This window comes from Myotis yumanensis, unplaced genomic scaffold (genome assembly GCF_028538775.1).
Source record: "Myotis yumanensis isolate MYYU_CA2020_CCGP unplaced genomic scaffold, mMyoYum1.0.hap1 SCAF_3, whole genome shotgun sequence".
NCBI lineage: Eukaryota > Metazoa > Chordata > Mammalia > Chiroptera > Vespertilionidae > Myotis > Myotis yumanensis.
Genome location: NW_027223754.1, coordinates 89,533,727 through 89,677,905, shown reverse-complemented (window position 1 = coordinate 89,677,905; position 144,179 = coordinate 89,533,727). Strand labels below are relative to the sequence as shown.

Here is a 144,179-nt window from a genome sequence, read left to right as displayed (position 1 = left end):
AGTTACCTACAAGGGAATACCCATACGACTGTCAGCTGATTTCTCAACAGAAACTTTGCAGGCCAGAAGGGAGTGGCAAGAAATATTCAAAGTGATGAATAGCAAGAACCTACAACCAAGATTACTTTACCCAGCAAAGCTATCATTCAGAAGTGAAGGTCAGATAAAGAGCTTCACAGATAAGGAAAAGCTAAAGGAGTTCATCACCACCAAACCAGTATTATATGAAATGCTGAAAGGTATCCTTTAAGAAGAGGAAGAAGAAGAAAAAGTGCTGGGGTCCAATCCCAGCGGGTCCAGGGGTCCCCAAAGGTGTGGACGGAGTCGGCGAAGAAGGAATGACACGAAGACAGCCTTCAGTTGATCAGCAGCCTAGTCAGGACCTATAGCCAGGATCTCCAGCCAAAGTTCTGGTCGGAGTTCTGGTTAGGAACTGATGAGGATCTGATGTTTATTGTCTTGTTACATCCGTATTTATACCAGCCGATTTTAATCCTGTCAATTTCTATTACAAAGGTTAGGGCGTTTCTTATCTCCATTCCAGGGAGTAAAGATTATGTAGCTTAACTACCCGCCTGGCACTTAATTAAGGGGTTGTATCCCCTCCCTAACCTCAGGGAAAGATCCCCACCTGGGGAAACAACCTTTCTCGGAGAGGTGACCTTGGTTAAAACACATGGTGCTAAAGGGAGCAAACATATTAAGAACAGTATGCTATATATGCCAGGTCCATTGAAACATATGCTGTGCAGATGTTTCTTTCCTGCAGCGACTGTGTCAAGCAGCAAGGATGGACCAGCTTCCGGCAAAAAAGGTAAAGATACAAATTATGAACAACAAATATGCATCTATCAACAAGTGAATCTAAGAATCAAGTGAATAAATAATCTGATGAACAGTATGAACTGGTGATTATAATAGAATCAGGGACATAGAAAGGGAATGGACTGACTATTCTTTGGGGGGAAAGGGGTGTGGGAGATGCGGGAAGAGACTGGACAAAAAGAGTGCACCTATGGATGAGGACAGTGGGGGGGGAGTGAGGGCGGAGGGTGGGGCTGGAACTGGGAGGAGGTGAGTTATGGGGGAAAAAAGAGGAACAAATGTAATAATCTGAATAAAGATTTAATTTAAAAAAAATGAACGAGTGAGACATGTGATGCTGGGCTGATGTTGTGGCGTTCACTGTGACGTTCGTTGCGCCAACTAGCGGTCGGGTATCTGAAGCTGGCTTGTAACCCGAATTTTAGCTCGCAACTCAAAGCAAAAAATCGGCCGAGAGACGGCTCGTATCTCGAAAAACTCGTTAGTCGGGACACTCGTAAGTCAAGGCCCCACTGTAGTAGGATGGTTAACATTCCAGCCCAGCTCTTCCCGTGAGTCCCAGGCGGCCTCTGCAGAGCCTGCGTTGCAGATCTCAAAGGAATCGCCATTCTCTGCGAGCGTGGGTGGAGAAGGCAGTCGGGACGCACTTTGCAGAGGGAAGCCAAGTCTTCCTCTGTGGAGCAGGAAGATGCACCCTGCGCCCCGCTCCGGAGTAAAGGGAGCCAGACCCAGAGTCCGGAGCAGCCGGCCTGCAGGGAGCCTGGGCCATCGGAAGGTTCAGGAAACCTGGGGGCTTCAGCGTTGGGCAGCTCAGATGCCTGCGGGGAATAGGCAGGGCTGACGACAGAGGGACATTTGCTCCTTCTGCACGTGCTGGGTTTGCTCCTCTGTTCCCTAAGGCAGGCCCTGCCCCTGGGAGTGGATTCCTGTCAAGCCAGAGGCCCCACAAAGCGTTGGAGGGAAATCCTTTCTTTTCTTCTTATCCACCACAGACCTGATCCCTGGGCCGCCACCTCACACCCAGAGGCCCAGGCAGCCTGCTGGCCCTGAGTCTCCTGGCTCTTCACAGGCTGCCTCCCAGTTAGGTCCTTTAACTCCCCTGCAGGGGCTTTGCCAGCCACTGAAGCAGCCTTTACCGCCCACCTCACACTGCTGCCCGCATGGCACTGTGGTTATCTCCCCACTGTGCCCGGGTGGCTGGAACCTCATGCAGGGCATGGTATCAAGTAGGTTCTCCGTGTTTGTATGAAGGGCTGGGAGGCGGGCTGATGGAGGAGGGAGGTCAATGGGTGGGGGGGGGGGGAGGGCTGGGGACGAGGACATTTGAAATATTTTCAACAATAAAAATAAATTAAAATAATAATAATAAATAAATAATAAAAAGGCCTTCAAAGACGCCTCTCTGCTGGCCCAGGTACAATTCCTGCCTCTCCACTAGAGATAATAACCAGGGTTGTTAAAGAAATCACATGGTCCAAGGTGCTCAGCAAATGTAAAGCCTTATAAAGGTCTCCTTCAGTTCCATTTGCTTCGTTCCATTTACTGTAAGTGCCCCTCCTTTTCCAAACCTTTTACTAGGAGAGAAGAGGCATGAGGTGGGAGAGGGCCTCACAGGGAATCACAAATGTGACGAGGGCCCTTGGAGACCCAGGAGAACCTTAGAGATCTGTTAGAATCAACTGAGCGGTTTATAGCCGCAGGCCCAGGCCTCGGGAGGTTCCGATTTAATTGACCTGGAAGGAGGGGAGACACCAGTAGGAAACAGCTCTCTAGGTGATTCTCACTTATACCCAAGGCTGAGGACCCTGATGGAACCCAGCCCAGGCTTACAGACGAGTAAGCAGCAACCAGGAGGATAGCGGTAGTAACTTTCCCTCGGGCACTGGGCACAGGGAGGGAGCCCAGCCACAGACCCCAGACAGGGTCTGTCCCACAACAGGACTGAGTCTGACAGAGGCAGTTTCTTGCCTTTACAGTGAGAGAGGGTCTTACAGGTAAGACTGCATCCACACCATACTCCATCGAAGGTGCAAGAATGGTTTGTGGACGCCACAAGCTGTGTGGCAGGAACTAGTGCAGCATCCAGATCTGGGCAGAGCACCTGGGATGGGGAAGGTGGACCGGCCTGGATGGAGCGCTTTTGTGAGCTCTGGGCCTGTTGCCCACATCCTTAGAGCCCCAGGTGTTGCAGCTGCAGCTATTTCCCTGCTTCCAGCGGGGCATCTAAGATTGGCGTCAGCCAGGGAAATGCTGTGAGCGTTCACACCGGGCAGAAGGTCAAAGCAGAAACCTGGACAGGTGATGGCTACAGGCCAGACAGACACTGGGATTAAGGAGAAACCCAGAGCTCTTGGCAAGGGGGGATTTAGTTTACATTTAAGAGGACACAGGAGGCTTGTTTTGTTCCAGATGGAATTCAGCTCAGGAATCTAGAAAGGGGTGCGAAAACCTTTGTGGGCAAGAAAGGGCCACATACTAAACCTGACAAACTCAGGGCAGACCTGCATGGCGGGCCTTACAAACCCAGAGACAGAAAGTAACCACACAGGATGGTCTGAAAACTTCCTAATGAAAAGCTAGTCATGGTGAGTAGTCATGACAATGGTCAATCTTTACCTTAACTGAGCTTGTCTTTTTGCATCTATGACATACCTTTGGAATGTCAGAGTAATCCTCTTTTTTCCAGACCCCCTCAGGGCACAATCTCCCACCAGAGCACTCATTGTTATCTTGTCCTCCCTCATACTCTATGTGCTGTAAATGTTAATTATCTTATGCCCGCCAATGTAAAAGAAGTATATGTCTCTTCATTTTACACTTTATCCATTCTCAGATTTCCCCTTTTCTTTTTCCCACCTCCCTAATCTATCACCAGTGGATTTCATGTAACCCCCTTTGATTCTGATGTATAAAATAAGCCGTAAAACTGCCTTTTTCCAAAGCATTTTCTCAATCTGTTGAGATTTTGCTTCCTGACAATTGTTGTTGGTTTGGCTCAAAGAAAACTCATAAAAATTTTCTATAGGTTTGACGTTTCTTACATGGACACCTTTGAAGCAAAGGCCATTGTCCTGTGTCATTGCAGCTCACGGCAGGGTTCTCAAAGACGCCCGCTAATCAGAGGCTCTGAGGTGTACAGGAAGAACAGGCCACTGCTATTTTTTGAAACACCTACTGAATACACATTGATAAATTCCAAAACAGATGAACAAATTGGTGCATTTTATGTTTACATTTAACAAACAAATGCTTTTAACACATATCAAGTGTGCAATGTAAGATCTTTGTAATGTTTACAAGATAATCATAGGAGAGGATATAAGTGTTAGGTTAGGTGGCTCAGGAGGCGGCGCAAGAAATAGAGAGTCCAGTGAATCAGAAAAGAAAGGAAAGGAAAAGGTTTATTTCTGCATCCCAGGGAGACCCACGTACCCCCAAGGACAGGGCACGTGGATTCACACCAACAGGGAGGGGGGCGCTTTTTTTATACTGCAGTTGGGTGAGGGGTGGGAACATGAGCTGAGGTATTCAGTTGAGGAAGTTTCAGCTGCAGGGGGTCATCCAGGTATTCAGGAAGGAGTCAGTATCTGTGTGGGGGTCCTTGTGGATTCAGGGAGAAGCCTGTATCTGTGTCTGGCATGCTGATCTGTTAGACATGCCAGGGGGAGTCCATTATCTCGCCACATGTCTGCATGTATCTGATCCTGGGCTCTCTCCGACCTAACAATAAGTGGAGAGGTCTGATCAAAGGCCACAAGTGTAAAGTGGTATAGTGAGCATCTTTCAAGTTTATAGGTGTAGCTCTATGACTGGGTGCCTTTGTCAGCTTGGGCTGTTGTAACAAAACAACATTGACTGGGTGGCTTAAACAACAGACATTTATTTGTTTTTTTTGTTTTTTTTTTTAATTTACACCAACTGCTCTTTATTATCGAGTTTCAAAACCTTTCACAAGACGATAAAAAAACAAGAAAAAGAAGAAAAAACCCAACAACGTGACCACCAGCGCAGATGTCATTCCCACTGTCTCGTCAGCTCCAAGCCCTGTGCGCAAAGTCCACTCCCATGCACCTAAGCGTGTTCTTATTTGTACAGAGGATAGAGAAATGCTCCAGGCAGATAGGAACTTTTCTGGCCTGAGCAATTAACATAGCCATAAACCAAGGACAGAGATATCTCTGTCCTGAGCAGCTGGGAGATCAAAGACAACTCTAACTAGCAAGATAAGGGGGAGAAGAGGAGGGGGGCACCACGTGGTCTTTGAGCTTTGAAACTAATTCTATGTAGCAGAATGATCAATGAGGAAAGCATGGGGTCCTAAATCAAGGAAGGGTCCAATTAGAAAGGGTCAGGCTCAGACAAAGAACTGCAGAGAGAGAGAGAGAGAGAGAGAGAGAGAGAGGCTTTTCCCATTTAGGGGCCTCTTCCCAGGGGGTCCCCTGTGGGGACACCCCTGCCCAGATAGAGTTTGTATATGCTTCCAATAAATTTATACATTTTTTAATTAAAGAAGCCTTTTCTTCACACGTTTATTCTTCAAACTTCATGAGGACAAGAACCCATGGCAAGAAAAGTCTGCACCCCCGAATCCCACGTTTCAGGAGGAGTAGGGGCAGCAAGGAACTGACATCCAGTTTTCCAAGGGCCAAGGCCACGTTGTCTCACTCAGCACTGTCCTTCCAGTACCAGCATATTGGGTGCTTGTTGCATGCATTCTGGGTGAACAAACTTCTGCATGAATGCATGCTCTGCACCCCTGGTTCACTTGTGGCCCCAGGGGTCGGGCTCACACTCCTCCTGGTGTCACTTCCCGCCCCAGGGCTGGTGAAGAGGTCCATCTCTGTCTCTGTGAGCCCTTTCCCAGTAGATGGTCCTCTTCCTCAGAGGGCACCAACTCTAGGATGCCGAAGCATCAGTTAGGGAGCCTGTCAGACCCCCGAGGCCGAGGCCTGGGCACCTGCTCTGCAGCAGGTGCTTCTTCTGCAGCAGCTGGCCTTTTGGAAGCAGTGTTTCACTGTTTCCCTTCCTTTGACAGCTCTTGTGAAGGGATCTGACCAACCCTTCACTCCCAGGACTAACTGACTCAGAATCTGATTATTTCTTGAGCCCACGGTTCTGGGTCCAGAAAGACAAAGATGTATCTGGAGGATGCATCCAGCTTGGGTTTTGGGTCCAAATTGACCTGGGTTCACCTTGCCTCTTATTTGGGAGTGGGTGGAGTTGAACTATGTGTCCCCATCAGTAGAATGAAAATAACACACTCTAGGGTGGCTGTGAGGATTCCACCAGCTAATAAGAGAAGCTCCAGAAGCCAGCAGATGCTAGGCTGGGGGAGCACCCTGCTGGCTGGGCTCAGCCAACCCCAGCCTGTGGGGGACTAAGGGCTGGTGAGGGGAAGGGGACGTTTGCTAGTGGGCATCTTCTGGAGTGCCTCCAAGGTGACCCTGGCAGGGGCTCCAGTAGCACAGGTCCTCTCTGTCCCTCCAGCTGGGAGAGGAGGTGGCTCCTACACAGTGCTAACCTCTGGTTCACCCTAGTCGTGTGCTGGCCTTCTGAACTCTCCCATTATCTGACAACCAATCCCCTGTATTAAAGTCCCTCTGTTTTAAACATAGAAGCAGTTCCTATGTTTTTGTCAGATTCTGGTGAACACAGAGAGGAAAAGGGCTACAGAATGAAAGGAGTGAGAGGAACTGACCCGGCTCGCTGCCGGGGAAGCCGTCCGCAGCCTCACAGGACCTCACCACAGAGCAGAGGAAGAGCTCTGGGAAGACCAACCTGGAGGTTTGCAAATGACACGGAGGTTAAGGCTGCTGAGGGGGGTCCGCTGGCTCCTGGCATCTGCTGAGTCATCTCCTAGCCTCTCTCCAGGCTCCATGAAAGCCATCAGGGGGCATTGGATTAACTTTGACCAGCGGAGGCAGGACCTGGGAGAAACTAGCAGCGCCTTCACTCGTCCTCCCTCGAGGACACAAAAGGACTGGCCCTGTGCTTTGCTGCGGAGCGGTGGCCGGCGCGGAACACTTCTCGGCCATCTGCTCCCCACCTGCCCTTGCTCCCTTCTCTTCCTTCGCTGTCTTTGCCTGCGGGGCCTGGACCGAGACGGAGGGTCCGGGGTTTCCTGCGTGAGCAACAGGGCCGAAGCCGGAAAAGCAGGTGGGGACCAAATCGGGGAGACTTCAAAATGGCTATTGTCCAGATTGAACGAGTCAATAAATTGCCTAGACCGATGCTGACACATGGTTAGAACTCTGTGGATTGTTATTCCTTCAAGATGCATATACAATTTCCCCGCAGCCCTTTCTGTTCCTCCCCCTACAAGTGTCTGAGGACTGCTTGTAACTTGACTGCTGCTGAATTCCTCATTTACCTCAAAAGTCGGATCTGGTCTTGGTCTTTGTCCATAAAAAAACAAAAACTAACAACAGACAAACAAAACATAGCAACTACCAACCCGGTGTCGGGCGGGAATCCCCCTGTGCGATCTCCTCTGGTCCTCCCTGGCTCTCTGTACCCGGAGGCCGCTGCCCGGGCCAGGACACTGAAGTCAGCACTGTCCCAAGTTTCTGCTTCGGACCATGTGAGGGCGCCCTTTCTGCACAGCACCTCCCTGTGCTTTGCTGGGAGCGGCCAGCGCGGAGCATTTCTGAGACATCTGCTTCCCACCTGCCCTCGCTCCCCTCTGCCTTCGCCATCATTATTTTATTTGCAAGTACATTATTGCTTGCAAGTAAAGCATCACAGAATCAATTTTACAAGTGGGTCAGAAGCTAATGCTTTTTAAATTAGTAGCTCAATTCAGGAATATCTTAACTTCAAGGAAGTAATTTGAATGTTCTCTCTTGCAGACATCTCTCATCACCAGATCATTAAAGTAGTTTGCCTGAATGCAATTACTCGATTTATTCATTTTATGTTATTATTAGCAGAAAAGATACTTTGTAAGCCAATTAAGTAGCAGTCAAGAAGATTAGAGGGAAATGTTTATTTGATTTAAGTGTTAAGACAAATGCATTTCATTGGCACTTCTCTCCATGTAAAGTACTAGTTATAAATAATTCCTTATTAAAATAAAAAATTATAACAAGAAGCACAATTTCTGGTATATGCCCGGTAGTGACCATACCTTTGCTGCAATTTCTAAGATGAGAATATACACTTATACCTCCAATCCATTCATACACATACTCATGCAGGCACACACATGAAATTTGGACACACTTACTAATCTAGACAGATTTCCTTTACCTCCCACCAATACTCACCTTCATTACAATGGCAAAGATTGTTCTTGTTTCCTAATCACGCTGACCAGAACAGGGGTGAGTGTGTGAACGTGCTGCTCTCTGGTGGAAATTATAAGATTTGCATGCTCAGCCAAATTCAAGAAATTGCAATCAACACCCGATGAGCTCAGTAAATATTAGCTAATCGTGTTGCGGTTGTATTTATTTAAAGACTGACAGAGGAAGAGAAAACTATGAAGGATGCAGAAAAGGAGCAGTCAGAGGGGGAAAATCCCAGAGAGATTGAGACAGTGATGGGCATAGAGTAGCCTCCAGTGAATATTTGTTGATTGATTAAAAAGGTAAGCCTGGGCTATAGATGATGTTGATTCATAGACAGGTGGAGGACTCAGTGCTGGCAACTGAGGTGAGCTCACTATTCTGCACCAACACTGAGAATCCTGCCGAATCTTGAAAACTTTCAATATTCACTCCCTGTAATTGCTTAATCCAGTCAGCACTGTTACACAGTCTGAGGTGTCTCTCCATCAATCGGAATTGGAATAGCCAACCATTTTCTTCTCAAAGGGAGTTAAAGGATTTAGAGATAAAATGTGCATTCTTGAACAGTGCAACCTATGTCACGGAACCTCGATTCAACCAGGCATCAATATTTGATGCACAGTAGCAATTTTACTCAGAATCCAAGAAGAGGGAAATAACATGCTTTGCTGGAAGGGGGCAAGCGGGGAGCTCAGGATGTAGTCAGAAGGTAATGTAATTATTGGTCAGATTGACACATTTGCCAATCTTCCTGCATACCTTTGAAGGTTTTACTGCCTCTCGCTACTCCTGTTCCTAATTTACTTGTCACAAACAAGAGGAGAGAGGCTGTCACTAAATGAGAGGTGAGGCAGGCTGCTAGTGGGTCCCCTTCAGAGTCTGGAACAGTTCTTCGGGCTGCCTTTACAGCTAAGACGTGAAGAGGAAAAGAACAGCAAATCTTACATAGGGGCTTTTCCTGCAGAATAAAAGTAACAGATTTCTTGGGAGTATAACCCCTCCCCCTCAATAAAAAATTCCATTTAACTCTTGGGAAAAATAAAGGAAGACACAGTATTTTTTTAATTAAATCTTTATTGTTCAGATTATTACATTAATTACTCTTTTTTCCCACCATAACTCCCCTCCATCCAGTTCCCACCCTACCCTCCGCCCTCACTCCCCACCCACTGTCCTCATCCATAGGTGCACGATTATTGTCTTATCTCTTCACTCACCCCCACACCCCTTCCTCCCCCCCCCCAAGAATAGTCAGTCCATTCCCTTTCTATGCCCCTGATTCTATTACAATCACCAGTTCATACTGTTCATCAGATTATTTATTCACTTGGTTTTTAGATTCACTTGTTGATAGATGTGTATTTGTTGTTCATAATTTGTATCTTTACCTTTTTCTTCTTCCTCCTCTTAAAGGATACCTCTCAGCATTTCATATAATACTGGTTTGGTGGTGATGAACTCCTTTAGCTTTTTCTTATCTGTGAAGCTCTTTATCTGGCCTTCACTTCTGAATGATAGCTTTGCTGGATAAAGTAGTCTTGGTTGTAGGTTCTTGGTATTCATCACTTTGAATATTTCTTGCCACTCCCTTCTGGCCTGCAAAGTTTCTGTTGAGAAATCAGCTGACAGTTGTATGGGTATTCCCTTGTAGGTAACTGATTTTCTTTCTCTTGCTGCTTTTAGGATTCTCTCTTTGTCTTTTGCTCTTGGCATTTTAATTATGATGTGTCTTGGTGTGGTCCTCTTTGGATTCCTTTTGTTTGGGATTCTCTGCGCTTCCTGGACTTTTAAGTCTATTTCTTTCACCAGGTGGGGGAAGTTTTCTGTCATTATTTCTTCAAATAGGTTTTCAATATCTTGCTCTCTCTCATCTTCTGGCACCCCTGTAATTCAGATGTTGGTACGCTTGAAGCTGTCCCAGAGGCTCCTTACACTATCTTCATATTTTTGGGTTCTTTTTTCATTTTGCTTTTCTGGTTGGGTGTTTTTTGCTTCCTCGCATTTCAAATCTTTGACTTGATTCTTGCGACCCTCTGGTCTGCTGTTGGGAGTCTGTGTAATATTCTTTATTTCAGTCAGTGTATGCTTAATTTCTAGTTGGTTCTTTATCGCAACATCGAGGGTCTCATTAGATTTCTTGAGGATCTCACTACATTTATCGGTGGTCTCACCAGTCTTTTCGAGGGCCTTATTAAATTTATCGGCGGCTTCTAGACAGTTCTTTAAAGACCTTAAAAGTGTGGTTTTGAACTCTATATCCAACAGTTTGCTTTCCTCCAATTCTGTCGTTTGTGTCCTGTTTCTTTGTCTCGGCATTTTTTATGCTTCGCTGTGTCGATAAAGTGCCTTTCTGTGCTAAGTGTCCCAATTACCTGAGGTAGACACTCTTGGTGCACCCCCTTGTGGGCTTTGTGCACAGTCTTGTTGTAGTTAAGCCTTGATTGTTGTAGTTATCACTGTGAGGAATTGACCTCCAGGCCAATTGGCTGTGAGAATCAGCTGTGTCTGCAGTGGGAGAACTTCTGTGCTGGAGACACCCCTCTGGGGCTAGACTTGCTTCGATGGGGCTTTGGTGCTCACTGAGTCTGCCCCCTTGAGTTTGTCTTTTATGGTTCCATGGAGCTGCAAACTGGATGGTCCCACTCTGACCTCTGGGCTTCCTGGCTCCTGGATCTCTAGGGAGGTTCTAATCTAGCCTTTGCCTGAGGCTATCCAGCAAAAGTCTCCCTGCAGGGTTTGGGCGGGGCGGGTCCCATGGGATCAACAGGGCAGGGTTAGCAATTATGGCTGCTCTCAGTTTTGCCCTCAGAGGCTCTGCTTCTCAGTGTCCCAGTAATCTCTGCGAGCCCCACGGAGAGAAAACTGCCCTAGGGTTCTGAGCAATGCCAGACAGTCCCGCTTCTCCCGTATGAGTCTGGGTCCCTAGAGACTCACCTGGAACTGGAGCTCAGAGCCTGAGACTCCCTCCCGATTGAAAACGACAACCGCGCCCTCAGCCTCCAGCCCGCTCAGCATGCACTCCGCACCTTAGTATTTCACTTCAGCACTGCGCCTCCTCTGAGTCTCGTATGGTTTCCTCTTTCCTCCTAGTTGTAGAACTTCCACTCAGCCAGCCTTCCTGTGGTTCTGGATGATGTCTGTTCCGTCTTTTAGTTGTATTTTTGAAGTGGTTGTTCGAGGCAGCAAACTCCGGTGTTTACCTATGCCGCCATCTTGGTTTCTCTCTCAGGAAGACACAGTATTAAAGCCACTCTGCATGTTATATTAATATCAGAATTAGTCCACACATGAGAAGAGCTGGGAGAGTGAAAGCATCTGGAAAGTTATGGAAACAGCTGGAAGGGCAGCTGCAAAACACCTAAGCAGATATTTTGCTCAAGTTTGGTAGGAAACTGCTACAGTTTTCAAGAATCGCTGGGAAATCTTCTACCCAATCCGGTGCTTGCCAAGAAGCCTGGAAACCAAATAAGCCTTGGTCTGGTTTGGCTCCAGTGATGTCCTGAGGGTAACTGCCTCTCCTCAATTCCACTCTGCAAAGCGCAGGCAAGTTCTTCTCATTGGAAAACTAAGCACAGACTGTGCAAGGAAGGGGATTCTGGGCAAGGAAGGTGCGTGAAGAAGTGGACAGTAGTTGGCAAAGCTGATCCCTGACAACACAACCTTAAAGCTCCTAAATTCTTTGATTTACTTCCTCATGATGTGAGACAAGTTGCCATTCATTCATTCATTCATTCAATACTAAGTACTTCCTACATGTCAGCCACTGGGTTAGGTGATGGAGGCAGATTTAACTGAGTAGTAGAACTAATTCCTGCCCCACATGAGCTTATGCTGCACCAAGACTGGCTGCATAAACCAACTATTAGAACACACAGAAGTTAGTAGGGATGTTCCTAAGTAGTCTAGGTCTCCTCCAGGTGTGTGCTGGGATTGTACTGCCCACCTGCTTGGGAGCTGGGAGAGGCTGTGTGAGTCACTTTGAAGTGTGAACAGAAGTGAGGTGTGCATTGTGCTGGGAAGGTTTGGGACAACCTTGCACCGTACTCTCTTCCCCCTGCCATGGGAAGCGTATTCGATGGAGCTTCTGTCAGCCCCAGTCCCTGAGCAGAGCCCCCAGCCAACTCGCAATGGATCTGCAGTGTGACGGCAAGTGAAATATATGTAACAAGCCAACAAGAGTTTGAGGTTATTTATTACCATCGCAAAAGTAGCCCATGCTGACTGAGATAAAACACACGAGAGCACGTAGTGGGCGGATTGCTAAGATAGGGAAGGATTGTGGGTCTGGTTTGTCTGATACTCCGAGTGATCATTCACCACATGTGGCTTTGATTGAGCGGATCTCTGCAGATCATCAGAGAGAACTGATCAATGAAGGAGATGCACAGTGAGCAAAACGGACCTCCGAGCAGGCCCCTCCTCCTGCCCAGGGCATTCAGCGGCACAGTGTCTCCTCAGGCTGGACTTCAGATGATGATGAGCTGACTGGTACAAGACTGCCGAGGAGCAAATGAGAAAGCATTCTTTAAAATTTGTTTTAAAAACGACAATCAGAAACAAGAGCAGAATTGAAACAAAGGGATCCACAAGGTCCCAAGGATATCTGTCCAATTTTAGGACTGGTAAGGAAGCAGGTAATTCTGGGGAGTGGATAAGCTCTAGCTTGGTGTATCCATGAAACCTATTTGCTGTGGGCATGAATTAATTAAAGGACAAAACTGAAGAACTGGTGTTTTATAACAAGATGATGACAGTTTAAAAAATGGTTTTAAATTTTTAAAAAAATATATTTTATTGATTTTTTACAGAGAGGAAGGGAGAGATATAGAGAGTTAGAAACATCGATGAGAGAGAAACATCGATCAGCTGCCTCCTGCACATCTCCTACTGGGGATGTGCCTGCAACCCAGGTACATGCCCTTGACCAGAATCGAACCCGGGACCTTTCAGTCCGCAGGCCGATGCTCTATCCACTGAGCCAAACCAGTTTTGGCAGAAAGAAGTGACATGATATACTCAATGTGATGAAAGGGAAAAGCTGACAACCTACATTCTCTACCCAGCAAGGTTAGTCAGAATTAAAGGAGATACTTTCAACAATAGAGGTAAATTAAAAAGAAATAAAGAAAATAACAAGCCAAACCATAAAATAAATAAATAAAATAAAGATGATAGCTTCCCAAACAGCAAAAGCTAAAGAAGTTCATCACCACTAAACCAGCATTAAAGGGAATTCTTTAAGTGGAAAAGAAAAAGCTAAAACTAGGAGTATGAAAATATATTAAAAAAATTTTTTCACTAGTAAAGGCAAACATAGAATGAATGTAGTAGACTAACTACTTATGATACAGAGAACAAACCAATAGTTGCCAGAGGGTTGAGTGGTGGGGATGTGGGCAAAACAGGTGAAAGAGATTAAGAGGTACAAACTTATAGTTATAATATAATTAAGTCATAGGGATGTAATGAACAGCATAGGGAATACAGTCAGTAACATGGCAATGACTTTGCACAGTGACAGATGGATACTAGATTTCTCATGATGATAACTTCATAAGGTATATAAATGTCAAATCACTATGTTGTATACCTGAAACTAATATACTATTGTATGTCCACTATACTTTAATTTAAAAGAGCTTTACATTCCAGAATGGAAAAAACAACAACACATAAGTGTTCATGGAAAGACTATCTTTTTTTTCGAGTCCTGATACAATGTTGCAGTATGTCATTATGAAAAAAATTCAAAATAAGATTGTTTTCCTAAATTTATCTCTCCAAGAATTATATAATTCACTCCTAATTATCTGTATTTCTTTTATATTTTGAAAAAAAATGAGACTTATTCTTATAGTGATTTATGACACTTGTTTTGGGGTAATGTACTCTATTTTGACATTACTCTTATTTGAATGTACTTAGAAAGATAAACTGATAGGGTACATAATATATCCCAAGGCAAATGCAAATAATTTGGAGATCATCCTTAAAAAGAAAACTCTATTCACTGGCTGCCCTCCAATGAGTCCTCACCACTCCCCCCTGCTGGCCACCAGAGCTCCTTAACAGGCTGCAGCCCCTTACACTGGTGCCTCCGTAAATCATGGCTCCTGGGACTCACACCCTTGTGACTTACTCAATAGAAAGCAGCAGACAAACATGGTGCTCGTTCCCAGCTTAAGCCTCAAGGTTTGGCAGTTTCCGCCTTTGCACAGTTGAAGCCCTGAGCAGCCATGTAAGAATTCTGGCTACCTGGCTGGAAGGACCATGGGGAGGGGGAGGTCCTGTTGCCCCAGCTCCCCAGCTGAGCCTAGCCCCAGCCTACTCACCAGTTGAATGCAGGCTCAGCAGTGCCACTTACATGCCCATCAAAAGCCCAGCTAAATTGTAGAATTGCGGGCAAATAGAACGACCGTTGTTTTAAGCCATTAAGTCTTGAGATGGTTTGAACATAGTAATTGATCGATGAAGCCCTAACTTTTCTTAGATCTTAAAGAGCTCCTATTTAAGGTTTCTAAGTGGAATTTCTTATAATTCCATTTGTCACACCATCTTCTGCTCTAAATTCTTAACCAGTCAGGGTTGTCATATGTAGTTGTATGGGTTGTGCACTGTACCAGGGCACCTGCCAAGGGAGCCAATGGGGACTGCTTACCTATCCTTCACTGAAAGGGCAGACTTTTTGTAAGTTACATGAATATGCTTTATTGGCTCCCTGAGCTCTGACAAAAAGTTCAGTTGAATCAAATCCAAGTTTGTTGACCTGGCCCCCAAGCCTCCTTTAACTAACTGCCTGATGCCATCTTCGTCTCCCTCCAACTTTGTCCAGCCCAATCTCTCATTATTCATCTCCAGTCTTCACCCAGAGGGGTTAACCTACCTCCACCCTCAGACGTGCCCACTTTGCCTTCCAATCAGCAGCAGCTCCCAAGCTGGGTTGTGCCTTCTAAGGGAGGATGCAAGTGCAGAACACCAAGCCTCTGTGTACTCAGGTGCCAGGACATTTTTAGCCTTGCAAACCTCAGAGGATTTTGTTTGCTCACAGGCACGTGGTGTGTGGGGGTGGGGGATGGGGTTCCAAGCCTGTTAAAGTGAGCAGGGGCAGCAAACCCATCCGTTAGTCCATTTTCAGTCTCCAAATGTGGAGGGCAAAGCCCAGGGGCCATGGGTTACTCTGCCCCAGGGAGGCTGTGCTTTGTTGGACCAGGGTCCAAAGGCACAGGACACTGTGTCTGAGACAGGGAAGCTGGTTTCCAGGGGAGATTCTTTTCCTCACAATTCATAGCACAACCATAGAGCAAAATGTTCCAATATGCTGTGCAAATGGACCAACACGACATGGGATACACATGGTTGAACGTTGTAATCTTACTCTTCATTAAATATTCAACACAGACGATTAGATCTCTTCCTTTTCTCAGCTTCCCTTCTTCCTCTGCATTCCCTCCTCCTTCAGGCCGCTTCTCCATCTTCATGCCAACTCATTGCTGTGTCCCTGCTGTCCTGTCAGGGACATAGCCAAGGGTTTCTAGACCTGGATGAGTGTGCATATTGTTGTCTTTGACTCGGGATTCTTTATGGGAAGTGAGGGTGCAGCCTGGTGGGACTGCCTGGAGAATCGTGTCCCCCTGCGCTTACCCCAGGGTATAGCACAGTAATAGTCAACATGCCACCGTGCGGGAGGGAAGTGACTACGTGCTCGCCTGACTTCCTGCAGGAAGGGGTTGGACTGCCTGGCCCTGTGCCCTCTCAGCAGCAGGGCCATTCAGGACAACCAGGATCTCAGGAAACCCGGCGTTATTAGGGCAGTGGGCTAATGGAGCAATTTCCAAGCTGGTCATTGTTAAGGGTGGCACATCCCTGCCTGTGATCTCTACAGATACTCAGGATGAGAGGCCTGGGTGCGAAACTTCTGACTGAGACAGGAACTAGACAACTATATGCAGGGAGCTATAAAATAGAAGTAGTAATATTCATTAGAAACCCACTGGCAATGCTACTGAGAAGGCTGTGTGGTCAAGTTCCTGGGTTTCTCAGGGAGAAATTCTGCCAGCACTTGTCCTTCTGGGTGCTTAGTTATTGTGCCCATGTGAAGCCAGAGAAATGGGCTGGATGGAGGCCCTCCAAGGAGACTAGTTTCTCACTCATCTGATCTAGAATTTAGGAAAGTCTCTTAACCTCTGCAGGCTCACCTCTTCATCTGTGAATTGAGGTTCAACAACCTTGGGTTTCTCTCCAAAGAAAGCCATAATGATTCAGTAAATTAATGCATGTGGGGATGCTTCATCAGCCCAAAGCACTCTGCAAATGTAAGGTGTAAATGCTTCCACATATCTGGGGTCATCTCAGCACTGTGTCTGGGAGAATGCCACCGACACAGTGCACTCAGTACAGATGTATTTATAATGTCCTCTTATAGCTATATTCTAAAAGGAAGGTTATTGTTCCAGAACAGGATATAAACATTTTTTAATTTATTTTTTTAATCACAGACCTCTTTGAATATCTAATAAAACCATGAATACTTCCTCTCTCTCTCTCTCTCTCTCTCTCCCTCTTAAAAAAAGAGCAAAACTGAACCATGCTAATACATACATCCAATAACATTTCACATACAATTTCTGGGGGCTCTCAGCCTCCGCTACATCCACCTCAGCTTAAGGTAATGCCTGCGAGAGACTTACAGGCTTCAGCTCTCTGAGCAAAGAAACAGACTGTGTAGGAAAATGAGTGCAACAATGATGCTTAGCATTTGCCTGAAAAGAATTCTAGAGGGAACGTCCTGGAGATTCTAATGTATTCAAATGATGCTCTTGAAAAAAATAATGTGTGTCTGATCATAACTAGTCTATTTAGCTCAAGCTGAAAAGAACAGGTCTGCCCTGAACATGTGCTACCCTCAGCTGACTGAGGCTTTTATGCAGAAAGTTGTGGTCCGGATACCTGAATCCTCCCACCTCCACAAAGGGCTGCTATCCAGTGACGGCTGAGAGATTTTGTTATGGCAGGTGAGGCGCCTGCAGGGCGCTCTGATGCGTGCTCAGGGCCCAGCTTATCGGAGATCTGCAAGCCAACTGCCAATGGCCCTGGCTGTGTGCGCCCTGGCCCAGCTCAGGGGACTGGATTTTACCTCAAGCCACACACTGCTTTTGGCTGAGTGGTGTCCTTGCAAAGTAGGATTTCGTTTTGGATACAGGAGTTCAGGACCAGGGCTAGCTCAGCCAAGGTGGGAACCTGCAAATTTATGCCAAGATCAAGTCAAATTGAGACCACATCTAGAAACGGAAAATGAAAAGGAAAGAAAATAGTTAAGCAGGAAAAGCAATGTCACGTGTTCCCCATCCACCTGGAGCCCTCGATGGAGAAGCACAGAGGGTATTTGCCCCAAATGGTGCTTAGAACCAGCCGGGCACTTGCTTCTAAGCTCGGAGGGCACTCATTACCTCCTCTCCTCGCAGCGGCTTAAGGCATCTTGGTTATTGGGTATAAACGCCCACTCCCATGAGAGAGCCCCTGGTTGCCCGCCTGACTGAGCCCGCACTCGCTCCTTGGCTTCCAGCGACCAGAGGCCTCCTGGAAGGCGAGGCCGGAGGCCTGCATGCTGGCTCGCCCACCCCCAGCGAGATCAAGTGGCGGCGCGGGCAGCTGGAAGGCGCCCACGGAGAGAAACCGAGCACCATGCTCAGAAAGCTGCACTCCGTCTTCAGCTCCAGGGCGCAAAGGAAGGCGGAGGTGGCCGAGAGTTCCTACTGCGAGGGAGGCCCCCCGGTGCGGCTGATCCGCAGCAGCTCCATGTACGTGGTTGGGGACCACGGGGAGAAATTCAGCGAGTCCTTGAAGAAATACAAAAGCACCAGCAGCATGGACACCAGCCTGTACTACCTGCAGCAGGAGGGCGACCGGGCGTGGATGTACTCTCGCACCCAGGACTGTCTGCAGTACCTGCAGGAGCTGCTGGCCCTGCGGAAGAAGTACCTGAGCAGCCTCAACGACCTGAAGCCCAAGCGCGCCCACGGCTGCTCCTCCACCTCGTCCAAATCCTCCAAGGGAGGAAAGAAGGCCCCCGGCCAGCCCCCCTCCAAAGAAATCAAGGTAAGTGCTGCTGAGAAGAGAGTGGTTGCAAGAGCCGCCGATGCAGTTTGGAAGCTGGCTCGTCCAGGCACAGCTTAGTTAACGCGCACATTCCGAGCGGCGGCTCAGTTGTCCTCAGAACTCTCCATGGCCACCTCCTGTCGGGGAGAACGGCTAGTCCCTGTTGATTTCCCACGCGGAGGCAAGGGGACGCGCAGCTCCCGGGGTGGATGAGATCATACTTGCATGGTGTTTGGGTGACAGCAAATCATTTCTCAACCAATGATTGCGGTTGTTGTTATTACTGCAATCACATCTGGGAGTCCCAGTGGAAAGTGAAATCGTATGAACAAGATGTTTCAAATCTCTAGCTGCTCAGCCCCGTACGAATCAAGTAACTGCAGGCGTTGCTCCCTCAGGACCCCGCACCCGGGCATTGTGGGACTCGGCACAGCCACAGAGAGCGGCCTTGCTGGGCATCGGAGGCTGCAGGCCACACAGACTGAGCAGGAACTCAGTGGAAGAAATAGCGTGCATTTATCTGGTCATTTTTACCCTTCCCAGCCTTTGGATGTAGTACCTTTCTTTGAGCATTTCAGTGTTACCGAAGACAAGGGGGTAGTGGCTCCTGAGTCTGACAGGAACCCCATTTCTGTATTTCCTAAAATTTTTGTCTAATGCTTGAGGTTTGAGGCTGTTTTGTTACATATTTCCATCAATCGTTTTCCTGCGGGTGGGGCTCTGGGGGTTCACAGCAGGCCTGTTTTTCCCACATCCTGGCTGGCTCCCAGCATGCCCTGCGGGCCACGCAAGCCCAGTATTGTTGAGTGACTGATTGGCCCACTATCAAATCTCCAGGCCTGGTCATTCAACTGGTTTTAACTGTCTGCACTTTATCCCAGGTGGGAGCAGTTTAAATAATCAATTTAACTCCCGGAGTATGGCATGTTGGGGCCCATACAAAGGTCCTACTCTTAGGTCCCGGGACTGAGCCTGTGCCAGCTAGCTGTAGGTTTGTGGGCCAGTCACCCGTTTTGGGGGCCACTTCTGATGACAGAGGGGGTTGCAGTGACTTCTGGACTCCCTTCCAGCTTGACTGTCCTGGGGTTCTAGGCTCTGGTTAGGGTCCCTCTGGGCACTATATTTCCTGCAGAATGGAGTCCTGTCTTTGTAGAATGGAGCTCCCTTCCTCCCTGCTCCCTTCCTGGTCCGGCTGTCTGAAGATGGAGAGAGGATTAGAGGCAGAACGAGCAGCTGTGGCCAAGCAGGAATGGCTGTGAGGAGGGTCACAGGCACAGTGCAGTGTACCATTTCCTCGGGAGCTGCCTCTTACCATGGTGTGACCAGGAAGAGTTTTAAAAAGACTTCGAAGTCAGTCAGAACAAGGCCTGAATTTTAACTCTGTATCTGCAAGTGAAAGCTGTGTGCCTTTGTCAAGTTGAGTTTTCGTCTCTGAGCTTCTATTTCGGGAGTGTGCGAATGGAAATAAGAGTCCACCTTGTGAAGAGGAAGCAAGATCCTGCCTGTGATAGGAACTGGCACATTCTAAGTAGTTCAGTGTTTACTGACCCTGGAATGTAAGGTGCAGCCTGCAGACAATGGCTCTCCTTCATCGCTCCTAAAGCAAGAGCTGTCCGCTGGCGTCCTGAGAAACATCGGGTGCAGGCTGCATCCTCAGAGGGCAGGCTAGCAAGGCGGCTTGTGCCTGCCTGGCTCTCTGCACAGCAGGGGCCGGGGCCCAGGAGAACGCCTTCCTTCTGGAATGTCATCACCTTTCTGCATTGGTAGGAAATGATGTTCAAGGTTTAGGGAAAACAGCATATTTTTTCTTGACCCTCGGTTATGTGCTGAATTGTGTCCCCAAAATCATGTTTCAATCCTAACACCTCAGAAGGTGATCTTTTTTGGGAAAAGCGTGATTACAGATGTAATTAGTTAAGGTGATTGCGAATTATTAGGGTGGGTCCCTAACCCAACATCACTGGTGTCCTTATAAGAAGGGAAAATTGGGACACATGCACGCAGGCAGGGAGAATGCTGTGTGAAGACTGTACTTACACTACCACACGCCAAGGGAATGCCAGAAGCTGGGAGAGGGGCCGGGGGCCTCCTTCCCCAGCACTTTCAAAGAGAGCACAGCCCTATTGACACCCTGGTCTCAGACTTCTGGCTTCCAGAACTGGGAGAGAATACATTTCTGTTGGTCTAAGCTGCCCAGTTTGTGGTACTCTGTAGTAGCAGCCCTAGAAAATAAATACACCCCTCTATAGCATCAGCCTTTTTTCTTCTCAAACATTAGTCTAAACCAGTGGTTCTCAACCTTGGCTGCACATTAGAATCACCTGGGAATCTTTTTAAAATCCTGTTCTGGGCCTCATCCTCTGGAAATTCTGTTTCTTTGTTATGGGATGGGGCCACAACATTAGTAACAAAGAAACAGAATTTCCGGAGGATGAGGCCCAGAAATCAGGATTTTAAAAAGATTCCCAGGTGATTCTAATGTGCAGCCAAGGTTGAGAACCACTGGTCTAAACACATCATTCTTTTAGCATTTATCATGTCCTACTGTGGTTGTTAGCTTGTGTATCTCCCTTGGTGAACTGCAGTCAGCTTGATGAAGCTAAAACAGTGTCTTTGTCATTTTCCTAACCCAGAGAGAGCATAGTGGTGAGGACTTATTGGTCAACTTATGGATGCTTTATAGACGAAAAGCCTGCTGTCTTTCATGCTGTAGATCATGGGTGAGCTGGCCTTCATGTAGGGAGTAAGCAGTGTTCCCTGTGGTTCTGGACACCATGGTGAGCCCTCCCTCCCTCCTTCTCTCTCCCTCCCTCCTCCCTCCCTCCCTCCCTCCATCCCTCCAAGTAAATACCAGCTACAGAACCTAAGTTTCCCTGTCTCTCTTCAGGGGAAAGATAATGGCTTTTAAATGGTTTTGTTTAAAACTCTCAGTAAGAAGTAAATTTTAGATGTTGACCCAGTTTACCCAAACACACAACCAAAACGAAGTTCTCTGTTTGGTACTTTGATAGTTTTCAAGTGTTCTGTACTGATTTTTAAATATTGGTCATGACACATTAAATTGATTTCACACGCCACTCCTGGGGCAAGACTCAGAGTTTCTCACAGTCCAGAGTGAGGTATCCCCATAGGTCCCACTGAAATGCTCACGCATAACTAAGGCATGATGCACTTGGGTGCCAAGGCGTCTGTTAGCCTCACTCTCAGGAAATGCGGAGAGCCTGGAAGGGCACCTACATGGGTGATGGAAGGAGGAAGTGAAGTGAGCCTGGGGTGGGGGTGGGAAGACCCCTGGGTTCCCATGACCATGACGGGTCCTGGCCAGACCCTGTGGCAATCTGCTCCTCCATCAGGATAAGAGGGAATTACAAAAATGAATAAGACACACTTTTTGCAACATTTTAATCAAACCAAACAAAAATTTCATATCTGAGGAGTTATGTGTCAGTGTTGGGCATGGGGTGCAATTTGGGACTCATTGTTTAAATGACCAAATGTTAGCATTTCCAACACAGAGCAAAATTCATGTGGAGGAAGGATGGCATATTTGAAATAGTCCTGGAACTTCTGAACCTATAGGGCAAGGCCACCGGACCCCCATGCCCTGGCCACCTGGGGGTATTTCTGCCATCGAGGAGGAATAGTGGGGTCTCCTTCATACCCACCTCCCCTGCTCCTGTGCTGAAACCCAGGCACAATTAGGGACAATCAGCAGTTATTCCTGACTTCTAATCATCCTCCAAACTCCGTGTGTTGAGTCCTAGCCCCACACTGCCGATGGAATAGCTGGGGCTCAGAGACATCAGGTGCTCTGTAAGGCTGTGACCTGATGAAGAGGGAGCCAGCCTCTATCGCCAGAACTCACACTCCTGTTCATGTATCCATGGCACCTTTCCATTGGAAAACATATGTGAGCTTGTGTAATATATCAGGTGCGGAAGCCTGCACCTCAGGGTGAGGTGAGGCTGCTTCATCCCACACAGCTGGGCCAGCAGAGTCCTCCCCCTGCACGGATTCCATGCTCTGGCGAAGCTCCCCCACCAGGCGGCATGGCCTGGGCGTCTTTGTGCGGGAGAGACCTGGACCAGAAGCACCACAGGCAGGCACGCTTTAGGCCCTCTCCTCTCCACAATCCATGAGTGAAAATCCCTCCCTCTTGACACCTTCTCTTCACATGGCCAACTCTGATTCCACTTTTACTCTTGATCTCCGTAGCACTGAAATACTGAATGTGTACTACCTCCTCTCGCACTAGGAAGAAAGCTGGGGGGACAGCGTGAGCACTGCTGCAGCAGGCACTTGGTAATGGGTCAGTATTGTGTCCTCAAATCATTTCAGCAGAAATACGTTCACACATCCCAATTCATTCTTCGAAGTATCTGAGGGAGCCACACACCAGCAGAATAAGGTAGCAACAGAAGCTGGAAAATCAGGAGAAAAAATCATCAACAGAAAATCAAAAGAATATGCAGATCGTGCAGCTAATTCAGCTGCTGTAGATGAGCTTTGGATTTAACGCTGCACTTTCTGGAAGCTACAATAAAAACAGAGCTGGACTTGTTTCAAAACTCTGACTATCTGAGAGGAAGAACCATACCCATTACTTAGGGAAAGTGAGATTTTCCCCAGATTTAAATTTCAAAATTCTCATATGAAACTTGATACAGGGAACCATGTGTGATGTGGCTGGTAATTCCCTCAATAATATTTTAGAAACAATTTTATCAATACATATATCACTAATTCATTCTTCATCCATCAACACATATTTATTGAGCATATACTATGTGTCAGGGACTATTCTAGATACTAGTGAGCAAGTCCAAGTCCCTGTCCTCAAGGGTGATCCCTCTTGGGGAGAGTGAGGCAATGCACCAGGGCACAGAGTTTCGGTGGCACTGTCTCGGGGCCCTGCTGGGACAACCAAGGGTGCGCATTGCACAGGTATCAGTGGGGCCCAGAGAGTGGTACATAGCTTCTGCTGGTGCCCTCTGGACCTAGCAGAGAATTCAGATGCCAGAGGCATGGATGGGCCACATATCCTTCCAAGATTTTGTCAAAATCCTCTGACTATGAAGCTTATCCTATGAAAGAAAAATGTCTGTAAAAATTAAAAAGTTGTCCTAGGGTGTTTCTTGCAATTTCCCCCTCCCCTCATCCCAGCATCTTGAAAAGACGCGACTGGGACCTGGCTGGCGTTGGCCTCTGCATGTTTCTCCCTCACCTCTGGTTCCCATGGTAATTTCTTCAAGATGCTGGGAGGGTCTGTGGGCTCCTCATGAGCATCACTTCTCTTAGCTAGGCTTTCTTTTCTTTTCTTTTAAAATAACAGCTTTAATTCACTTGCCATAAAACTTACCTGTTAAAGTGTATAATTAAGTGATTTTTAGTATATTTGGCATTGTGCAACATCACTACTATCTAATTCCAGAAATTTTCATCACCCATTTTAGTTTACTTTTTCTTGTTGTATGAAAATAAACATAATATAAAATTTACCACTTTAAACATAGCACTTCATGGTTTCTTAAATGAGTGCTTTTTAAAAAAATATATTTTATTAATTTTTTACAGAGAGGAAGGGAGAGAGAGAGAGCTAGAAACATCGATGAGAGAAACATCGATCAGCTGCCTCCTGCACACCTCCTACTGGTGATGTGCCCGCAACCAAGGTACATGCCCTTGACCGGAATCGAACCTGGGACCCTTCAGTCCGCAGGCTAATGCTCTATCCACTGAGCCAAACCGGTTATGGCTTAAATGACTGCTTTTTAGTGTCTCCAGATTATGGGCAATTAAGTTCATCACAGTTAATGAATTTTTAAGAAATTAAGTGATTTTCTTTAAATGATTTTATATAAATTTCTTTTAAATATAAATGTATACCTTTTCAGATTGTTAATTATCAGATAATAACCAAAATTCTTCATACTAGACTTCCTTGAACTTTTCCAAATTACCATTTATATAAACCCAGAATAATTCATCCAAAAGACTATTAAACCATCCTATCTAATAAAAGACAAATAGGGTAATTAACCGTACCTTCGATATGCTTCCCATTGGCTAATCAGGATGATATGCAAATTAATTGCCAACCAAGATGATGGTTAACCGCCAACAAAGATGGCGGCTAATTTGCATACTGCAGGCAGGGTGGGACAGTGTCATCCTGCCTGCCCCGCTGCCATCAGGGCCTGCTATCTGCGACCTGGGTGGCAGGCGGCCCGTATGGGACCCGACTCAGGGCTGGCGGGCGGGACCACAGCGATCCGCCACTGACCACGCCCACAAACGGCCCTCCCGCAGGGATCCCTGGCTGTCGGGTGCTAATGCACCAATCCGCCACCGACTGCGCCTACAAACGACCCTCCCGAGGGGATCCCAGGCTGGTAGGTGCTAATGCACCCATCTGCCAACACACACACCCGGGCCGCCTTTGCCCTGCACAAACTATGCAGCTGGGAGAGGGGAGTGGGGCCGCTGGGAGCAGGGTAGGAACTGCCCAGGGTTTGCGTCAGGCAGCCCAGAGTGGAATGCGAACTATTGTGACGGGTAGCTGCTTACTCATTCACTTACTTGCTCATTCATTCACTCATTCACTCACTCAGCAAACCCTCTCAGGTCCCTGGCACCAGGCCAGGTACTGAAGTTGAAGCCAGATAAGACAGAGCTATGTCCTCAAGATGTTAGTAATTCAGTATGCAGCCAGGAGAGGGGCACCAGGCTGTTGGGAGCAGGGCGGAAACTTTCCCGGGGTGGGCTTCAGGCAGTCGGGAGTGGGGCCGGAACTTCTGCCGTGTTGCCATGGCAACACGGCAGAAGTTCCCACCCCATAGCTGCTTGCTCATTCCTTACTCGCTCATTCATTCACTCATTCACTCACTCAGCAAACCCTCTCAGGTCCCTGGCACCAGGCCAGGCACTGAAGTTGAAGCCAGATAAGACAGAGCTATGTCCTCAAGATGTTAGTAATTCAGTAAGGCGAAGCAGGCACATGAACGAGGCAGTTGTATGCACAGACGCACTGTACTGGGTTCAGTGAGGGCTGTAACTAAGGCAGACTTTGTTCTCTTGATAAAATGGGGCCTTAGGAGCCAGGCCGCCCCAAGCCTGTAAGCCTGTGCCTAGGCCAGGAGTGGCCGGGGTCCCGGAACATGACAGAGGGTGCAGGTCGGGCTGAAGGGTCTGGCCCTACCCCTCACCTCACCCCTGAGTGCACAAATTTTTGTGCACCAGGCTACTAGTCCTATATAATAAAAGCCTAATATGTTAAGTGTCTGGTTGTCCAGTCGGCCATTCAACCAATCAAAGTGTAATATGCTAATGATATGCAAAGGCTGTTCAACCTCTCACTATGACATACACTGACCACCAGGGGGCAGACAGCTGACCAGTCAACTAGTCACTATGATGTGCACTGACCACCAGGGGACAGATGCTCTGACCGGTAGGTCAGCTTGCTGCTGGGATCCGGCTGATCAGGACTGAGCGAGACGGGCCAGACACACCCTGGAACCCTCCCACAGTCTCTCTCTGGCTGGCCAACCTCCCGCAACCCTCCCAGGCCCCAATCGTGCACCAGTGGGGTCCCTTGGCCTGGCCTGTACCCTCTCGCAATCCGGGCTGAGGGACCCCCCTCTCCCCGAGTGCATGAATTTCGTGCACTGGGCCTCTAGTAATTAATATATTTTTAGAATGTTATATAAATATATATTTTTAGAACTTTACATAATATATTGGTAATAAACTAGAAAATGAGTTCCTTAAGAGGTCATGGATGCTCTAAAAATAATTCATTTAGGAATTAGGAGAATCTATATATATAAAAACCTAAGCTACTGAACAACCGAATGACCGGTCGACTAGTTGCTATGATGTGCACTGACCAACAGGGGGCAGATGCTTAATGCAGGAGCTGCCCCCTGGTGGTCAGTGTTCTCTTACACTGACCGATGGGTGCTCAGCTGACTGATGGGTGCCAGATGCAGGGCTTACAGCTGGCTGCTGCAGCCCGGAGACTGCAGTGGAACGGCAGCAAGCCTATCGAATAGTGGTGGCAGGTACAGTGGGGCCAGGATGAGCAGGAGTGGCAGGCAGGAGTGGCAGGCAGCATTGGACTGCTGGTTTTGGCCTGATTCCTGAAGGCTATGCAGAGGGACCCTACTGGTGCACGAATCTGTGCACTGGGCCTCTAGTGTTTCTATAAAAGGTTTGACAATTATTAATTTTTTAAAGATATAAAATAGTCTTTTAAAGTAAAAGACTTAAAATTTATTTTTATACTAACCATTTAAATAATTTCAAAGTGTACACTTTAGTGGCATTAAGTACAAACACAATGTGGTGTAGCCCACCCCATTTCCAGAACTTTTCATCATCCCAAAGAGAAATTCCATATCCATTAAATAGTAACTCCCCACTTCCCCTGCCCCCATCCCTCTAATAGGTAAGCTCTAGTCTACGTTCTGTCTCTATGAATTTGCCGATTCTAGGAACCTCATATAAGTGGAGTCATACTGTGACTGGCTTTTTTCACCTAGAGCAATATTTTCAAGGTTCATCCATGTTGTAGCATGTGTCAGAACTTCCTTCCTCTGTATGACTGACCAGTTTGGGTATTGATGGGAGGTAAAGAGGACACATTCCAGATTGTGCTCTGACTGACCACTGCTCCCTCACGGAGGACAGCTCCTCCTATTTTAAGGCCAGGTGAACCGGTCACCAGCCAACATCCTCCCGCAAGAACTGGACCACATAAGAGAAGAGCCTCAGGGAGGCTGGCCACGGGGCCAGGGCTGGCCCAGGGAGGCAGTCCGGGGCTGGCTGTGGTGCCCCATGGAACGTTGCCCAGACGGTTTGGCCCGGACATTTTTCGAGGCCAGGTTACCAGTCTCCTGTGGATCATCTGGTTCTGAGCAGCTTGGATTCCTGATTTGTCTGCCGGGATGAACTAGCTGCAAAATGTATACCCCTCCTGCACCACCACCTCACCCGCCCCTCCCTCTGCTCCAACTAAAGAAATTCACCTGCTACATTTTAAAAGAACCAGTGGAATTCTGGAGCATATCTGCCAAAAGTGATTGCTTTTTATTTAAAGTAGTTTTATTCTGACAATAGTTAGCTTTCAGAATAAATTTTTTTATAGAAGCCACTCAATCTTGTTTCATGAAATAAGACCATGTCAACAGCAAATAGAAGATTCTTTCTCCTCCATGGCAGGAGAGTCTGAATTCAACCTAATTAGCCACATATAATTGCATGTGGGAAGGGAAGCAGGTTCTGGATCTGTTTTCATGGCTGAGAAATATTTTTCAGATCTGCTGGCGAGACTTTATGCAAACACAGTGATATTAAAATGCAGGCTTTCTGTGATCGTCAGTTACTGGGTGGGGTGGAGTCTCTACCCCGTGGCCTATGGTTTGCAGAGCTGAAAGGCAGTAAAAATCCAATATGAGCTGCAGAGAATATTTCATTATGCTTGGCAGAGCTTTGCACAAGATGACGGACAGTATAAGAATGATTGACAACAGAGCATATAATTCCTGTAGCCCCTCTCAGACCGCTAGGTGGGTGATTGTATTTTCTAATCTATCTTCCAGGCACCTGCTGGAAGCAATATTTCCTCCTCCCTTATTCCTCGCCATCACATTCTGGTCACCTGGCTGACTTCCTGTCTTTTTTAGGCAGCAGAAAAGCACTTCCCCAGGAAGTCATTTCTCATGTTCACACTCTAATTCAGTAGATTTCCCTCCTCCGTGTGTCTGAGCCCCATCTCAGCACTCAGCACCCAGCACTCAGTACTCAGCACACAGCACTGTAATGATCAGTTCATTTGCTATTTCTGCTACTGGTCATCAGTTCACTGTGTGAAGGCACCTTGTCTTATTTATCGTTTTATCTCCAACCTCTAGCAAGGCTCCGGGCACATAGTAGATGTTCAATAAACCAATAATCTGAGAAGCTCCAACTATAATTTAAAAAGGAAACTTACAAAGTTTGATGGAAGATCTGGAAAAATAATAGGTCTGTGGTTTCCAGTGAGTGGAAAATTATCTTTTATTTTTAATGGAGTAAAATACAGTTTGAGTATATTCATATGCGATTAGATCCTGATAATTAAAACATCCAGTCTGTAATGGATCAGAGTTCACCATTCAAAGGACACTTTTTTAGGTAAACATTTTTTTCTAATGATAAAGTTGCATTTCTTCATTATGTAAAATTTGTAAAGTACAGAAAAACATACAGAAGAAAATAGAAATAACTTAGAAACCTATCATTTTGAGATAATGACTATAAAATATATAGGTATATTTTATTTCAATCATTTATTTTCTGTACTTTTGCATATATGTGTATTAGGAGTGCCAGATAAAATAAAGGATGGCTATTTAAATTTGAATTTCAGATAAACAATAGATTTTTTTAGTATAATTATGTCCATTCAATATTTGGTGTGTATTTATACTAAAAAATTATTCATTGTTTATGTGAAATTGAAATTTAATTGCCATTCTATATTTTTATTTGCTAATTTTGGCCATCCTAATGTATATATATGTATAAATTGACTAAATTTGGTCCATACCATATACTTTTTATAATCCCTTTTCTTTTTTTATATAAAATAATATTTTATATTGTCAGTTCTTTCCCATCTCATTAACTGGTTTTTGAAAACTCAAGTTCTAATGGCACAAAATGTAACAATTTACAGTCTTTAAACAGTTGTTAAAAATTATAAGTACATACATCTTACTCTATGTCTATAAGGCATTTTTAGCAGTGATTACTGGAAGTGTGATTAATGGATAAGAATAAAAGGTCAATTATTTTTAAAGATTCTTCTTTATATTGCTTTCATAAACATTTTAAAATTTACACTTTCATCAACAGTGTGTTAGAAAGTCCTCTTTTTTAATTTAAAAAATTATATTTATTGGGGTGACATAAAATTATATAGGCTTCAAGTGTACAATTCTATGCTACATCATCTGTTTATTGCATTGTGTGCCCACCACCTGAAGTCACATTTTCCTCTGTCACCATATATTTGACCCCCTTTACACTTTTCAACCCCCTCCACCTCCCTCCCCTCTGGTAACCATCATACTATTGTCTGTGTCCGAGTTTGTGTTTATTTGTGTTGTTTCTTCATTAGTTGCTTTCAGTTTTACATTCCTCATGTGAGTGAAATTACATGGTTCTTGACTTTTTCCATTTGACTTATTTTGCTTAGCATGATATTCTCAAGATCCATCCATTTGTCACAAATGAGAAAGCCCTTCATATTGCTCTGTATCATCACCAAGTATTGTCATTAATCTTAAAAGTTTACTGATATAACTGCATTATTTTATGTGCTTTTCTTTGATTATTGCTTGAGCAAAGAATGACCCTTTTATTTTATTAAACCAATTTCTTATTAATGGATTTCCCATTTATGTCTTTGTAAATTTTCTTTTGGCTTTATTAAGGATTTATTATTTACTTATGTAAAATGTTTTTATACTAAGTCAGTGGTTCTCAACCTTCTGGCCCTTTAAATACAGTTCCTCATGTTGTGACCCAACCATAAAATTATTTTCGTTGCTACTTCATAACTGTAATGTTACTCCTGTTATGAATCGTAATGTAAATATCTGATATGCAGGATGGTCTTAGGCGACCCCTGTGAAAGGGTCGTTCGACCGCCAAAGGGGTCGTGACCCACAGGTTGAGAACCACTGTACTAAGTATATGAATACATTGTCTGCCATGTATGTTAAAAATACTCTAAGTCAGTGGTCCTCAACCTTGGCTGCACATTACAATCACCTGGGAATCTTTTTTAAATCCTGATTTCTGAGCCTCATCCTCCAGAAATTCTGTTTCTTTGTTACTGAGTTTGTAGCCTCACCCCATAACAAAGAAACAGAATTTCCGGAGGATGAGGCCCAGAAATCAGGATTTTAAAAAGATTCCCAGGTGATTCTAATGTGCAGCCAAGGTTGAGAACCACTGCTCTAAGTTATTATGTATCTTTTAATTTAATTTGACATTATCTGATGTACAAATACTACTGATATTTGTGTAGTCAAATTATCAATTTTTGTCTTTGATAGTTCTTCCATTACTCTTATTCTTAGAAAGTCCTTCTATGCCTCAAAGTCAATTGCATATTTGCCATTTTTCTCCATTTTTAATAGTCCCATGAAAATAAAACATCCCAATTCTTTTGTCTATCAGCAATTTATTTTGACATGTAGTGGGTAATGAGAATTCAAATTGAATTTTTCCCAAATAGCAAAATCTTCCAACACCACTTATTGACAAATCTATCCCTTCTCTTATTGGATTGTGGTGTTTCACTTATTGGATGTAAATATTTTATACTATGTTTCAAGGATGTTAATTTAATTCTATCAGTTTTGCTTCTAATGGTTTGATAAATGATAAAAAAAAATTCACTCAGTGTTTTGTTGAAGTGAAATGACCATTTAGATGGTATTTAAGAAGCGGAGTTACCAGGTACTAACAATAGCAAAATGACCTGAAGATTATAAAGCTGGGAGATAAAAGACGAAGCCTATCAGCCTGTGAGTTTAGAACCTCTAATACCAAAGACCGAAGGTGTGCAGCTATGCTTCCAAAATGTTGTAATGTTTTGTTATGACAGGTAATACCCAGGCTTAGTTATACTAGAGTTTGTGACAAACTTCTCCCTTCTTTTTAATCTTTTTGAGCTGATTTTTTCAGCTCCATTATCTGCTTCACTGATTTCCAACCCCCTCAGCTGTGGCCAGTCTACCATTTAGCTTATCTATTGAAACTTTGTATGTGGGTATAACTATGTGTGCATTTAAATTTCAGTGATGATATCTTTTCCCAAGTTATTTTTCATATCTACAATTCGTGTGTCAATAACTCACATTTTTTTCCACAAACTCCTATTCAACTATGGATACATATTTCCTTAGGTGTTCTAAATAAAAGGGATAAGGTAAATATCTATTTGTACTTGGCCTTGAAAATCTATCAGAAGGATGGTAAAGGCCATGTGAATGAATTAGTCAGAGCTTTCAAGGTTTGTCCTTAAAAGCTTATTTTAATGATATTAAATTGCTTGTTGATAAATTTAAGCTGTTTTGCCTTTAATTTCACCCAGCTGATCCAAGAGAAAATGATCTCTTCAATCCAGGCTATCTCAATTATATTGACATTCAGATTTCCAGGTATAATTAGTTCAAGAGAGTGTTATCAGTACTCCATAAAGATAAGGAGTACACGCACAGCCAGTTTGGTTCAGTTGGTTGGGCATGGTCCCATGCACCAAGAAGTTGCCAGTTTGATTCCTGTCAGGGCACATGCCCGGGTTGCAGGCTTGATCCCCAGCAGGAGCATGTGGGGGTAGGGGGGCAGCCCATCAATTATGTTTCTCTCTCATCGATGTTCCTATCTTTCTCTTCCTCTCCTTCTCTCTCTAAAAATCAATAAAAACATATTTTTAAAGAAATATAAGCAGTACAGAGTTCTCAAAATTTGCCAAGTTAAATCCAAAAATATACATTAACAACATGCAAACTGGTTGGAAAATGTAAACACTAGGTCATGGCATGTATACAACATACATTCTTTCACTCAACAAATACTTATTACTCCATACCAGCCCTCAACATAGGTGCTCGACATTCATAGATGAAAAGGTAATTCATCTGCCCTGACACGGCCCATAGTATAATCTGAAGCTGCCACTCAGCATCACTCTCGGAACCACACTGGTGTGTTGGGGTTCCTTGGGAGAGAAAGAGGTAGAAGTGTAACCAAGAATGTTGGGAGTATGTGTGTGGTACACCTTGTCTCATGCGTACAAGGGCTGGCAGTGAGCACTTATCAGCAGAGGATTTTCTGTGAGTGTTATTTGCCAAAGCTACCTCAAAGAAGAGGTTAATACCACTGGTCTTCTTGGGGCTACGAAGGTATCTGTTCACACGGAGCAGCACACGAGCATAGAGAAAAGGCGCCTGGGACTGTTTGCTGCAATGAGTAGGCTGGCCCTCTGAAAAGGTGAGGAAGGTTGCCAAGTAGGAGAGGTGAGGAGGCTAGGTGTTTAGTAGTGTTCCTCTTGGCTTTGGGTGGGTTTAGAACAGGGGTGAGCAAACTTTTTGACTCGAGGGCCACAATGGGTTCTTAAACTGGACCGGAGGGCCGGAACAAAAGCATGGATGGAGTGTTTGTGTGAACTAATATAAATTCAAAGTAAACATCATTACATAAAAGGGTACGGTCTTTTTTTTTTTTTTTTTTTTTTAGTTTTATTCATTTCGAACTGGCCGGATCTGGCCCGAGGGCCATAGTTTGCCCATGGCTGGTTTAGAATGTCCCCCTACCCTAACCTCTGAAAAAAATATTTTTGTTTACAACTGGAAGTTTATTTTGTAGAAACCAAATCTCTTGCAAACAAATACTGACAGGTCCCAGAAGAAACCAGATTGGAGAAGGCCAGGTACCCAGAGGTCAAGTGAAACCAGCAGGAGAGCAACTGATATGAAATACAAAAAAATATTACAAATTGCTCTGGGGGACTCAGAAGTTAAAGTGAGAAGTAAGTGGAGTTTGGTTTGGAAAAGTGCAAAGATTTCCATCTGGGCAAAGTAATCTGAGACTCAGGCCTAGAGTGAGGGGGTAGGACAGGGAGGCCTGGAAAATGATAACCCTAAGGCCACGAAGGTGAAATGTGAAAGGCAAACTGGAGTGGAGTCGGCAATGCAATACAGATGCTTTCAGAGCAAGTGCCTTCCCCGTGGGGCTGCTGTGGGGCTGATGAGGCAATATGAGCTCTGTGAAACCCGGGCCTCACCAGGGGCAACAGGCTGCAGGCTGCGTTACATGCAGGCTTTCCAAAGGAGTCTTTAAAACCTTCGGGCTAGAAAAAGTCAGGTTGGGAGGGAAGCAATACACTTTTACCTGGAGTTCTGAGTTCAGCAAGGGAGGACTATTTTGGATCTCACCCAGGGGTCTTGATCACTGACCTCCCATTTTATACCACAACCTCTTTGTTAAGTAGATTTTCCTGTCATATTAGCCTGAGCCCTGACTTGAGCCTCAGTTGATGCAGTCATTGTGCTAGTGGTATCTGTGAGTATTGACCAAGAGAATGTCCTTGTAGAGGTGAGAAAAGGCCATGGAAGCTATGGGAAGGCGGAAGAAGCTAGACTCAGCCATGGTCCCTCCCCCATCTTGGGTCCCTCCCCCATGCCTGGGTCACTCCACCATGCCCGGATCTCTGTTGAGTGGTGGTTCTTAACTGCTGTGCATTGGAATCACTTGATTATCTGCAGTGGTTCTCAACCTTCCTAGTGCCTCGACCCTTTAATACAGTTCCTCATGTTGTGGTGACCCCCAACCATAAAATTATTTTCATTGCTACTTCATAACTGTAATTTTTCTAGTTATGAATCGTAATGTAAATATCTGATATGCAGGATGTATTTTCAGGGGTCGCGACCCACAGGTTGAGAACCGCTGAAATTGGTCTGGGAAACGGCCAGGTATAACTATTCTTCAAGAGCGCCCAGGAGATCCTGATGTCTAGCTGGGATTGGGCTGGACTGTCATAGAGTCACCCCAACAGGGTTAAGAGGGAGGCATCCCTTCACTGCCTCCCAGGCCATGCGCTTAGACTTGGTCAAGGGCTGGTGCTTTCATTTACAGGGAAGGAAGGCGGGACTAAGTAAGGAAGGGAATCCATTGTTTATTCATTTACATTTATGTATACCCCTACCTCATTTCATGAAGGGTGTGGAGGGGTTGGAGGGAACTGCTTACACAGGTTTGTATGGGTCAGCCACAAATAATGTCACCAGAGTGTCCCAATGTCTCACTCTTCAGCCAGACCAGGACCCAAAAGCTCTTAATAGAAACAAATTTTATAATGCTAATGTACTGCCTGACTCAACAGAGACCCCTGAAGTGGAATCTAGATAATGGGACTCTTCATTGTTGTCTAAGGAGCTTGTCAGTGTCTCCAGGTGTGCCCAGGAAGGCACTCTCTACTAAGCATAGTAGAAGGGGCAAGGCATGGGAGAGAGACCTGAGTCTTAATCCTAAAGCTTGAAGTTTTGGAAACAACCAACATGTTTGAATATTTGGAATAACTAACAAGTGTGTAGCTGAAAGGGCCTTGTCCATCAGTGTTGATAGAGAGTTCAGTGGCTAAAGTGGTTTATTTTTTTAATTTGTGAGGATGTTCAGGAGATTCATAAGAGGCCACAATAAAGGGCTTTATGTTAAATTAACTAATGGTAGTGTGCTTGTGGTTTTCTAGGACTTCGATAGTTAAAACACCAAAGAGTCTCTTCTAAACCCTTCTAAGTGAAAGTAACTGCTTTGGGCTGCTCTTAGCTGATTGCCAAAGTCTACTTCCTGGAGGCGTTGAGGAATGAGCAGCTTACATCAATTGGAGGTTGACCCAGATGAAAAAGAATGTGATGCCCACATGCAAGCCTGAGACCCTTGTATTAAGCCAAACACTGATGGTAGTTGCTACTGGAGACTTTGAGATATCTTCTTCATGCAGAGATGGATTTTGAGATGCAAAAACCTATGCACCTGGCATTCCTCTTAAGTAATATTCATTCTTCCTTTGCAGCTCAGTCCAGATGTGTGGCTTTCTTCAATCTTTGTTTTTCTCTCTTCCACTTCACAAAAATAATCTCTGAAATGTTATGTGTGATGGTAGAATTAGGAAAGTGGTCGCCATGGAGAAGAAGCTGTCTCAGCCAAGTCTTTTTTTTTTTTTTTTTTTTTACATTCAGTATTATTTTTTATTAATTTCAGGTGTGCGGCATAGTGGTTAGATAATCATATACTTTACAAAGTGTTCCCTCTGATATTCTCAGTACCCACTTGACACCATACATACCTAATACAATATTATTGACTATGTTCTCTATGCTGTACTTTATTTTACATCCTTATGACTATTTTGTAACTGTCAATTTGTACTTAATCCCTTCACCTTTTTCACCCAGTCTGGTAATGATCAGTCTGGTTTTTTTGTATCTATGAGCCTGTTTCTGTTTTGTTTGCTCATTTATATTGTTCTTTAGATGCCACATATAAGTGAAATCATATGGTATTTGTCTTTCTCTGACTGACTTATTTCACTTAACATAATACTTTGTAGGTCCATCCATGCTGTTGCGAATTATGAAGTTTCATTCTTTTTATGGCTTAGTAATATTCCATTGTGTATATGTACCACCCCTTTTTAATTCACTTGCCTATTGATGGGCAGTTGGGTTATTTCCATATCTTGGTTATAATAAATAATGTTGTGATGAACCTAGGGGTGTACCTATTCTTTCAAATTAGTGATTTGGGTTTCTTCAGATATATATACACGGAAGTGGAATTGCTGGGTCATATCAGCCAGTTTTGGTAGTTGAATGGGAGTCAGCCAGATGAGACAACCAAGGCAGAGGGACCAGCAAGGAAAAACACACAGAGGATAAAAGAATATTGATTGCCTATATTGATGGGCCCTCCTGTCATTTGACTGCAGGGAGGATGCCTGGTGGCCTGGCCTGCTGTGTGCATAGAGACTTTCAAACAGTCCTTCATCAGTCCCACACCCCTCTCCTAGCCCTGTTGTATCTGGTGTTGTCAAGTCTGGAGCATTTTCAGTTCCCAAGGTTCAAAATGCCCCCTCCTCAGCCGCTTCCCCACCCAGGAAGCTCTGGAAGGCCAGGCCCTCTGCTCTATTACATCAATGACCCTCCTTCTACTGCTTGCCAACTGCCAGACGCTTTTGGAAATCTGTCTTTTGCTGATGGCCTCTCACTGTTCTCTTTGTCATTGGAGTTTCTACTTTCCCCCCTGCTTGCTTTCATTTTAGTGGGCTCTTTGAAGAGGGAAGGATGACTTCATTTGGATGGCTTTCCACTTTTAACAAAAATGATTTAGGTGTATATTGTGGTTCTTCAATATTTTCTGTTAAGAAAAAAAATTCTTGATTTAAAAATGTTTTCTAATAGTACAAAATACATATATTTCACCAAAATCTTGTACATACATTTCCCAACATGCTAGTCTGTAATTAAATCATATTTATTGTTAATACCATCCCACTTCCAAAATGCCCATATAAAACAAAAGAACTCTGCACCTATACACATGGTCAAAATAGCCCAGGTTAACACATATTGTCCCTTTTGAGTTCTCTATTTCCTAAATTCCTCAGGGAACTTTTCACTGGTTCATGGTTGATTCTTGTGTGGTCAGCTCCCTGTTGAAGTTTCTGTGGTGCTTGAACTTCCATGATGTCAGTCACTTGTGACCCTTGGTGGGCTGTTGTGATGATGAATAAGATCCTGGAGGAGAAGGAATCAGGACAGAGCCCAGAACCCAGTTAGGCACTCAGTATTCTTATTAACTATATATTTTATTTCTTACACTTTTCAAACTATGATACTAATTTCTCTTCAATTTATTCAATGAATTGGACCCAATTTTGTTCACTTTAATTCTATTTGGCATTGACAACTTTTAGGGATTAGTTCCAACATATCTTGTCCTCTCTTTCCTGCTGTGAGCATCTCATCGCCTACCTAACGAACTGTATCATTGCCTAACTGGGTGTTCATCAGCAAGGAAGGGCAAAGAAAAATTTAAGTGTTGCGTCTAATGGTTAATAACCATCTGGGACCAAGAGAGGCCATTCTTTCATCCTTCTTCTCTCCCTTTTTGAGGTAATTGGAAATCCATTGACCTATAGCAATGTAGGTGTGGAATATCTACCTTCCACAGAGTACTTATCCGAATTTCCCTTGTAAACCCTGCAGATTTATAACTTCACACAATTTAGTTTCGGCAATATTTAATTCTATTTGGCAGTTATGACTGACTGTGTGTGAGGGCGCTATGCTGTTGGCTCAAGCAACTCTCTCTCCGTCCCTTCACCTGCAGCAGAAAGCAACCCCCAAGAAATACTGGCAGTTCAGCGCGGATGTGGCAGAGGCCATCGCCTTCTTTGACTCCATCATCGCAGAGCTGGATACAGAGAAACGGCCACGGACTGCTGAGACAGACCCCCCAAATGAAGATGTGGACTTTGATGGTGAGTGCCATCCCTGGGGGCAGAAGGTGGGTGGGTTGTAGTCTCTGAAGAGGACTTATAAGATGGGCTATCAGGAATCCTACCTCCCCATGACAGGGAAACACATCCGCAAGCCAGAGCCTGGCCCTGAGCTTGTACTTCTCTTAGGGGTGCTTTGCTTTAGTTGTCCCTGCTGCCACTGCCTCAGCCTGCCCCTTTAACACCTGAGGCCATATTTGGGCAAAAACTCCTTTCCTGTGGTCCATTGCCACAGCTGAGACAGGGTGACACTTTTGTAAGAGCCCATGAGCTAAAGTAATAGAAAAATGGTTAAATGAAGGTGTTGGATGGGGAGTTGCTGTTAAATGGGTATAGAACAGTGGTTCTCAACCTTGGCTGCACATTAGAATCACCTGGGAATCTTTTTAAAATCCTGATTTTTGGGTCTCATCCTCTGGAAATTCTGTTTCTTTGTTACTAATGTTGTGGCCTCACCCTGTAACAAAAAAACAGAATTTCCGGAGGATGAGGCCCAGAAATCAGGATTTTAAAAAGATTCCCAGGTGATTCTAATGTGCAGCCAGGGTTGAGAACCACTGGTATAGAGTTTCAGTTTTGCAAGATAAAAAAATTCTGGAGATCGGTCACTTAACAATGCAACTATACTCAACACTACTAAACTGTACACTAAAACATGGTTAAAGTGGTAAATTTTACGTTATTTGTATTTTACTACAATTTTTTAAAAAAGAAAGAAAAGAGGGCAAACAAATTATATTTGAAAATTTAGCTTCTGACTCTCCCTTAGCTAGTGTGGCCATGGGGCAGCACCAGCTGTTAGATACAACTCTGACCCTTCACCCACTTTGTCATCCCTCTGCACCCCTCCCCCCAGCACTACCTCTGTGGCCCTCATGGGCCACCACACCACGAGGATGTGTAGGGCAAGAGAGGGCCAGGGAGCTTGTCCAGGCCTGGCATGGAGCGTGGAGAGGGAGCGAGGTGAGGACTGAGGGTGATACTTTTCTCCCTGTCTAGGTATGTCACGGCTCTCTGCTGGTGGAGAGCAAAGAATTCAACCATGTACATGAGTTAAGCCCACTTTTAAATTCCATTACTCCAGTTTTTTAATCTTTGACTTGCCTCCCATCAGGTAATTAATGATGGTTTTATTTATGTCTCACTGAGATATCAACTTTTGGCACTAATACTAAATTGTTCTTAATTATTTAATTATCAAAATATTATATTCTTGTTCTGGCCTTGATTGACCTTAATCTGTGAGGTTTCTGTTCTCACTGAGTTCTGTGGAATTTCCCAGGTTACTCCTGCTCTCCAAGCTCATTGTACCCTGCAGGGCAGCTGTCTGCCCTCCTCTCTCACAAGCCCCTTCAGTCCCTGACAAAGACCTGCCCACTCCCGGGGAGTCAAACCTAGGAATCCAGGACATTGGTGAGAGGACAACAAAACCCACTGAGGACAAGTGTCATCTTCATAGTTGTTTTGAAAATGGCTTTATGGTTTTTCTTTAATAATAATTGTAACATATTATAAATCAAATGAGTAAACAATACATCGAAGCATAAAGAAGAAAGTAAAGAATATGGTCTGTAATACTATTACCCAGAGATAGTAATCACTATTAACATTTTGGTGTATGTCTTTTCAAAAAGGTTTTAAACAAAAATACAAACTCACTTTATTTTTTCAAAACAAAAATAGGATCTCATCTGCTCTTTTCACCTAAGAATTTACAATACAACATTGGCATCTTTCCAAGTTAGTAAATATAGACCTATGTTCTTATTTTTACATATTTTTTAATTGATTTTAGAGAGAGGGAGAAGAAAGAAAGAGGGAGGGAGAGAGAGAGAAACATTGATGAGAAATTTCAAGCAGCTGCCTCCTGCACGCCCCATACTGGGGATTGAGCCTCCAACCCAGGCATGTGCCCTGTTTGGGAATCAAACCAGCGACCTCTTGGTTCAATCAACTGAGCCGCACCCGCCAGGGCTGTATGTTCTTCTTTTTAATTGACACACAATTTTCCATTGTATTCCTACACCATAATTGCAGAGTCAAATCAACCCCTTTGCTTGGTTCTCCAGTCCTTCCTAGGAATTCACTGCTGTGTATATGCATTTGTTTTAAGTTCTCAACCCTGTTCACGCTCTCTGTTGCCTCTGCTCCTCCCAATGGTGAGTCCTCCTTTCCAGGGACCCTGTTTCTCTCTTCCAGTGGCCACCAGCTCCCGGGAGCACAGCTTGCACTCCAACTGGATCCTGCGGGTGCCACGCCGGCACTCTGAGGACATGGCTGTACACACCATACACACGACAGACGGCCAGTTTCGAAAAAGCACGGAGCGTAGGACCATTGGCACTCAGAGGAGGCTTGAGAGGCACCCCATTTACTTGCCCAAGGCCGTGGAAGGGGCATTCAGCACCTTGAAATTTAAGCCCAAAGCCTGCAAAAAAGAGTAAGTGCTTGGGCCACAGAGTATAACCAAAATGTTTTCATGTCCTCCAGACTCCTGGGATTTTAAGCTGCCTTGAGCCCCCATCCTATATGCTAAAAATTATTCTTGTGTATTTTTTTTTGGATGGAAGTCTTAGTTTAAACATGTTTTCTATTATATACACTAGCCTGGTTCACTGTTGTCACCACTCCTAACTGTTGCTTCAGCTCTGGATCTGCCTCCCTTTCCTTCTGGCCTACTTAGTCCTCCTGCTCTGTGCCATCCTCTTTCCTTGTTTCCCCTAAAGGCCACAGACACACTGCACGCTGCACACTTTTAATGAGAGTTTGGGGTTGAAGAGTGCATAGCACCAAGCTGGAACCAACATCGAACCGATCAGATGCCCTGCCTTAGAGAGGCGTTGGCCGGGCTCACGGGGAGAACTGCTTGCTGGCTGGACCCCTCTTGTCAACATTTCTCAACCTCTCTCTCCCTACGTCCTTCTCTCCTGAGACTGGTGACCATCTCTAGCCCCAAATTCCTGCGACCTGCTCATTCAGAGCAGTAAGTGCTGTCTTGCTCTGGCCAACCCAGGCCACACTGGGGAACCCCACCTTGGGGTTCCATCTATACTCATCCACTCATTTCTCTTTGTTTTTACAAGAGCCACTCAACTCTGGTGGATTCAGGGGTGTTTCTAAATAGCATTTTCCTCCCATAATAATGAACCACGTACAGAATGTATTAAAACCGAGGCCCAGCCCTCATCACCCACCTTTCTCCTTCAAGCCCAGCTTGAGGTCCAGCTGAGGTCCATCCACAGTCCCCATAATAACACTGCTTTGTCCCCCACAAGGCCCAGCACTGGGGGAGTATCTAATGGCCTCCACTGGAGTGCTAAATCAGAGCATCCCTCCTCTGTGCAGCTGGCCAAGCCAAACGTAACCTCCCTGCTGCCTTCCTCCCTCCAGCCTGGGGAGCTCCAGACGGATCCTCTGCAACTTCTCCAGAGAAGACATGGAATGGGATGCGGAGCTCTTTGCGCTGGAGACGCTGGCATCTCCCGGGGAGGACTACTTCGAGACAGAAAACCCCAAAGGACAGTGGCTGCTTCGAGAGCGACTCTGGGAGCGGACAGTGCCCTGACTCCAGGCCCTTCAGCCTGGCTCAGGTTGGGTCCGTCTGCTTTCAGCACAGAATGGGGTGATTGGTAGAGTTAAAAATAGGAACTGTAACAAAGTCAAGCCCATGAGCTGGTGCCCAGTTAGTGCCAATTGTACCACAGCCTCCCAGAGGACTTGCTTTGCAGACTTTGGGAGCTGGTCTTTCCCTACACAGGCAGGTTAGCTGGTAGTGACAGCCTGGCTGGTCTTTAATAGCAGAAGGAATGGAAGGCCTTGAGTGGGAGTGTCCAGGTTCACTCCCTGGCTCCCCTGGCCTGTTCTAGCTTTCCATGCATCTGCCAAGTGGCTGTTAGTATCATGCTTTGTACAGGAAGTAATCTCACCCAGGGATTTCTGGGCCAATGTTTTCAAAGAGGAAGTTTCTCTACGAGGCTTAGAAACACTCTGGGAGTGCACTGAGGTTGCCTTTTTTGGTGCAGAACGCAGTTCAAGAAGCAGTTTCCTTCACTCCAACACTTTTCACAATATTCTGGAAATTTCTGCTAAATTAGGCTAAAGAGGAGTTCAGTGCCCTGGCAGTGGAATGAGAGAAAGAATGTGTTGGGCACTGTTTTGAGGCCATGCTATCTCCCCCAGACCCAAAACACAGCTCCACTTTTCCTAGGCAGTTGGCTGGGGAAGGGAAGGAGAGAGATGAAGTAGTGCTTTTTTTTCTAGATACCCATGCAACCAGGTTATGACAGGTTATGTCTCTCTCTTTCCCCAATTAAGAGGGCAATCAAATCATTCAGTTCTTTTGGACTAGAAAAGTTCTCTGTATTTCAGAAACTACCTGAATCAGAATTACAATTTAAATGTATTCTTTGCATTCCTCATGTACTTTTTGCATTTTTGCATATACTTATGCATGCCCAAGTTTGAGAACGGCTGATTTGGAGATAATACCGTACTTTGTCCATCCTCACTTTTTTTTTTTTACAGTTAAAAAAAATTTTATTGAATGTATTTGGTTAATAAAAATATAAGTTTCAGTATACAATTCTATAATACTTTATCTGTATATTGTATTGTGTGTTCACTACCCAAAGTCAAGTCTCCTTCCGTCACCATTTATTCCCCCTTTAAGCTCTTCTACCTCCCCACCTGCCCTTTCCCTCTGGTAATAACTATGCTGTTGTCTAGTTGCCATGACAACTCATTGCCTATGAGGTTTTGTTTTGTTTTTGCTTAATCCTTTCACCTTTTTCACCCTAACCCCTAAACCTCCTCCCTTCTAACAGCTGTCAGTCTGTTTTCTGTATATTTCTATTTTGTTTATTTTGTTCATTAGAGTCCACATATAAATGAAATCATATGGCTCTTGTCTTTCTCTGACTGGCTTATTTCACTTAGCATAATACTCTCCAGGTCCATCCACACTGTCCCAAACAGTCAGATTTCCTTATTTTTTATGGCTGAGTAGTATTCCATTGTGTAAATATACCACAGCTTTATTATCCACTCATCTACTGATGGGCACTTGGGTGGCTTCCAAATCTTGGCTATTGTAAATTATGCTGCAATGAACATAGGAGTGTATGTATTCTTTGGAATCAGTGCATTGAGTTTCTTTGGATATATTCCCAGAAGTGGAATTTGCTGGGCCATGAGGAGTTTCATTTTTAATTTTTTGAGAAAATTCCATGTTATTTTCCACAGTGGCTGCACAATCTGCATTCCCACCAACAGTGGATGAGGGTTCCCTTTTCTCCACATCATTGCCAACACTTGTTGTTTATTGATTTATTACTGAAGTTGTTCTGTGTGAGGTGATATCTAATTATGGTTTTAACTTGCATTTCTTTGATGATTAGTGACACTGAGTATCTTTTCATATGCCTATTGACCATCTGTATGTCCTCTTTGGGGAAGTGTCTATTTAGGTCCTCTGCCCACTTTTTAATTGCATTGTTTGCTTTTTTTGGTGTTGGGTTTTATAAATTCTTTATAAATTTTGTATATAACCTCTTATCAATGTATCATTGACAAATATGTTCTCCTATTCAATAGCTTGTCTTTTTAGTTTGTTGATGGTTTCTTTTGCTGTGCAAAACCTTTTTAGTTTGATATAGTTCCATTTATTTATTTTTTCATTGGTTTCCCTTGCTTGAGGAGACATTATCAGAAAAAAAATATTGCTGGGAGAAATGTCTGAGATTTTACTGCCTATGTTTTCTTCTAGAATTTTTATGGTTTTGAGTCATTTAAGTCCTTAATCCATTTGAGTTAATTCTATGTGTGGTGTAAGAAAGTGGTCCACTTTCATTTTTTTGCATGTATCTGCCCAATTTTCCCCAGCACCATTTATTGTATGCACTATCTTTACTCCATTGTATGTTCTTGTCTTCTTTGTCAAATATTAATTGACCATAAAAGCTTGGTTTTATTTCTCGATTCTCTATTCTGTTCCATTGATCTATGTGTCTGTTTTTATGTCAGTACTATGCTGTTTTGATTGCTATGGCCTTGTAGTATAATTTGATATCAGGTAGCATGATTCCTCCAACTTTACTATTCAGGGTCTTTTGTGGTTCCATTTAATTTTTGGAATATTTGTTCTAGTTCTGTGAAATGTGCCATTGGTATCTTGATAGGGATTGCATTGAGTCTATAGGTTGCTTTAGGTAGTATGGACATTTTAATAAAGTTAATTTTTCCTATCTATGAGCACAGCATATGCTCCCACTTATTTCTATCTTCTTCAATTTCCTTCTTCAGTGCCTTATAATTTTCCAAGTACGGGTCTTTTCCCTCCTTGGTTACATTTATTCAAAGGTATTTTTAATGTAATTGTAAATTTTTTAATGTAATTGTAAATCAATAAAATTTACATTTTATTGATTTTATGTCTTAGTTTATCTTTGAGACAGTTCATTATTGGTGTATAACAATGCAACTAATTTATGGATATTTATTTTGTATAATATATCCTGTAAAATACATTGTAAAATATCCTGCTACTTTACTGAATTCATTAATCTGTTCTAATAGTTTTTTTTGGTGGAATCTATAGGGTTCTCTATATGCAGTATCATGTTATCTGCAAATAATGACAGTTTTATTTCTTCCTCTCCAATTTGGATGCCTTTTATTTCTTCTTGTCTGATTTCTGTGGACAGGACTTCTAATACTATGTTGAATAAGACTGGTGAAAGCAGACATCCCTGTCTTGTTCCTAACCTTAAGTAAAATGCTTTTATTTTTTGCCCCTTGAATATGATGTTGGCTGTGGGTTTGTCAGATATGGCCTTTAGTATGTTGAGGTATGTTTCCTTTATTCCAACTTTGCTGAGAATTTTTATCATAAATGAGTACTGGATTTTAACAAATGCTTTTTTTGCATCTATTGATATGATCATGAGATTTTTTATCCTTCATTTTGTTTATGTGATATATCACATTTATTGATTTGCAGATATTATACCCACCTTGAATCTACAGAATAAAGCCCACTTGATCATGGTGTATGATATTTTAAATATATTGCTGGATCTGGCATGCTAATATTTTGTTGAGGATTTTAGCATCTATGTTCATCAGGCATATTGGCCTATAATTTTCCTTCTTTCTAGTGTCCTATCTGGTTTTGAAATGAGGATAATTCTGGCTTGGTACAATGAGCTTGGGAGTCTTCCCTCCTTTTGAATTTTTTTAAATAATTTGAGAAGAATAGGTGTTGGTTCTTCTTTGAATGTTTGGTATATTTACTTGTGAAGCCATCCAGCTCAAGACTTTTGTTTGTTGAGAATTTTTTTTATTACTGCTTTTTTAATACTGATTTCATTAGTTGTAATTGGTCTATTCAGATTCTTTGATTCTTCCTGATTCAATTTTGGAAGATTATCTGTTTCTAGGAATTTAACAATTTCATCAAGGTTGTCCAATTTGTTGGCATATAGTTGTTTGTAATATTTTCTTACAATCTCTTGTGTTTCTATGGGGTCAGTTGCTACCTCTCCTCTTTCATTTGTGATTTAATTTATTTGGGTCTTCTTTCTTTTTTTCTTGATGAGTTTTGTTAAAGGTTTGTTTGTCTTGTTTATCTTTTCAAAGAACCAGCTCTTGGTTTTATTGATCTTTTATATATATAAAAGATATATACATATATATATGTATCTATCTATCTATCTATCTATCTATATCTATATATATCTATATATATATATACACTTTTGAATCCATTTCATTTATTTCTGCTCTGATCTTTGTTTCCTCCTTCTACTCACTTTGAGCTTTGTTTGTTGTTATTTTTCTAGTTCCTTTATGTGTAAAGTTAGATTGTTTACTTGAGAATTTTCCTTGTTTCTTGAGGTAGGCCTGTAATGCTATGAACTTCCCTCTTAGGACTGCTTTCCTTGTGTCCCATTGATTTTGGATTGTTGTGTTCTCTTTTTGTTTGTTTTGAGGTATCTTTTGATTTCTTCCTTGATCTCATGGTTAACCCATTCATTGTTTAGCAACATGTTATTTAGTTTGCATGTCTTTATGTGTTTTTCTTTTTTTTTTTCTTGTGATTGGTTTTTTGATTTTATATCATTGAGGTCAGAGAAGATATGATTTCAATCTTCTTAAATTTACTGAGACTTGTTTTGTGTCCTAACATGAGCTCTATCCTAGAAAATGTTCCATGTGCACTTGAAAAGAATGTATATTCTGCTTCTTTGGGGGTAAAATGCTCTGAAGATATCATTTAATCTATCTGATCTAGTTTGTCATTTAAGACTGCTATTTTCTTATTGATTTTATGTCTGGAAGATCTATTCACTGATGACAGTGGTGTGTTAATATCCCCTACTATGATTGTATTACTGTTGCTCTCTCCCCTTATGTCCATTAAGATTTGCTTTATATATTCAGGTACTCCTATGTTGGGTGCATAATTGTTTACAAGGATTATATCCTCCTGTTGGATTTCTCATTTATCTTGTTGGATTTCTCATAATTTATCATTATGTAGTGTCCTTCTTTGTTCCTCTTTTGCCTTCTTCTTCTATTTCTTCTCCTCCTCCTCCTCCTCCTCCTTCTCCTTCTCCTTCTCCTTCTCCTTCTCCTTCTCCTTCTCCTTCTCCTTCTCCTTCTCCTTCTCCTTCTCCTTCTCCTTCTCCTTCTCCTTCTCCTTCTCCTTCGTCATCTTCTTCAAGAACACCCTTTAACATTTCTTATAATACTGATTTGGTTGTAACAAACTCCCTTATTTTTTCTGTCCTGGGAAACCCTTTACCTCTGTTTCAATTTTAAATGATAACCTTGCTGAGTAAAGTATTCTTGGTTTTAGGTCCTTGCTTTTCATCACTTTGAATATTTAATGCCAATCCCTTCTGGCCTGAAATATTTTTGTGAGAAACCAGTGACAATGTTATGGGAGCTCCCTTGTAGGTAACTAACTGTTTTTCTCTTGCTACTTTTAAGATTCTCTCTTTGTCTTTAACCTATGCCATTTTAATTATGATGTGTCTTGGTGTAGGACCCTTTGAGTTCATCTTTTTTGAGACTCTCTGTGCTTTCTTGACTTGTATTTTTGTTTGTTTGTTTTTTGTTTTCAACAGTTAGGGAAATTTTCTGTCATTTTTTCAAAGAGGTTTTCAATTTCTTGCTCTCTCTCTTCTCCTTCCAGCATCCCCATTATGTTAATGTTGTTACACTTGAATTTGTCCCAGAGGCTCCTTACATTATCCTCATTTTTTTCACTTTAAAAAAATTTTTTATTTTGCTGCTCCAACTGGGTGTTTTCTACTACCTTGACTTCCAAATTGCTGATTCGATCCTCTGCTTCATCCAATCTATTGTTTATTACTTCTAGTATATTCATTTCAGATATTGTACTCTTTATTTCTTACTGGTTCTTTTTCATGTTTTCTATATCCTTTTTTATGCTTGCTATCTCTGTTGAAGTTCTCACTATGTTTATTGAGCATCCTTATAACCATTTTTTTCAACTCTATATTTGGTAAATTGCTTGCCTTCATTTCATTTAGCTGAGGTGTTGTGTGTGTGTTTTTTTTTTTTTAAGATTTCTTCTGTTATTTTATTTGGGGCATGTTTCTTTGTCTCCCCATTTTGGCTGCCTCTTTGTGTTTGTTTGTATTAGCTATATCTGCTATGAGTTCAAGTCTTGGTAGGATGTCCTTAGCTAATAAGTGTCCTGTGGGACCCAATGTTGCAGTCTCCTTGATCACCTGATCTGGGTGTTCCAGGAATGTCCTTTGTGTGGGCTTTGTGGGCCCTCCTGTTGTAATTGAGTCTTGATTATTATTGGCCTGTTTATGTGTGGGATTGGCCCTCAGGCTGGCTGACTGTGAGAATTGACCCCGACCACAGTGTGTGAGCTGATGTGCAGATTCTGACCATACAAAGCAGAATTAGCCTCAGCAGGGTCTGGTGCCTGCTGAGGTCTGCCTTTGCATATGCTGCTTGTGAAGCTAATTGGATCCTGTTCTGATGTTGTCTGAAGCTGGCCACTGGGTGTGTTGGTTCTGGGACTTCTTGGGAGGGTCTCTAGTGCAGGCCAATGTTAGATGCTGCCTGTCACTGGCCCTGGGCAACCTGTTTGGAGCTACAAAGTGACCCACAGTTTGTGTCTACCTGTGATGGGTCTGTGTGTGCACAGGAAGGACCAAGCTGCACATTAAGGCCCCTTTTTACCAGCAGGTCAGCAAAAGTCCCAAGTCACCCTGAGATTCTTCTTTGACTACCTTTGCTTGTCCTTTGCCTGATAGGCTCAGTCACTGAAAGAGCCTCTAGTGGTACAGGGTAGGTTTTCAGTGAGTCTCCAGGTAGGAGGGAGTGGTGTTCACCAGACTGATACAGTTTCAAACTTGGTGCCAGTGCTGGATCTGAGGCTATTCTGCAAAATGTCCAGGTTATACCAAGTCTAGCTTCTACCCACTGGGTGTTCGAAGATCTTTGTGGTAGGACAGGGCCTCCAAGAGCTGTCAGCGTGAGGCTGGCAGATTTTCTCAGGCCTAAACAGACCAAGATTTTGTCATGTGTAGAGAGTGCTTGAGCATGCGACAGAAAAATGCCCCCGTCCTAGAGCCAAACAACTCAGTTTGTCCAAGATTCTTCCAAGACCCTGAGCTCAACAGGGAGGAATCACTGAGAGTCATGTGGGTGGGGCTAGTGGATCTCCTGTGAAGGGGAGGTTCCAGGTAGGTTCATGAGAAAGTGGAGGAAATGGCCCGTACGCCAAAGTGACCCAACTCAGTCACTGACACCCCCTTAGTCTGTCCAGACCTCTATAACCCAGCCTAGGCTACTGACTTCTCAGCAGGGCAACAGTGTGAAGCAACAGGGAATTCTGAGGGTTGGGCTATTGCATTCCCCCAGCTGATGCTGTAAGGAAGGGAGTACTCCACCCAAGAAAGATGGTGTCTGCAGTGCAGGAGAGTCACTCAGCACAAGGTTCTAGGAGGCTGTCCCTTCAGCTCTCTTCCCAGAGCCATACACCTCAGTCTCCCCTCACATGACTCCAGTCTGTTCTGCCATCCCTCTGCTGGAGCCCATGGTGAGTAGCTGCAAACCAGATTTTGTGCATTGGCCCATTAAGAGGGTACCTGTGTTTACGGTGGACTTCATCTCTTCCTGGCAGACAGAACCCCCACTGATTTTCACTACCAGATGTTATGTGGGCACCTCTTCCTAGCTCTGGTGCTCTGAGATGTTAAGACCCCACACTCTTCAGGGGGAACCTTGGCAGCTCAGATATCCCTCTGAATCTCAGCCATGCTTCCTACCAGTCTAGAGGTGGCTTCTTCTATAAATCCTTGGTTATAAGACTTCTATTCAGCTAGTCTTCAGTTGGTTATTAAGGTTGAATGTTCTATATTTTCATTGCAATTCCAGCCTGGTCTCTGGAGGAGGTGAGTGCTGCATCTACCTATTGTGATGCCATCCTGGATTTCTCTCACTAAAAAAAGTCCTGATATTTTCTTATTTTGAAAATTCACACAGAATTACTCAGCATTAAAAATAAGGAAACCTTACCTTTTGCGACAGCATGGATGGACCTGGAGAGTATTATGCTAAGTGAAATAAGCCAGTCAGAGAAAGATGAATATCATATGATTTCATTTATATGTGGAATCTAATGAACAAAATAAATAAACAAACAAAGTAGAAACAGACGCATAGATACAGAGGACAGACTGATAGCTGTCAGGGAGTGGGGAGTTGGGGGCCTAGTTGATGTAGGTGAAGGGATTAAGAAAAAAAACCTCGTAGACACAGACAATAGTATGGTGATTACTAGAGGGAAAGGGGAGTTGGGGGAGGTAGAAGGGTAATAGGGGAATAAATGGTGATAGAATGAGACTTGACTTTGGGTGGTGAGCACAATATACAAATGATGTGTTACAGAACTGTACACTCGAAACCCATGTAATTTTATTAACCAATGTAACCCCAATAAATTCAATTTTAAAAAGAAGTCAGTGGTAGGGGGTGCATGCCCATGAATGCAAGAGTGCTAGTTGGCATAAGAGAGAAAGATAGACTAGGAAAAACCAGTAATCCAAATTAAGCCAGGATGCTCTATACTAAGGTTACTCTGGGAATTAAATACAGCTTCCTTTCTGCCAGTCCCTTGTGATGATATTCTTTTTGTTCAGTGTTTTAAGAAAGAACCTTTCATTTATGTGAACCTGATTACCTGAATCTAAGTACTTGTAACTGCTGTAGGAAACAATCCTAATAATTATGCAGTTTTCTTAGAAATTTTAATCAACGCATTTGCAGAATGAAAATATACTGGAAATGTTTTAATACTTGTCTTTATTATTTTTTGAGTGCCAATGTCAATGTTTGGGACGTTTCTTTCATTTTGTTGCTTATACTAAACCCACTATAGCCAGAAGCTTAATTGCACAATAAATGTTTGGGAGATTGTTTTATAAACTACATTAATGCACACCAAGTTAACATCAGCATGTATCTTTCTTTCCCTGGAATGTGGCTTGTTTTGAAGCCCCACAAATGAAAGTTCACTGCTGAAGGTAAACTCAGAATGAATGTCTCTTTACTCTGCCGCTTATCAAACTACAGTTTATCATGGATGGGCCCTGACATTATGTGGTGAAGACACTACACACATTTTACTTTTACAGATAAGAAAGAAATAAACATGACAGAGGATGTTTGGAGTCTTGATATTTTTTAAAGCATTTATTGCTATGGGGCATGAAGCCATGTTTTTCTCTTTTCCTTCATATTTTGTATATTTTATCTTTAATGAGACTAACAGAGTGCCTGACAATTCCATGATTCAGAAACAGAAGGCTGGCTTGTCATTGGGATGATTTTAGGTCTTTGAAATTGGTAATAAACCCCAGGATCTGAGCTCTGCCTGGGGCATCATGAAATGGTGTCTGCTGGCGTTTTGAGACAAATGAGTGAATGAATGAAAACAAATTATTTGATTGATTTGTGTTGCCCTTTGAAATGACCAGTGATTTGATCAGCTGGTCCTTGGGGCACTATGTTAGTGGCTCTAGTTTTCCCAGGACTGACTCTGTTTGATATATGAAAATCTAGACAGAATATTCAAAAAGAAGATGTGAGTCCCTGGCATCTGGCTTGTTCTTTAGCCCTTGGTTTCTAGCTTCCACCACAAAATGTCGTCTCCTTCATGGAAAAAGATACATGAAGATCTCTAGTTTGAACCATAGATACTCAGGCCTTTACCTGGTTGCTAGGCATTTGAGAACATGGTGCCTTCTCTTAGACGCAAGATCCTAGATTGGTTCTAACAGGAGATGGCATTCCCTTCATCAATGGCTTTTACATGGTGGATTCATTTCCTTTTGCTGCTGTAACAAATTATCACAAATTTAGGGACTTAAAATAGCACAATCTTATTATTTTACAGTCCAGAGGTCAGAAGAACCAAAATCAGTCTCACTAGAATAAGTCAAGGTATGGGCAGAGCTGGCTTCTTCTGGGGGCTTTGAGAAGAGAATTCATTTTCTTGCCTTTTCCCGTTTTCTTTCTTTTCCCAGCTTCCAGAGGCTGCCTGCATTCCTTGGCTTGTGACTCCTTCCTTGCATCATCCCAACCTTCAGCTTCTGCTGTCACATCTTTAACTAGTCACTCTGATTTCCTGCCTCCCTCTGATAAGGACCTTTGTGATTACATCAGCCCCATCTAGATAATCCTTTATTTAATAAAATCTACAGCCGAAACCGGTTTGGCTCAGTGGATAGAGTGTCGGCCTGCGGACTGAAAGGTCCCAGGTCCAGGTTCGATTCCGGTCAAGGGCATGTACCTGGGTTTCGGGCACATCCCCAGTAGGAGATGTGCAGGAGACAGCTGGTAGATGTTTCTCTCTCATCGATGTTTCTAACTCTCTATCTCTCTCCCTTTCTCTCTGTAAAAAAATCAATAAAATATATTTTAAAAAAAAATAAAATCTACAAAGCCCTTTTTGCGATGTAAGGGGACATTCACAGATTCCGGGGACTAGAGTGTGGGCGTTTTCGATAGGCCATTATCCAGCCTACCACACATAGTACCACAAGGTGTTCTAGTCCTTCTTATCGACCCAGCCCAGCTGCTTTATAGGCCTGATTATAACAGCCCAATATCCCGACTTAGCTGTCATTTCAAAATTCCTCTGCTTCTAGCTGCTACCCTGTAATTTTATTAAAGTGAAATTCCATCTTGTCTGACAGGTTTCTATTTCAGAAAGACTTTTCAATTATGCAGAATTCCCAAGTGGAAAACATAGCCCTTCAACCCTGTAAGGACGAGGAATGGACAGCAGTTCCACATAAACATTGCGGCTTGTCCAGAGTGAAGTTTTTCTTCAGTCAAGCCATCAAGTTCTTATTAAGCAACTGCTATGTGCCAAGCAAATAGTAGTAGATACACCTTTTCCCTTTGGCAATTGGCAATCCCAAAGGGGCAAGATAGGACGAACATAAATAAGAGTGCTAAGCACCTCTGTTTACCCTCAAAAGGAGTTCTATGAAGGGAGAGAGCCCACTTACTTAGCTCGAGGTGTCAGGAAGAACTTCATGGCAGAGGTGGAGCCTTGAAAGATAGATTTAGACTTGAGCAGAGGATTGCTAAAGGCTGCTATTCCACGAGGGGATGCCATGCAAAAAGCAGTCATCAGGACAGTCACGGAAAGGGTTGTGCATAAGGCGATGCCCTTGACTGAAAGGCAGGGTTTTTATTGAGCAACCATGGAAAGCTAGACTGTATAGTTTGGAGGAAGTCAAAAGAAAAGAATAGAGTTGATCAGATGGGGATCAAGAATTAAGTGTTGCTGGTCTTGAACTAGAGAGATCAAACATAGGATGCCCAGGACCCCCAGTTCTTTATCAACACCCTGGGTCTTGGCAGAAAGTCTTTGATCTTTTATCTTTTTTTTTTTACCCTCACTTGTAGGATTTTTTTAAAAACTAATTTTACAGAGAGAGAAATATCGATCAATCTGTTGCCTCCCATATGTGCCCTGTCCAGGGATCAAACCCCAAACCTATATATGTGCCCTGACCAGGAATTGAACCAGCAACATTTTGGTGTATGGATGACACTCCAACCAACTGAGCCACCTGGCCAGGGCTTGGCAGCAATTCTTGAAAGGGGCAGAAGGTCTGTGGTGTGGTAAGGGAGAATTGGGGCAGATACACTTTGTAAATCAATTCATGTGGCCATTTTGGTTGACTTCACAGGCCACAGAGGATGCCAAAGCCCCCTGGACATTCTCTTTCTGGGACTGACCATGTTTGTTTATTCATTTATTTGTTGTTTGACCCAGAATGTTGAGCATGCACTATTACCCGTCCAAAGTTCATGTGCCTGATGCTTCAAAAGGCCAAAACTCAAAATCTCAGAGTTTAGAGTAAGGAAAGATTTATTCATTGAGCGGGCACCAGCTGAGAAGATGGGAGACCTAGTGGTTACTCAAATCCACCTTAAGTACAGAGTTCAGGCTTCTTTAATGTCAAGGGAAGGGGAAGTGGGAGGGGCCAGAGGTGATTGATGACCAAAGACATCTGGGCTGTCAGCAGGGGTCCAAGGAAGATTTTGGATGAGGTTTCTGCAAATCTCAGCTAAACAATCACTATTTTCTACATACTTCCTTATCTCCTCAGGAGTGGCACCTTCTAGTGAGGGGCTGTTTTTTTACAACTCAGGCCACAAACAGGATTCCTCTAATGATTAGCATGCCTGTATGTAAGACTACACAGAGCTATTAGACTGCAGGCCATGGGAACCAAGCAGGCTTGAACAAGATGCAGTCAGAGAGGCCGAGCGTTTCACGGTTACAGTGTTATGCCAGCCCGGTGTCTGGGATATAATACAAAGAGTTCTCACAGTGCTCTCAGTCTGGTGGAGAGAAAGACAATCAAAGATTATACCCCAACATGTGACTTTGAATTGTGGAGTGCTGTGAGGGAGGTCAGAGGTGTGACGGGGGACTTGTGCGAGGTGTTGAGGCTTGCCAAAAGTTAGATATGGAGATAATGGGGTTAGCCTAGGAATTAGTGACTGGAGGTGCCATTTATTAAGCTGAGTAAGAGAAGGCTGGGTAGCAGGGGTTTTTTTGTTGTTGCTGGTGGCGGGGGGGCGGGGGGGGGGGGTTGTGGGGCAGAGGGGATGGTGAGGGTAAAATCAAAAGTTCCATTTTGGATATATTAACTTAGAGCTTTCTGTGTAGACTTCCAAGTGGGAAATGAGACACCTGTATGTAGAGTTCAGATTGGGTCTAGAGCAGTGGTCGGCAAACCGTGGCTTGTGAGCCACATACAGCTCTTTGGCCCCTTGAGTATGGCTCTTCCACAAAATACCATGTGCGGGCGCGCACGTACAGTGTGAAGTTGACTTAAAACTTTAAGTAAAGTTTATTAAGTTAATTTTAGGAAACGTTGTGGAGTGAAAGAAGATATAGTATTGAGGACTGAGAAAGGTATGTTGAGATGGTTTGGACATATGGAGAGGATGAACGAAAGGAGATAGATGAAACAAGTATACAAGACAAGTGTGGATGGGAGAGTTGGAAGGGGTCGACCTCAGCGAACGTACCTCAATCAGATTGAGGACATTTTTAGCAAAGGCCAGCTTAGGAGTACCCTAATTAAGTTAATAACAATGTACCTACCTATATAGTTTAAGTTTAAAAAATTTGGCTCTCAAAAGAAATTTCAATTGTTGTACTGTTGATATTTGGCTCTGTTGACTAATGAGTTTGCCAACCACTGGTCTAGAGTATAAAACTGGGAGCTGCCAGTATGCAGACGGAATCTGAAGCCACAGGAGATGTGGTCACTAGGCACTGAGAGGAGACCAAGGAGGGCAGTGAGGTGGATGCAGCTGGAGTTCCCTGTCCGCAGAGGGTGGGAGCAGAAGGAGCACAGGTAGCGGAGGGGGTGTTCAGGGCCTGCAGGGCGTTCTTATCAAAGCTAGTTGAGAAAAGTGGTCTTGATTTTGATTAAAAATGGTGTTGTCTATGTCCAGAATGCCCACAGACCCTGTCCGAGAGACCCAGCTCCAGGTCTCTTTGGCTGCTTCTAAACCTCACCCTCCTCCCACCCCTCCGAAAGGCAGCTGAGTAATGGACCAGCCCCGCAGGGTGCCCGCTGACAGCTGCAGTGGCTTAGGCACCCCTTCCCCCAAGGGAACTCTGGCCTGTACCAGGTGTGGGCATGGTGGGGTGGGTTCAGGACCCTCTTGCCTCCTCAACAAATGAGCAAACAACTCAATCCCACTTAGCAGCCCTCTGTGGACCCAGGAGCCTGGGGTGCATAAGGGTGGGCAGTTGACTTAGGCTATCGATGCCTCCTGTTGCTCAGATAGGAAGTTGGGCATGATGGTGATAGTTCTTAGCCTGCAGTGTTGTACAGGCGAGGGTTAAGTGATTTATACCTGTTAAAGTGCCTGGTCCCATTGTGTTAGCTCTTGTCGTATGAAAGGATGGTGATTTGCCATCACTTAGAAGAATAAAAAATAGCTGTAAACGAGAAGTTCTAAAATGTTTTGGACACAACTGGAAAATATATTGCTTCCTGAAAAAACTGTTTGGAAGAAGTTAGCACTGAACCAGTGTAAGGTTAAGAACGGGCTCTGCCATCAGAGGTCTGGCTCAAATCTCAGCTTCTCCACCCCCGGCTGGATGGCCTTGGACATGATACTAAACCATTCTCAGCCTCAGTTTGCCAAATGTGAAATGGCACAGCACCAGTGTCGACTATACGGGGTTTTATGAACATCTGGTACGATAATGTGTGTACTCAGCACAGTGCCTGGCACATAGCAAGCGCACAGTAAATACTGCTATCAATATTAATATGGGCTCTGGGAAAGGATCAATATATAATTTATGATCTGTTTATTGCCACGTGACAATCCTTTATCGTCATGCCTCTTCTACATGGTCCCCAGGTCATGTGACTCATTTGCAGCTTTTCTGAAAATTAAATGGAAGTATAGTTAAGGATACATTTGAAGGTTGCTGAATTTGGTCTTCAATGGGCCCTAACGGCAGTGCACAGCCACTGTTTGAATCCTCATTTCTGTCTGTAACAGTGCAGAGGCAAATTTGTATTCACTTTGCAGTTCCTGGCCTGTGGCCCCACCCCTGCCGAAGATCACAGTCCCATTTTACACTGAGAAGAACTGCCAATCAGGGAAGATGAATGACTTTTCATGACTAATCCTGACCTTGGGTACCCATCCTAGAGCGAGGACTCAAACTTGCCTCCCGTGCTCTTAGCCTCATCCATCTGTGGGCTGGTCTCCCTCTGGTGGAAGGATTATCCTGTTGATATTTGGTCATTTGGACACACGGTGGCGCTTCATGCCTAGCTATTCCTCTGGTCTTTGCTATGTACCATTAAGGCTGTGAAATTCAAATGGAAAGGAAAGCGGCCTGCCCTTGCTTGGAATGGCACAGATGCCAATGCCAGGGAGCATGGGGCTCTTAGAATCGGTGGGGTGGAGGTGAGCTGGGAAAAGCCTCAACGCTTGCTGTTTCTTCAGTCCTAAGGGGAAGGCTCTGGTTTGAAATCATAGGACCCAAGTTTCACAGTAAGAGACCATTTTTCAGGGTTTCCCCCCAACATTGACCAACTTTGTATACAAAGTAAATGTCACCCACCAGCATGGCAGGTGACAGAAAGGTGGCCCACATGAGGTAGAGTTTGACTTCCCTGAAAAAGATTTTTCTGAGGATACCACCTGACTCCAAAGGAGGCCTCAGCTTCTTCAAGAAAAAAAAAAAGAGAGGGGTCATTACCCCCCATTTTCATTCTTTATTGGAGGCTGTTTAGGACATGGGCTTGAGTTTGAATACCAGCTCTGACACTAACTAGTTTTGGACCCTTAGGGAAGATTAACTTAACTTCTCTGACCTCAATGTTGTCATATTTAGAGAGGATTAATGATAATAGGACCTACGTATATGCTTGTGGTAAGGATGAGTTAATGTTGAGTTGAATCGAATGAAATTGCCAATGTTCAATGGTCTTTGACCTAGAATAGAGGCAGTTTCATGAGGTTCATCCTACAGTGCTTTCTTCCTGGCACATTGGAGAGGCTTGGTAGAAATGAGCTGTTATCACAGTGAGCATACAGCAAGCACTTCCTATGAACATTTAGAAAATAAACTGCCTTGTGTTCTGGAAAATCCCCCCTGAAGATTCTTACTGATAGGTGACTCTTGTTTCCATATGCTAAAGTTCCAAATAGGAACATGTGCCTGAAAGAAATCTGGCTCTATATCACAGCTCCACCCTTAGCCAAGTCATCCCCACACCAAGCCGTCCTTCAGTGAGACAGTAGTCTCTCCAAGGGGAAAAGCAAGGCCAGCCAGTGCCATCTGTGACGTGATGTTGAACTCACTTGCATCCCCTTTCCGTCTCCATCCAGGGCCTCCCATTGCTGTCTCACGCAGAACTCACCTTTCTGAGAACACTCTATGCCTTGGACTGACATTGAACTCTCTCTCTCTGTCTCTCTAATGCATGCACATTAGCGTTTCTCTTCTCTGTCTCAGGCCCTCTTAGCAAGCCAGGTGTATACTAGCTAATCTCATTAGCCAAAGGAATCGGTACTATTTTTATTTTGTTAGAAGTTTACAAAGCTGTAACCAAAATCAATACCATTTCAGACACCTGGCAGGCCCATGGGGGGGCGGGGGGGGGGGATATTTTTACCAGAAGGACTGCTGGGAGCCCAGCAGCTCAGCCACATCCCACCTTGAGGTCCCTCTGCTTTAGGCCCTGGTAGGAAGTCTGTGGCAGCTCCGAAGCCAGGAAGCCCGAGGTAGACTGGGAGCAACAAATGGTCTGTAGGAGTCCCACCAAGAGTAAGGCAGCTATAGTCAAAGGCAGGCAAAAATAAACAAAAATTATGTGGTGGTTAATTTTATCAGAGAACATTTTCTTCACAGATAGTATTTCCTTTCACTGTCCCTCTCACAACTTCCCTCAAACTGTAGAGATTTATCTAGCAACCTCCCTATAGTATCCCCCCTTCTCCCTTGTCATCTGCAAAGTGAAAGGCTTGTGTTTCTCACTGCACATCAGACCTAGATCACAGGAGATGAGAGGTATCTTTAGGATCTCATCAGGTATCATAGGCTAGGCATCAAATGAGGCTGTATGTTTATAGAGATGCATCTAATTTGGGGAATGAGGTTTGAATTCTGCACCAAACATGGGTTAAAAGTTAAGAAGCCAGACACAGATGAGAACAGACTGAATGATTCAATTTATGCGGAGCTCAAGAGCAAGCAAAACTAACTATAGAGATAGTAATGAGAACAGTGGTGGTTCGGGGGAGGGAGGAGTGGGGAGAAGTGGATTGACTGAGAAGGGGCACCAGGTGATGGACATGTTCTATGTCTTTATTAGCGTGTGAGTTACACAGGTGTGGACATTTGTCAAAGTGCATGGACAAATGCCCCTCAGAACAGCACTCCCAGCGTTAGGGAGGAAGGAAGGCCTACGAGTATGTCATGGGAGAGAGAAGAGACTAGAGGTTCCATACACTGCAAGTTACTCACTAGCTGTCTATGCAATTGACAAACATAAAACGTGTGCCAATTTTCCAGGCGGTTTTAAAATCCAGGGGCATTTTTCTTCATGCATGCACTGCCTATGTATTTTCAAATGTTTTCAGAGTATTTATAAAAAGTAGTCCTTTGGGGCAGTTGTAATTAGGAAAACTGGCAGCGAAAATTAGCACATACCCTAAAAGAGGGATAATTACTCCATTGCCATAGACAATGTTATTATCAAAAGGTATTCACCAAGGAATCCAATTGGTCCATACCAGCGCAGTCTTGTTGTTCTACAAAAGATCCCTCTGCCTTGTTACCCTGAGGATGAAGCTGCCACAGCCCAAAGTGATATGCCATATGGTACTGAACATCAGAATCAAAATGAGGTCCTGCTTTTTGTGTGAGATGCTGAAATTTATTAGAAAATCAGAAAGCCTAATTTCCACCAAGTTCCTGAGCCTTGCCATCTGCTGCATGAGAAAGAAAATGGAGATTTTTTTAAAAAACCATTTACTTATTGTGAAATGTGAGAGTGCTGATGGGTTTGCAAAAGCAGGGCTGGGGCTGAGTGGAGGGGGTCCATGAGAGCCAGAGCAAGCCCAGTTGGCAGGGAGAAAGAAGACTGTCAGCTGAATGGTGGCAAAGTGTTGGGAAGCATAATTATGGAAATCACCTATCCCAGAGCCTTTCTTCTCCTCCTGACCACATGTTCCTTCCTCATAGGAGCAGCACATAGGGAAGCCAGCTTTTGAGGATAAGCAAAGCCTCGATTTCAGAGAGGAAGACGGAGGCGGGGGGCGGGGGCGGTTTACCAGTCTCTCCAAGATATAGGTCTCTCGATGGAGGGGTGGTGCAGGTAATTTGGGAGGGAACAGAGAAGACAACCAAAAAAAGCTTAATAGATGGAGAGGCAAGGGGAGCTTTCTAAGGGGAGGTGCAGAAAGAGGTGGAGGCAAGAGTGGAGAGGGATCCCAGTGGGGCCGGGGCGCAGTGCTGGAGTATCTATTGGGAAGGGAGAAGTCTTTCAGCAAATTGTGTGGAATTTTACTGTATGTGCTGAGTGTTGCAGATCTAAAGATCAAGATGCTTTGGACTTTAAGGAGGGCATTCATTTCAGGGGGCTGCCCCAGTCTATGGCATTATTGGGCTCATGAGATGCTGCCTTGACCATGAGTCACTTTCATAGGTCTTGTCCCTAAAGGGTTCACCTAACCCTTGATTTTATTGTATTTATTAATTTTTATTCTTGTTTTTACACTAAAGCTGGCATGTCTATTGGAATTGCTGTAGGCAATATTTGTTGGACCCGGTAGTGGCTGGGTTTCTCGCTTCTGATCGCACTGCTCAGAGTATAGACCTCTTTAGAATAGCTACCGGAGCCTGAAATGGAGCTGGGATGGGGAGGAAGGTGAGGTTTTAAGGCACCAGGGAATTTCACACTATAGAGTCAAGTTCTGGTCAAGGCAGGTCATTCTTGGATCATAGCCAAGGAAGTTCAATTAAAGAACTAAAAAGACCTCTTAATAGGCAATGTCATGTAAAAGGCAATCTTCTAGCAGGACCCCAGAGGCATCCTCAAAGACAAGTTCAGGGCTCAAGGGGTGCTCTGGGCCAAGTGCCTCACTGGCCACCTGGAGCACAGCTGATACCCTCAGCCTTTGTATTCCCCCATGCTCATCTTGGTGCCATTACACAGGTAGAGGACCCGCAGTGAAATGTCAAATGAAAGGATAAATGACTTTCAAAAGCCTGCCAGGTTTCAGGAATCCTGGCCTCCACTTCAGCCAACCTAGGAAAGAATGCCTTGTGGAAAGTCAGACGCCAGCCTCACTGAGGCGGACTCGGTGGGAGAGGGAGCCAAGAGTTCCTGAATTTGCAGCAAGATTCAGAGGGAAGTGACAATAAGCCCCAGGGTCCAGCATGATCGGACATGCTTGTTTTCTAAGCCTTTTCCCACAGGAGGGCAGCAAACTGCAGAGGGCTGCTTCCCCGGTGCCCTGCAGGCCAGGGGCTCCACGCTGGCAGAATGGTGCTTGTTGTGTTGGCACCTCAGGGTTTCGGACGGAACTGCTCCCCGGGTTTAGCATTAATGATGTGCACCGCTGGGGAGCCTGATGGCAGGTCCCACACACGCACCCACGGGACAGCCTTACTTTTTGTTCCCTCTGCGGTGAAGGGACCAACAGCTAGCTCCTTGCCTGGAGGCCAGCGATAAGCTGCTGATTTCCCTGTGGACACCCGGACCTCTACAAGACGGGCTTCCGGAGATGCTGGGGATTTGCCTGAACAACGGGACTGACAGGACGTTCTGGGGCCCGGCGCGCCTCCAGGATTGCCTGGGCCTGAAGACAGCTGCTGCGGCAACATGGTAAGCAGTCCTCAGCACCCCCTGTCCTGAGTTCCTCTCAGCCTGTGTCTGTTGAGCCTCCATTGCTCAAAATGCATACGGTCTAAAAATAGTTGTCATTTTTTGAGCATTTTCTATGTAACAAGTGCCTCATGCCTATTATCTCATTGAATCCTTACTACAACCATGTGAGGAAGGGACTATTCCCATCCCCATCTTCCAGATGAAACAGCTGAAGATAAATGAGATTTGGTGAAGGGCCAGGGTCAAACAGCTGGTGAGACGTGGGATCGGCAATCAACCTGTGTAGTCTGACTCCAGACCATATGCCATAACCACAGCAACAATCCTTCCCAAGAATAAGCACTATTATTTTCAGTTTAGCTCATGACTCTACTGGGTTCAGAGAGGTTAAGTAATTTACCCAAAGCCACGCAGCTATAAGGCACAAGACAGAAACCCATCTTGCTCCAGAGCCCAAGCTATGCCATCTAAGTCACACCTCATTCTAGACTCACTGAAGCTGTGGGACATCCCTCAGCCAGACAGCAGGCACAGTAAGGGGGATTGGGTATGGAATGTGCAAAGTCGTTTTTATAAGAGAAAGATTTCGGTAAGCCTTAACAGTTTGGTTAAGGTTCTTTTGAACACTGATGATTCTCAGGGATGTCACGGCTACTCAAGTAGCCCTCAGAAGATGAGGGTGCCACCAGCCAATATGAGTCCCTACCTTCTGGCTGATCTAACTAGCTTAACAGTGCTAGTTCCTGAGTGTTGGAGAACTTGAGTACTGTTCATCATTCTTGCCCATTCCAACCAGGCCCTCAAATGCGTAAGGGCTGTGTCCAGGAAAATCCCTGCAGCCCGGTGTGTGAGGCAAATTCAAGAGGCCAAGGGCATACACAGCAGATTGTGCAGGACCAGCCTGCCCGTTGCCTCTTTGCTCTCTCCAGGGGCATGTTTATAATTGGCCACGGCGGGAGGCTGCCCTCTAACCTATATGCTCAGGGTTCCCACAGGTTAGCTGTGCCACCGGCTTCAGGAAAGACCGACTGCTGTCCCGTGTCTCACTGACCCCAAATCCATCAAGTTGAGAAACATCATCCCATGTGATTATGACCCAGCAGCAGACCTCAGACTCCCCTGTGCCTCCGTTTCCTTTGTCGGACACTAGAAGGGCGGGCGTCACTAGCACTCAGGGCTTAGGCAGTGGCCATGGTGCTTTTCTCTGTCTCAGAGCTCTTTTGCAAAGATCGCTAGGTTACACAATTTATATCCTTGTTAACGTTGTATTAATTTTTTGGGGGGGGTGCCGTGACTTGGATACGTTGTATTAATTTTAAATGCCTGAAGGTATTTAAAGGTTTTCATGAGTTCAGATTTGAGGCTTCAATTTAATACTTATTCATTTATTAAATACCTGCTATGTCCCAGGCACTTTCTTGGCACAGTAGTCAAAATAATAGATAAATTACATCCACTTCCTGACCCCAAAAAACTTGTAATTCAGCAAAGGGGAGGGAAACAATTTAATTTTTATTTTTTATTTTTTTAAATATATTTTATTGATTTTTTACAGAGAGAAAGGGAGAGGGATAGAGAGTTAGAAACATCGATGAGAGAGAAACATCAACGAGCTGCCTCCTGCACACTCCCCACTGGGGACGTGCCCGCAACCAAGATATATGTCCTTGACTGGAATCAAACCTGGGACCCTTGAGTCCACAGGCCAACGCTCTATCCACTGAGCCAAACCAGTCAGGGCAGGAGGGAAACAATTTATATGTAAAACCAATATATGTTATGTATAACATTGTTTATATATATATTATATATATTACTTTTACATATGTGTGTGTATTGGTTCATGTGTAGACAGATAAATAAGTAGAAAGAGAGAAAGGAAGAAAAGAATGTTCATATGATATTTTAACAGAATAATCTTGTGGTGATGACAACACAGAAGGGCTGAGCAGTTAGAGTCCTAGACAGTTCTAGAGAGCGCTTTGAAAATCTCAGGCAAGGGTGTGACTTTGTGAATGGGTCACACATGGGGGCAGGTGGAGCCAAGAAAAGATGGGGAGAGGGGTGAAGACTTACACCCACAAGTCATCTCCCCTTCAAGGGGCAGGGGGGAGGGGGCGGGATGGGGCATATATTCTGTTCCCAGGAAAGAGCTGCCAGAGTTTAGGCCCCTCTCCTTCCTGTTGGCATTGGCCTCTTTCCCTTTAAGAAATCCTCATATATGAACGTCCAGACTTATAAATCATGAGCCTGATATTTGTGAGACCGAAGGATTCTTCACTTTCTGAAGATAACTGAGCTCCCTTGGTACTTCCAAATGTAACCCAATCACCCACAAGCCCCTAGGTTGGGGGCTCCTGTGCTGTGGAAGGAGGCGTGGCCTGCGTGGGTGGGCCTGCCCTTCACTAAGCAGAGGCATTTATGGGCGCTCTTAACAATTTTGTTTTAATCTGGAGGGAGAGAGGAGGCTCACAGATTAATGAGCAATCCTAATAGAAAACGCTTCCTGTTAACCCCAGGGCTCTTTATTGTTGTTTTCTCTTCTTTATTTTCCTTCACTTTTTATGTCGTCCTCCACACACACACCCATAAAGAAATTGTCCTTTCAGGGCCTTTTTGAGTTGATATGAGGTGAGTGACCTTGTTGTCCCCACCCAGAGCACCCCTTTTGCCCCTGTTGTGTTTTTTAACTTGTTCTGGCCATATAATTTCCTATGTTGGAGGTGATCACAATGAACCACTTCTAATTCTAATCTGATTTCAAATGTAGTTGCTATGTTTTCTCTATGGAAATGACTTTTGCCCAAGTCAGGAATGAGCACAGCTATTAAAGGAGAAAACTCATGAGAAATAGGGAGAAGGTGTAATTTTTTCCCCAAGAGGACACCATTGCCCTTGTGCTAAAGGGGCCACTCCAATGTCCGGGACTGAGGATTTTATGCTTCGTTATCCACGCTTTCCCTCTCGTTTTGTGTTCTAGTACGGATTTATCAACACCTGTCTGCAATCTCTTCTAATAGAGAAATTCGGTGAAGAGACATGGGAAAAATTGAAGTAAGTATATTAAAGGAAAGATGAATTCCTGGTACAACTGATAAGCTGCCAGTTTTTGAGGGTTATGGGTTTTTATGAACCTTTTGATTAAGCCAGTTACTTGTTGCTAAGAAGATCAATTCAACTACCTTAAACATACCTATGAGATACAGAAAAAACTGCTACACCCTATCTGCTAAGGAAGGTATCAGCCTCCATCTCTAAGGCCAGCCCTAGAACAGGGTCCCAGTGTGAATAATGCCAACATTACTCTACCTTTAATTCCACGAAAGAAGCAGCAACTGCATTATTTCCACCGCAAATAAAGCTGCTGAAATCCCACAGAAGAGGGAATATATCCCCTTTAAATGTAGCCAGAGTTCCTCCTTAGGTATTCTTCAGTTAACACTACAGGTTGTCCTCTCTGCCTCCCTCTGGCAAACTCTTCACACTGTTATTTACACTGTTATAGATCTCCATCTAGTTGCCTGTCTGATTCCTGCAATCTTGTGATTTTCCTCTGCTTTCTTGGAAGCTGCCAGCCTTAAAATGTTAGAGGATGAGGCTGAAAGGGTCTCAGAAATCATGAGGGCCTATGGAGAAAGAGGAATAAAAATTATAGAAAAAATAGAGGCCCGGTGCACAAAATTTGTGCACTCAGGGGGGTGTCCCCCAGCCTGGCCTGAGCCCTCTCACAGTGCGGGAGCCCTGTGATCGATGGCCCCAAAGAGGTAGGCTCTGCCCACACACCCGGGGCTCCTGGATGGATTGTCCCAAAGTGGTAGGCTGGAGCCAGGGGTCCTGCCTCCGGACCGCGCACACAGCATCAGGTCCCTGCCCACCCATGTGCCCTTTGCCACACATGCAGCCCCACCCACTCACGTGCACCCGCTGCTCACGCAGCCTCCTGGTGATGGATTGTGACAGTGTGAGGGCATCACAGTGTGATGGCATGAGGGTGTAATGAGAATTTGCATATTAGCTCTTTATTATATAGGATGATTAGTTTCCTCAATTAATGGCATGCACATGAAAACTATTAGGAACTGCTTTGCCTATTAAATCTCTAAAAACTTGAAATTATAATAGTAAATTCTGATTAAGAGGCAGCAAAATGGGTAACTTCTGATGACATTGTAAATCAGTGCAGCCTGTTTGGACAGCAATTCAACAACATGCACCCAAAGCTTTGAAAATAATGAAATCTTTTGAGGTAATAATTTCATTCTTGAGAATTTATTCTTGAGAATCTATTCCCATGGAAACACGCATACCTATATACCTATATACAACATATATATATATACTAGTAGCCCTGTGCATGAATCCGTGTGCCAGTAGCTTGCTGCCGCCCTCCTGTAGCTCTTTGCCCACTGCCCCACCCTCTTGTAGTTCCCCCCTTCTCCCCTCCCCCCACCCCCCCATTGGCTTGCTGCCCTGCCCCCTCCTGTAGCTCTCTGCCACCGGCTTGTAGCTCGTTGCCCCACCCTCCTGCTGATCCGTGATCTGGTCATTACGCGGTCAGTCATTACGTAACAACCATTTGCATATTACATCTTTATTATATACTAGAGGCCCAGTGCACGAAATTCGTGCATTGGGGATGGGTGGGGGGGTCCCTTAGCCCAGCATGTGCCCTCTTGCAGTCCGGGACCCCTCCCTTGTTACTGCCCACCTGCTTGCTGCTTCCTACCGCTTGGCTTGCTGCTCCTTATTGCTGCCACGAAGGCCTTGGGTCTGCTGGGTGCCGGGCCTGCGGGTTTGTGTCTCTGATACCCACAACAGCCCCAGCATCAAGGTGGCGGGCCTTGGGGCTGCTGGGTACAGGCCCCCCATTGCGTGTTTGTGTCTTCTATCAGGCCCCCAGCAGCCCCAGCAGCCCCAGCACCACCTAAATAACTTAAGGGAAACTTTATTTAGTCTTCTTTTAAAAGCAATCTAGTTTAAAAATGAGTTGCAGTTAAGACAGAACAAAGAACATGGTACCTAAGAGTGAGATAGACTGACAGAGGAGAGGCTGGGCACTGGTCAGGGGCTTACATGCCAACTGTTCTCCACCTGGGAAATGATGTAAAATTGGTTTCTTTAGTTTTCTGCTTAATGGTCTTCTCCAGCACTGAGGTCAGAGGAGCCGCCTTCCAGCCCGTAGGCTGCTTCTCAGAGTCGAAAATTTCACCATAGGCCTCTGCCTAGGACAGGACCTCTGAACCCCTAGGGTGCATAAACACACAGGGCTTCCATCAGGCTCCGCTGATCCCAGGCCAGGAGGCCTCTCGGCTCTGCTGATCCAGGGCCGGGAGGCCTCCCGGCTCTGCTGATCCCCGGGCAGTGAGGCCTCTCTGCTCTGCGGCTTCAGGGAGGGCTGTTTGACTTCGTTCTACCGCTTGGAGCCTGAGTATGCAGATTAACCGCCATCTTTTAGCTTCTATAATTGAAACATTGTATCTTTTGGAGCTGTTGCTTCAGGAGCTCAGAGCCCCGCAGCTGCAGGCGGGAACCTTGGTTTCCTCTATTGCTGGGGCAACCAAGCATCCTGTTCTCAGCTGCCTGGCTGCCAGCCACCATCTTGGTTGGCAGTTAATTTGCATATCGCCCTGATTAGCCAATGGGAAGGGTAGCGGTCGTACGCTAATTACCATATTTCTCTTTTATTAGATAGATATATATGCAATGTAATGTAGCCTTATATTTATAAATAATAAAATGAAAAATTGTCTTTAACGTTCAAAACAAACCAGTGGATAGAGCATTGGCTTGCGGACTCAAGGGTCCTGGGTTTGATACCAGTCAATGGCACATGCCCAGGTTGTGGGCTCAATCCCCAGTAGGGGGCATGCAGGAGGCAGCCAATCAATGATTCTCTCTCATCATTGATGTTTATATCTCTCTTTCCCTCTCACTTCCTTTCTGCAATCAATAAAAATATATTTTAAAAAAACAAACCAAAAGACAAATGAAATGGCAAAAGCAATAGGCATTATATGTGGTGATTGCAAAGATTATGAAGCAGCCTATACAACTGTATGACAATATTAAGTGAAAACAACAACAACAACAAAAAGAAACAAAACAAAATCTCCCGAAACAAACACAAATCACATAGCCACTGGGTATGCAAATGAAAAAAAAAGAGGACCAAAATAATAATAATAATTGAATTAGAAACATAGCAATGCTGGGTGGCTGACTTTTACCCTAATATCCATTTTCCTAATTTTATATGTTTTCATTGCTTTTGTATTGTAAAGACAACTTAAAAACATCAGTTCAAAATTTTCCTCACCCCGTCCTACCTCCATTTTACAAATAAAATAATCAGAGTTGAGTGTGCAGCAGACTTGCACGCACGAGGCTAAACTGAGGGGGAGCCAGGCAGGCTCCTCAGCCTCAGCCCCACTCTGCACCAGGCCACAGCAGCGGTTGCTCACACGTGTGCCCTGGCCCTGTATTCTAAGGAAGGGCAGGCTAATGCACTTAGAACGCCACAGTTTGGGTGGGAAAAAGACACTCTGGTCTCATAAGGCAAATAATCCTTCTTTCCCAATATTTCAAGGAGGCACATTGAGCAATTATGATCAGAGAAAGTGTGGACTGGTGTGAACTTGAGAGATCGTCTAGCCCAGTGGTCAGCAAACTCATTAGTCAACAGAGCCAAATATCAACAGTACAACGATTGAAATTTCTTTTGAGAGCCAAATTTTTTAAACTTAAACTATATAGGTAGGTACATTGTTCTTAACTTAACTAGAGGCCTGGTACACAAAAATTTGTGCACTCCGGGGGGGAGGTCCCTCAGCCTGGCCTGTGCCCTCTCGCAGTCTGGGACCCCTTGGGGGATGACCACCTGCTGGTTTAGGCCTGCTCCCTGCAGAATTGGGCCTAAGCTGGCAGTCAGACATCACTCTGGCAGCCCAGGAGCCTTCAGAGGATGTCCACTTGCCAGCGGGGAGCAGGCCTAAGCTGCAGTTGGACATCCTTAGCGCTGCTGAGGAGGCAGGAGAGGCTCCTACCACCACCGCTGTACTGGCAGCCATCAGCCTGGCTTGTGGCTGAGCACAGCTCCCCTTATGGGAGTGCACTGACCACCAGGGGGCAGCTCCTGCATTGAACGTCTGCCCCCTGGTGGTCAGTGTGTGTCATAGTGACCAGTCATTCCCAGTCTTTCTTCTGTTAGGGTCAGTTTGCATATTACCCTTTTATTATATAGGCTAGAACCCGGTGCACGGGTGGGGGCCGGCTGGTTTGCCCTGAAGGGTGTCCTGGATCAGGGTGGGGGTCCCGCTGGGGTGCCTGGCCAGCCTGGGTGAGGGGCTGATGGCTGTTTTCAAGCCCCCCCCCAGTGGGGACCCTCACCCCATGGAGGTTTGGCCAGCCTGGGTGAGGGGCTGATGGCTGTTTTCAGGCTGGTCACACCCCCTTTAGGGTGAGTGGTCCCCACTGGGGTGCCTGGCCAGTCTGGGTGAGGGGCTGAGGGCCGTTTTCAGGCTGGCCAAGCTACCCGGCAACAGAAGCTCCCAGCCTCTCCTTTTTTTCTTTTTTTTTAATTCTGGGATTTATTTACCTTCTATAATTGAAACTTTGTTGCCTTCAGTGGAGCTCAGAGCCAGCTCCTGCTCGCTCCAGCTCCGTGGCAACAGCCAGTTGAAAGCAGGTATCTGGGGTTTATTTACCTTCTATAATTGAAACTTTGTTGCTTTTGAGTGGAGCTGAGAGCCTGCGGCAGGCTGGTTTCCTCCATCACTGGAGCAAGCAAGCCTCCTGCTTGCTTTAGCTCTGTGGCTTCCAGCTGCCATCTTGGTTGGGTTAATTTGTATACAGTCACTCTGATTGGCTGGTGGGCGTGGCTTAAGGTATAGTGAAAGTGCGGTCAATTTGCATGTTTGTCTTTTATTAGATTAGATTAGGGTACTCCTAAGGCTTAGGAAGAGCCACACTCAAGGGGCCAAAGAGCCACATGTGACTCCCGAGCCGCAGTTTGACAACCACGGACTAGCCAAGGCCTCCTCATTTTACAGGTGAGGAAAATGAGGCCTAAGCTACCTTGGTGAGAAAAACATTTGAAGACTCTGAGACTTAAAAAATCACACCAAAAAACGGCTGTTACATTGCCAAGGGTAAACTCAGTAAGAAAAGGAAAGAAAAAAAGGTCTCATATTAAGGGCTTACTTTGGGCCAGCCCCTTCAGTAATGATCTACAATGAGGACACTGCAAGGCAGGTATGGTCTCCTGTCACCGAGGAGGAAACTGAGTCCCAGGGAGGACCTGGCTGAGAGCCATCGGTTGGGTAACTGGGCTGGGCCTGGAACCCAGGCCTGTGCCTGTGAAGGCTTCTCTTTCAAATGGGCACACTGCCTGGGGGAAGGGAGAGAGACTGGCAACCAAATGAATTTCTATTCTCACCAAGTCTCTGGGTGAAAAGAGAGGCACATCTCTTTAAACCCACATGCACTGAGCTTTGGTAGTATGCCTAGGACAGATAAAACACAATCACGAAGGATTGATGAGGCAAGCACCACCTATACAGCTGGGACATAGGAAGGAGCTAGGTGCCAGAGGCCCATGTCAGGTGGGAAACTGGGATCATTTGCTCTGTCACAAACTGGAAGGAGAAGGTCAGCTGCCAGAGCATGTGATCAGCCTTAGGAGAAGGAGGAAGGGAGAGGTGGTGAGTGCAGTCTGGCCATTGGGGGGACATGGGCTGGGCACCAACTTGAGAAATAAAATACCTGTACTCTAGAAGTCACTGGATTTGGCTGCAAGGGCCTAGGCCTAGGGAGTCGTAGTTGGTTTCAGCAGGGGTCCTGGATCGAGGGGTTGAAGCCCCGATTCATTGCTTACAGTTTGTATTGATACCCAGAATGGCAAGCTGGATTCCAGGTTCTTGTCCTATAAAGTTTGAAGAATAAAATTTGTAGACTAAAAGATTTAAGCAAAAGTGTGGAAGTTTATTGCAAGCATATACAAACTCCCCCTGGGGAGGAGTCCCAAAATGGGAAAAACCTTTTCCAGTGAGTCTCTTTGTCAGTGGGTTTATAAATGCTGGCAGCTTCTTTATCTGTTCATGCTACTTTCTAATTGGACCCTGCCTCATTTTTTGTCCCCCGTGTTTTGTCCTAATTGGTCGGTCTCCTCCTTCCCTGCTTAGTATCAGATTCAAAATTTCAAAGCTCACTGGGTGCTCCCCACTCCTCTTGTAAGATAAACATTCTAGTGGTTTGGAACTGTCTCCATATGTCACATATATATTCCTTTCTCATGGGCCCTTACCCTAACTATCTCTATGACCCTGGGAAAGTTACTTAAACACTGTGGCCGAGGCTTCATCATAAAATAATGATAATAAAATGATTAAACTCATAGGGGTTGTTGCAAGTGTTAAATGAGATAATTCAAACAAGACACTTAGAAAGAATTCTTGGTTAGTGGTGAGCACTGAACAAATGAAAGCTGATGCTCACTATTTGCCTGTTTTGCAGATGTTGGTCCTCAGGTGGGTTGGGGAGAAGTGGAAGGGCAGTAGTGTGTGCATCCCACTGGACTGGGTTAGAGTCCTGGCTCTGCTGCTTGGCACTGTGTGTTCTTGAGCAGGTTGCTTTGCCTCTCTGAAGCTGTTTTCTCATTGAAAAAAGGGAAATGATGCAAAAATATGCCTCATAGAGCTGTTAATGTAAGAAACATTCAAACCTGTAAAGAATTGTTGTGAGTTTATTTGAGCCAAACTGTTGACAATTGCTGGGAAGCAGAATCTCAATGTATTGAGGTAATGCTCCAGAGAATGGTGGTTTTTCACTTAATTTTATAAATTATCATCAAAGGAGGAAGTACAAATGGGTTACATGAAATCCACTGGTGATAGATTAGGGAGGTGGGAGAAAGAAAAGCAGGGACACCTCTGGGATTAGGTAAAAAGTAGAATGATAGACACCTGCTTCTTTTACACAGGTGGGTACAAGATAGTTAAGAGTCAACAATTCACATGATAACAATAACGATGAGGGGATTTGTGGTTTCACCCTGGTGCATTGGTTGTGCCATGAGGGGTCCAGAAAAAGAGAAGTTACAAGTTACCCTGACATCCCAAAGGTATGTTATAGTAGATGAAAAAAGACAATAGGCTCAAAATCTTGTCAGAGAAGATACAAGCCTAGGACATGACTACCCTCCATAAACTGATTTTTAATTTAAAAAGTTTTAGTTTCAGACCATCCTTTGTGGTTACTTACAGTCTCTGAGTATGCAAGGCTGACATGCAGGCCTTTCCTGAGCTTATCAGGTGAGCATGTGGCCCCTTTTTATTCACAGAACATAGTAGGTGCTCAGTAAGCGTTGTTCCCTCTCAGTGAGGGGGCACCATTAACATTATACTATGTTTGACATTAATAAGCTCCACTTTGTTGCTGGTCAGATTACTGTGCCTTTCATCTTGTTGAGGCAGGTGTTCTTCTAAGGCAAGCATGTCAAACTCAAAGGCTAACATGGGCCAAATAAACAAGGTTTAAGTTTATGTGGGCTGCAAAAAGAGAAAAGCTTCAATTTTCATAGAAATGTAGATTTATTTCGATAGAGACATGCTGAATACAAAGGGCTGAAATAAATGAGTAATCGTTAACATAAAATAACAGAACATTTTAATAAAAATTATTTTTTTAAACATTAACTTACCAGACACTGAATAACTGCACAAATTAATCAATATAAGGCAAATAAACCTATTTTTCTTGTTCTCTGAAGTGGAATATTTCCTGTTGTGCACACCAAACAAATCAGTCCAAGACTGATGACTTGGCAATTGGCTGCTAAAATATCTGCTGCCAGTATTAGTGGAGAGAAATGGTGTGGCTACGCGTAAGGTGCGTAAGGGAAATGAATGCAACATGATTATAATAATCAGTCATTAGCGAACATTGCAGTTCATTATTAATAACTAGAGGCCCAATGCATGAAATTTGTGCAAGAGGCTCGGCCCTCGCAGCTGCGGCGGCTTGCCTTGGCCCTTGTAGCTCCAGCTTCGTCAGGAAGGTCATCCAGAAGGATGTTTGGCTGTCAGGTCTAATTAGCATATTATGCTTTTATTATTATAGAATTATGTATAACAGGATATTGAAAAATTAAGTTACAATATTTTTATTAAAACATTTCTTACCGTTATATTGTCTGGGCCACAAAAATATTCGTTGGGTCCTGCATGCAGCCCGTGGGCCACAAGTTTGACATGCTTGCTCTAAGGTGTCCTCTTTGCCCAGAGTAAATCTGGCCTCCTAAAATTAGCATAATTTGGTGCCTCTATTCCTCTTTTTGGACTGATCTCCCAGACACTCAGTCTGGGCCATAAGCCAGCCCTGCCTTGAGGACCCCCATACACACTAATGGCCATTAGAAGCAGGGATAAACTTTTGTTGTTTCATTTTTTACTCATGATCTTTGTACCATCTGAACTCCTGGTTAGGACCTTTGGTGTCAGGTAGGCTGATGGCCCAGAAGAGCCAGGGCTCTGAAAATACCTGGAAATAACCAGATGTAGTGGGAGCACTGAGACATGAACGGAAGTAAAACCACAAGCTGTTCAGGAGGCTGAGATACACTATTTAAAGAAGGCCTCCTGCCCTCTCCTACCTGACAGAGCTTGGGTCGCATGCCAGCCACCAGGACCCTGATTGACTGAGATAGTCAGCATACCTTTGCAAATTCAGGGGGAAAAAGTAGCTCTCCAGGAGAAGTGGATGGAGGAGGCTTTTCCCAGCTTGGATCCTTGGTGTGACCACACTGGGAGGAATGATATATTTTCTCTTCCTGCTCTTAGAGGGGCAGTTCTTACAGCATTCCCAAACAGACAGGAAGCCGTGGAATCCACAGGAACTCCAAGGCCATAAGGACATTTGCATGAGGGGTGCAGAAGGGCACAAGGAAATCAGAGAAATATGTCCTGGAAAAGAACACCCAGCGGGGATGTGTCCTGAGTCTGTCGTTAGGTTTCGCTTTTTTAATCTTGAAGTACCAATCCTTTGCCTCATTGAGTCTCAAAAGATATGTTTGTATATAGACACCTTTGTGATTGGTTTAACAATGCATCTTTAAACCAAAATCAAAGCCTAACTAATAAATGATGAAAATTGCATCATTTTAGAACTTGTTAAAAAAACAACATACCTGTAGTGCAGAAAACTTATCTTATAAAATGCCAATTAACACAGGATTATTTGATGTGTAAAAGGATTTGTTTCAAGCCACATTTAATAACAAGTTTCCTGGTGCTTTTATAATAAAATTTTAGCTAAAAAAGAGAAATCCATTCATTCCTACACAAATTTTAAGAAGAAATAATTAGGTAAGATGAAGTATGTCTCTAAATTTTATGATATAAATCTTATTTTATATGAAATAATCAGTAACAGATATTTCTCTTCCTTTGTTTGCACTGTCTATTGGCTTCATATAACCTAGACTTATAGGTTTCTAGTTATGTGAACTACTCTTTTATAATCTCCTGGCTAAAAGCGTTATCAAGACTTAACAATGAGGTGCAACTAACAGACGGAGAAAAATGTGGCTCCTGGAGTCGGATGCACCTTTACCTTTTTCCCAGCTCATTTACTAGCTGTTTGACTTGAGCAAGTTTATTTATTCAACAAATATTTAGTTAGCTCCTAGTATGTGCCAAACAGAATTCTCAGCACTGGGAATATTGGTGAAGGGAACTGAGAAGGGCACTGGGAATGTGTATTCCAATGTGGGTGGCAGACAATGAACAGTGAATTTTAAAAATAAATAAAAATTTCTCAGATTGTACTGAGTGCTATACAAATATAGGATACTTGATAGTGACCAGAGAGAGAGATGCCAGTTTCCCTGCAGTGGTCGAAAAAGACCTCTTTGCAAAGGTGATAGTTGAGCTGAAAGGCAGGAGGAGCCAGCCAGTTTTGAGTCAGGGAAGTATGTGTGTTCCCAGCAGAGAACAGCAAGTGCAAAGGTCCTGAGGTAAGACTTTGGTGATTGAGAAGAAAATTCATTATGACTGGAGTACCATGAGCCAGAGTCTGGTAGGAGATGAAAGCGGAGAAGTCGCTAAGGATCAGAATGCATAGTTATGTGGAAGAAGGAAAGGAGTTGAAATGATAGTCTAACCGCACTGGGTTGCTAAGGTCTCTGAACCGCGGTGTCCTCACTTGTAAATGGGAATAATAATGGTGCTCACCTCATCTACTTGTGACGACTAGGGTGACTGGTATAGGTGGAGCACCTTGCACTTTGGTTGTGGAACTTACTCCAGAATTTTGTTTGAAATGATCAGCAATTCACTATGTGAACTAAAGTTTTCAGGAGTTACTAGGAGGATTCAGGGGACTCACAGAGCTTGCTTGTGGCAAGTGCAGAGAGGCCTAGAGGAGATGGAAGCTCAATAGGCCAGTTTCCATTTCTGTGCCTGTCTTCATATTTACTCTATTTTCTTGGCTCTCTGCAAATCTCTTAATTCTTAGAGATCACCATCATCTGATTGGCTCAGTTTCTCAGGGTCTCAATTCCAGAAGCCTGAGACAGAGGACTGGATGGCCCACCTTTGGTCAAGTACCTGTAGCCCAAACAGGTGGGCTTTAGAGGGCAAGGTTTCTAAAAAGAGGTTATGAGTAGATCCACCATGTCTGACATGTCTTCTCCATGTATAAACAAGTTCATGAAGATGGAGTGAATCTATGTGTGTATCAATGTAAGGTAAATCAATAAATGTTTGATGGATGATAACCACCAAGCCCAAACCAATCCATTTAGTAGGGAAGTGGGTAGTATGACACGGCTTCTCTCTATCAAGGTCTTAACCAGAGGTTTATAGATGGACCTGAGAGTGTCTGAGAACCTCTGAAATCATCTATGAAAATGTCTACAAGTGTCTACATGTATTTTCTGGGGAGAGGGTCTGTGGTATTCATCAGACCACCCAAGAACTCTACGACCTAAAAAGTTCAAGGCTTCCTCCCTATACAGTCTTGGGATTTTGTTCTTTTTTTTTTTTTAAAGATTTTTAAATTGTTTTTTTTTTTTAAATAATTTTAATTTCTTAAATTATTACAAAGAGTATTACATATGTCTCCTTTTTTTCCCCCCCTTGACATTCCCCCGGCCCCTACCCACTGCCCCCCCCCCCCCGCCCCGTGTCTTGTGTCCATTGGTTAATCTTATATGCATGCATATAAGTCCTTCGGTTGATCTCTTAATCCCCCCCCAAGCCCTCCCAAGGCTTCCCACTGTAGTTTGACAGTCTGTTCAATGTTGCTCTGCCTCTGTATCTACTCCTGTTCATCAGTCTATACTGGTCCCCTTTGTCTGTCCCAACCTCACTGGAGTAGTCTCAACCTCACCAGGGCCGTCTGAGCCTCACCAGGGCCGTCCCTACCACACCGGGGCAGTTTCAACCTCACCGGGGCCGTCCCTACCACACCGGGGCCGTTTCAACCTCACCGGGGCTGTCCCAACCTCACCAGGGCCGTTTCAACCTCACCGGGGCCGTCCCGACCTCACCAGGGCAGTTTCAACCTCACCGGGGCTGTCCTGACCTCACCAGGGCCGTTTCAACCTCACCGGGGCCGTCCCTACCTCACCGGGGCCGTCCCGACCTCACCAGGGCCTTATCGTCCTCACCGGGGCCATCCCAGCCTTACCAGGGAAACAGGAAGTTTGATCCTCTGTCCCCTGCCGGCGGCTCCTCACCAGACCAAATCTCCAGGCGTTCCTGGTGGCTGAACATCCAGCACTCCTGCTCGGATCATGCCCTCCACCAAGTGCACAGACTGCCTGTCTACCATCCCCCAGCGCCCCACGTGAGACTGGAACCGGTGGGCATGTTTGTGCACCTGCTCGTACAGTGGTTCGACAGCGCCGGCCCAGCCGGGCCCAGCCCCGGCCTGCCCCAGACCCGACCTCGCCTCCCCGATTGCAAGAAGCTGAAATCTGCAGTTTGTTGGGTTGGGCTCTGTACTTGGTGTCTCTGCACATCCTACTCAGTCTCAATGTTCTTTCTCTCCTTCCAGTTGTAGAGCTTCCACTGGGCCAGCTTTCACATGGTTCTGTATGATAGGTGTTTGTCCGATAGTTGGTAGTTTCGATGTTGTTGTGTGAGGTAGCACGCACAGGTCTCTTCCTTAGCCGCCATCCTGGTTCTCCTGGGTCTGCTTCTTGAGTGTGTCTCCCATGGCTGCGAGCAGTTGAAGTCTGCAATTTGTTGGGTTAGGCTGCAAAAGCGCAGGTGGGTCTTTTTGTGCACCTGGCACAGCTTGGATGGGGATGTAAATTGATTAGGGCTGAGTCTCAGGGAGTCGCCATGGCGGAGCAAATAGCACTGGCTGAGTCTCCGCGGCCCCTTGCCTCTCCGCCGGGGCTTTGTGTCCGCAAGTGCCAGCGAGCAGCTGTGTGACAGAGCCTCCCTCGCTTTCTGATGGCTGCAAGGTTGTGCTGCCTCTCCCCCATAGGGTCTGGTGCCCCATGATCCCGCCCGAACCAGCTCAGTGGATTTGAAAGTTTGCAAAAGCAAAGTGTTTCTACTTGTGAGTCTGGCACAGCCCAGATGGGAATGTAAATTGCGTAGGGCGGGGTCACAGGGAGTTGACGGGGCGGAGTCTCAGTGGCCCCTTGCCTATCCAGGACATCAGGACTTTGCGTCCCCCAGTGCCGGCGAGCAGCCGCGCCAGAGCCTCCCTCACTTTCTGACCGCTGGAAGGCCGTGCCGTCTCTCGCCTTGGGGCCTGGGACCTCAGAGACCCACCTGAACCAGCTCAGTGGATTTGAGAGTTTGTAAAAGCACAGTCATTCCCTCTTGTGCCTCTGGCACAGCCCGGATGATAGGGCAGGGTCTCAGGGAGTCGCCAGCACGGAGGAAACAGCGATGGCGGCGTCTCCGCGCCCCTCGCCTCTCCGGGACACCAGGACTTCTTGTCCCTCAGTGCCGACGAGCAGCCGCACGTCAGAGCTTCCCTCGCTCTCCGACTACTGCAAGGCCGTGGCCACCTCTCCCTGTGGGATCTGGGGCCTCAGAGACCCGCCCTGAGCAAGCCCAGAGGATTCGAGGGTTTGTAACCGCTTCCGATTGAAAAAAAAAACTCGAATCCATTTTCAGCCCGCCTGGCGTGTGACTGCGTACCTCTGGTTTTGGTGCCTCCGTAGCTCCCACTCAGTCTCACTGCGCTTCTTTCTTTTCTTCCAGTTGTAGATCTCCCACTGGGCCAACTTCCCCATGGTTCTGAGTGGTGGTTGTTTGCCTCATAGTTGGTCGTTTCCGGGATTTTGTTCTTACTGAATAAGGTGCTCCTAACATTCTGAATCTTGAAAAAAAAATCCCTTCAAATACACTGAAAAACAACTTGAGACAGAAAAGGACGGTTCCCATTTCTTCTCCTACTTCTATATCTCCTCCGTTCCATCTACTCATTGTTTCCTTAGAGACTGAAAGCACCTACTCCCTTCAAGTTCTCTACTTTTTCCATTAATAAAGCCTAGATAAAAAGTCCTGAGCCCTGGCCGGTTTGGCTCAGTGGATGGAGCGTCGGCCTGCAGACTCGGGGGTCCCGGGTTTGATTCCGGTCAAGGGCATGTACCTTGGTTGTGGGCACATCCCCAGTGGGGAGTGTGCAGGGGGCAGATGATCGGTGTTTCTCTCTCATCGATGTTTCTAGCTCTCTATCCCTCTCCCTTCCTCTCTGTAAAATATCAATAAAATATATTTTTTTTAAAAGTACCTGAAATCAGAGAGTTACTACTGTCTAACTTTTACCAAGGGTGCTGCCTGTCTCTCCACTCCTAGTCCATCCCTAGCCATGAATGCTTGTTGATTTTTCTGGCTGCTTAAGGTCATAGGTCATTAGAACTAGAAGGCCTGGAGAAATCCACTTGGTTAGAATACTTCAACCGGGAGATTTACTCCCCAAAAGGTCATATCAGAATATCCAATGGCTTAGGAAATTTAAGAAATGTATATAACATTATATTATTATGCATACAAAATATTAATTATTTTTCTAATAAAGGCCATTGAAAGTAAAGCTTGAGAAATAATTTTGTTTAGTGGGAATATATGGTAGATAAATTTAGCAGGAGTAGAAACAGACATTAGAAGGCCTGCCATTATATAATCTGGAGAGCCTAGTTTTAAAAAGTGTATAAAAGTACAAGTAAAAATTTAGCTACAAAAGTGAGTACTTATTTAGAATGAGGAAAAAAAATTAAAAACCTGACAGATAGCATAAACACCAAAAGCCCTAAAGGTAACATTTATTCACTATTACTTAGCTATCTGACTCACTATCATTATTTAGCAATCTGACTCACTTTTATGATATTTTTTCTGCATATTTGACTGCTTTTGGTTTATGCATTTCTATGACAATGATTTAATAAGATCATTTTTTTCACAAAGAGAATAGAATGTATATTCCTCTAACATGGTTGGCTAAAAATTGTTTTGTATTTTTACTGATAGCTTAGACACATTCCTTTTAGCACATCTACAACGTTCCCAGCAGTTCTCAGAGGTATGCTTCTCTCCTGCTGGCAAATCCTAGGAGAACACCAGGCCTTAATCTTCCTCTCCATGTCTCACACCTTTGCCCCTTCCCATGTACTTGGGGAAGTTTTCTGGGAATCAGAGAATTGCAGCCTCACCTTCGGATGGCTTTTCGGGAGCTCATGTTAAGATCTGGATGCTTGCTGAATCTACCCAGAGGAATGGCTCTGGGGGCTGGGTGGCCTGCAGTCCCTCCCACAGGCACCCCGGACACCATCAGGGCATTCAGGGTGAGCCCCCAGGCTGCAAAGTAGAGGGGGCTGGGCAGGGCTGCTTCTTGCCCCAAAGCCTTAGCTTCATTAGCTTCCAAAGTAAATCTGATTCACGCTGGGTTTAAATTAAAAGTTCTCAAGACATTTTGGATTTAGGAAGCCTTTCCCCTCTTAAAGATTATTGAAAACCACAAAGAGCTTTTAGCTATTGAAATTCACTATATTAGAAATTAAAACTGAGAAATTTAAAATGGTTATTTATTAATTCATCTAAAAATAACAATAACAAACCTATTGCATGTCAGCATAAATAACATACTTTTATGAAAAATAACTATTATTCAAATTAAAAAGTTAGTGAGGAGATTGATACTGTCTTACATTTTGCAAATCTCATCAATGCTTGACTTACTAGAAGATACGTAGCAACATTTTACTTTCTGCACCCTGTTGTGATCTGTGGTTTTTTTGTTGAACTATGTGAATAATATATAGTGGGAGGAAGTACTTTAATACTCTTTTCAGATAATTGTGGAAATTCTTTTAAATCTCATGAAAGCTCCACCTGTGGTAGTTTCTCAAAGATCAGTTACAATGTTGAGTGTGAAACCACAGCAATGACCTTTTTCATACACTCTTACGCGAAGAGCCTATGGCCTTGTTACACTTTGAAATAAACTTTTTACTGTCACTTGTTAGTATCATGTATTAGTCATTTGGAAAATATTGACTCACTGGGTTTTGCAGATCTTATGAATTTTGACATAGTACATTCTACAATATCAAACCACGATCTCATCAAAGCCTCTAAGAATTGAGAAGCTAATGAGCTCACAGTAGCTGATGCAAATTTCACAAAATTCTAGTTTTCACTCAAAAGCTTGATTTTTCTCATTGGCAACAAATTCTGTCAGTTATTTTCTTTGAATGACAAGCTATGCTTGCTCTTTTTTTTTTTTTTTAAGGAAAACATCTACCAAATATCAAAGTCTGAATAACCCTTGTTCATCTGTCAGTGATTCTTTCGAATAGAAAGTGATGTTCCATGAAAAAGGGGCTAATTCAGCTCAGAAAATCACCTGTGGAGGTGCTTTTCCTTGAGGTGGCCATCCGCACGGCCTGCACAGCGGGAGTGCTGGATACCGACTTCTCGTTACATTACACGGATTATTCAAAAGATGTACTCGGGGCCAGAGTTAATAAAGTTAACAATTGTTACAGCTTCATTACAGACAACCTGAAGTGAAACTAGCATTTTTATTTTATTTTTTACTGCGAGGGTGGGGCAGTGAAGATGACAAGCCTGCTTAGTACAGAGCAGCGCCATTGCCTTGATTTACGCTGAGGCCCCAACCGTTTTACCCACCAATGCTTTTTTGCACGACTAGTGCAATATTAATCAGTAAAAAAGACAGACGTCTTAATTTATTATGAAAATCGTTTGACCTCATGGACACCTAAAAGCATCTTTGGGACTTCTAGAGGTTCCATGGAACACACCTTGAGAACTGCTGGTTTAAGTGCCAGTGTTTTTCTCAGCAAATCACATTGTGTTGGCTGGGGAGAATGGAGGGGAGGTTAAGCAGGGGTTGTACATAAACATTCCCATGGAAACAATGCCCTAACCCAGTGGTCGGCAAACCACGGCTCGCGAGCCACATGCGGCCCTTTGGCCCCTTGAGTGTGGCTCTCCCACAAAATACCACGTGCGGGCATGCACATACAGTGAGATTGAAACTTCGTGGCCCATGCGCAGAAATCGGTTTTCGGCCTGGGAGAGTCTACTTTGAAGAAGTGGCATTAGAAGAAGTGGGGGGTGTCTGTCGGGTCAGGCGACGGGAGACGCAGCGCAGGCAGGCGCTGCAGGCCGCAGAGGCGCGTGCAATTCATGCACGAGTTGAGTGAGCCAGTCAGTCAGCAGTCTCATTGTGCAGTGGTTAGGTATGTTGAGATGGTTTGGACATATAGAGAGGATGAACGAAAGGAAATAGACAAAACAAGTATACAAGACAAGTGAGGATGGGAGAGTTGGAAGGGGTCGACCTCAGCGAACGTACCTCAATCAGATTGAGGACGCTTTTAGCAAAGGCCAGCTTAGGAGTACCCTACCTAATTAAGTTAATAACAATGTACCTACCTATATAGTTTAAGTTTAAAAAATTTGGCTCTCAAAAGAAATTTCAATCGTTTTACTGTTGATATTTGGCTCTGTTGACTAATGAGTTTGCCGACCACTGCCCTAACCTAATACCATTATTTTAATGATGAAGAAATGGAAGCACAGTGAGATTTGTTCTAAGTCCTTTATCTCGATTGTGGTAGAGTCGGGATGCACTCCCAGATCTTTTAACCCACACACAGAGAACATGTAAGCCTCTGTCTAGTTAGGTCCCATGCACTGGCCACTGTGGCTCAGTTGATTGAGCATCAACCTATGTACCAGGAGGTCATCATTTGATTCCTAGTCAGGGCACATGCCTGGTTTGCGGGCTCAATCCCCAGTAGGGGGCATGCAGAAGGCAGCTGATCAATGACTTTCTCTCATCATTGATGTTTCTCTTTATCCCCTCTTCTTTCCTCTTTGAAATCAATAAAAACTATTTTTAAAATGTTATGTCTCTCACAGCTTCTAAATTCTTTTATAAATATCTATCAGGCTCCTATTGTGTCCCAGTTAAAATACTAGATATTAAAGATGTAAAATCAAATGACATTTTCCTGCCCCTTGGGACTCTGTTGTCTAAGAAGCATGTGGACAGGTAAATCAAAGGTTACATGTGCATTCAGAACTAAGACAGATAAATTTGGGAAGGCTTAGGAGCTCAGAAGGGAGATGCCTGAATCTGACTGTGGCTCTGAACAACCACTCAAGTTGGTGATTCTTAGGTTGAGTTGGGAAGGAGGAACAGAAGTTAACCAGATAAGAGAGAGTGAGTGAGGCCCCTTCCCACGGAGGGAGAGTTGTGGGAAGGTTGGGAGGTAGGAAATGACATGGCTCATCTCAGGCACTTTAGATAGAATGGATAGGGGAGATGGCTGGATGAAAGTCTTGGGGAGCTGGAGGAGCCCGAGGGAGGACTGCTTAGAAAGACCATCAGTGCTTCCAAATACCAGATGGTCATGACACCAGGCCCAGCCTTCAACTGTCAGGACCTCACCAGCTATGCTTTGGTGACACACAAGTTTGTTACATGAATTGTCTAACTACCAGAAGGGAGCTCTTAAAGGAATAATTGCCCATAGCTTGGAATTGATCCATTTTCTTGGCCTGCAACTTGCTACAAAGTGCTATTTATTTTCCTGTGGATTTTATGGCTCACTCCAGAGTCTTAGAAACCATTGCATCAGCTTGGTAATGTTGAACAATGTAATAAGATCTATAATTTTTAATCTGTTGCTTTGTCAGATTAAATCTTAGACGTGTTCTCCAGACCTGGGGAGTCATCTGAGACAATGGTTAAAGATATATCAATTTCCAGACACCAGCCCAGGGCCCAGGAATCTGTATGTTTATTTTGCTTCCCAAGTTATTCTGGAACAGGCATCTGGCATTAGTTTCCTGCCCAGATATTTTGGGTCTTACTAGTTGGAACTAACTAAAGGAGAACATACATTTAATTGCTGACGATCCAAGTGAAATATTGATTCACCACATCTCCTAATTATGTGTATATAGGACCACCTATGTGGTTGACATTTTTCATGTTACATGAAATGCACTCCTCTTTGTGTGCGCTGGAAACATCTAACTGTTTATTTCCCACATTTGTTGCTTTTTCCAACCCCTAATCTCTTCAAAATGTTTTCTGATGGTCATTTTTCTTTTCTTCCCTTCTTATCACAGGCATGGCTATCTCATTTGAAAGATACCAATTGGTTTATTTTTTTAACCTTGTTCCAAGAAACAGTTTGAATGACTGTAAATGCAAGTGTGCACAGACTCTGTGGGAAGTGTCATATGCAAGATCATGAAGATCAATATACAAGGCTGGCAATCCTGTGTAACTATAACAGTCTGGGCTTGTCTGGCATTCCAGAAACGTGCAACCTATATACAAACCAAAGAAATATTTGACATTAAAGTATCATCAGTTCAGCTTACAGGGAAGAAGAGGCCGCCAGCCCCAGGCGAGGATGAACGCGTGCTCCCACCAGAGGCCCGGGGAGTGCCACAGAGTTTGTTAGTTTCCAAGGATCCTGGAGATGAAACACCCCTTCTGGGTGCTTCAGAACACATTATGACATGTCCAGTTTAAACTTGGGTCTTGCCCATTATGTTTCTATTTTGCTCCTAGGCCCAGAAAGAGGGCATGTGTTGTCACACAGGCCCGTGGGCCCTGGGGATGTGGGTGGAGAGTGATACCAACATGGCGAGAGCACCCCACTTAAGTGAGTGATGGTGGTTAACTGCACCCCCCGTCTTCCCTGGGCTACAGTCAGCTTCTCTGAAAGCTGCACCTGACGATGCTTAGAGGCTCCCTGTACAGACATGGACCAAAACAGGAATCCTTGAGGTGGAGGCAAACCCAGAGAGCTTCTGGTTCAGTGATGTCCTCGTCATTATTGCGGCTCCTCCTTGCCTATGTGTGTGTGTTCCTCACTTTCTCTGAGCTCTTTCCTGTCAGTTAACCTATTTCATCCTCATCAATACTCCTGTCAGAAATGTGGGACAGGTATTATTTCCTCGTTTTACAGTGAGGAAGATGAATTCCAGAAAGATCAAGGAGTGTTTAGCCCAGAAAAAAAAAAGACTTAAGAATGAATAAGGATCTTCAAATATTAGAGGGCTTACTATCTGGAGGTGACTCTGCATTTCTCTGGAGGGAAGACTGGGGCCAATCAGTGAAATTGCAGTGGCAAATGCAGGCATTATATGGGCTGTGGAGCTCAGAGTCCAGATCTTTCTCTTGTCCACTGGGTGGTCCTGGTACGATGCTTAAACTTTCTGAGCATCAGTTTCCTCAACAGTAAAAAGGACAATCAGAAATAATCTGTCATCTCTTGGCCAAAGGAGATGCTCAACAAATAGAAGATATTTTTAGGGCCCAGAAGTAGGTTTTAGTTCAACTTAAGAAAGAACTTTCTATCAAAGAGAACAGTTTATAAATGGGATGTGCTGCCTTGCAGAGGAGTGAACTTCCTGTCCCTGGAAGCATTCAAGAGGCAACTGGAAGACCAGCACTCAGAGATAGCATAAGGTGGAAACTGGACGATTAGGAAATTCTACAATTCTCCCATTTCTGGGATTCCATGATGTGTTCTTCTGACATGAACTCCAATGTTCTGTACTGTTTTCTAGTCTTCATTCTCTCTGCTGCCTTGGAGCCTATTCTTTCAGTCCAGAATGTTCTTCTTTGCTTACCCATCCTTCAGTGTCAGTCAAACCTCCCTTTCTCAGAAAAGCATTGCCTGTGCAGCCTCCTTCCCCCTGGATTAACTAAATTGCTATTTATAGTTTAATGGTTCATACAGGGACCAAGCCAAGTGTGCAAGGTTTACGACTACCAGGTTAAGCCTCTTTTCACCAGGTTTGGTTAGCTGTTGCAAGACCAAAGTAACTCCTACTAACCAGACAACCACATGGTTAAAACAGTGAGATTCTCAAGCAGTGGCTCTGCCTGCTTCAGAGAACAAGGCTCCAAGACCACTGAGTTCCAAGTTCACTACCATGTATTAGGTTGTTACATGTGCCAAGCACAGCAACGCTTTGCTGGAGGTTCAAAGATAAAAATAAGTCCCAGTGCCCTTGCTCAAGGAGCTCCGTCTAGGGGGTAAGACCAAGAATCTTGACTTAAGTTGTTAAACACATAGCCTGCTGTGGGTACTTGAGAAGGGAGCTCTTGGCCAAATTGGGGTCCGGGGAAGGCTTCTTGGAGGAATTTATACCCAATCACCCCACTGTCTTACATTCCTTATGATCAGGAGCGCTCTTGCTATGTTATATCTTTCTGAGTCAGTAGATATATTCCTGGGGCAAAGCTCCAGCTGCTGGGTTTTTATTGCACCATGATTTATCTTTCAGAAATTCTGCTGAAGTGCAAGATGCCTTCATGACGTACACAGTGTATGATGACATCATCACCATTAAGCTCATCCAAGAGGCCTGCAAGATCCTGGGTGAGTATGAAATGGACCGGTTTTGGTTTCCTAGAGTTGCTGTAAGAAAGTACAATCAGTTCTCATTATTTCAAGTAGTTCTGTTCTATAAAGTCCTCAGAATACTGAATTCGCAAATATTCAACCATTGCTCTTGGAGGAAATGTAGAGCTAGGTTCCTGGGAACCTCTGCTCACAACATTTTCATCAACTGATAAATATATAACCTGCTTTTTGTGTGTTTCTGTTTAAAACCCCTTATTTAATATATATTGTTATTCATTAATATTGGACTTACTCACAGCCAAAGGTACTGTAACTCAGGCCTGAATGAAGTTTATCTACTCTCCATATTTTCTTTGTAAGACACTTCACAGCCTGCTCACACTGTAGAACATTAGACAGCACTTCAGCACTATACTTGGGGGCATTTGAAACAGCAGAATCACCAACAAAAAGGATATAAATGCAGGAATGTAGCACTAAATAGATTGTAAAAAAAGGTCACTTGTTTATAGTATGAGAACTGAAATAAGAACGTAGTGAATCGCCTTATTTGACCTTAGCTAGAAACATGTGTTGGGCAACTCAAATTTTTCTCGGCCATGTACATGTCCAAGAATGGCTATGAAACATCTAAGAGTATTGATTTTGGGGTTACAAATACATTTTATTAAGTAGGCAAATTTGCAAATACAGAATCTGAAAATAATGAGGATCGACTGTACCACAAACTGGATGGCTTAAAACAATGGGAATTTATTATCTCATAGTTCAGGGCATCAGAAGTCCAAAATCAGGTTGCTGGCAGGGCTGCGCTACCTCTGACGGCTCTAGGGAAGGGCCTTTCCTCTGCCAGGTCCTGGTGTTCCCAGGTGTTCCTTGTGCAGCACAACTCTGACCTCTGTGTCCATCTTCACATGGCCGTCTTCTCTCTGGGTGTTCATGTTTGTATGTCCAAACTTTCCTCTTCTTATAAAGACTCTAGTTATATTGAATTCTGGGCCCATGCTAATCAAGCATGACCTCATCTTAATTTGATTACATCCACAAAGACCCAATTTCCACATAAGGTCACATTCATAGGTTCTGGGTGGTCATGAATTTTTGAGGGACAGTATTTAACACATTATAGGGCTCATATATTATCCTTTCCACTTGAACAGCCTGAGGCTTCTTACAGACAAAAATTGTGAATGTCCTGAGTTTCATCATCTGCACCACCACCATCTTGTTTGACCTTGATGTTGACTTTGACAGGTGTTGCAATACCTTTGCAATGACCAGTCATGATTATCTCTGGGTGTCAGGAGGAACAACACTGAGAATCTTGTTATGCCAACCACACTCATGTTTATTCAGAAATGGACATGGTGTGCTTTTTAGGGGTGGAGGGCCCTTCTTCCCATCTGCTCACCCACGGAACAGCTCATCTGCCTGGACACTAAAATGCCACTGACAGGGCCATAATGGGGGGACCATGTGTGGATGGCCCTATTTACAATGCACATGTAATATCAGAATGATTTCTCCCAAGGATTTATTATCAAAAGATGGCTTATTACACTAACTTGCTCACTTTCTAGGCTCTGAGGGGAAGAGGAACAGGACAAAGACAATTTAGTTCTGCTCTTTCTAATTTAATGACCCAGGACAAGTTACTTGCTCAGTGAAAGTTTTTTATTGGTCAAATGAGAATAGTAAGGATAATATTTATCCTTCAGAGTTGTTTTGATGATTAAATGAGGCAATGCATGTGAATATGTCAAATGTGGTATCCGGCATATAATAAGCTCTGAAAAAAATATTTTCTTCCTTCCCTTTGTATTAATTTCCTAGGGCTGCCACAACAAAGTAGCACAAGTTAGGTGGCTTCAAACAACAGAAATTTATTCTCTCACAGGTGTGGGTGCAGAAGTACAAAATCAAAGTGTCATCAGGGTTGATTCCTTCTGGAGGCTCTGAGGGAGATGACTCTCTGCCAAGGACTCGCCTGGCTTCAGGTGGCCGCTGGCAATCCTAGGTTACAGTTGCACTGCTCCCATCTCTGCCTCATCTTCATATAACCCTCTTTTCTGTGTCTTCACACAACTTTCTTCTAAGAATGCATCATTGGATTTAGGGCCCACCATACTCCAGTATGAGCTTATCTTCATTTAAGTAGTTAGATCTGCAAAGACCCCAATTCCAAATAAGGAGACATTTGGAGGTTCCAGATGGACATGGGTTTGGGGAGAACACTATTCAGCAAGTACACCCTCCTTTCCTTTATCCTCCCTTCTCACCAGCACTGAGCACACCTGAACGGGGCCTGGCGAGGGAGGAGGGGTGGGCAGCCTCGCTGTCCTAGGCTCTAGGGGTCTGCGTGCACAAAGCAGGGGAAGCCGCCTGGCACTTCTAAGCTCTTTGACAACATGCCACTTTGAATCCTGGTTGAAATTCTCTTGCCCATTCCTCACAGGCGGTGTGACTTTGGGTCATAGGGAGATAGCTTTCAGGGATTATTGCAGGTGGCACTGCATCGGCATCCTTGCCTAGCACCCGGGACTGTGCGGAGAATTGTTGGAAGTTTGGGGGCGGCCGGGAGAGTAGAGCTTTCAAGCTGGTTCCTGTGCAGTTTAGGATTAGGCAGTAGCAGCTTTGGTTTCCAGCTGGTTTTCATGGTGACTCTGAGGGCCAGCAAATTGGCCTGCTGTCCTCAGGAGCAATTCCTGAGGTGGTTACAGGATAAAGCCAGTCCACCAGGTGTGCTTAAGAGCACACCAGGGCAGCTAGCGGGAAGTCATTGAGGCTTAAACTGGATGTGTGTGATCACAGATCCTCTCCGGCAAGGGGCGAGGTCCCCTGCTGCACCAGGATCATCAGGCCGCTCCAGTCTGTCTTGGAGCCACAGAGCCAAGCAGAGGCCAGAGGTGCCTGGAGTTACGAGAAACCTGGGGTACCAGCTGGTGATTAACTTCTGACCAGATGTGCATTAGCCCCTGGTCATTCAGCTCCTGCACTCCTAATAGAGCGGAGACAAGGCTGAGTCTGAGGCCAGAAATAAAGCACAGGGAGTGAAACGTTCATTTGTTCCTTCAGCTGTGAAACTCATGCTCCGTGAACGGCAACATCTCTCAACGCCTTCGAAAGCCAGTGTGACCCTCTGAGGGAGGACACAGGCAGTTTGCAGTCAGGGCCCCTATGGCCTCCCAAAGATCACAGGTTGGCATCCTCTGCCCACTCCTTTCAAAGAGCCTCAGCGGGAGAGGTTTCAGGAAAAAGTGGGCCAGGACCCAGGTAGTGTCCGTGGTCCCTGCAAATCCCACCCCTTCCCTGGCCAGCCTGTTTGGGGGGCTCCCCGACCCCTTTGTCACCCATTCTGCTGATGATAAGGGTAGAGGGTAGGCTTGTGTGGAACCGGGGCTACCAAGCGGCAGGTGGAGTCGGGATTTCATGCAGGAGTCTGACCCCAGGTGTGTGCTCTATAGCGCTGTGCTGTGCCCAGTTCTAGACTCAGCTCAGCTTCTAAGTAGCAGCCTTCCTGCTACAGACGGTGCAGCACCAGAGCGTTACCTCTCGGCTCTCTGGTTTTAACACACCCGCCAGAGAGTCTGCAGTTTATTTGCTTAAACATCACTTTTTAAAACCTTTAAAACAGGCTATGGTGTTACATATGCTTTTGATAATCCGATGGGAAGACCACTTGACCTCTTCTTTATGCTAATTTGCACTACCCGACCTGCACAAGGCCTAGCGCTGGCCCTTCTGCCGGCAGTCCTGCAGGGACGGGCACTAGTGAGAGCCGCTGGCCCATAGCGACGTCTGGATGCTGACAGTTGCCTCCTTTCTTCCAGCAAAGTGGGAGGAGCACCCGGTTCCTTTCCTTCCACAGGAAGAATACAAACCCTTAGGTGGGAATTCTGTGCCTGAGAGGCCACTGTTGAGACTTGACCAGAAAAGCTAGAGTTTTCAGAGTTTAGAAAATAAAAGATCAATAAAACTTGCTGGTGGAAACAAACCCAACTTCAGTCTTTTCCTGATTTTATTTCTAAGAGTCCCAGCAGCGTCACGCCTCAGTTTGGCTCTGAGCTTCTGCTGAATGGCCTCTTGCTACAACTAGAATGAGCATGAGGGCTTGAATCCTGCCCTGTCATGTCAGCTGGGCAACCTTGGCCAGTGAGCAGATTTCACTGAGAGTTGATCTCCTTCTCAGAAAGGAATAATACTGACCTCAAAGGGTCATGGGAAGGAGTGGATTAAATCAGGTAGCAAGTAAATGTCACTTAGTAACATGCAGGACACACAGCAGGTGCTCAGCAAGTGTGAGCGAATGGTGGCTCTGAAGGGGAGACTGAGCAGTTCGATATTTTGTGCTTCTGGCTGTTGTCCCTCAAAAGTAGAGACATGTTTTGCTGTTCACCTGGCATGGCAGTACTATGAAATAATGTTCCCAGTCCTCTGAGCAGCTCTCAGCAAACTACATGCAGCCCACGGGCCAATCCTGGCCCCCTGTCTGTTTTGCACAGCAAGTTTTATTGGAACTCAGTTATGGATATTGTCTGTGGCTGCTTTGCATTATAACGGCAGAGTTGAGTAGTTGTGGCAGAGAGCATATGATTGCAGAAATGAAAATTTTTATTGTCTGCCCTTTACTGAAAATGTTTTTTCATCTTATGCTCTAGAAAATGGATCTTTAACACCCAGATCTTTTTCAAGATTTAAAAAATTTCATTTAGTCTTGGCCAATGCAGCTCAGTTGGTTGAGCATCGTCCCATGCACCAAAAGGTCTCCGGTTGGACTTCAGCCTCCTGTGAGGAATTGTGAGGAAATAAATTTCTGTTCTTAAGCCACCAGTCTAGAGTTTTGTTATAGTAGTCTGAGCAGACTTGTACAGAACCTCTAAGTTTTTAGATTTCCAGAAAGAACTGCTACATGTGCCTAATATCATGCCCAGGCCCTTTTTGTAGCTGTGTGACAGCGAACACTGTGTGGTGTGTGCAGGACCTTCAGCAGAGAGATGCCATCACATACCTGCCTGCCCTGACCTGCAGGGCACGCATCGTGGGTACTCCACACCAAATCCTGCAAAGGAATGAGAGGATAGGAGACTCGAAGAAATGGAGGCAAGACAAAGTTCTGATCAAGCCTCAATTTTATTTTTACAGCGGGTAGTATTTATGTTGTTCTAGAGGAGAGGGGTGGGCAAAGGCGGTCCATGGGATTAGCCTATCATTAAGGATGTAACAAAGGCTCTGGAATGTCACAGCTATGAGCTTATCAGCGGAGATGTAGCATCTTTGTGCTTAGGGTGAGGGTATGTTATCTTTTAACTCCAGGCCAAACCGGGAGTTGGCTTGGAGGAGCCATAAACCTATTATGCTGTAAACTGGAGATGTATATGTGATTTATAATGGCTCCCAACACCTGCCCTACTGCATTCCCAGTTCCAAACCAGCCGATACATTTAGAGGCAGCAATGAGTTTAGAGACCAATGTTAATGTTGGGCTGACCCATGTTACCTTTCTACCAAAAGCCAAAGTATATCACTGTGATTTCTCTCTGTCTAGCTGAAAATCAGAAGGGTATTTTCTTCTTGTTGTTTGTCTCAATAAACATGTGTTGGCTCATACCTGAAAGGATACATAAGTATGGTGAGTGCATTTTTCAAATTAAAAGCTGGGATTCAAAATTAGGTAATTTTGTCTCCCTTATATATAAAAAAGTATGCTCAGTTCGCACCTGTTGGTGCCCTGCCTTCCAAGTGGGCTCCAGGAGGCCACTTACCTACAGCCATTGCTTCAGGTTCTCCAGACGCCCACTGCACAGCTCTGTGCTTCCTAAATGGCACAGCTCAGGCTGCAACCAGATGGAGCTGGAGCACTGCATAACGAATTGTTCTGTATGTGCCTACTTAGTGTATAAGTGGGTTATTAGCGATCTGAAGTGACAACACACAACAGCCTTTTGGCACAGCTGTGTCAGTCTCCACTTTGTCTGCTAAGAAACCCATAGCAAAACGCATTTCAACAGTCAGCTACCAGCAAAGGCCAACAAACGTCTGCACATACCTCTTTAAAAATAAGAGAAACAACACAAACCTTACCTAGTCCTGAGATCAGGCATTAGAATATTTGATCTTTCCTAGACCCTCTGAGGTGGAACAAGTAACCCAGGCCATGTGACCAACTGAAAATGGAGACTGAACTCGGGTGTCCTGATTTGGAGGCTGGTGCTGAAGCCTGCAGACTGCAGGGGCCATTGACTGGGGGGCGGGGGGGGGGGGGGGGGGGGGGGGGGCGGAGTCAGAGGTGGGGGGGAGGAGATGAGGTCTCTAGAAATGGCTCTGGAATCACACAGACCTGCATGAGCCCCCTGGCTGTAAGGTCTCCTAGCAATGTCACATGGGCAAGTTCCCCATTGGTCAAACAGCAGTGATACCCACAGCACCTACCTCAGAGGGCGGGTGTAAAGATTGAATCCAATAATGTGAGCAAACTGCCTAACACAGTGGGTGCTCAACAAAGTAGTCCCTCATCCTGTCCCCCCTTCCCACCCTCCTGTGGACTCCTGTCCTGTGCTCTGGTCCTTGGTAGGCTGACTTCTCTGTTTCCAAGTTTGCAGGAAGCAGACAGCTTATCTACCAGGCGTAAGTGGGACTCCTCCTGCCTGAGCTGCCTTACTCGTTTCCCAGCTGCTTTTCTCTGTGCCTGATAAACTTATTGCTACACCTGGAACCCAATGCTCCCAATGTAGAGTCTGTTTCCTCCCTGCAACCTCTGGCATCAACATGGTTGCTATTCCTGTCCTTTCCTTAAACCCCTCTTTCTCCTACTCACAAAGATCTCCCCATCTATTATTTTATGCCTGGCTTAAGTGACACCATTTGAGGAGGAGAGCACTCCAGATGAATGGCTTTCTTCAGATATCTGAAGCTTATTCCCTTGGATACTAAAGCTTTGAAAAAATATTACTCACTTCCAGTGGAAAACTTTCTAAAGTGCACAGCATACACTTCCCTACCTTGTGGAAGAGCACATGCTTTTCTGGGTGCCTGAGGTGGGTCACTATGAGGGATATTGTTGTTGTATCTGGGTGACAGGAGGTGGGCAGAGGTCTTGGGAAGTCCAGCCCGAGCAGGTAACAGGATCCTTTGCCCAGGAGGCTGTAGGGAGCGGATCTAGGGTCAAGCCTCGGGCTGACCTGTGGCAGGGCCACAAACAAGTCCCAGCCTGGAGGGCAGAGCTCTCCTAGCATAATTAAGCCTGACCTTGTAGGACTCCCTAATTCCTTCCTAAGTAGCTAATGGGATGTGGGAGGTGCAGCAAGTATTGCCAAAACAAGAACATTTGCATACATGTTAATCTACCCTTGTTTTAATCAGACTAAAAATAAAGCATCAGCTTCCAGGCTGGGTCTTTTGTGTCCTTATCCAGGCACAGGAGATCCACAGAGCCTCAGCTGTATTCTCTTGTCTGACTTTTCTTCAATCCTTCACTACCCCTCCTCAGCTTCACCCTTGGCCTTGCTGGCACGGCACAGGAGGCCATGCCGAGGCAGCTGTGGCCCACTGGCATTCCTCTGCCTGCTCACCCTCATTCAGGGTTTAGCAGTATCTTCTCCTCTTGCCCTAGACAGCACACCCTGTTGTTTCCAGTCCCTTGAGCTGTCACCCAACAAAAAGTAAACATTTCCTGATGATACAGAAGAGCCAAACCTGCTAAGTCAGAAAGTTTGAGTTTATACATAATTGTAATTGAAAAGTTTTTTAGAAGTTTCCATACCTTTCCTGGATGCCAAGTGTAGATATTTGTGGCAATTATTTTCTTGCCAACAAAGAAGTCTTCTATTAAAACACACACACACACACACACACACACACACACACACTTTTTAATGGAATGTTTCACACATATACAAAAGTAGAGAGAATTGTGTATTGAAGCCCATGTATCCTTCACCCCCAAATTAATATTTTCCTATCTTGTTTTATTTCTCTGGTCCCCCCACCCTTTTCCTGGTTTTGTTTTTTCTGGAATACCTTACAGCAAATCTCAGGTTTCCCTTAATTTTACTCATAAATATTTCAGCATGAATTTCCAGCTAAAGACATTTTAAGACATAATCATAATGCCCTGATTATATCCAACAGAATTCATAGTATTCCAGAGGCCCAGATCCAGCTCTGTCTCAGCTGGCTGTAGATAAATGTGGTCTCATGGTCTTACTATATTCGATTTCCTAAGGTCTCTTCAGGACAATCAGCAAAAAGTTTCACGTTGACAGAATTTCAAACTCACAGAAGGTTTGCAAGAATAATCCAAAGAATTCCCATATAGTTTTCATCGATATTCCCCAAATGTTAACATTTCACCATATTGGCTCTATCCTTCTCTCTATATCTACACCTATAATATATTTTTCCTGAATTGGCAGTATGATAGAGATATGATGTCTCTTTATGCCTAAAAATTCCCTTGCATAACTACTGTACAACTATCCAACTTGGGAAATAAACGTTGATATAGTGCCATTATGTCATCACAGACTTTACTGAGATTTTCTAATTGTTCCAATGATGTTTTTTAGAACAAAAGAAAGCCTGGAGCACGTCAGTTGTCACGTTTCTTCAGCCTTCGGCAGTCTGGGACAGTCTCGGAGTCTTTCTTTGTGTTTTATAATATTGATACTTTGGAAAGTTCTGGTCAACTATTTTGTAGAATGCCCCTCAGTTCAGGATTACTTGACATTTCCTTCTGATTCAATTCAGGTTATGCTTTCTTTTTCTTTTCTTTTTTTTTTAAAATAAATCTTTATTGTTCAGATTATTACAGATGCTCCTCTTCCCCCCCCCCCCCCCATAGCTCCCCTCCACCCGGTTCCCAACCCACCCTCTGCCCTTATCCCCTCCACTGTCCTCATCCATAGGTGTAAGATTTTTGTCCAATCTTTTCCCGCACCCCTCACACCCCTTCCCCCCTGAGAATTGTCAGTCCACTCCCTTTCTATGCCCCTGATTCTATTATATTCACCAGTTTATTTTGTTCATCAGATTTTTTTATTGACTTAATTTTTAGATTCACTTGTTGATAGATGTGTATTTGTTGTTCATAATTTGTATCTTTACCTTCTTCTTCTTCTTCTTCTTCTTCTTCTTCTCCTTCTCCTTCTCCTTCTCCTTCTCCTTCTCCTTCTCCTTCTCCTTCTCCTTCTCCTTCTCCTTCTCCTTCTTCTTCTTCTTCTTCTTCTTCTTCTTCTTCTTCTTCTTCTTCTTCTTCCTCTTCTTAAAGGATACCTTTCAGCATTTCATATAATACTGGTTTGGTGGTGATGAACTCCTTCAGCTTTTCCTTATCTGTGAAGCTCTTTATCTGACCTTCACTTCTGAATGATAGCTTTGCTGGGTAAAGTAATCTTGGTTGTAGGTTCTTGGCATTCATCACTTTGAATATTTCTTGCCACTTCCTTCTGGCCTGCAAAGTTTCTGTTGAGAAATCAGCTGACAGTCATATGGGTACTCCCTTGTAGGTAACTGACTTTCTTTCTCTTGCTGCTTTTAAGATTCTCTCTTTGTCTTTTGTTCTTGGCATTTGAATTATGATGTGTCTTGGTGTGGTCCTCTTTGGATTCCTTTTGTTTGGGGTTCTCTGCGCTTCCTGGACTTGGAAGTCTATTTCTTTCACCAAGTAGGGGAAGTTTTCTGTCATTATTTCTTCTAATAGGTTTTCAATATCTTTCTCTCTTTCTTCTTTTGGCACCCCTATAATTCGGATGTTGGTACACTTGAAGCTGTCCCAGAGGCTCCTTACACTATCTTCATATTTTTGGATTCTTTTTTCTTTTTGCTTTTCTGGATGGGTGTTTTTTGCTTCCTCGTATTTCAAATCTTTGATTTGATTCTTGGGATCCTCTAGTCCACTGTTGAATTTCTGTATATTAGTCTTTATTTCAGACAGTGTATGCTTAATTTCTGACTGGTCCTTTTCCATTTTTTTGGCATTCTCATTAAGATCTTTGAAGGTCTCACTAAGTTTCTCAGAGGTTTGTAGAAGATTCTTGAGTAACCTTATAACTGTGGTTTTGAACTCTATATCCCAGGGGTCCTCAAACTTTTTAAACAGGGGGCCAGTTCACTGTCCCTCAGACCGTTGGAGAGCCGGACTATAGTTATAAAAAAAAACTATGAACAAATTCCTATGCACACTGCACATATCTTATTTTGAAGTAAAAAAACAAATGTTTTCGGCAGGCCGCATGTGGCCCGTGGGCTGTAGTTTGAGGACCCCTGCTATATCCAGTAGTTTGATTTCCTCCATTTCTTTCATTTGTGACATGTTTCTTTGTCTTCGCATTTTGGCTGCTTCCCTGTGTTGATAGAGTGGCTGTCAGCCAGCCGTCTCTACGTCTCCCGGTCTCTGCATCTCAGCGTCCCTGAGTCCCACACCTTCACAGTAACAATGATCCCTGTGAGCAGCTCTGTGAGAAAGCCACCCTCACTTTCTGAACCTCCAATAAATTTAGTGAGACCCTTGATAAATCTAGTGAGACCCTCGAGGATATGAAAAAGGACCAACTAGATATTAAGCATACACTGACTGAAATAAAGAATATTATACAGAGATCCAACAGCAGACTAGAGGATCACAAGAATCAAGTCAAAGATTTGAAATACAAAGAAGCAAAAAACACCCAACTGGAAAAGTAAAAAGAAAAAAGAATCCAAAAACATGAAGATAGTGTAAGGAGCCTCTGGGACAACTTCAAGCATACCAACATCTGAATTATGGGGGTGCCAGAAGAAGAGAGAGAGAGCAAGATATTGAAAACTTATTTGAAGAAATAATGACAGAAAACTTCCCCTACCTGGTGAAAGAAATAGACTTACAACTCCAGGAAGCAAAGAGAACCCCAAACAAAAGGAATCCAAAGAGGACCACACCAAGACACATCATAATTCAAATGCCAAGAGCAAAAGACAAAGAGAGAATATTAAAAGCAGCAAGAGAAAAAACAGTTAGTTACCTACAAGGGAGTACCCATACGATTGTCAGCTGATTTCTCAACAGAAACTTTGCAGGCCAAAAGGGAGTGGCAAGAAGTATTCAAAGTGATGAATGCCAAGAACCTACAACCAAGATTACTTTACCCAGCAAAGCTATCATTCAGAAGTGAAGGTCAGATAAAGAGCTTCACAGATAAGGAAAAGCTGAAGGAGTTCATCACCACCAAACCAGTATCATATGAAATGCTGAAGGGTATTCTTTAAGAAGAGGAGGAAGAAGAAGAAGGTAAAGATACAAATTATGAACAATAAATACACATCTATCAACAAGTGAATCTAAAAATCAAGTGAATAAAAAATCTGATGAACAGAATAAACTGGTGAATATAATAAAATCAGGGGCATAGAAAGGGAGTGGACTGACAATTCTCGGGTGGAAAGGGGTGTGGGGAGTGCAGGAAGAGATTGGACAAAAATCTTACACCTATGGATGAGGACAGTGGAGGGGATAAGGACAGAGGGTGGGGTGGGAACCGGGTGGAGGGGAGCTATGGGGGGAAAAAAAGGAGTATCTGTAATAATCTGAACAATAAAGATTTAATTAAAAACACACACACACACTTCACACACTCTTTCTCCTTCCTTCCTTATCTATCTATCTATCTGTCATCTATCCATCCATTTATCTTTCTAAAACCAGATCAGTCTCTTGGTCCTACAAGGTAGATTTCCTAATCTACACTGCACCAGGTTTCATTCTGGTTTTCTCTTTCCCATAACTAACTTTATTCTCACACAGTGAAAAACCTGGTTCCCATTATCTAATACTTGATTATCAGATAGTCGTTTCAAAATTGCTAACCCACACCACATGAAAAGAAAGCCCGCTAACTACAGTTAAATATTTATTTAAAGTTCTTTTTGTCTTTAGCATAAGGACAAAGCAGTCAAAATACTGTGTTCAAATGTTACAGCATTGATTTCATTCCTGAATAATTAGGTTATTCAAAACTGTTCTGTTGAAATATTGTTCTGTTAATCTGTTTCTATTCCATCTTAGGGTTTTCCCTATTCCTATTGATCTTATTTATTTTCTCTAAGTATATGAGTCATTAACACAACATACTAAACCAGAACTGTTCAAAAGCTGTGCTCAGAGTAATGTCAGTCCCCCCACCCAGTCCACACTTTTTCTAACCTTTCCATCTCATCCCCATCAATGCCTTGTAGCTAGCCAATCTCAATAGTCCCTGGTTTATCCTTCTTGTGTTTCATTCTGTACAAATAAACAGATAGATGCATATTTCTTTATTGCCCCTTATTTGTTGCACAAAAGATAGAACACTAAGCATGCAATAGATCCTCCTTTGCACTGTCAAGTATATGTAAGACACTTATGACTTGTGTTCAGTTCTCTTTTGCATTTTCTTGCCATTTCCTGTATATTCCTGATACCACATGACTAGAGAGCTCATGGAATCCCAAGTTCACTGACGTAAAACGGTATAAACACAATACAGGTGTAGTTTTAAAAAGTGACTTCTGTCCTCTGCTAGACAAGCATTCTTGCCCAAGGATCCCAGAAGAAGCCTCAAGTCAGTGCAGATGGAAAACACCACACCCAAACCCAAGATCCTCGTTCAAGGAACAGTCACTGTCAGCCAGATGTCCTTTCCTATTTCTGGAGCAAGGCACCCAGAGGCAAAATAACCAGGGCCTAAAACAAACAACCTCATGGATTTGTGTAAGTTTACAGATTTAAAAGGAAAGTCAAGCAGGCACTCTCTACACAGGGCCACCACTGCTCCTTCCTACAACTTCGCTTGGCTTGCAGACAGCCCAGTGCTCTGGAGGGAGTCCCTGGGAGAAGGGCCTATGGGGTCTGTGTTTCCTGGAAGCTAACAGGATGCACCTGCTCAGAGCTTACAGGACACACAGCGCAGCTGTTTTTCCTCAGCTTGAATAAGTTAGGTTTAGCAGGAAAGGAGGAGGGGAAGGAGGAAACAGGAAGAAACAATTCCACACCTGTCCATTTACTTCCCAGGAATTCTCCTTCCAAGAACTCATAAGCATTGGAAAAGACTTGAGTGGAATTAATTTCAGTTCCCTTACTAACACAGGCCATTACCACCTCCCACCTACTGTCCTGGCCTTTCTAGATCCAGAAGACTTGGCTAATACATTATTGGGACATATGTATAACTCCTTTCTGACAAGACCAGACCAACTTAGTGGGGTCAGTCCTGTTCAGGTACAGAATGACTGTTTGCCCATTTGTCTGACTGTGGACAATAAACTATAGGGATTCTGCTGCTCAGAAACTTCGGAAGCAAGTAGAGCTGGAAAGACCTCCTCTGACCCCCGGCCATCTCTGTAGGAATTGGTTATGGATAGTTTAAGAGGCCCAGAAAACCCCTGGCTGTGAATTCCAGACCTGGTCACAGCATCCTAGGGCCCTTCAGGGTTCAGCCAAGGAGCTGGTCATTGTGAACAGCAGGTCTCCCATCAGCCTGAGCTTCTCGGACCTGCCCCAGCACCCAGTCTGCACCACTGTAAAGAAGAGCATGCTCTCGCACAGAGGCACCAGGCCACCAGCGTGGATGGATGCCCTGTCTCTTGTGTCAAATGGTGAAAACCCACCAGCAGTCCCCAACTCAGGGGAGACCCCTTATTTCCCTGCCTGCTGCTCAGAGGCTGTGGGATATGGTACAAAAGGAACCAAATTTAGGGTTAGAGTCCCTGCAACTCTGTTGATTTGGGTCAGTTCACTAAGATGACTCTCATCGTCAACAGCCTGGCCTGTACGACAGGGACCCGATAATAGAGATTTCTCTCTTGCAAGGTTTTGGCAAACATTTAGTAAAATAACAGTGATTAATATGTGTTTTAGAAATTTAAAAATGTTCTTTAAAAACTCTGACTGCCTCTCCACAAAGCAAACGATGGCAGACAGTTTATTCCAAAAGTGCAGGCAGGGGCAGCAGCCCCAAGAATGCTGCAAGCCCACCTCCAGGAGTTTATCCGACTGTGTGTCAGCACAGAAAGGGTTAGAAAGAGGTAAGTGCCTTCCGAATTGTCATCTAGATGGGAAAGAAAGAAAAATGCAACACTTAGGAAGAGAGAGTTCAGTGTGACCTGGGATATTGAGAGAAATCTTAGTGAGGATGTGGCGTGCAAACTGCACCTTGAAGGGAGACCCAGTGTGGACAGGAAGAGAGAGAAAAGGGAAGTCATTACAAGCATTTGGTATCATCTTTTGGGTGAATCAGGATACTATAAGTTTGTCAGTATTTTTTAGTTGGAGTATTAACTATTTCTCAGAAGTAGCTTTTTATCCTGGTGAAAGGCCATTGTGTTTAACGATGTCTAGCGGTGGCAGAGAAACTGCAGAGGCCACACACTGCCCAGCCAGAGTGAACCTCATCCTGGATTCAGCCATCACAAGGCTGTGCAGCTCTGTAGCCCCTCTGGCCTGTATAGAAATGTATGCTATGGGGCCATGGCAAAGACCCAAGTAGAGTTAGAGGGGGCTCATGTTTAATGAGCACCTACCGGGCGCCAGCGATGCACTGAGCTCCTCCAGGCTTTGGTGTTATCATCGGCATTTTACTGGAGAGGAAAGTAAAGCCTTAGAGAGAAGTTCAGCAACGTATCACATAGCCAGGAGTTTAACTCTTTGGAAATAAATGAGAACAGACACTTGCAGGTGCTTTTATTTTGTGGGTCTGCTTTGCATTCCTCAGGTGTCTCCATGGAAGCCATCCTGAAACTCTTTGGAGAATACTTCTTTAATTTCTGTAAGAAGTCTGGCTATGACAGGATGTTACGAACACTGGGAGGAGATCTCACGGAGTTTATTGAAAATCTAGATGCCCTCCACAGTTACCTTGCACTTTCTTATCGGGTAAGGCGATCTGAGGCTGGTCTTGGCGGTCCCGAGAAGAAGGGCCTGTAGGCGTTCTGGGTCATCCGGGGCCATCTCCCTGCCTCCCCCCAAAGCAGGCAGTGCAAGGGGCCTGCAGAATCCTTGGTACCTGGTGTCAGTGGACTGAAGAGTTTTCTTGGGAAAGGAATGGAAAATGTGTACCTGCTGACCACTTTTATAAAACAGTCAACCCTAAACGAAGGGCAAGCTAGAGAGATCAGCTTTGTGTTGGAGGATGCCCTGTTTAATGGGGCTGGTGTGGGTTTGGAATTAAGTCTAGAAGATTGATCACCATGGAACTAAGGCTGGGTAACAGCCAGGTTTCAGTGGATTTGCAAAATCTCTCCTCAGGTTTCCTGGCCTTGATGGAGCTGATAAAAAGCTTCTGTAGCCAGATTCATTTATTCATGTATCAGAAGGAAAGACTTGGCAGGGCCAAGAGCCAGAATCGGACACGGTCCAACTCCGATTAACCCATGGAGTGACTGCCTGAGGTTTTAGCAAACCAATTTCCCTATTGGGGAGTGTCCTTCTGGAGTTCATGCCTTGGTTTTCTTGTTTGTAGAGATCATCAAAAATTCAAACACTTAGACTCCCTTTTCTATGTTAGGAAATAAAATGTTTTAGTGAAAACATGAAGCGACATTTACACATATCATAATAATAGTTCATTATTTTATATTAGTTTATATTTATTTTAGGGCCCTTTATAGTTTACCATTTTTGTATTTAATGCTTATCACCACCTTTGAAGGACTGTCGTGAGGATGAAATGAGATAATGTATACTAAAATGCCTCATGAATCATAGTGCACCCTTACAGATGTTAAAAGGGAAAAGTATTATTTCCTCCAGTTTCCAGAGAGGGAATAAGAGGCTTAGAAACCTTAATTGACTTCTAGTAGGATGAATAGCTGGGTCTGTCTTGTTGTTACAATGTGAACAACTCAAGAATGGAGACAGTGCCCAGCCGGTGTGGCTCAGGGGTTGAGCATTGACCTATGAACCAAGAGGTCATGGTTTGATTCCAGGCCAGGGCACATGCCTGGTTGCAGCCTCAATTCCCAGTGGGGTGCATGCAGGAGGCAGCTGATCAGTGATTCTCTCTCATCATTGATGTTTCTGTCTTTCTCCCTTCCTCTCTGAAATAAATAAATATCCTATATAATAAAAGCCCAGTGGAACAACCAGTTAACCAGTTGCTATGACACGCACTGACCACCAGGGGGGCAGACGCTCAACACAGGAGCTGCCCCCTGGTGATCAGTGTGCTACCACAGCTCAGCTGACTGGTATGAGCGGCTGCTCCCACTGCGAACCCCAGGCCCATGGCCAGGAACCCAGGCTACGATCTTCACCTCCTCACCCCAGTCTCCTCCTCACTACCTGCCTCCTCCTCTGGAAGCCCACAGGCCGCGCAGTGCTGCCGCAGGACTAGCAGAGCTGACCCCAGAGGTTGGGAGGCAGGTTCGTGGCCTGGCCACCGTGGGACTGAGGCCTACTCTGCCGCCTCTAAGTGCTATTGTCCCTGGGCCTGGCCCTGACCAGGTCCCCTGGAGAGGAGATTGCTCCGGCTCAACGGAAGATGCTGGACCAGGGAGCAGCTGCTCAGAGGGCAGGTCCACAGCCGCTCGGCTGACCTGGATGAGTGGTGCTCCCACAGCAGGCTGATCCCCGCAGGCCACGCCCCCCCACCAGTGCACAAATCCCATGCACCAGGCCTCTAGAATATACATATAGATTAGAGAGAGTGAAAGGATCCCTGGCTAGGAGGTCAGACACTGCCACTTCCTGGCTGGTGATTCCAGACAAGTTAGTTGCCCTCTCTGGACCTCAAATTTTTCCACATATTTATTGAATAAATATGTATTCAGCACCTACTTTGTGCCAAGCACTTTCTTAGGCATCAGACACAGCGAAAAAATAGAATAAATAGGCGGGGAGACTCCTACCTCATAGTGATGTCTTGATTAAAGAGATAACATGTGGAAGTCCCCAGCATTGTAATCAGGCCAGAAGGAGCATTCCATTTTTAATGACTTTCTTTCTTCCCCTTCCTTTTCTCTCCAGTGAATATGGCTAGTTTTAAAATTCTGATAATTTATGTTGTAACTTACTGTCAAATTTCTTAGCTAAAGCTCTACAATTAGAATATAAAGAAATATAGTTAGACCCTTTCAATAATCTTTCGTAATACTTTTTAATATCATATCTTTCATCTGAAAATTTGGCTAATACTTTATGCCACAGCCCTGGAGAACATAGTAATATGTTCTTCCATTTATTCATTATATCAAAAACACTATGGAATATATTTTATGTTCCATATATTGTTCTCAGCATGTTACTGTCACTAATATGATAAGAGGGAAAGACATGGAGGTTCTGAAATCCCCAAGTCTACTGTTTCTATACCCATTTCTGCTACCCTTCCTCTGGTAGTTATTCCTTCACATGTCAAAACCAATGCTAAAGAAGCAGTTAATAGAACTTCTCTAGGGGTAAGTGAGGATATTTTGCATAAGATAAATAAAATACATAAATGTTGCCATATGCAAGTTGAAATAAAATACATGGCAATGATAACTGATAGCTATATAGTGCTGCTTTATACTCAGCAAAATATTATCGATTGTCTTTTTAGGTAAAAGTAAAATAATGTTAGCTTTTCTTTATGTTTGTCTCTAATAATTTGGCAGTCCCTTACAGGCATTCATTTCTGGTTATAACTGTAGTTAGCTTTTACTGAGTGCTAATTATGAGGCAGGTATTGGGCTAATTTATAAACATTGAATTATCCTCTTAACCCCTAAGATTAGGTACCTTTACTTTTCCCACTACACAGATGAGAAAACTGATGTCCAGAATGGCCAAGTAACTGTTCTAAATCACCCAGGTTGTGGTAGCTGAGCTAGTACCCAAATCCAGGTGTGGCTGACTCCAAAAACCATGCTCTGGTTTACTTCTCATTACTTTCTCTTTGCTCTGATTCTCCACTTCCATAAAGCCCTATCTTAATCAAAAATAACAGTATAATTATGTTATTCAGAGCATTGGAGCCACTGATCAGAAGAATTGAAAGCTCAAACTTTGAGGAAGTATCTCCGGGAAGTGGCCTAGGCTGGGAACGAGACGTGAGGGGGAAATAGTCACAGGAGTAGGTCTATTTTTAATTTAGTCCTTCTATACCCCTTTATTTTTCCCACTATGCAGGGTTTGGATATAATTTTTTAAAAAATAACTTTTAATTTCCTGTTTTATCACATAATTTTATATGTGATACTTCAAATCTTTTTTATATTCTGTCAAGATACAAACACACACACATATATACATACATACATACACGCATTATCTCTATGTATATACTTTTGGAAAGATAAAATAATTATTTTGGGGAAAATTTCTCATTTTAACTGGCAACTCTCCCAACACACACACACACACACACACACACACACAGGCACACCTCCCACACATCCACTCCACCATGGGAGAGAGCAAAGATCTCAGAAAGAATGCACCTCATGCACCTCAATCTGTTCCTTCACTCAGACCAAAAGCTATGAGCCAGGGTGCTGAGCTGCCTGCTCATCAAGCAGGGACTCTTCTCCCCCGACAGAGTCCTCATCCTCATTTCCTGATATTCGTCTAACGGGACATGGTGCATTCTTGGATGGCAACGCTTATTCCTGGAGAAAGATTATCTCTGCTGATGTATCCTTGATGTTTCAAATGTGAAAATTTTCACTACACAGGACATTATTCTTCCAGAACAAGAAATAAACTCTTCTCCACTTGCAAATTCCTCTGAGCCCCTGATCTTTCTGAGAGTGAAGATATCCATGGTAACTTGGTCACAAACCAAGCATGGCAACCCTTGGAGTGAGGGGAAAGCAGCATGATAGGTGGAAAGGCTTTGTGAGGGTCAAAATGTTGTCCCATTATTAATTTAGCTTTAGTCGCCCGAAGCCTCAGTTTCCTCCTCTTTAAAATGAAGGTCATACTTGCATATATAGTTGGTTAGGGGGTTAGTTATAATATACATTCCTGACATATAGGGGCCATGGTAGATTTTATTTTTGTATGAGTAGGGGAGGTTGGAATATAGTTCTATGTGCTGTAATGGATAAGTTCTTTTGTTTCACAAAGCCTTAAGAAGCATAATTTAAACAACTTGCATTCACTGGGAAAAACATGCTGTGTCTTTTAATTAGGAGATGAATGCACCATCGTTTCGTTTGGAGAAAGGAGCAGACCAGGAAATGCTTCTCCATTACTACTCTGATAGAAGTGGTCTGTGCCACATTGTACCAGGTATGGGGACAGCTTAACCCATCCCACAGCTATGAGGTCTCGGTGGCTTTCCCCACAAATTCTCCAGATGGCTCAAAGCCAGCTGTGGGCAGGAAGTTACACTCCATCTCTTCCAGTGTCTGACGCTTCACCACCTTGACCATTATTCCCAAAGTTCTGAGTCTTTAAAATAAGTTTTTAAAGTGCCAAAAAAAGGAATAATTTTCACTTTTATATCAACATTGAAAATTAGGATGGTTTTTACATAGTTGTAATAATTCTGCATATATTCTTTTGTATCAACTTTTTTTTTGTATTCAGCATTATAGAAAAATCATCCTCCCATGTTCGTACGGTCTGCAAAACCACCATCTATGGATGGGGTTTGTGCTTCTCCAATATTCAACATTGTAATTAACCAATCCCCTATTTTTGATATTTTAGTTGATACCATTGTTGCTATTGTAAACAGTACTGTGATGAACACCTTCAGGCATGCTTTTACCTTTTTTATATAACCCTGGGTTAGATTCCCAGAGGAACACTTTAAAAACATGATCCTTAATGCTTTTACAATGAATTTTGATTACATTATTTCCAGAGTTCATTTAATAAGTTAAATACTTCCCTGAAATAAACCAACACACAAAAGATGCTTAATTTAGAGTGGCAGGGATGTACTTGTATAGCCATGTATAGTTTAAGCCATGTATAGCTTAAATCTCTGTAAAGTTATTTTATTTTTTAATTTTATTAATATCTCATATGCTGCTTGTCTTGAGGCAAGGCACAGACTTGGTGAACTCTGGAATATTCATCAGACGTTGTATAACTTGATTATTTTTTTTTTTTGCTGACACATTGCCTTCTGCCATCCCTCACTAACAGGTGTTCTTCTGCCGGCTACAGGTATCATTGAAGCTGTGGCCAAAGACTTCTTCAACATTGATGTGTCCATGGATATACTTGACATGAATGAGGAAGCGGAGAGGACAGGGAAGATGGAGCACGTTGTGTTTCTGATTGTGCAGAAGCCTCACAGACAGATAAGAAAAGCAAAGCCAAATAAGTTACAAGATGGTCAGGACATCCAGAGAGACCAAGAGGTACTGGGTTTGCTGTGTCCTCAAAAAGCATGGTCCCTCCTAGTGGGAGAGTCAACTGCACCTTCTACTAGTGGATTAAGTCAGGGTTTCTCATTCTTAGCTACTGACATTCTGGACTAAATAATTCTTTGATGTGATGGACTCTCCTGTGCATTATAGGATGTTTAGCATCACCTCAGGTCTCTACCAATTAGATGCTAGCAGCACCCTGCCCCCCAATTGTGGCAATCAAAAATATCTTCAAGCATTGCCAAAGGTCCCCAGCTAGGGGTATGGGACAAAATCACTCCTAGTTGACAACCACTTGTTTAAGGTAACCTACATATGTGTTGGGAAGTTTTCTGGGGTATACCTTAGCCTGGAAAATTTTCACCTATAAAAATACTAATATAAAGGTTTTGAAATTTGACCCTGTGGCTTATTTTGCACCCTTTCTGAAATAAACTGACCTTTCAAGTCCTTAGTGCCCATTTATGCAGCTGGGACCAGTCAGGGGTCTGGAGTGAACTCATGATCCTGTGGTTGGCTACCTCAGTTGTGACTTACAGATGTTCTATTATCTGTTTAGGCACCACATATATTAGATGCACAGCTCTCTATCCACATAGCTTGTACAAATATCCAGATAAGCCTGTGATTCCTGGGGCACACAGTGTTTATATCTTACAGCAAAGCCCACCTCAAGTCTGTTCACTGCAGAATCTACAACCATGGGAAGAGAAGATGACCATGTGTGATTTCCTGCCAGCCCACTCTTATAAAAGGTTCTTGCTGCCTTTGAGAGAGAACCAGCCTGAGGATTACTTATATAAAAATCTCAGGGCTTACAAAGTCTTGGTAGGATTGACCTTGCAGCTCTTGCTGTTCCTGTGGCCCCAATCACAGCAAATGGGGCTTGTGCATCTCCAGTTCCATGACCAGTCATGTGACCAGGCGCACATGCTTCTCTCCCTGTCACTGCAGGCCCTCCAGGCAGCTTTCCTAAGGATGAAGGAGAAATATTTGAGTATCTCTGTTTGCCCTGTGAAGAAATCTCGCTGGGAAGTTGTGAGAAGTGTAGTCATGTTTGGAAAAGGTGAGTGGGCTATTCTTCCAACCTTGGCTCCCAAGAGTGATTGCACACAAAAGGGCAAAGTCCTCAATGATTGTTATGTCCCTGATTCTGCAGAATTTGGTTTTGGCTGGTATGGTTTTTAAATTTAAAATGTCAGATTCTAACTTGCCTCCCTTTGCCCCCTTGATTTGTGCTGGGTGACATGGAGAAACAGTTTCCCCTGTAGTCAGAGAGGATTGGAATCAGCCCTACTGGGTGACTGTGCTGAAGAGAAGGAAGATGAGTACTGACATATTATCAAGAACAATGAATTGTCCATGGCTCTTCAGGCCTTCTGCACTGGCATGCATTTCTGGCCTAGAAGTCTGTGATTAATAAGCATGGTGTCCAGTAATGCAAAGGACACTGAATCAAGAGGCAAGAGAGCAGATTTCTGGCTCTGTCCCTGGGGAGCTGTGTAATCTTGAACAAGGTCCTTCATCTTCCATCTGAAAAGTGAAGGCAGTAGTCTCTCTGCTGGCTGGTCTCCGGATCAGCACCTAATGCCTGAATCAGAATAAGGGTTCTGACCCACCAGGAGAAGGGAGCTAGCGTGTCCTCATCAAGTCCCCCTGGATCACGATGACATGCATCTGGGAGAAGGTCTGCAGGGCTCAAAGGGCTGCATTTTAAGTCCCTCAAGCCATGGCAAGCTACTCAAACACACAATTGACATCCTTTGTCTAGGACATTTTCATATCAAAAAGGCTCCATTTAGAATCTCTACCCTCTGCCAAATAGGGCTGTTGGTTAAATTTTAATGTGTCACCCAAAACTGTCAGTCTCAAAAGCTCCATGGCAAATGTCCCTGACGCTGGGCCCGGCACACACACTCTGCTCTGTGAGCTCATTGTCTGGCTGTCACTGTTTCAATGCAGACTCGGTTTTCATGGGGAGACATAATTGGCCTAGAAACTCTTCAGCGGGAGGCAGAAACTTGGCGGGGGCAGGGGCACTTCTCAACCTGGTAGCAAGTTTTCCATTTGTTTTCATTTGGAAGAGGAATTGCCATGACCATCTGGAGATGCGGAGGGAGCGTGCAGAAGAGTGGGGACTGCACTTTGCCTGGGAAACATTTAAGATACTCTCCTGAGCGCCACTCTGTGCCAGGTTGGTGGCGCAAGTGGTCTGTAAACAGGACTCTTCTTCTTTTTTTACATCCAGGGCATCTCCTGAACACCTTTGTGCCGCTTTATCCCGAGCAGCTCTGGATTGAAGTTAAGACATTCTGCAATGCTTTTCCTTTCCACGTCGTATTTGATGAATCAGTAAGGGGCCCTTTTCCTCTGGAGCTTGGATTGGGGATACTCTGGGGACCTGAGCATGTTATAGTCATTCTGGCTGTTAGTGACTTTTAAGTTCTTAAAGAGTGCCCAGGGTTTGGGAGACCAGGACTTAGCTGCATAGGACCGTTGACTTCCTTTTCACTGTGGCAGCCTCCAGAAACCAGATGCAGAATCTTCTTGGTAAATATGGGAGGAAGGAACGCCAAGAGGTCTGAACTAGTGAGTGCATAAGAAAGTTTGCCACTAGAGAAAAAGGAAGTGACACTAAAATTCACAATCCCAAGAAATAAGGGAACACTGTCATTAGCAATGGCAGAGGAATTCTAAATGTGACCACTCATCAACCTTATGCCTCCATGGGTGTGCCAATCTGACTTTACTTTCTGCAACTTGAAGGTGGGAAGAGGTCAGTGGCATAAGTTGGCCACTGTGGGTGTTGTGAGAATGACCATTAACAAGTAATGTTTGTTCATTTTCAATTTCCTTGGATAAAACATATGTCAGCTAAATTGATTATGAACTCATTAAAAGGCCAATTAGGCAAAGTAAATTTGGCCCAGAAGATTAGTTAACATGCTATCAGCCATTGTGACTCTTTCTGTTATTTATGTGAATGCATAAATATGCTAAATCACCACTTATGAGTGAACTTCCGGTTACAGAGTCTATGGCATTTACTCACTTGAGGATCATCTATGCTTGCAAAGAATTTATCTAATTGAGGAAATCAAACACCCCATAAGAACTAACTAGGAAATTATAACTCAATATACTTCGGTTTTCCCTAATGTCCTGAGGATATTATTATTGCTACTATTAATATTTTAAATTCTGATTTACTTTTAAAAATCCATTTATCTTTAAGTTTTGGGAATAGAATAACAGAAAATTTAATAATACTAATTCGTAAGGTTAGGTTGATTTCTATAGCCTCCCAAAGTCCCCATGGTGACAAAGCTAAGTATGCTTGGACAGCTGGTACTAACAGTGGGCATTTCATGTAAAGGGTGTTCACCTTGCTCCTTCCTTCTGTGTGTTCCCTGGATCCAGCCTGCATATCAGGTCCAATGCTATATAATTTGCTAGTTTCTTTATTAATTAATTCTAAACAGAGGAAGAGAGAGAAGTCTCACAGAGCTAGGGAAGCACTATTAGCCCAATTGAGAGCTTTAACTTCTGTTTCTTGTTAGTCAGAGATATGCTTTTGAGCACTTCAATACTATTGTTTTCTCTTTCAGAGATTAGCTGCGGATTTGAGTTTTAAAATAACATTTGTTACTTCCCTGGTGTTTATTCCATTATTGACGCCCCCCCCCCAACACTCCCCACCCCCGCCCCCGACCAGTGAGTCACACAGCATGGCCAGAAAGATATTTCTAAGGGAACGTTAATGGTGCAGGTTATTTCCATTCCTTAGTCTTACATCTGTCCTCTGTGCATAGCTGAGGGTCAAGCAAATGGGAGTGAATATTCAGAAGTATGTCCCAGGACTCCAAACACAGAAGATTCGATTAGATGAATATTTCTCCATCATTCATCCTCAAGTTACCTTCAACATTTCCAGCATCTGCAAATTTATCAACAGTCAATTTGTCCTGAAGGCACGGAGAGAAATGATGCCTGAAGCATGGAAACGTCAACCCACGCTCAAACTCCGAGGTAGTAACTCAACCCTTCCCCCTTGCCCTCTGCTGTTTGGGAGATTGGTTAGAAATGAAAGAGGCAGAGCCTTCCAATTTCCTGAAAAAAGTTGGATAAAAAGTGGGGCAGAGATTGCATTCAGAACAGTTACATTTCTATTTGGCTTGATCTGTAAGCAATATATTTTATTTCTTCAATCAATTCTGGTTTAGACACAAATGGACACTAATTATATATCATCCTACTATACAAAAGACAGACATTAAATTAGTACCAGTAGTACCATGTGCATTATATGGCAAGTTTTGTAAAATATTAAAATATATTTTATTTTATATAAAATGAAATTGTGGCCTCTGTTACCAAAATTTTTAGAGTGCACATGGTACTATTGGTACTAATTTAACATCTGTATTTTGTATAATAACCTGATCATTTGACCTATAGTTAATAGGGCACACATTTTGCTTTCATTTTAGTTTGTTTGTGATAAATTTTACATAACATAAATACAGCAAATCAGACATTTAAAAAGCTACTACAAAGATTAAAGAAAGTATCAAGTTCAATTCAAACTATAGTAAATAGAGACACAAAAAACATAAAAGTTCTAAAATATGGCAACAATGACATGAAATGGGGGGAGGTATAAAAATGTATCAACTGCTATATGTAAATAAACTGCTATACGTAAAGAATGGAACACATAAACCTCATTGGAAGCCACAAACCAACAACTTATAAGAGATATACAAAGAATAAAAAAAAGATATGAACAAAAAAGGCTCTATTGAAAATAAACAGACAAAAAGAACATAAAGGAAGAGGTTAAGGGGGGAGGGAAGGAACAGAGGAGAACTATAAAAACAACCAAGACAACAAAACGGCAATAAGTACATGCTTGTCAATAATTACTTTAAATGTAAAGGGATTCAATGCTCCAATAAAATGGCATAGTTAAGGTGGCTGAATGAATTAAGAAACATGACCCATTATATATTGCCTACAAGAGACTCACTTCAAATCAAAAGACACATACAGACTGAGAGTGAACAAATAGAAAAAGATATTTCATGCAAATAGAAACAAAAAGAAAGCTGAAGTAGCAACACTTACATCAGACAAAATAGACTTTAAAACAAAAGTGGAATTGCTAGGTCTTATGATAATTCTGTTTCTAATTTATTGAGGAATTGCCATATTGTTTTCCAACACTGCTGTACATTTTAAATTACCATACAGAGTGCACAAGAATCCCGATTACTCCGCATCCTCATGACCACTTGTTATCTCCTGCTTTTTTGTTTTCTGTTTGTTTGTTTTTTATAATTGCTATTCTAATGGATTTTAACTGGTATCTCATTATGGTTTTGATTTTCATTTCCCTAATGATTGAGCATGTTCTAAAATATTTTTTTAATTGATTTCAGAGAGGAAGAAAGAAGGAGAGAGAAATAGAAACATCAATGATGAGAGAGAATCATTGATCAGCTGCCTCCTGCACACCCCATAGTGGGGACTGAGTCTACAACCTAGGCATGTGCCTTGACCAGGAATTGAACTGTGACCTCCTGGTTCATAGGTCGATGCTCAACCACTAAGCTACACCACCCAGGCTGATTGAGCATTTTTAATGTGTGTATTGGCCATTTGTATATATATTTTTAGAGAAATGTCTATTCAAATCCTTTGCTCATTTTTTAATTATTTTTTTTCTGTTGTTGAGTTGTAGGAGTTCACTAAATATTCTGGATATTAACCCCTTATCAGAAATATGACTTGCAAGTATTTTCTTCTTTTCCATTGGGGGGGGGGGGGGATTCACTCTGTTGATTGAGTCCTTTGATGCTCAGATGTTTCACATTTTGATGTGATCCAACTTATCTAGTTTTTTCTTTTATTGACTGTGCTTTTGGTGTCACATAGAAGAAATCATTGCCAAATCCAATGTCATTCAGGTCTTCTGTGCTTTCTTCGAAGAGTTTCATCATTTTACCTCTTACATTTAGGTCTTTGATCTATTCTAAGTTGATTTTTATATATGGTGTGAGAGGGGACACATTTTGAGCTGTCTTTTTATTAAACTTGTAATTAGGTGCTCTCAGTATAAACAGTAGAGATACCTGGGAGGAAAATGATGTGCTCTGGGAATCCCAAATGAGTTGTGGAGTAGAGTGATGAGTGATAAGGCTGCAAGATGAGGACCTGAGCTCTATTGTGCAGTTGGGAACATTTTTTAAGTGTCTGCCATGTCCAGATTTGAGGTTTAGGATGATCACTCTGGAGGCGTCTGAAGGATGGCCAGGTGGAGGCTGCCACTGGAGAACAGGTGGGAAGCTTTAAAGCACTGAGTGCACTCAGGCAGTGGCACTGGATGGTGATCAGGGAACAGAGGCACAACATAATTAAGGCAGAAATTGGTGACTGGATGTAGGAGTTGAAAATGAGTACTTAGGATAATTATTAATTTTCTTGCTTGGGTAACTGGATGATGAAGGTGATTAACGGAGAAAAGATATGATGTAAACTCCTTGAGAGCAGAAACTTTCATCAGTTTGAGTCACTGCTACATTCTCAATGTCTAAGACCACGTGCCTGGCTCATAGCAGGGACTAAGTGCATATGTTATGAAAGAATTAATGAAGAAAGAGAAGATGGGCAGAGGAAATAAAAGGTGAATTCAGTGATATCTATGTATATAAATACTTAATAGATATTTTAAAAATCACTGTTAATGGGAGTATAAATTGTCACAATCTCTTTAGAGGGCAATTTAGCAATATGTATCAAAGCCTTAAAATGAACATATTCTTTGTTTCAGGAATTTCATGTATAAAAATATATCCTTTAACATAATAGCTATAATTATACACAATGAGTTACTTTAAGTTACTTTCTCATTGAATGTTGTTTAGATCAGTAAATGAGATGGGATATAATCAATTCTAGCTTATTGCTTAAAGGTCATATAAGTGTAGCCAGCAAAAATGATGCATATCTACATTTAATAATGTGGAAGAATATCTATTATATATTTTAAATGAAAAATGAAGATTACAAAAAGAAGATGCCAGATAACTCTTTTTGGGGGGGTGGGGGAGGGCCTATAAAAATATATATTACATAAGGTACTATGCAGCTATAAAAAAGGATTTCTTACCCTTTGAGACAGCATGGAGGGTATTATGCTAGGCAAAATAAGCCAGTCAGAGAAAGACAAGTATCACATAATCTCACTCATATGTGGAATCTAATGAACAAAATAAACTGATGAATAAAATAGATGCAGAGACATAGAAGCATGGACCAGATTGATGAATCTCAGAAGAAAGTGGGTGGTGGGGGAGGTGGGGATAGATTAACCAAAGAACTTATATGCATACTAGAGGCCCAGTGCACGAAATTTGTGCACTCACAGGGCATCCTGTGCCTTCTCATAGTCCAGGAGCCCTCAGGGGACATCCGACTGATGGCTTAGGCCCGATCCCCCTGGGAACCTAAGCCGTCAGTTGGACATCCTTAGTGCTACTGCAGAGGTGGGGAGGCTCCTGCCACTGCCACTGGGCTCGCCAGCCATGAGCCTGGCTTCTGGCTGAGCAGTGCTCCCCCTGTGGGATTGGACCAAAACCAGCTCTCCGACATCCCCTGAGGAGTCCTGGATTGCAATAGGGCGCAGGCCAGGCAAGGGACCCCACCAGTGCATGATTGAGGCCGGGAGAGATGTGGGAGGTTGGCCAGCTGGGGAGGGCTCCAGGGCATGTCCAGCTCCTCTCGCTCAGTCCTGATTGGCCAGACCCCAGCAGCAAGCTAACCTACCAGTCAGAGTGTCTGCCCCCTGGTGGTCAGTGCATGTCATAGTGAGCAGTTGAGCCACCTTAACATATCATTGGCATATTACGCTTTGATTGGTTGAACGGCCAACTGGTTGACTGGACACTTAGCATATTAGGCTTTTATTATATAGGATATGCATAACCCATGGACACAGATAATAGTGTGGTGAAGGCCTGGTTAGTGGGTTGTGGGGTGGACGGGTGGGAGGTAGAGAGGGTCAATGGGAGAAAAAAAGGGGACATCTATAGTACCTTCAACAATAAAGAATCAAAATTTAAAGAATAATAGCCCTTGCCTGTTTGGCTCAGTGGTTATAGCTTCAGCCCTTGAACTGAAGGGTCAAGGGCAAGTACCTGGGTTGCAGGCTCAATCCCCGGCCCTGGTCAGGGTGCATGTGGGAGGCAATCAATCGATGTGTCTCTCTCATATTGATGTTTCTCTCTGTGTTTCTCTCCCTCCCTCCCGCTCTCTAAAAATCAATGGAAAAAAAGATCCTTGGGTGAGGATTAACAAAAAAATAAAATAATAATAATAAAAGTAAAAATAAATAAATAATAATAAAAGAAATAAAAGCAGACGTGTACTGCAAAATATTAAGAGTGATTATGTGGTGGAATTCTAAGCAAATTTTTGTCTTCCACATTTTCCTTTTTTGCAGTGGATGCACATTACTTTTGTACTAAAACAATAAGCATACATATTTTTAAAGAAATGTGCATATTGAGTCTGGGAAGCAAGGTTTCCTCTGGAAATACAGACTCATTGTCAGCATGGTGTAGATGAAGTTGTGGAATGTTAAAAGAGAAGACTACCAAGACAGAACCCTGGGGAACACCAACATTTAACGAATGAACAACAACAACAAGCCTAAAGGAATAATTGAAAGAAGTAGGGAAACCTCAGGGAGAAAGCAGTGTCAGGGAGGATGGCCTGCTTCACACCAGCAAACAGCATATTGGCTGAGGAAGGGAAAGACTGGCAGACTTGTGTAGGAGCAGGTGTTTGGAGGCCATGTAGAGAAGGGGAGATGAATAAGTGGAGGCAGGAAGTATAGATAACTTTCACGAAATTTGACTAAAATGGAAGGAGTGAGACTGTGCCCTGGCTAGAAAGGCTCACTATGTGGTGATGGTCTGGGAGCCAGGTCCTCTCCTGTTGGTGACTGGCTTTCTTGTCACATTTCTCTCTGTGATGGCAAGGCCAGATGATCTGGATGGAGTCCGTGCGGTGCATGATATACCTGTGCTCCCCGAAGCTCCGCAGCCTGCAGGAGCTGGAGGAACGCCAGATGCATCTTTCTGACCTCGCCCCCCACGACACCACCAGGGATCTCATCCTGCTGAACCAGCAGCGACTGGCTGAGATGGAGCTGTCCACCCAGTTGGAGAGGAAGAAGGAAGAGCTGCGGGTCCTCTCTAAACACTTGGCCATAGAAAAGAAGAAAACAGAGACCTTGCTTTATGCCATGCTACCCGAACATGTGGCCAACCAGCTGAAGGAAGGCAAAAAGGTGGATGCAGGTAAGGCCCTCCCTTCTTGTCACAGGACCTCTGAGTGTGAGGCAGTGTGCCTTAGTGGTTAAGGGTATAGGATCTGAAACCAGGCAGATCTGGATTTGAATTCTGGCTCCATCGCTTCTGAGCAATGTGATCTTGGGTTATATATCCTCCGTTTTCTCCTGTCTACTTTTGAGAATAATAAAAGTAATACAGAAGTGAAATAGGGATTAAATAAAAATGCCTGTCAGCTACACCAGCATATATAATGTTCCCCAGAAATTTAAAGCTGCATCCGAAGACTGGCCTTTGCTCAGTGGCCATGAATAGAGTTCTTCACTATGACTGGAAATGGGGTGCCTCTTGGGGCCCTTCTGGGAGACCAAGCTATTTCTGGAACGAAGGATCTTATGTTCACTCTGAACTTTCCATTTGTAGTGGGCATGTGTTCATTCACCATACATGCAAGGTGAACTTACTTAGTGCCAGGGTGCTATTCCAGGTTCTGGGAACACAAAATAGTTCATAGTTTTGTGGGTTTGAGAGATATACATGGAATAAATTAGTGGGAGAGGGCATGGGCATGGCCAAAGAAAAAGAAATGAACATTCATTTAGGAGCAAGAATTGTGCCAGAATCTGTTATTTTATGTTTGCTATTTCATTTAATGTTCTGAATATTTCTAGGAGGGGGGTGTTATTTATCCATACTGTACAGCTGAGCTAATTTACATTCACCCCAGCTTATGAGTAAACCAATAAGTTTATCTAATTCAAAAATTCATGCTCTTTCTACCACATAAGGTGCTGTAGAAACACAGATAACAGGGAAATTAAGAATAAATAGGTGGTGTTGTGAAGGCTTATATAAAGTGTGTGGCACTTGAGTTGGGCCATGAGGCTGAATATCAGCAAAAAAGGCGGGGGCACTTGGGAGAGTGAGATGGTAAGAGGAAAGACAAGGTCATGTAAAAATAAATACTGTAGGTATTGTCCTTAGAACATGGGGGTACATGGCAAAGTGGTGCCTTATGAGGCTGGCAGATGGGATGAGGCTTAGGTGATAGAGTGATGAATCTGGATTACCATGGGAATGAAAATTGTTTTATATTTTAAATGTGGGAATTCAATAAAGTATTTTTCCTATAATGGAAGTGATATGATTAGCTTTGTAAATATAATTTGGTTACAGTGCAGAGAACACATGTGAGGGAGGCACACTGAGAGCCCATACAAGTGCAGTTCAGTGATGAGAAAGGCCTGAAGTAAGACAGCATGAGTAGGAATCAGGAGGATTTCATAACTGATAAGATAGGGAAGGCAAAAGATAGGAGTCAGTGATGAGTGTAAGGGTTATAGCAGGGAAAGATGTGATACTTTATCGTAAGACAGAACAGAGAGAATAGGCTTGAGAGCAGCAAAGCCCGGCCAGTTTTAGAGCTGTTGAGTGTGAAATGACCATGGGATGCTCTCTATAACATGACCAACAGGCAGTCAGGAATCGTAGGGAGAGCTCAATGTATATTCTAGGACAAAGATCTGGGGGTTATCCCAGGGTGAATGGTAGTTCATCATAGGCCCTATGAATGATGGAGAAGGTCACCTAGGGGGCATGAGGTGAAAAGAGAAGACAGTTTGTATTGAACTTTAGGGGACACCTATTATGTAAAAACGGGGGAAAGTCAGTGAAATATATTTAAAAAGGAGATGATAAAAGTAGGAAGAATATAGAGAGAATGGTAGGCCAGAAGCCACAGGGAATAGAAAGTTAGATGAATGGGATATTATTACCATAGGTACGAATAATACAGAAGGCACCCAGCTCTGGTCAAAGAGCTATCCATATAGTCATTCAACACATACTTACTGAGCTTTTACTCTGTACCAGGCCCTGCTCCAGGTGCCAGGGTTACAGCAGAGTTCAAAACAGTCTCTCATCTCATGAAGCTTATGTTTCAATGAAGGAGATAGGCAATACCCTAATAAACAATCTTATCTAATAAAGAGGGAATATGCTAATTGACCCTCATGCCATTGCAAAGATGGTGGTGCCCATAGCCAATAAGGAGGGAATATGCTAATTGACCGCCATGCCCTCAAAGATGGTGGCACCCACAGCCACAAGATATCCCCTCAGCCCCGCCAGAATGGCAGGCACACAGCAAGGCCTCCGGAGTTTTCTAGTCCTCTCAGCCCCCCAGCCACCCAGGGCTGGCCCAAGGCACAGGCAAGCCTCAGATGTCAGCTGCCCAGCCACCCAGGGCCATCCGAGGCTCAGGTAACCAGGGCTGGCTGAGGCTTGCACTGCTAGCTGTGGCAGCAGCAGAGGTGTGATGGGGCATCGCCTTCCCCTGATTGTCAGGTCGCCTCCAACCCCTGAGGACTCCTGGAGTATGAGAGGGGGCAGGCCGGGCTGAGGGACCCCCCTCCAGTGCATGAATTTTCATGCACCGGGCCTCTAGTCTTAAAACTAGGAGGCCAGTGTGTGATTCGAAATCGCGTAGCGCTGCCCACCCTCGAATTGCTGGTTCGGCCCTGCCTTCCTCTCCAGCCCTTGAAGCAGCCAGGGCTGCTGCTGATCAGGCCCTCGCCCAGCACAGGCGCATGGAGGCCCCTGCCACCCTGCCCCCGACACTGCACGCGCAACCTCCTCCTGTCTGGTCGACCTGTTAAGGCGTCCTGGTTAGTTAGCATATTTCTTTATTTTATATATATATCATGCTATATAAGTCTTATGGGGTGGAGGGCAACATTCAGACTAAGAGGACACAGATCTAGGAACTGTTATTTTTGATAGGGTGGTCAGGAAAGTTCTCACTGAGGTGGTTCCATTTGAAATGGTAAGACAGAGCCCTGTGGATATATGAGAAAGGAGTGTGTCGGGCAGAGGAAACAGCAGGGGCAAGGGCCCAAGCAGGAGGCACTTGCTATGCTGGAGAAACCCCAAGCAGGCCAGCTGGGCTGGAGTGAGCTGGAGGGAGGGATGGAGACATGAGGTCCGAGAGGTGGTGGGGAAGAGCAGGTCCCCTTTTTGGCCATGGTAAGGATGTTGTGTTTTAGTTTAAGAGTGTGGAAGTCATGGAAAATTTGAGGCAGAAGAATCAGGGATGTGATTTAAACAGATCATCTGGCTGCTATATGTAATTAGCAAGCATGGCAAAGGAGTCGAAACAGCCAGATGAGTTAAGGACATGGTGAGGGTATGGGAGCTTCCCCACTGTCCTTCATGGTGACCAGTCTCTACCAGCCCTGACTCTGGTCTCCTGCAGTTCAGGCTCTGCCTTGGACCTGGAGCTTCTCTTAAGTCAAGGCCCACTCAGCCCATTTCTGACATCCCACAGCACTTGGCACATCTTACTGAGTATCTGTTTACTCTTTTGTCTCCCTCTCTAGACTGGGAGCTTCTTAAAAGCAGGGTCTGTGCCTGCGTCGTGTTATATGATTTTCCCAGCATGATGACTAGCTCATAGCGGGCACTCAATAAACGTCATCTGGGTGAATGGTGAATGGTCAGTGGCATCCTGCTCATTTTCCTCAAGACATAGTCAGATTTGGTTCACAAGGGGCACTTGAATTTAGAATTCATGGAATTATCATTCCATATCCTTGGCTATTACTAATACCTGGTTTCTGTCGCAGGAGAATTTAAAACCTGCACAATCCTCTTTAGCGATGTGGTGACATTTACGAACATCTGTGCCGCCTGTGAACCTATCCAAATAGTGAATATGCTGAATTCAATGTACTCCAAGTTTGACAGATTAACTAGTGTCCACGAAGTCTACAAAGTAAGTGTCTGTGTCCTGCGGGGTGTGTGTCTGTGCTCTTGGGCAGGCAGGTCCTCAGTTGCAGGCCTCTCTCTTTACTGGTCTGGTGTTTGGTGTGGATGAGAGCAGGGTGAGGAGGAAGAGCTCAAAGGGAATTGGAAGTATTTTATAAATTTTAGTTTCTTAGGAATCCCTCATAATACCCAATACTAAGATGCTTGAGGGGTGGGTGGGGGTGGGCACACTGTTTTCCCAGAGAGGAGTCCTCCTACTCCTTAAATTTAGCATCAAATCTAAACCCAAATAATGCATATTGAATACACGGCATCTTACACCTACCCCAGCAGCTTCATCTTCCCTGTGATTTGTTTCTACCAGAAGCAGAGAGGCCTTTTGGCTTTCTATTGGTTGTTTTCTGAGTCATTTTTCTTCCCACCTCCTTCTTCACACTCCTCATACTCCTAGCAAATAATTACCACCCCTGATATGGTCCTTCTACCAACATGTGAAAAATGACAAGAATATCTAGGAATATGTTTGGTGCATCTAGGAAAACCTCTGAATACCCTCTTTTCCTTACAGGTGGAAACAATAGGAGATGCTTATATGGTGGTCGGGGGTGTTCCGGTACCTATTGGAAGCCATGCTCAAAGAGTGGCTAATTTTGCTTTGGGGATGAGAATTTCTGCAAAAGAAGTGATAAATCCTGTTACTGGGGAGTCCATCCAGGTAGAGAGCAAGTGGATGATTGCTTAATACCAACCATCTCACACAAAAAAGTAGAATTCTTCTTATTTGTCTGCTTAAATGATTCCTGGGTATGTTACAGTAATTCAAGTGAATGATTTCTCCCAGCTCTTCTCTTGCATATGTTACTAAGTAATAGAGATATTAGTCAGGATATTATCATTCCAACTTCTCTCAAACTTCAGAAGAGGCTTTGGAGCTCAGGATTTTCACATGATTCACTACAAGTTTCTATGCCCATAATTTAGGACAGTGCTGAGCACGCCTCGTCATTTACTTTGTAGGCTTCCATCCATGTTGGAAGCCAGCTCATTTATAATTCCACCTTTTTGTTCACACATTTCAACAAGTGGCCAGGTTCACTCACTAGCCAACTTTTCCTGCTTAGAAAATTGTGAATCCCTCTTGCTGTTTGACAGGTTCAGAACCCAGGCTGAGGTGTGAAACTGTCTCCCGCCAGCAGGCCAGACACCATGGTGCCATAAGATATTCACAATAGCTTTTCTTCCACCACATGGCCATTAGGGAGACATCTGCTCTCCTTTCTTGCAGGAAGCTGCTCGTGCAGCTAGTTCACTCTATAAAAGTTGGGCAATTTAGGAAATGAAAAGTAAGTGTCCCCTTCTGTCTGCTCAGCAGATCTTAACTGTCCTGAGATGGCTTGGAACAGTGTTTCTGCCTTTTAAAATGTAAGCACTTCCCTGCTCTAATCAGTCAGATCTTCAAGTAGCCAACTAAACAGAATAAAGCCAATTGTAGGATGGAATAAACCCTTATGCAGGAGACTCTGAAAATGTGTTCTACTCACCCTCACCACACTAATTTCGAAGCTGAGAAATGCTGCAGATACTGGTCATTGTGTCCACTGTAGTCTTCTGAGTAAAAGTTGGCTTTAGGTAATTGCAAGAACATTATGTCTACAATACTTGGCCTGATGTATGCACACAGATACACCTGTTAAATAAAACCTCCAATATAAGAAATAACAAATTAAGATGAAAGGGAATGAGGGGAGTAGAGATAAGAAATATGTTTAAAAGACTAATGGAAGCTATCAAAGAAAAAATGATTGAAAATATACTATTGTGTAAATAGTGTGTGTGTGTGTGTGTGTGTGTGTGTGTAAGAAGCATAGCAGCAGAGGTATAAATCATGCTACAACGGTAAGAATGAAATTAAACAGTAAATTACTGGAAACTCTCATGGTGGGTTTACCAAGAAAAACAAACAAACAGAAAAATGTATTGTCATTTCTAAGATAAGAATAGGGACATAATTAGGAGCATCTTTAAGTATCCATCAGAACAGCATGTCATGTGGGTTTATTTAAGGCAGTAGGAAAAGGACTAGAAACATTTTCTCTCTTAATATAATTGTGCTGCATTTCTTTTCTTTTTTTTACAAGATAATGAAACAAAGACAATTTTATTCAAATTCTCAAAAACTATTACTCAATGTGCTGTTTCTAAAATGTATGCCATCCTTTATGTAATGATTTTATTATTTTATCTTTCCTTTATAGCTGTTTTTGTTGTTGTTTGTGGGGAGGTTTTTATTTTTATTTTTTTGGCTTTTCTTTATAGTCTTTCAGTAGAAGCCAGAGTTTTAAGTTGACCAGTTAGCATACTCTGGCCTACTATTCTGACTAAATTTCTTCTCAATATTCATGGCCAACATCTGGCTTCTAAATGAAAGGCTTTTGGTCTTTTCAATCACTTGCTGATAGGGGAAGACTGCATTGTTACCATAACTACATGAATAATTTAGAATCAATCTTGGCATCCAGTTACAATCCACCTTTAGCTTCTTTTGTTGTCATATTCAGTTTATTTCATATTTCATTTCTATAGTTTTAAAATTAGTACTCTTTGAGATCTATTATTTAATTCATATAGCCTTTAATATACATTTGCAGAGGTCATACGATGCATGAGACAGTATTACTAGGTGCTTTGAAGGATTCAGAGAAATAGATTAAAGGCTCCTTTTCCTAGAGGAAATTTTAATCATATTTCAGGAGAAAATCTATAATGAAAACAAAAAGAAAAGTAAAACTGGTTAAGATGTAGAAAGTTGCAAGAGCTATTTACATACTAGAGCTTAAAAAACAAAACAACAACAAAAAAAGAGCAAAGAAATAAAAATGAGCTAAATTCTAGAAAATGTCAAGCCCTTTCAAGGAGAAGACATCCATAATTACATTCACTTCTAGTAGAGCAGCAGAAGTAATCCACCAGAATTGAGGGGAAGGAGAAACCAGTCTAAATTTTAGTGAACATGTTATGGCCACACTGGGGCTGAAATGACAGGTTAGAATCTCCCAAATCTTGTCTTTGATATATCCTGGCCACAGAGGCTGTACCCATCTACCAACTCTTTTCCATAGGCCTTCACCAAGTACATAGGGTTATTTAGCCAAAGGCGAGGGATAAGAAAGGAGAGTTGAGAGAGATCTCAGTTCCTGAGGTATATAGGGCCTTCCCCAAATGCAAGGGAGTGACCTATGGAAGGGTGGTGTTAGAGAAGAAGAACTAAGAGAAATCCCTCTGAGGTACTCTTGGAGTTCACCAAATACATTACAATGACCCTTTGAAGTCTGGAGGCAGAGAGAAATCTCCTCAGGTAGGGAGAGCCATGGTAGGACTGATGAGGTTCTCAGAACTTTGCTGGTGTTCAGATCCTGAGCTCTGCTGAGTGAAAGTCCCTATCCAGTCTTTGTAACATTTGAAATCAGTGCTCTGTAGAAACCAGCAATATACCTGGAAAAAGCCAAGACCCCACTCAGATACAGATTAGTTCATTCAGTCTCCACTCTAGCAGTCTGACAAAGAATGACTATAAACTTTTGTGATGGGTAAATATTACCTACCTCAGTCTCTATTGTACTTTCACACACAATATGAGACATATAATTAAATAATTTAAAATATGAAATGCAAGAAGACACAATAAATGGTGATGTTGTGTATAGCCAAGAGAGGAAATAGTTAATAGAAGCATGTCCAGAGATGGCTTAGATATTGGAATTACTAGACAGAGTCTTTAAAATAACTATGATAAATATTTTAAAGGATCTATTGGAAAGGGGGAAGAAGTTTGAATAGATTGGAAACACACACACACTTTATCTACTCTCTCTATTCTCTATCTACTATCTATCTGTCTATCAACCTATCTATTAATCAATCTATCTATCTGGCCCATGGAAATAAAAACCATGATATCAGAAATCAGAAGTAAAGAATTCATTTTATGGTGTTAAAAGAGACTAGACAAAGTAGAGGAAAGGATCAGAGATTTTAAAAACAGAGCAATAAAAATTATCCAAACTGAAACACAAAGAAGAAAATTGTAAAAAAAAAAAAAAAAAAAAAAGAAAGAAAGAAAGAAAAAGAAGAAAGAAACAGAGCATGCTACATCTGTAGGACAATATGAAATGGACCACCATATGTGGAGCTGGAGTCCTAGAAGGAAAATAGAATGAATGAGAATGGCTCAAATGGCTCAGAAGAAATATTTGAAGAAACAATGGTTGAAATTTTCCAATATTTATGAAAGATATCACCCCATATTTCTAAGAGCTTAACAAACTACAACAGGATAAATACAATACATATAATATATAGTCACATACAGTGGGGCCTTGACTTACAAGTTTAATTCGTTCCATGACGGAGCTCGTAACTCAAATTACTCATATGTCAAACCAATTTTCACCATTACAATGACACGTGATGCTGGGCTGATGTTGTGGCGTTCACTGTGACGTTCGTTGCACCAACTAGCGGTGGGGTATCTGAAGCTGGCTTGTAACCCGTATTTTAGCTTGCAACTCAAAGCAAAAAATCGGCCAAGAGACGGCTCGTATCTCGAAAAACTCGTTAGTTGGGACACTCGTAAGTCAAGGCCCCACTGTATATAAAAAATCCTACCAGTGCATTAAGGCAAAAATAAATAAATAAATAAATATAAGACATAAAAACTGGAAAGAGAGAAGTAGAATGATCATTATTTACAGCCCAAATAATGGTGCATCTAATAAACCTTAACAAGCTATAGTAAATTACAAGATCTAAATAGTAAGTCTATCAAGGTCTCAGTATACAAGGACTATACACAAACAATATTTGAATTTTTATATTCTAAGAACAAAAAGTTAGAAATTAAATAAAAACAAACTATATCTAGTCTTAAATCTTAGAAAAGAATAAAATTGGAAGACGTAGAATACCAAATCTCAAGACTTATTCTAGAGTAATAGTGACAGGGTAGAATTGGCAGAAGGATTAAAAAATAAATCACTGGAGTAGTATAGAGTGCCTAGCAGTATAGAGTACATATTTAAGGTCAATTAATTTTTGACCAAGGCATCAAATCAATTCAGTGTGGGAAGGAACCCTTCTTGAGAAATGTTTCTGTTACAATTTAATAATTTAATAAAGAAAAATGTACCTCAAACCTCCCTCACTTTATATACATATAATTAATTTAATATGTATTACAGACCTAACATAAATTCTAGAACTATAAAGCTTCTTCAAAGCAAATATAGGAGAATAGCTTCGTGTCTTAGGGGTAAGCATTTATTTCTTAGATAGGACACAAAAAAGCACTAACAGTAAAAGAAAAAAAGATAAACTTCAATGTTATGGGCCAATTGTGCCCCCCCTGAAATTTATATATCTACATGTAACCAAGTACATAGGGTTATTCAGCCTAAGGCTAGGGATAAGGAAGGATAGTGGAAGAAGAAATATTCACAGATCATTATTTGGAGGCAGGGCCTTTACAGAGGTGATTAAATTGAGATGAGGCAGTTAAGGTGGGTTTTAATCCAGTCATACTGGTGTCTTGATAGAAAGAGAAAATTTGGATACATGAACAGATACCACAGATACATGCAGACAGGGAGAAAACCATGCAAGGATACAGTAAGCAGTGGCCACCTGCCAGCCAAGGAGAAAGGCTGCAGAGAAACCAAACCTGCTGACATCTTGATCCTGGACTTCCAGCCTCTAGAACTGTGAGAAAGTAAATTTCTGTTGTTCAAGCCACTCAGTTTGTGGTATTTGGTGATGGCAGCTCTAGCGAACCAATATGTTCTTAGAATTTTTACATTTCTGTATATTAAAGAAATTGAATATACAAAATCACAAAATGGAACAAATATTTATAATGTATATATTACATATCTAAATATATATAGAACGCCTATATGTAAATAATAAAAGATAAACAACTAAATTTTTTTAAATGAACAAAAATCTTGAAAAGACTTTTCACAAAAAATATATGAATGGACAATACATACATGAAAATGTGTTCAGCATCATTAGCCATCAGGGAAATGCAAATTAAAACCACAATGAGATATCATTTCATACCCACTATCAGGCCAAATGGTGGTGAGACTGAGAACAACTGGAATTGTCACATTGCTCATAGGAATGTAGAATGGTTTTGACTTTGGAGAGTGGTTGGGCAAAGTTTCTTTCACTTTTCTTTTTTTCCCTTTGGAAACATTAAATATACATCTACCTTGTAACCCAGAAATTCCACTTCTGGGTCTTTACCTGAGAAAAATGAAAATGTATGTCCATAAAAGGATCAGTACAGAATGTCCCTAACAGCTTCAAACTGGAAATAACCTAATGTTTATGTTTGGGAATAGGAGACTGAATAAATAAATTGTGATATATGCTTACATTAGAATAGTATTGAGCAAAAAAGGAATGAACAACAGGTACATACAACAGTATGGTGAATCTCAAAGACATTATACTGCATAAATGAAGCCTGATTCAAAACAGGATATCCTACATAATAAAAGCCTATATGCTAAGTGTCCAGTCGACTGGTTGGCCATTCAACCAATCAAAGCGCAATATGCTAATGATATGCTAAGGCTGCTCAACAGCTCGCTATGACATGCACTGACCACCAGGGGCAGACAGTCGACTGGTTGACCAGCCACTATGACATGCACTGACCACCAAGGGGCAGACGCTCCAACCAGTAGGTTAGCTTGCTGCTGGGGTCCGGCCAAGTCATGCCCTGGAGCAAGATGGGCCAGTCATGCCCTGGAGCCTTCCTGTAGTCCCTCCCTGCTGGCCAACCTCCCACATCACTCCCCGGCCCCAATCGTGCACCGGTGAAGTCCCTCGGCCTGGCCTGTGCCCTCTCTCAATCCGGGACCCCTTGGGGGATGTTGGAGAGCCGGTTTCGGCCCGATCCCACAGACCAGGCTGAGGGACCCCACTGGTGCACGAATTCATGCACCAGGCCTCTTGTACTATATAATACCATTTACGTGAAGTTCTAGAACAGGCAAATTAATCTATGGTCAAAGAAATAAGAAGGTGATTGCCTCTGCTGAGAGGATAGAACTGAACTGGAAGGAGCCCAACATATTTTATGAGATCTATATTAGCTAATCTATAATTTATTTTGGATGGTGGCTATAGGATAAACACATTTGTTGAAACACTTAAGATCTTTTATTTTATGTAAATTATTCCACAGTTTAAAAATAAGAGCAAAAATATTTGATGGTCTCTTTTCAGTGAGGTTCTCTCTTTACAGATCAGAGTGGGGATTCATACTGGACCGGTCTTAGCAGGTGTCGTGGGGGACAAGATGCCGCGGTACTGCTTGTTTGGTGACACTGTGAACACAGCTTCTAGGATGGAAAGTCATGGGCTTCCCGACAAAGTGCACCTCAGCCCCACAGCCTACAGGTAACCACTCACTCACTCATGCTCTCCTTTGTCCCTTCTCCTTTCAGAACTTACAGAGGGCCTAGCAGCCAGGAGATTGGGTAGTGGAGGAAACCCGTGTTTTCTCTTCCACGCCACACTAGCTTACAGAAGACATTGTGTCAGACAATAGATATTGTTGAGCCTCTGCTATAAGATAGTTTTGCTCTCAAGGAGCATAAAATCTAGATGTATATTTAATATTACCAAAAAAAAAATAGCCCAGAGGCCAAATTCAGTCTGCCACTTTATGTTTATTTTCATAAATAAAGTATTACTAGAACACAGCCATGCTCTTATTTACACACTGTCTATGGCTGTTTTCATGTTACAACAGTAGAGTTGAGTAGTTGTGAAAGACTGGATGGCCCACAAAGCCAAAAATATTTACTATCTGTTTATTTGTTTATTTAAAGTACCTTTTTATTGATTTCAGAGAGAGGAAGGGAGAGGGAGAGTTAGACACATAAATGATGAGAAAGAATCATCGATCAGCTACCTCCTTCATGCCCCTTACTGGAGATGGAGCCAGCAACCAGGGCATGTGCCTTCAGTGGGAATTGAACGGTGACCGGAATTGAATGGTGACCGGAATTGAACGTTGATTCATGGGTTGACTCTCAACCACTGAGACATATGGGCTGGGCTGCTATCTGTTCTTTTACAAAAAAAGTTTGCTGACCCTCAGTCTAGTGCAGCAGTTCTCAACCTGTGGGTCGCGACCCCTTTGGGGGTCGAATGACCCTTTCACAGGAGTCGCCTAAGACCATCGGAAAAACATATATAATTACATATTGTTTTTGTGATTAATCACTATGCTTTAATTATGTTCAATTTGTAACAATGAAAATACATCCTGCATATCAGATATTTACATTATGATTCATAACAGTAACAAAATTACAGTTATGAAGTAGCAAAGAAAATAATTTTATGGTTGGGGGTCACCACAACATGAGGAACTGTATTAAAGGGTAGCGGCATTAGGAAGGTTGAGAACCACTGGTCTAGTGGAAGAAGAAAGAAATATTCACAGATCATTATTTTAAAAGTGTGATAAATGATAGAGTTATACATAAAATGATACTTATGTTTTTTTGAGAACTTACAAGAGGTCACATTCTGTCCCAAGTTTTTTTTACATATGTTAGTTCATTTATTGTCACAACAATTCTATAAAAATATACTATTATTATTCTTATCTACAGATGAAAAAAATCAGGCACTAAAAGGTTAGTAACTAGTTGCCTCAGATCACAGGTAGGCTAGGAAGGAGAAGAGCCTGGATACAACCCAGGGGATCAGGCCTGGAGGGAATTACAGTGTGTGTGATGGGGCAAGGATGCCTAACCCAATAAAGAAATTCTTTGTGGAGGAGGATATTCCTGAGTGGAATCTTGAGCAAGGAGTTTCAGAGTAGGATTTAGCTCAAATTAGGGTATTGGGAGTGAAAAACAAGCAGGATAAACACTGAGGTAGAATCAGTACAGAGATTTATAAACAATTTAGCTTACTGAGGGGCTAGGGCTTACACAGTAGGCGAGGAAGAGCCCCCAAGGAGGGTGAGAGCACAGTGGCAAGGCCAGGGTCCTGTTTGAGCTCTTCACTCAAAACCAAGTAACACAGCTATGAGCATCAAGAAACGGGAAAGAGAAGAGCCGTTAGGAGTTTGATTTGAATCAGACATTGGCAGCGGGAATTTAGGGGAAGGTAAAATCAGCTAAACTTGGTAATTACTAAAAATGGGGAACGAGAAAGAGGGAGATGCCTCAAATGTTTCCCAGGTCTCCACCTTGGGGGACTAGGGCCAGAACCTCATCATCTGAAATAGGACAGGTAAGAGGGAGTCCGGGTCATCGCGGCAGATGGCGAGTTCCAGTGTGGGAGTGTTGAATTCAAAGGAATTGTGGAACATCTAGGTAAAGGTGCAATGAAATGGATGAATAAAATCTGAAGTGGAGTTGTTGGTTGGGGGTCCAGACTTGGAGTAAGCAACACATAGGTAGTAATTAAGCCATGAAAGTTGGTAAGATCACCAGAGGAAGGATGCAGTGTGAAAAGAACAGCGGCAGGTGGAGAAAGAGGAGCCTGGGTATGAGGTGGGAGAAACAGAAAAGAACCAGGCATGGAAGTTCAGGGAGAGAAGTGCCCTTGTGGATATTTTTATGGGGGAGAAATTGAACAAACATGACAAATATAGTAACAGGACTGAAAAATATTCAGCAGAGGTTTTGCGGGACATTTTCAGAAGTTGTGGTAGACTTGTGGGGATAGACACTGGATTATGGGTTGAAGGATAAAAAGAAGAGAGCATTTTGGGGGGATTAAAGCAGGATAGAATCAAGTGAGAAATTCTTTTGTTTCTATTTAGGATGAAGGAGATCTTAGCATGCTTACAGGCTGAGGGGAGGATGCAGATGGAGAGGGAGCTGAAGCTGAGGGGAGAGGTGGCTGATGGGGCCTGGGCCTGAAGAGGTGGTGAGGAAGCATGGATGGGGTGCTCTTGAACAAGACACCTCATCCTCTGAGACTGGGGAAAAGGGTGGATGTGGTCAATGAGATGAGCAGTTGCTGGGTCTCACCTATAATGATTAAAATTTCATAGATGAATCAGATCACGAGGTAGGAGGCACAGGCAGCTGCTTGAGAGTGAGGAGAGAAGGTGCCAAATGAGGGAAATTGAGGAGCGTGGTGAATGTCTGACACCTCCATGAAACTGGTCCAGGACAAGGGAAGGTTGATGAGTGCTGAGACCTGGCTGAGGCAACTGACCAGGAATTGGAAACATTTCTAGTTTGCACTGTTCTGTGGTTCTCCTCCAACATCTCTCAGCGGCCAGTTAATAAATAAACATTTTATAGTTTTTCCATAACTCTGTCTCTTTTCATGGTCCCCTTTTTCTCCTCTTCCTGGGTTCCTTGGCAGCCAGAAATCAAGGAGTAGCTTGGGTAGTTAGGATGAGCATGATGACACCTTGCGGGTATATCGGGGACTTGGAGAAGGTGGAGAGAAGAGGGCTGACCTCCTAGGAGCCCCTTGTTTCAGAACCATGCAGAGATGGTGCACACACAGGTTTGGGATGTGGCCGTAGAGGTGTGAGGGCTGCGGGTCTGAGCCGGGTGCTAGAGGGAGAAGTGGTAGTCAGGGCACAGGGTTTTGGTGGGACCCCTGTGCTCTCCCTCTCCCTTCGGCACCCTGTTCAGATGTCTGAGCTCATGCCTCCCTCCTCCGGCCTCCTGCCTCTTTGTCCCCTTTAGCAGGCCCTACTGATGTGTCAGAGTCCCACTCCTCCGCTGTGTGCCCTGAGCCTCAGACAGCTCCTCTCTCACTATCCGTCCCATTGTAGCCAACTCTCCCGTTACAGACCTGTGACCTTTGATATCAGGTGCATTTATTTTCCCTCTGTGCAGAGCCCTGGAAAACCAAGGGTTTGAAATAATTAAGAGAGGTGAAATCCAAGTGAAAGGAAAAGGGAAAATGACCACATACTTTCTGATCCAGAACTTGAATGCCTCAGAGGATGAGATCATGGGGAGACCTCAAACTCTGCTTGATCACAAAGGTAAGCCAAGAGAGGCCTCATTATGGGTGTGAATATTTTTCCCACTGACCATGTCAGACATGTTTAGTGTGGTCCTTCGGTTTGCAGGGTCAGCGTGGGTATCATCCCTCACCACAGCCAAGCTGTTACCTTCCATTCGGTAACAGCTCCAGAGAATCAATGCAGCCATTTTGCCCTGAACGCTCTTCCCTTGCATCCTGAATGTTATGCTATTCCTTGAGCCAAGCTGGTAGACAGTCTAAGGGTCTCTCACACATTTGTTTTCAAGGTTCTTCCCTGTCCTAGAAATGAGCTTTTTCCATGAGCCTCTCCTGCAGCTGGGCGGGTTCCAGAGTCTTCCTCTGCTCCTCAGCCTCAGGGGCTCCGGAACAGGCTTTCCTCACACACTGGAACCTTTCACCTTCCTCATTTTCTGCTGGCTTCCAAAACTGGGAAGAAGGACAAAATCCGTGACTCACCCAGCTCCAGGAATGACAAAAGAATGAGTTTAGGTTAAAACCACCTAGTGCTAAGCTGGACCAGAGATCACTGTTTGGCTCATTGTGCTCAAAAAAAGCAGCATATGCAACTCAACAAGGGGGTCTCCTTCAGCTGCAAGGTGGATCCCATCCACCCTAGGTGGTCAGGGCCCCTTAACAAGGATCCAGGTTAGTTCTGGGACATACTGACAGGAAGGAAAACCCAGTAGCAGGAGGCAGACCATCATGAACCGCTGAACCAAACTAGAGAACAACATGGATTTATTTGGACAGAAACTAATCTTTAGCTGCTCCAGGGTCCTGCAAAGAAAAATTTCTAAATCCAGCGGTTTCTCATTTACATAGTTAATATATGCAGGATGTGTCTTTGGGACATGAAATATAGCTATTATTCTTATAATTTGGGTAATACCAACAAACAGATGGGTATTTGAAGGAATTTTAAAATAGTTTTCACAGTGCTTTTATTCTAATACCAGCTCACTTTAGTGTCCCTGTGAGCTGCTATTGGTTTTGGCCACATTTTACTGATGGAGACACTGAGATAAATCTAAACTAAAAAATAGAAATAGCTGGCTAATAAAAGTCAGGAGCCACCCTGACTGCTATGCGAGCTTTTGGTCTCTGGATTTCTAGGCTCTAGGTGCCTTGCCCACCAACCTCATCTTCCTCCTCACCCCATATCCTCCCACAATACAAAGGGTTGCTAGAGGGGGATAAACAACCATTTTGTCTATTTTTTCTTGGTTATCAGAAGCAGACAAAGTGAAGGAGGTGGGGTGTTTTGCCCCCTCCTAGTGGGAGAGAAGAAGACAGAGCTGAAGGCTTTAGCACCAGGACAGGAAAGAACCTTGCTCAGAAGGCGTGCCTCGCTCAAACCTGACACTACTTTCTCCCATTCCCACTGCAGGGGTTCCTAAACTTTCCAGTTTGAAAAACGGGATTCTAGGTCTGGGTCAGTAGAATCTAACCTGCTTTCAGTTCTGAGCTGGAAAAACCAAAGAAAAGAAAAATAACCAAGTAGAAAACTTGTAATGGTGCCTCAACTGAAGATCTCAGTATGGACCCTGAGAAACGGGCGGGGGGTGGGGGGGTGGGGTGGGGCAGAGAGGGAGAGGTAGCCTCTCTCAGATGCAAACAGGAAGTAGGTAGCCCCCAGGCACGGCTTATAATAGAGTCACCCCTTCCTCTGGGCTGACACCAGCGCCCGCCCCCCCCCCTCCCCCCGCCTGATCCCCTTGGCCAGGTACTAGTACCTCCAAAGAGAAATGGCACAACCTAGTGTGTGGAACCCTTTCTTTTTGTGCTTCTGTGCCTTTCCCTCGCCCTTTCCTCATCAGCCTAGGATTCCCGCGGGCAGCCTCAGCCTCCAGGCTCTGGGGCAGGGGCGCCTGCCTCTCCGTGCCTGCCCTCCTGTCCCCACTGGAGTGCAGCCTGGGAGGTTCGGGCAGGAGCTAGAAGGCCCGGAGACCCTGGCTGACACTGCTTCCTAAATGTCTCAGAGGCTCCGGAATGTGATCCCACTAACCAGCAGGGGCGGAGTTTCTCAAAGCCAGTGACGGAGGAGGGGACGCAGAAGCACTAAGATGCATGTAATGCGCTTCCCAAGGGCGCCTCTTTCTCAGATTGGCTCCCACGGCACACCCACTGGCTTTTCAGGCGATTCAGGGAGGCCTGGGAGGGACACCAAGATGGACTTGAGGAGATTTGAACGCGCACCCGGTGCTGAGAGCCAGGCGGTAGACCAGCAGGCGGTGGCAGGTGCCTCAGCAGCGCCCTTCCCGTGTCCTCACGGGTGAACGGCCCCTCTCAACCCGCCTTGCCCCCGACAGGACGATCCCCAGGAGGCAACAGGAACAAGAAAGGATGGTGTCCAGGAGAGCTCTTCCCCAAGCCTTTTTCCTTTTCCCCCTTTTGCTCTCCAAAGCAGGGGGCTTGCTCCTCCTTCTTCCAGGTGGTGAATGCATTATACACACCAAGTGTCCTGTGGCCTCCCCAGCAGTGATGTCGCCCAGTGGGCACTCCTGTCTGTCCAGTCCTTCGCAATGGGCACCTGAGCGAATCCCAGGGTCTGCTCATGTCAGAGGCACCGCTAGGGAAGGCTGCTCTCACGTATGTTCTCACTTTTCCTTCTCCTCATGCTTTTTGGCAGGAGCTAGTGCTCAAGACAGTCAAGACAGCGAAACTGTGGCGGTCACAGGGGTCATGAGGTACGCAGACAGCCGGCAGCTGCTCCCGCAGAGAGACACCGGCTGTGGTGAGTGCCAGAGCAGCCGCAAAGCCCCAGCGCTGTGCCGCCCGCGGAGAGGGCTGCGGGCTCAGAGTGCGGCTCCTGGGAGCCAAAAAGAGCCAGCGGCACAGCTCTGCCAGGTTTGGGGTCCTGGGCCGGAAGCCTTGGACTAGCTTCTTACTGTATTTTGAATAAGTTTTTTAATGCTTTCCCACCCACTCACCTCCCCAACCCAACTGTCCCAGGGAGGTCCCTCTGAGTATCTCTAATGCTCAGAAAAACTGATAGTCTCCACGCCCCCACTAAATGAGGTTACTCTGCACACTGCCTGCACTGGGTGCCTCCTAATGAGAAGTGCGGCGACCTCCTTGCCTTGCCACCCTATGGTGCTTCCTAGAGAACTCAGATCCCTGGCACTGCCACAAAGAGTTGGCCCCGTGATCCTCCTCCCCACTTTGTCCTTGAAGGTGGGAGGGAGGGGAGGTTTCTCCCAATTCATGCTGCTCTCAGCTGCCCTGGTGAGCCACTGGGCTCCCTTGAGCTGTTCTCAGGCACAGCTTGGTTTTGAGGGTGGGTCACAGGAACTGATGAAGGGCCAGGGAGGGCCTGTGAATGAGTCCCTGTAGGAGCAGCACCCCCACACCTCTCCTTTCTGGGCTGTGCAGCCCCTGCTACCGTCTCCCTTTCGGGAAACCCCACCTTAAGCGACCCAAATGGAGTGAAGCTTTGAGACAAGGCAGCAGGGTATGTCTGTGACAGAGTACAGCGTCCCAGGGATTTTTCAAAAACCATCCGTGGTCACTGAGTTAGTGTCATAAGACAATGGATAATTCATGTGAAGAGTTAGAACAGTTTAATGATTCATATAAAGAGTTAGCTATTGTTACTTTTATTAGACAATGTCTCTTAGATTGAGTATCACTTGAGCCCTTGGCATTGGGCATCTCCCAGATGCCTGAAGACTTCTCTCTAGTTTGATCCCAGTGCCTGAGGTTGAGGGAATGATCAGCACCCTTCTGTTCAGTTCTGGTGAGAGGAGACCGAGCACAGCTTTCCTCCTCCTGATCTGGAGTCAGGTGGATCCTTGGGTTCTGGGAAGCTCGAAGCTCGAAGCGGACTTTGTGCCCTTACCCACAGGCACTTCCTACAGTTGCATGCTTCTGAGAGTGCTCAAGCCCCGATAGCCGTCAGTGCTATTACAGTATGGAATTAGTCCCATGGCTATTCTCAGAACACAGGTAAGAAACTAGAAGTTCAGAAAGGTCATATAATTTATATAACAGCCCACAACTCATAAGCGGGAGAAATAAGACTTGATCTTCAGGCTTGTTTGTGTGGGGCCGACCATGTCCATGTGAGCCCTCTGAGTAACAGACCAAAATGATTTCATTTACCCCAAGTGGGAGGCTGCTGCACTTGGACTGCTTGGCTTCACAATGGCCCAGCCATGCTTCTCTCAGATCCTCTGGGCCCCATTTGAACAGATTTCTGATTATTGGGTGAGGGCAGATGCATTAATATGGAATAGCTGACACACTGTAGGGACTGATATAAAGTGCAACATGAGCCAGAGGCTTGGAGAAATGAGAACCAAGCCAGTGGGCCATTGGGCCTCACTTTAGCTACCCAAACCCAGACCTACCGAGTCAGAACTGCTTTTAACAACTTCCCGTGGTAATTTGATTTTGAATTTAACCCAACACAGGCTTCTTCCTTATCTCGAACGGTTGGCAGCAGACACAGAATTTAGCCTTGAAGGTTTTGCACCACCTGCTCTCAGCGCCCGGCCTTTCATCGAGGTTTAGATCCCAGTTCTCATGGGGTTTGGCTAGATCTGATAATGTCATACTTAGCTGTGAGGTAGGTGAAGGCTGTCAGGGTCACTGCAGAACCCCCACTCTCACCCGCAGCCCCAGGGCCGTTCTGCCTGGCCCCGACATGGATGTCATTATGGGAAAGTGTTTCCACCAGTAGCCCAAACCTGTCAGGGCTCCCAAATTAAGTGGCTGTTAGATCTTGCTACCTCAGAGATCTGCCTGTTTCCCAGGCACTAGGCAGTCGGGAAAACATTCCAGGCTCAACTCATTGATCACGTCTGCCACAAAACTCACAGGTTATATTACCTGGTTGACAAACTTATGACCGCTCTCCAGGGGCATTTCCATCTGACTTGGCTCCCTGGTGTGGGAATCGGCCTTGCTCCCCTGTGAGGACTCTTGCTCCTGTGAGGTCTCAGGGTCCTGGCAGCACACGCAGCTGCAGTGGTGTCAGGAGAACACCACCTGGACCCCTCTCGAGGGCCAGCTGAGATGGGATGCTCACCCCTTCCTTCAGCTTTCTCTAAAGAGGAGGCCCATCCAATATCCGCCCATCAGCTGGGGCAATAGGAAAAGCTCCAGTGGGACCCAGGCCTGCAGGCTGCACCCAGGGCCTCATTTGCACTTCAATGACACGCTTTTCTTTCAGTGAACTTTGTATTTGGGTGTTAGATCATCTCTGTGGAGAGACTCCCCAGTGCAATTAAAGGGGTGTACTGAGCCAGAGTGAAATCAGTGTGTTGACTTGGATATTTGAGCAACCACCTTTCAGCAGTGACTTAAAAATTGGCCTTCCAGCTGTCCCTGCTGGCAGGCTCTCCCGGCATCTGCCAGACCCCTGTTAGTGTCTTTTTCAACTTTCAGCTCGCTTCCACTTGTCTCCTAACGGATTTTCCCAGCGATTATAGTAATGGGTTCCAGGCTGACCTTCATAGAGCACTTAGGCAAGTGGCCCCGGCCCCTCTCTGTTAGTGACCCCTCCTTATAAATCATAGGCCCAGGTGTCCACTTGCTGGGTTCATGGCAGGTGAAGTCAGTTTGGAGGACTTCTTCACCAACTTCCAATTGCTCCTCTGGTGGATATTAGTGGGGAGGGTCCCTCTGCTGACTGAGGTTAGGGGTTAGCAGTCTGCCTGCTGGGGGAGAGGGGGTTGCCGATTCCTCCAAATTTGACTCTATTTTCTCAACAGGAAGAACTTCCCCACTATTTGTAGTCCCCCTGATGGATGATTCTTGGATGCTCTTGTGGTCACTTATTGCCAGGTCCTTGCCCCTCACTTTGCAGAGTTTTGACAATACAAGCGCTTTTCCCAGACATGTCTGGTGACCTGGGTCCAGCTGGCTTGGAGCCAGGTTAAGGAGCCTGGGCCCCTAGTCTCAGCGTTTCAACAGCCTTTCTGAGGCCTTTATAAGTGTGGCTGTTAACTCCTCCTGACCTTTTCTACTTGGGGCTGATGAATGGCATAGCTGTGTTTAGCCTCAGTCTTTCTAGGAGTTGAGCTGTTAACACAGCAATGTTCTATAGATGCTTTATTTCTCTATTCTGAGGGCTGAGGTCATAGACTAGGGCTGGGCCCCTAGGCTCAGCGTTTCAACAGCCTGCTTTCTGGGGTACCTTTGAGTACTGGATGAGATATTACATATCATCTGAAAACTGTAAAGTGCAGAAGACATGTCAGGAATGACAGCCGCTTAATCATTTAGGGACCCTATTGTTGAGAACTCATTCACTTAACAAATCCATGAGTCTTGGCACAAAACTGTAAGAGGTACTACAAGGGTTTAAAATAATAAGAATGAGCCCTGCCTGAGTGGCTCAGTTGGTTAAGCGTCATCCCGTACACCAAAATGTGGTTAGATTTCTGGTCAGGGCCATGCCTAGGTTGCAGGTTTGATCCCCAGTCAGGGCTCATATAGGAGGCAACAGAGTGATGTTTCTCTCTCTCTCTTTTTCTCCCTTCCCCTCTTTCTAAAAATCAATTAAAAAAATACCCTTGGTGAAGATTTAAAAAAAATAAGAATGATCTGCTGCACAAAGGGGCTTTAGATCAGCAGGCAGAAGGCGATGCACATGGAAGTCAGGACTTCAGCCTAGTGCAAGGTGCTACAGGGCCAACTTCGAGCACAGGTGACGCTGGATAGACCCCAAGGACATGGAAAACCTTTAGGAGAAGGTGCAGGTGACGCAGGAACAAGGATGTGGCCTCTCTGATCTCTAGAGAATGCAGGGGCTTCTGGATGCTGGAGAACTAGTCCTCCAGGGTGTGGCCTCTTTTGCCTGTGGGTAGACATAGAAGGCAAGGGGGTGGATGATTCTAGAAATGGCAACCCCTCCTGAAAGCTGGGGAATCCATTGCACCCTTTTTATTTCTAGTATAAAATTCTGCTGGTGGAGTTTTCCTCCAAAAATATCACTTCTAGAATTCATGGCTCCTTTCTCTGTTCACACCTCTTGTATGGTCAACTTTGCCCTCTCCCCAGAGCAGGTGGATTTATTGTAAAATTAACCCAGACAGAACCAAGTGAAAGGATAGAGGGTGTTCAGCACACATGGAGAGCAAACAGAATAAAGGCCAGGAGGGGGCCAGGCTGAGAGGTACAGAGGGACACGACATCCAACCACAGGCCCCATGCTGGGAAGTACCGGGAGGGGTAAAGCCTAGACAACTGAGACAACTCAACTGAAGGTCTGACTTCAGGCTCAAGCCAACCCCCACCCAATATGATGGAAAGTCATATTGAAACCAAAAGATGGCTTCCCATATCTTATTCTCTCTAGGAGTTTAGAAAAAGGTACAGAATTCATAAGAAATTATTTTAATTGCCAATGTAAGAATCCCTTATTATAACCCCAAATCACATACTTTATGACCCACAGAACCCTGCCTGTAACAACTGGGCAATGACCCAAATTCCACCCACATTCCTAAAAATAATAGCATTTCCTGAAACTTCACATTGCTATCACTCCTGCACCCCAAGTTCCTGTAGGAGAACATGACTCATGTGATAGTTGTTTTCCATAGAGAAAAAGATTTCTTCTGCAACCATTTTTTTAATTTAATCAATTTTATTTTATATTGAAATGGGTTTCTGTGGTGCTTTTAATTCTTTATTAGGCTGTGTTAGTTTGTTCAACTAAAGAAGGCTTATTTGTTCATTCATTTATATCATAGAAGGAATATTTAAATATTATTTTTTTAAGCAAGAAAGTACAGGTAAACCAAAAGAAGACACCAAAAGCATCAGTAATTCCATCAGAAAGACTACTATCAAAATTTTGGTGCCTATCTTCCCAGACTTGTGTGTCTATGCATGTGTATGTGTATACATATATACTTTTTCTTACAAAATTAGGGTTGTCACATATACAGTGTTCTGTAACTTGGCAGGTCATGATTTTCTTTTGAACATATAAACATATTTCAAAACAGAGGAGAGAATTTTATTTTTATTATTATTTTTTAATATATTTTATTGATTTTTTTTATAGAGAGGAAGGGAGAGGGATAGAGAGTTAGAAACATCGATGAGAGAGAAACATTGATCAGCTGCCTCCTGCACACCTCCCACTGGGGATGTGCCCGCAACCAAGGTACATACCCTTGACCAGAATCAAACCTGGGACCTTTCAGACCACAGGCCGACGCTCTATCCACTGAGCCAAACCGGCCAGGGCAAAGGAGAGAATTTTAAAAAGACGTATGTGCTTCACATGGTACATTCATTTCCCATGCGACTTGTGCTGTCACATCTCAAAAGCCACAGTGACATCGTAACAAATGGAAACCCAGTTATCTTTTACTTCTGCACATTTACAACATACCTGCAAGGACCCTGCTGTTCCATGAGTCCTGATGTTGCCTCTGAACTTTCAAAGAATGGTTAATCTTGTTCAATTTAGCTTTGGTATTTAGATTATTCCAGATGTCTAAATATCAGTAATCTATGGATGATGTACATTGCAATTCTCAATGAATCATAAAACTTAATTAACCAGAAGGCAACATTTCCCAATGTGCACAATGAGCATTTAGTATAGGAAAATGATGGCACTAATAGGCAATCTTAGAGGGTGGTGACCAATGTGTACACATATGTACTTTTTTCTTACAGTGGTCTTGTGGGAGCAACTGATGATGTATGAGAATTCATTTCAAGTAAACAAAGAAATTCTTCCACCATCTGTATTGTGGAATTAGATTGGGGTTAAAATGTCAAATATATACGGGTAGAAATTTCAAGAGAGTCTTGCAAATCTGGGCTGACCAAGTCTGCTTTGAATTGTCAGGCGGCATTGACTCGCATTGATGGAGTCATACTTGGCCTGTCCAGCTTTCAACATGCCATCTCAGTTCTCTTCCCAACACAAACCTAGCACGTCATCTTTTTCTCCCTGTTGACCAGGAACATTTTCCTCAAGGAGTGAAAAGGAAAGAGAAAAATTAGTTTAATAGAAATGTAAGAAAAATGGGAGTAGAAATGGAGAAGAAGAAACATTGATTAGGTACAAACAAGAAAATGAAAAATGGCCAGGTTAGAAGAGAGAAAAATATGCTGTGGAAGTGAGAGAAATAAACCAGTAATGGAAAGCTCAGTGGAAAATTTTTGAGAAGATAAATTAGAAGGGGAAAAAAACAAACAAAAAAGTGTTGAATAAAAGGGAGACTAAGAGATATGAAAAACGTTATTTTCTAGTGTTGAATTTACTTCTAGAATTCCTTGTCTGAGGTTCAGCCAGAAAATAGATTACTCATCTTGGTTACAAAGAAATCATGGTGCTGTCTGGCAGTGGGCACACATTGTATTCAGCCCCTGAGTGTTGACAGGTGAAGGCAAAGTTTTCTTTGCTATATTTCCTCCTTTTTTTCTTAAGAACTCCAACCCCTTCTGGTTGTTTTTATTTTCATTAGGGTAACCCTCAACATTTGGTGAAATTACAAAGACACAAAACAAATAAATTCTGTGATCATAGTATTATTTTGTGGATATTTTCTCTCATATGTCCTTTTAACATTTCTGTGAGTTGAGTGGGAGATGGATATATTATTTAGTCTCCTTTTACATCTGGAGAAACTGAGGCACAGAGAGATGTTGGATGGAGTATTGATGAACATTTATAGACCTGGAGGCAGACAGCTATATCTTCTCAATAAAAAAAAAAATTACATTTCTATCTGCAATGAACTCCTTTTTTTCTTTTTTTTTTTTACAATGATACCAAAACCAAACTGATCTCAAACTTTTCAAACACTCTGTCCTTATCATTTATCTTGCCTGTTTCCATGTTTGAAAATTCAATTCCTTTTAAAATTATAATATTGTTTACATCTCAAAGAAAAACAGTACCATAATAAACCCTGTAATTTCAAGTGAAAGGAATAGTGTTTGAAGTAATAAAACTAGTAGACAATTAGCAAAAAAACAAAAACAAAACAAAACAAAAAATAAAACCCCATACCTGAAAAATTAACAATTTTCAAAGACATTGCTGAACATGATTCCGTCTTTCGATGACAGAAGTGAGGGGAGGATGTGGTATAGTGAATGTGTAGCTAAGGACATCTTCACTAGGCCAGTTCTAGTTTGGTCATATCCTATAAAAATGTCACACTTGAACCTTGACTCTTATCAGATTGGTCCCAATTTATGCATGAGCTAAATATTCGATATAAATCATTTCCTGGAGTTGCACCAGTGACATGTTTCTAGGTGTTCCAGGAACTGCCCCCTTCTTTGAGCTTTGTCTCAGTCTAATTGTGATGGAAACTACCCATTGCTTTTTTATCTTAAGACAAAGTTAACCAGAGGCTAAAGATAGAAGCCCCTCTTGCATTTCCTGATTTCTAGGACACTAGAGCCTCAAATATAATATGTGAGCCTCTCTGAACTTGAATGTCTCTGGAACAATGGCTAGTGTAAAACGAAGAAGAGGGAATGCTGTATGACTTTAAAATCTTAGATGCTGACCTTTCCAAATGAAACTGCAGGGAGAGCAGGAGGTGGAGACAGTGTCTTCATCCAGGCCTGTTCCACTCCTTCTCTGAGTCCTCTCCCTCCCTCCTCGCCGTGCCTCACAGAGCCGGGGGCTTTTCCAGTGCTTTCTCCCGGGTTGCCTTTCCATACTTAGAATTAAGAACAGGCATCTTTGAGTTGTACTCTATGTGGGGCACTGTGCTAATCACTTTATATACATCATCTAATTTAATTATCCCAATGACCCGGGGAGGCAGGTGTAATCATTATTTCCCCACTTTTCAGATGAGGACAATGAGGCCCAGAGCCGGTAATAAGGAGCAGTGGCCATGCTGGGAATGAGCATTTGCCTCTGTGCTGTTGATGCGCCGACCCCTTCAGGAGTGGGGAATGTCCGGCTCGAGGGCTGCAGTAGGCCGGCAAAATCATGTAGTCTGGCCCTGCCAAGGCAATAAGGGTGGTTAGTTAAATGTTTGGCCAAATACAGCAGGGTAATTTTTAAGTTGATCATTTTGTATAGCCTGGGAATGATGGTATAAATATCCAAATGGCTCTTGGCAGAAAAAGGCTCCCCACCCCTGTGGACAGTCGCAGAGCAGCAAGTCTAGATGCTCGGTGCTCTTATGTGAGTTATGGACAGGGAAAGATTTGGTATGTGACCAACAAGATGTCACAGTGTGGAATGAAAAAAAAAAATAATGTGGCAACACGGCTGAGGTCTGTATGCACCCCTTTGGCCTGGGCTCCTGCCAAGGAGGTGGGAAAGAAAGCCTATGGTGCCCACACTGTGTTTTCTGGGGCCTGGCTTAGGCAGACACCCCTGATGCAAAGACCAGTCTGAAGCTTGACTGATTCACTCACCTGTCTGTCTTGTTTCAGATTCTGAGGAATGGATGCCTGAAGGGAGTCCAGTGTCTGGACAGGACTCTGTGGAGGCAGCTGACAGAGAACGGTCTTCAGATCAGACAGAGACACATCCCTTTGTTAATGACACTCTGCCCTCTGGTTTCTGTGCTCTGTTGTAACAGAGGGGAAGGGAACCCCTTGACTTAATTTTCCCCCTACTCAGTTTTATGGTAACAAAGTAACTTCTTTTCATTCCTCAGCTCAAAACTTCTTAAGCTGCATCTCTTCCTCACTGTCCCTTTGAGAATAAAAGTCTACAAATGAAACACAATCATGACAAGTTTGGAAAATGTGCTTTTACAGTCTCAGGTCAAAGCCAACCCTTATACTTTGAGACGTTGGGTCTTGATTGTTCTCATAGGTCACAAGTTTGGCTGTGGGGCTGTTTCTGTTTTCTTCCAACAGGAGTGAATGCCTTGCAGCTCCCATCACTGTAGCTCCACTGAATCCCTGCCTCTGAGCAAAAGCCCCAGTGGCCACCTTCAGAGGACACCCTGACCTTGGGCCTTGGAGCTCATTCCATGCAGTGCCTTGTTTTAAATGATGATGGGATTAGGGAGAGGGGAGAAAGGAGACCCAGATCTCCAGTTTAGGAATCGCCCCACAACACAGCCTGGATGTGAAAGGCACTCAGCCAGGAAATAATTTTCATTCCCAGCCTTGGAAATTGCATGAAGCAATAGAACAAAAACTGCACTCCCCAGAGATGTCCTGAAAGTGAAGTGGGAGAGAAATGTGAAAATCACAGGAAGGGCAGAGTTAGGAGAGAGGGAATCAAGGCAGAGCGCAGCCAGACGCCCAGGGCCCTTGGCGGGCTTCCTTGACTGCACAGAACGCTCCTGCACTGCTTCCCGCGGCAGGCGTGGGATCACCTGCCATGGAGAGGGTCGGAAGTGTGTGGCATGGGGAGAGGGCTGCAGCACGGTGATCTATGGACTGTGCAGCTATACTTACTGTCTGTGAAAGATATATGTATGTATATATATTGGTGCCTGGGTAATAAAGAAAATCTAAGGGCACACAAAATTTTGTGATTCATGCTTATTAGGTCCTTACTTTTCTCCAGAGGCATTAACTTTCAGCTCTTCCTAGGAGGGCATGGGCAGGACCTGACTCTGTCCCCAGCCAATCCCAGGGGCAGGAGGTGAAGGAAAGGTGATGAGAGTTGAATAACTTGATTCATTCTTCTAGATAGCGCCTGTGTCTTGTCTCTAGAAATAGGCAGGTGTGGCCCAGTTTCACAGGGCTACAGCCTCCAGATTAGACTGAGCACAAAGTGCTGAGTCAAGAGGTACGGTTTTGTCCAAACTGCACCACCTGATGGCTTGGTATCTTAGTTTCAGCCACTATAAAATGGTGGCAGCTGCCCCACTTACCCCACAGGTGTTTTTTTGTTTGTTTGTTTTCTGTTTTTGTCTGTGTGTGTGTCTGGGGGTGGGGTGGTGTGTGTGTGTGTGTGTGTGTGTGTGTGCAGTCATTAAAATACAAGAGTCAAAAGATGAATGTGATACAATAATAGTAACTACTAACATTTATTGACCATCCACCACATGCTAGGCACTGGCCTTGCACACATGTTACACGTTATTTCTGTTCCTGACAACAACCCAGTAATAAGACAGCTCTTCCAGATACTTGACAGATGCGGAAACAGAAACATGGGGAGATTTGGTGGCCTGAGATCACGCTACTGGTAGCGGTGAATAGCTTAGACAGGACATGTGCTGTTTATGTTATTACAACATCAAAAAGGACAGGATAGCCTGAAGGTATGGACCCTGGAGCCAGGTGGAACCAGGTTTGAATCCTGGCTCTACCATCTACCAGATGTGTGAGTTTGGAAAAGTTGTTTAACATCTCTGTGCCTCAATGTCCCCTTTGTAAAATGGGAATGATCAGAGGACCTGCCTCATAGGGGTGTCATGAGGATTATATGAAATATATACAAAGCACTTGAAAGAGTTACCCACACGTAGTAAGCATCTTTAAATGCCAGTACTTTTCATTTTTTTAAATATTGCTATTAAGTTGTCTCCCTGCTAAATTAGGGGCAAGAAAAGATGATTCTTCTTTACTTCCCCTGTATGCTTTCCTTCCAAGTCCTTCAGCTCAGTTATGAGCAAGAACCCAACCCGGGACTATGAACTCTGTAAGGCGGTAGCATTGCCCATGAGATGAAGAGCAAAGCAGTTGTTTGGTGAAGTGGAAGGAGAAGAGCAGGAACCTGAGGCCTCGGCTCCCAGCTGGCAGCTGTGCTGAGACTGCCAGACCTTGTGAAGCAGGTGCCCTAGCCCTGGTTGAAAATGGAGAGGATTTTGTTCAATGTTTATTATGATTGAAATAATCATTTCCCATGTAAACGAATGGCTCTATCCTGCATTTGGTGTCCCCTGGAGCCTACTATTTACTCTGGAACAAATACTGTAGAGACCAACTTCAGGTGCCCAGGGAACCCACCAGGCTGCTGGTGTGCTCTGTGACCCCCTGAGGCTCCCAGGGGAGCGTTCTCTCTGGGATGCACCTCTCCAGGTTGGAGCCCTCCGGAGCCCCTGAGTGTGTGAACATCCACTGAGCGTGCAGAGTAGCTCTTAGGACGTCTGCCCCTCTGCAGCCTCTGCCAGTGCTCTAACTCCAGCCTCTGGTGTCTGCCTGGTGTCCATCAGCCGGGCCTCTGGCTGTCTTTCCAGATAACAGACTTGTTTATGAGAAGTGAATGCCTTGCTCAGCCGGGAAGGCAGGATGACTCCAGGCTGAGCCCTGCTCCAGCCTTAGGACCTTCCAGGAGAGGCATCTCCCTCCACCGAAACCTGGTTACATTCATTTTACCCGGGACCCTGTCTGGCTCCAAGCCCCTTAGCTCCCTCCAGCCCAGGGGCAGGGCATACTCAGATCTAAGCAGATGGCTGGTCTGGCTTCTGACCTGGTCTAGCAGGCCAGACCATTACAAATTCACAGGCCTCCAGCCCGTGAAGAGAGATGGAAATTTTCATTAGTAAGAACTTAAAAACTGTCCCCCATCCTTCCCCAGCGGAGTCCAGAGCTTCACCCCATGGTGCCTTCAGCTGGTGCTGCCCCACCTCTCAACCTCTCACACACCGAGCCTCTGGAGGTGGAGCTCATGGCCGCGAGCAGAGGGGTAAGGATCTGTCAGGGGCCCTTTGCCGCCCCTTTCTCCTTCCTTTGTAGACACCCAAGTCCTGTTTTCAAATGTTTGGGCCTGGCCAGGGGCTGGCATCTCACCCCCCGCTGGGCTATGACTGGCTCATTCTTTGTAACAACCCAACCTCCCCCACCCCTTCTTTTTCCCCCTTTCTTCTTTTCCAACTTTCCTTCAGTGTGAGTTGTGTGTGAGAGAAAGAAGGCGAATCATGTATGTGCCTGGCTGAGGAATGAGATCATTGCTCTCCCTTCTTCGCAGGCTTTGCTGTCTGCTGGTCGGGGTTACGGGGAGAAAGCAGGGCAGCTCCATTTCCACAGAGAGCCATCTGGCTCCACCAGACTCACACGGATGCTAATCTGTTGATTTCCTTTACTTATTCTTTTTTGTTGGTGGTGTTGTTCCCAAGGACCACTTCACTGCAGCTGTAAATTCAGGCCCGGTCCATCTGAAGGCGGGGGTGCATTTGGCATTATGCCCCCCGGACCCCCATCCCCTTGTAGGTGTCAGCACGTCATTGTTATCATTGGTGGGTCTATGTAGTTGTAATGTCAGGGCTGTACTTTCAAATGGAAATCAGGCAATTATGCTGCACATGGGGAAATCTGACAGATGCAGAGGTTTTACACCACTGGTCCTGTCATGGGGACAAAGGCAGCCAGTGCTCCCAGGGGATGGTTAAATAAATAAAATATGTTTTAAGAGCACAGAAAAATCCAGGAATAATTAACTGCATGATGAGAGTTCATAGGTCCTGTGGCTGTTTAACTTCAGAATGTGATAATGATATGTCAATGGATCGCTTAACTCATCTTTATAAAGGCGGCATTAGAAAACTGATTTCAATGTGCATTCAAACAGAGGCAGCCGCTGCTCTACGCATCTGCTTTCCAGTTTCCAAATGCAAAGCTTTTTAACTTGTTTCGCTTCCACCACATGGGCAGAAGGGGGGG

The 144,179-nt window shown here is 44.1% G+C and overlaps 2 protein-coding genes across 2 annotated transcripts; both read left to right on the top strand.

Annotated features, from left to right (window-relative positions):
• The first annotated feature begins 17,795 nt into the window (after positions 1–17,795).
• On the top strand, positions 17,796–40,894 carry CUNH13orf42 (chromosome unknown C13orf42 homolog). Its single transcript, XM_070407475.1, has 4 exons — positions 17,796–18,209; positions 37,164–37,311; positions 39,529–39,769; positions 40,720–40,894. Exons 1-4 carry the CDS (start codon positions 17,796–17,798, stop codon positions 40,892–40,894), a joined length of 978 nt encoding a protein of 325 aa, XP_070263576.1.
• A 43,216-nt stretch (positions 40,895–84,110) lies between these two features.
• On the top strand, positions 84,111–140,188 carry LOC139006237 (guanylate cyclase soluble subunit beta-2-like). Its single transcript, XM_070408729.1, has 14 exons — positions 84,111–84,192; positions 98,898–99,058; positions 103,297–103,396; positions 104,285–104,481; positions 105,445–105,556; positions 106,739–106,842; positions 108,303–108,519; positions 113,535–113,855; positions 117,470–117,618; positions 118,180–118,326; positions 124,927–125,081; positions 128,510–128,661; positions 131,293–131,397; positions 140,043–140,188. The coding sequence occupies exons 1-14, from the start codon at positions 84,126–84,128 to the stop codon at positions 140,186–140,188; spliced, it is 2,133 nt and encodes a 710-aa protein (XP_070264830.1). The 5' UTR covers positions 84,111–84,125.
• The last annotated feature ends 3,991 nt before the right edge of the window (positions 140,189–144,179 follow it).

Bases quoted from the DNA above. Each gene is read 5' to 3' on its own strand.
- LOC139006237 (XM_070408729.1), top strand. From the start codon at position 84,126: ATGACGTACACAGTGTATGATGACATCATCACCATTAAGCTCATCCAA. The intron at 113,856-117,469 runs GTAAGGCCCTCC...TTTCTGTCGCAG, and splicing joins AGGCAAAAAGGTGGATGCAG to GAGAATTTAAAACCTGCACA. The intron at 117,619-118,179 runs GTAAGTGTCTGT...TTTTCCTTACAG, and splicing joins GTGTCCACGAAGTCTACAAA to GTGGAAACAATAGGAGATGC.
- CUNH13orf42 (XM_070407475.1), top strand. From the start codon at position 17,796: ATGCTCAGAAAGCTGCACTCCGTCTTCAGCTCCAGGGCGCAAAGGAAG. The intron at 18,210-37,163 runs GTAAGTGCTGCT...CACCTGCAGCAG, and splicing joins CCCCCTCCAAAGAAATCAAG to AAAGCAACCCCCAAGAAATA. The intron at 39,770-40,719 runs GTAAGTGCTTGG...TCCTCCCTCCAG, and splicing joins CCCAAAGCCTGCAAAAAAGA to CCTGGGGAGCTCCAGACGGA.